Genomic DNA, 144179 nt, shown 5'->3' on the forward strand with positions numbered 1-144179 from the left:
CCCTTATGCTCTTTGTAGAGCTAGTGGCACATCCGTATTTAATTTAATTCTGTATAAATATTCAACAGGGCCTTTATCTTATCACCTTGATAGCTCATTTGGCCTAATAGCAATTAGCCTTAGAGCCAGAAAAACAATCAATTTTTTACACTTAATACAACAACATGTGACGCTTATCAGCAGCCAGCCTTGCAGAAAGTGCTCTGCTGATTTAAGAGTAACTAATCCTAACTCTGCACGTCTTAAGGAGCTGGCCAATGACAGCCAGGATCTCTGCTTTTTTTGTTCACTTTCAGTCACAGTATTCATTGATTTATTTACTCATTATTGTGTTCAAGCATTATTCAACTAAGCATTCAAGCAGTGATGATGCACTTGAATTCTGCAGATAGGAAGTGAAGTGATTAAATAAATTTAAGGTGGCTAAATGGTTAAGTGTGAAGAGTATAGAGTCTGAATATATTCTGTGTATGGCATTGATTATCGTTTAATACTCAGAACAACTTTGTGACACGAGACAAATAAACAAAATCTATCTAACATGCCCTCAGAACAGTGCCTGCAGCTTTCTGGAGATTTGTGTTTCCAGCTCACCAAACACCTCTGAGAGTGCATAGAGAACTTCTCACTTTCATCTTCCCCAACAGGACACATTTCTGCACCACTGTGAACATTACATTTGCCATTTGCCATTTCAGGGCAGGCACTTTCACTACAGGCAGCTGCATAGTTTACTTAGGAAGTGTTGAAGAGAATCCTCCCATTCTGCCTCTTCTTTGGAGGATACACCATCCACTGTTCTAGCCCTTCAAAATGCCACAGCTAACAGGGATGGAAGGGGAGAGAGCCACAACCTCCTGCTGCACTGACTGTGCATGGGATGGGGCACAGGGAAGCAGCCTTGGAGCTCTGTGCACTACCTTGAAATCTCTGGCTCTGCTCCTGCTTGCCATTGCCAATGTTACATCACTGCACTAGGCCAGCCAGACCAGTTTTCAAGCTGCCATTGAACTAGAGGACAACTGAGTTCATCTTTCCCACCTGTGCTATTTATATGCAGGATGTTCAGGAAGTGTATGTTGCACACTGGTCTATTTCTGACCAAAACATATGCTTTCAAGGCAGCCTACAACCAGACACAGCTTAGAAATACTGTGATAGGGGGGAAAAAATTTCTTACATAAGCTCCAGCATCACCTCCTGTAATACCAATTGAATTTGTCCTGAAAGCTAGTGACAGTGAGCTCAGAGGTACCAAAAGTGAGTTCAACAATCCAAGGAATGTGTCTGAGCAGCCTATTTCCATGATGACCCATTCTGGGGGAAGATGCTCTAACTGTTTAACTTCATCTCACTGGAATGTGTTTTGCAAATGTTTTAATAAGTTATGACCCTACTTGTCTATGCAATGCAGTTCCTCAAATACCTCAGCTGCTCCTTTCAGCTGTTTAAGCTGCAAATTCCATAATGCCTGTGATGTTTAGGAAAAAGGGAAGTTTATATCTTGCTAAATAGGGCTGTTGCTATCCCAGTGACAAATTCTCTGGATGGACTAATATCTGAGAAAACCTTTTTCCCTTTTCTTTTTTAAAGGTGTACTTTTTATCTTTCATGGCTTCTAAGAACCTTTCACACCGTACTGGATGTTTTCCACCTCCCACAGCATGAGTCTCACAGGAGATGCAGCCTGTTTGGAGATCTCAGCACATCTGGAATCTACAGCAGCAGCAACAAAGATGCTCACAGAGGAGGAGCACACTACCTCCCACTCAACTGCTCCTTCCCAGAACCAGCACTGTGTTCCTCAAAGACTCAAATCCCAAGGTGTAGGAACCTTTGCCATTCATTTGCTGTCAAGAAGCCCATCATCTCTATTTAAATGATTCCTGAATGTTACCTATACTATCACAATCATTAGGCAATCATTTTACTTAACAAAACCAATCAGAGAAACATCAAAAGGCTAAATATAGCTTCAAATATAGTTAAGGGGAAGGAAACCCAAACAATAAACCCAGCTTATCATGTTCATCATGTTTCAAGAAGGCCAGCATGAGGAGACTGAAAAATTATTTTGCCACCACATCTAATGGGACTTGGGGGGGGAATCATCTCTTGGGAGGTTTGTCGGTCATGTGAGCACTGACAGAGTCACTTTTTGTCAGTATTCAACTTGCTCTCAACACATCAGTTATTGCTTTTGAATTTAACAGAGACTAATTGTAAACATGTCCTAATTTCTAAAATTTCTAAGTAAGTACTTCTGTATGATGGCTACACATTGAACACAATGAGAGCACATCCAGCTATTTTCTCCCCTGGCAACAGAGCACTGAGCCAATGAAGATCTGCCCTAGAGATTGTTTGAAATCCACCCTCAGGACTGGCAGTCTGCTCTGGGACTTCTAGTGACAGAGCTGGAGACTGTACAAGCACTGAAGGAGCGTGGGCAAAGACACACAGAGCAGACACAGGAACTGCACCACTTGTCCCTCCTGAGAGATGGAGCATCTCTGCCCTTGGAGGTGCATCTGACTAGAGTAATAATCAGGCTGGTAGATTTTTGTGAATGGACCTTAGATTTCCAGACAGAAAAAAAACCCCAAACAAACACAAACCAGCAACATCTTACATACTTCTAGAGATCAAACTGTGCAAGCCAGTCAAAAAACAGGAATACAACACAAAGACCTTCTGGAAGAGAAGATGCTCTCCTGCTCTACATAGGCCAGCAGGCACAGGCTCACTCAACCATTTTCTGAGCACAACACACCCTCCAGGCCCTCTCTGAAGTATCCTGGGCCAGCAACCAGCAAAACTAGAACATGAGCTGGAAAACAAGCCACATGCATTGGATTTAGAAGTCAGGCCCTTTTTTTTTTTTTCCTTATTTTTAGAAGGTAAGATTAACCACTGTTACAAATACTTATGAATTAGTGGGAGCCTTGACATCAAGACCGAGTGTCCTTGTGGAAGACAGACTCATGTTTTAAGCTATTTTTATTTTGGCAAGTTGAGTTCAGTTCTGTCCTGACCTGAATAGAGAAAAAAATATAATGGCCTGTAGAGTGCCAAACTAAAGCCAAATTAAGTGATCTAATCAGTTTTCTGACTTACATGCTATAAAATAAATAAAAAAACATAATTAATTATGAAATAACTCATTAGAGCAGCAGCAAAAGAAGCTATCCCATTCTTTTCTGGCAGATGGAAGAATTCCTCATGCTAGCTGAAGACAGTTACTCTAAAACCTTTCTTTAATACCATAGAAATAGATCCATCTAAAGAAAAACTATTATTAATGTTTTTCATTATTTACTTTTTAACACAAGGTCTTCTATTGAATTTCTAAAAATTGATTCGTATTTATCCATAATTGAGACACTTCGTCACCCCAAAGATTAATCTAAGAACATAAATTCTAGCTAGTGTTCACTGCTCAATGGCTGTTTTTGTCTCTGAAGGCACTTCATGTAATTATCTTGTAGTGGAAGACTGCTCTAAAGGGTCAGCTTCCAAAATAGTTATCTAGATGTTTAAGATCATTATAATGAATGCACACTTGTTTAGTCTCAGAACATAATGCCAAGATTTTTACATGACTGTTTTATTTTTCCCAAGATAAATTATCATCAGCTTTTTTCCCCTCTTCTTTTTTTTTTTTTTCTCCTTCAATACCTTTCTTCAAGTATCAGATGTGCAGGATGATTTCTAAGAACATATTTGGAGCAAATTTAAAATTCTTTTTCAGAAATGAGATTAGATTTTTTTTTAATTTTGAAAACACAAACATTAAATTAGGTAAAACAGATAGACAGCTTTAGTAGAATTCTGAAAGGCAGCCTTTCTTAACAAGAGTATTTTATTTTGGTGCATCTATTTCGTTGTAGAAGGTTGTTGATTTCCTCATTATTTTAAAGATGTTGGAGAAAGGCTGCTGCACCATTTTTCTGACCAAGCTTCATGATCTTGCAACATCTTCCATGGTGTGTTTAATATCCAGGAGTGCTTGAATTCTTGCAGAACACTCCACGGCAGTTAACAGACAACCTTGTCCATGGCATTACAGATGTTAGAGCAGTCAAATGTTCATCTCAGCAAGACAGTAATAGAAACCATTCTTACTAAAGATAAGGCTTCTCATGAATTATGAAAAAAAGAATTCAAAGTCAATTTAATCAGTTGTCTCTTGGCTCGTATTTCCTGTCACAGACAACTTTTTCCTAATTTGGAAAACAGTATTTCAAAGCAACAGCAGTTTTTTATTAGTCTCCTAATGGGAAAATTCATGGGAATTTTCATGGGAATTTCCCACTATGGTGGTTGCAATATTCAGACCTATAAAGCAACAAAAAAACCTTGTTTTTCTCACAGATGTCCATCCAGTTGTGACTGCTTTCCCAAAGAATAATCTCTATCCCTTTCCTCCACTAATAAAGAAAGAGTTGTGTAAACTTACAAATTCCTACTATAGGCAAAAAAGAGACCAAAAAAAGAAAAAAAAGAAAAAAGATAAATCCATGTCTCCTAAAAATTGACAAAAAACATTCCAAACTTAGGATTGTTAGGATCATTCTTCTAAATTCAGTTTATAGGTGATGTTTTGCTGTTGCCAGGATTTGTGGGTCTTTCTTTAAATAGTACTGCTCTGCCATCAGGAGACATTACATTAATTTCATTTGGCATCACTGGGCCTCAAAGCAAGAGAGATGCTTTCCTTCAGCAGGACAGAAAGATCTGGCATTTTTAATTCACTTTCTTGTGTGTCTTGAAGTAATTTAATTCTCTATTTGCCCTTCTCAGAAGATAATCTTGTAAGGAAATGAAGGTAACTTTTTTGTAAACATTGTTATCAGAAAGCACCACCTTTCTCTCTGCATCTCTCATGCTGCTGCCACAGTGTCAGCTCCTGGCATCCTAAAAAACAAAGGATTGATTGATCCATTTTTTTAATTTTTAAACACTGCATGCTTTGACACTTCAGTGTGAGATGAATGGCAGATGCTTTTCTAACATTTTTACTCGGGATTTCTCTTTTAAGAAATCAGAAAATGGCAAAAAAATAAAAACAACTCGAGGGTACAGATCCTAGATCTTTGTATGCTATGGAAATTTTCTTCCCTCCCATTGCTTTGGGATGAGGAATCCTAAAGGAATCATGTATCTAAGCCTGAACTTCTCTGCAAAGTCCTACACTTCATGCTCAAACTGTGACTCATTGCAAACATTAGACTACCCTTCATCTGAAGTCCTTGTGAGGTTTTTCTGTAGTAGGTACTCACTGCACCAAAGGCTAAACAAGGGTAATGGTGCAAGAACTCAAAGGTCAATTGTAAGGCAAGGGTCTATTTTTTCCCCACAAACCAGTCAGCATAACATTGGTCTTTCCTTCTTTCCTAAGCCACCAGCCTGGGGTTTTCTTGCTTGTCTTGATCTTTATTTTTAACATGTGCAGCAGAACCTTGAGCATTTCTTCAGGATTTCTAGCCAAAGCTGAATTTGGAACGGGCTCCTCAAACTCTGAAATGGTCAGAGACTTCCACATATTATTTTAATGTGTTTTTCCGTAACACGTGAGGAAATGTCACTCTGCTCTGGAAATACCACCCCATGCAGGATCAGATGTCTTTATGAACTACTCCATGTATTTGCATCTTAGGAACAGGGAGGATTATGGGAACCTTCTTCCATGCCAGAAAACCAGAGACACTGGGAAAATGAGGACCTGTTGGAATACTCAGTGAAGCACCTGGGAGCCGTCAGAAAAAATTTCCTTCCTCCTTCAAAGTGAAAGCTATTTCTGTCACAGAAATATCTAATCTGTGAAATTCCAGGACCATTCTAGAATGTGTATCACATTGCTAATGTTTACCTCAAACCTGAACAGCATAATTTCCATTTTGGTATTCCTTAGAAATACTGCAGCTTTTCCAAATAGCTAATGCCACAAATAATCTATTTTCACTTTTACTCTGAAGAAAACAATTTTTTTCTTGCCTCTTCATAGCTTCAAAACCTTCCTGAAATGCAAGCAGGCCTTTTCTCTTTTAATTTGCCATCAAAGAGTCACTCAAAGTGTGTAGTCTTCAGATCAGAAGCAAACCATCAGCAAGATGACCTTAGCTGCCTGCCAGGGCACTGATTGTTTTTCTTCTTTCACAGTTCAGCATTTCAGGGTAGCAAAGGATACAATTCTTCAAGGTAAAAGAAAAAAAATCAATATATATTCTCTCACAGAATCAAATAATAGTGATTAGAAATCACGAGATAAGGAAAAAAAAATGAAGGCTAAGAAGGTAGAAAAAAATCTCAAACGGGAGAATAGGAAAAATATGCCAAGCTGTTGCAGACTTTTAAGGCCTGATTTATATGAAACAGGGACCTGGACAAACAACTCAATTGAGACCCTTATTTCCACCTACCAAAAAGTGATACAGAGGAGTGACTGAAATTATGAGTAACAGCTCTTAAGGAGTGAAACTACAGTATAGTAAATCAGTGTTACTTATCCTAAAGAAAGTATCCTCTATATTAAAATATTGTTACTTATTCTTAGGAAAGTATTTTCTTGTGGCTAGTCAGCACATTATTTTATCCATTATCTGTAGTTCTCCCCTTGGGATTTGCTCCAAAATTCATATTTCTCAAAAAGCTGTGGGTTTTGTTTCTTACAAAGCACAAAGACTGTGTAAACTCATTCTTGCCTTACAATTCATTTCATGTAACTTTTTAAGTAGAATATATTTTCACTTATGAGTCAAAATTAGAACTTGGTGGAAAGAGAGGAAACAGAGGCTAAACTAATTCCTTGCAGGAAATTACTCTTTTTTCATGTCCATCTCCAACACATGCAACTTTTAAAAGCAGGCCTAGAGGAAGTTGGTCTAATGAAAGGACTAATATCAAGTCAGACAGAAACAGACAAAGGGAATTATCAGCGTTACATTAAGCACATTCAAAACATCACAGAGTCACACAGCTTTTCATCAGTATCACAGAGTAACAGCAATGCTGTTTCTATGCTACACAACCTATATAGAAATATATGTTGAAGTCACAGCTCAGGCACATTGCCTTAGTGAAAGGATGAAGCACAGAAGGAAGAAAGCACGCAATTCCATTGAAGGGATTTTCACATTTATTCTCTACTTTTACTGATCACCAAAAACAACCAGAAATTGTCTCAAACCCACAAAACTCCTTAACTATCCACCATACATAATTGGATGCAGTTCAATAAAAGAGAATTTTATTTTTTAATATGGTTTTAAAATAAGAAAGCACCTAATTCTATAAACTTAAACATTACTTATGTCAAAGAATTGCATGAGAATAATAGTGTGCTTTTATTTTTTTGCTTTTCATTTTAGTAACCCACAGATTTTGTGTTATATAAAGAATTCTGGATTCTTGGGACACATTTAAAATAGTAACTTAGCACAATTCATATTATGCATTCAAAAATTTAATAATAGACCATCCCTGAGTTGGAATTTCCTTTTATTTTTCCACATCTAGAAAGCCTTTCAAATGAAAATAACTACTAAATCAACCTCTTCCACTTTCATGTGGAAGCATAGTCACATGCTTGTTTAAAAAGGAGTAACTAAGCATGCTACTATTGCTCTGTCATTTATCTAATAACTCTGCTCATAGACTTAAAAAAATATTCTCTCGGAAAGAACTCAACAGAGGTTATGCAACAGTGACAGACATCATCCTGTTGAAATTATCCATCTATTTCAGGAAGGTAAAAACGTGGAGACTGTACCTTCTGGAGGTGTGTTAAGGATGGAAATGCCACAACCACAAGTCACTGGAACTGAATATTTGTGATTGGGAAACGTCAGAGCTTGTAGAGCAGCCAACTGCATTTTTGAGGGGACCCATAAGTCTCTACCTCTTGCAACATCACACTCTATAAAAGGGAGTGAGCTTTAAACAGTGTCCTGGGATTCCTTTCTTTCAGAACAACATGTGCAGAATTACTTTACCAGCGATCCTGCAGAGGACATGCTTCAGGGTTAAACTTCAAGAACAGTTTCAGAAATTACTTTTAGTTCCCCTGGTCAAGACTCTAAAACTTGTGCTAAAATGGCTTTTCTATGTTAGTACCAGTTTCTGGGGTTAATGTTAAGAGGAATCACAGGATGCCTCTGGCACAGCTGTTTCAACGCCCTCCTCTTCCTGATGTCATTTTCCTCAGCCCTACACCCAGGGTCAGAACAGCCACAGAAGCTTGGATCAATGCAAGAAGAGACCTGCAGCAAATCAGCATCCTACAGAACCTGCCTGTGACCCTGTGCTGTATGACCACAGGCCACTGCCAGCATCAGAGCTCTGATCCCACTGGGGTCCAGTGCTCCTGAGCACACATCCAACATCCACTCCCTCCCTTGTGCCACATTTCCTGAACGTGTGCCATACAGCAAAACAACATCCAGCCCATTGCAAAGAAACTCAAGTTTCTGCAGAAATCCCACAAGGGAAAAAGAGATTAAAATCCCACCAACCCAGGGAAACAATTCAACAAGTTAAACATAACAAATTTGGAGCAACTAAAATCATGAAGGGGAGGTGAGGAGTATTTATGGAAGATGATCTAAATTCTGTGCAAGGAGAAGGCAAAATGTCACCAGTGAAGATGGTTATCATAAACTCTTAAGGATATTCTTCTCTCAATGGTCAACATGCAAAGTTTGGCAAATGAGAAATGCAGCCATCAGCACAACAGCAGCAGATTTGTCATTTTTCTCACCTAAATCAAGTGTCCAAGAAATCTACTGGGTAATGACTAAACAACTCCCTCGTTACATTTCCTTCTTATTTATATTAATTTATGCTTAGAAGTACAAGACATACTTTACATATTTATTTTCCTCACAATAAAAAAATAATTCCTAGTATAATTTTAGTTCTCTATATCAATATTGAGGATGCTTGAACAAAAAATTCTGTATTTAGGAAAAAATCAAATTATGCACTGAACACCTGAATAGGTTTATGACTTCATCTTCTATAGCTGTCATAGGAAGCAAGAAGGGAATAGACATTGCCATCTCTAAAATGTTGGTTTTTGTCTCAAAATTTGATTGCCAGTGAAATTACAGAATTATCTAAGCTAGGCTGAGAGTCTGTGGCATCCTAAGATGTTCCTGCAGAATAAACTGTTGTAGCCTGCTGTTTAAAACAAAAGATAAGCTAACAGATGTATTGATTTCAGTTGCTTGAGAAACACAAAACCAATAAATAAGTCACTGTGAGATGGATAAAGGAACACAACATAACAAAATAAGGAAAAAAGTATGAAAATACACTTATGGTAAAAAAGTTGAAAAAGTTTAAAATACACTTATTTTTTTAATAGTTACAGAAAATAAAATCATTTTAATATCTACCCTTCTCATTGTTTCTTAATGTATCCATTAGAACACTTGATTATATGAATGTTTTGTAGTCAGGAGACTGGTGCTACCAATGCATACTAAACAGCTATTCCTCTTCACAGAAAGCATTGCAGTTTTGATGCTTAACTCTTGGAGTTAAAGAGAAAAAAAAAAAACAAAGAAACCCAACCAAACCCCAAACACCAAGCCTCCTTGGAGAAAGCTATTTGATCATTGGCCCAGCAGTTAGAAGTGAGGTGTCTTCCCTCAAGAGCCACATGGCCCCTTTCATGCCAGACCACACTGTGGCATCTCTACTCACAGCAGCTTCCATTTCCATCCATGGAACTTTTCAAGATCCTAAGAGTGCAGATTTCCCAAAAAAGATCTTTGTACTACACACTAACCAATCAGCTCCAGCACATCAAAGTTTCTGCCCAACTTGTTTTTTTGTCACCAATGAGTAGGTTAAATTACCTGTGTGCAATGGAAAATGTGATTCATCTATTCAATGAGACAAACATTTGCTTCATTTAACCATACAGGGATATAGGGAATGGACTTGAGTTGCCAATGTTAAGTTCCTGATTCTGAGCTCACTGAAGAACTGGGAAGAGGACATGTGACACTAAAAAGGTTTAGGAAGAAAGATTAAAATACACAGTCCAAAGGCACCATGTAAGAATCACGGCTCATCCTGTTTCCTGTGCAGTACTGGGTCATAACTTAAACAAAATTTCTCAAGATGATTTCTAGGTGACTATATGAACAAAAAGTCTGAAAGTTCAAGATGACACTTGTAGCTTGGCAAAGAAATAATTTGGCAGATGGAGAAATGCCAAGATTGATTTTTTTCTTCCTTTTTTTGAATAAATTAAGGAAGTCTAATATAAAGCTGAAAAATGCAGAAGATCTCTAGACAGAAATTGAAACCTATAGAAGTCCACTAAAAATAAATTAACATTTTCAAGTAAAAAATTGTAAAAAATTGATTTTTTGCTGTATTAGGTCTCAGTCAAAGAAAAGCAATAAGTATGTGATTTAACACACACGCCACACTACAACAGTGCATCTTGCATTAATATGGAGAACTGGTTTACAGAGTAAGAACTGACCCACACAGATACCAACAGTTTCCAGAGGTGCCTGAGAATCACAAGTATCAGAGCATGGAACAAGGCTGTAAGTTTTACTTGAAGCGTCACATGCCTTTGAGCACACTGCTTTACCTACTTTCTTACATAATGGAGAGAACAAAAAGGTGAGAGCACAGGATTTGAAGATATAAAACTGCTGTGGTATGAAAGAGCAGCCCAAGTATCTGAAATTGGTCACCCTGGTTGTCAGGTACCAAAAATAAGTAAATTATCTGGAGAAACTCAGGTCTTACGTAAGAGATACATAGCAAGCATTCTGCTCAGAAATTGCCACCATAAAAAGGACAAGAATGTAATCATATGTTCAAGTCAAGGTTTTTATGCATAACTGGGAACAGATGTGGAAGCACAAGCACAGGAAAAGAGCACCTAATTAGCTAATTGAAAAGCGCATCCTCAGGCATATAAAATCCAAGTTTGACAAGCAGTCATAAGCTGACATTTCTCAATTTTTCAGTGCTTTAAAACTGCCAAAATAGAAGCATATGCCATCACAGTATATAAACACATTCTGTAATCATACACAGAATTGGGGAACATTCTGGATTGGCAGGGCTTTTCTAAAGAATATCTAGTCCAACTCCCACTAATCTGAATGGACATCTTCAACTAGATCAAGTTGCTTAGAGCCCCATCCAGTCTGACACTGAATGTTTCCAGGGATTAGGCACACACCACCTCCCTGGGCAACCTATCCCAGTGTTCCACCACCCTCATAGTAAAGAATTGTTTTTATCTGGTTTGAATCTACCCTCTTTTCATTTAAAACCATTACCAATCACCCTATCCTATACCTATGTTCAAAAGCTCTAGTGGAACTCTGGTGTTCCAGAGTAGCAACAACACTGAATATATGCTTACATTCTACTGGTAATATGGAAATATTTCTTCAAACTCTACAATGCCCTGTTAGAAAGTCAACAGAAGCATATTTAACTGCATGTATCATAGCTGGGGCAAATTATTTTAGCTTCCAAAAATATACTTATAAGTAAGAGCTACAAACATAAGGAATAGAAATATTATTAGTATTACATGGTCTAAAATTAAAATAAAAATATTTTACTTCTTAGCTGTTTTGTTGATTTTAAAAAATACAGCCTCTGAAAAATTACTTCAGCCTAATTTAAGAAATCTTAGTATATACCAAAAAAGGCTATTTCTATTTTACAGCCTTTTAAAAGCAGACAGTTGGTTTTAGTCAGCTGATTTGAACTGAAAATAAATACCTGTTTTTTTTCTGTATAGTTACATAAAATAAATGTCTCTTCTGAAGCTTAAAAAGCTATCAATTGTCTACAAAACTATCACTTGTTATTTGCAGTATTCTGCACTGTATTCAATATAAGTACAACCTTATTCTACCATTTCAATCATTATTAAATCATTGCTAAAAATACACCCCACCATTCACAAGAGACATGGCAGACAATTAATGCTGACCAGCACCCCACAAGAAGCACAACTTAGCAGTCTCCACGCAAGCACTTTGATTATATTAGACATTAAGAGCTGACATTTCAACTGCTTAAATTAACTGGCTCAGAGATGGACTGGTACTTAAAACTGACTGCTACCCTTAAGGATCCAGCATCTTCAGGCCATTTTTTTGGTCCCTCCTTGATAACTGACATATAAACATTTTTATGTCCTTGATAATGACTATAAAATGTGTAAACTCATAACTATAAAATTCCAACACAGAATATTTTGGTTGTATGTAACTCATAGCTCTGTACCTAATCTTCATTAAAAAATAAAAATGAGGCATTACTTATCAATCTTTTCTGCACCTTTAATGCAACCAACACAGGAGCTTGTGTTGTGTGCACAAGCATGCAGCCCTGTGTTCAGAACAGATAGATCTCATGTAGAGATCTGGGGCAGAAACAGGACTTACTGTTCTGAGCATGGTTCTTCATTAACACCCTTTTGCAAACAGTACCAATTTTTGACTAGGAGGTAAGAAAATAGCTCTTCTCAGTGCAGAAAAAAAAATCTGCTACTTACTAAATAATTTTGCCTAAAAAGTCAAACCCACAGTGAATTTAAGTCCAAAGAAGCAAAAGTCAAGAAAAGGAAAGCAAGGATGCCAGCGATGATTAATTTCAGAAAATTGAGCCAGAAATAAGGGAGAATTTAAAAATTATTCAAATTACAACAGCAGTTTCAATCCAGGCTTCAAAACAAAGGGCTAAATTGAATGTTGAAAACATTAAATTGCCAAATCAGTTGCAAACTGAAGACCCTTACTAAAAACATTACAGGATTTCAGTCCCAGCAGAGAGTTGGGCAATACAACCTCAGGAGGTTCTTTACAACCTCAACTGTTCTCTAAATCTGATGCTGCTTGAGAGCACCAATATTGAACTCAATTCTTAGTCAGTATTTGGAGTCTGGGGACTAGACTTTCCCATGCTCCTCAGTATTTTATGTGGATGTTGTTAATATGAGTGATTGTTAAAAGAGCTAGTGCTATAGGAAGTAACTGTTTACCCTTTCCCATTTATCATCACTGCTTCAGGACTGCAGAATGGCTGTAAAGTGAGATAAAGAAATCAGTGACCTTAAAATGCAGCACTGAGATAGATCACTGAAGTTTAAAAGGCTTGAGAAGGAAAAGGAGCTCTTATATGGAGAATGCTCTATTTCTGAATTATTAATTTGACACTAAGCAGTAATTGCCTGCACTTATTGATTTAAAAATTATTAATTAATAATAATTTATTATAATATTAACTATAATAAGCTATAATTAAAATAATAATTAAATTACAATTTATTAATTAAAAAATATAGGAACTATACAGCACTCCAAAGTACTAATCAATTTTAGCCGTACCTGCTCACAGCCAATCTGCCTTCTAGCTAAACTCCACAAAATAAGGCTGCAATGTAGGTCACAAAGAAAACTAGTGCTGCAAAAAGGCACAGAATAATTTTGCAGAGGGCAGATTTCCCAGTTCTACTATATAACATAAGTAACTTAGGGAAAAGTGTATACTTCAGTAAAAATGGTCCTACTCAGATCATCTTAAGATTCAAATGCAACACAGCTGAATTCTAAACAGCACAAGCTCCTGACAAGAGACTGACTGCAGAGCAGTGCAAAAACTAATATGCTTCTCAGAGTATTCAAATGGATACAGCTTTCCAAGAACACTGGAAAAAATCCCTTTTAAATTATCACATCCCTTCTGTGTTAAGTCTGCAGGACAGCATTTGCTTTCAATCAACTTTTTCTACCATTCATTTTGCCTTCTGCAGTTCAGAAAAATAAATTTCCTCTCTCTAAAGCCAGACTTTGGAATAAACATGTATTAGCAGTAGCACAAGAGGCTTTTATTTTTAGTATCTGTTATGTTTCCAACATGCTGCTCCAGAAAAGAATTAGAGAAATTTGAGATCATCAAATTTATCCTCCCACTTCTCTCCCATCTCTTCTGACCATGCTCCTCTTCCAAATCATATAGCCATATACAAATTTTTATTATGGTGCAAGACGAAGCACATAGGTGGTACATAACGAACATACTTTCAAGAACTAGTAGGGCTGTGACATACAAAAATATGTAAACTACATTTTTCTCAATGACTGTTCAGAATCATTACTGAATACATTGGGAGTTTGTTTGACAGAATTTCCATTTTGAATATACATAAAGATTATAAAATGAAACACATGACAAATATTCCTAAAACCCAAAGGCACTGCTGTTTATTTATATTTTTAAAATATTATGTCATGTAACAATAACAGATACATCCTGGCATTCTATAAAGCGGCAGATATCAGCAGGGAAGAAGTTTTTCTTCCCTCATAGTTTGCATTACAGCAATTTATTTTAATCAATTTATTTAGGTGCTTCCCAAGTTCACTTTCATATATTGCTCATGTGTTTCTGAGTTATATAAACCTCAGTCATGACTTTTTATCTTAAACTAGAAATCAAGCCAACTTTCATAGTATCATAAATCATTGCTGCTACTGTCCATATATAAGCTTAAAAGTATGTATTTTTAATCTAAGCAACAGTAAAACAAGACTAGAAAGTTTAGATGTTTTTATAGACAAAAATAAGGAATTTCTGAGGTTTTCTGGTGAGGAAGCTAATTTTCAGCACGAGTTCTGTACTCACCTCACTTCAGCACTCAGGGCACCATCTCAGAGCCTACAACAAATGAACTTCACGGTATGTCATCAACACAAAGCAGAAAGATACACAAACCTTAGTGATTAATGATTCACAGTGTAAGAAAAATCTGTATTTTTGTATGCCCTAAAAGGAGTGCCCCTTGTAGGTGCTCTGTTATGCAGGGCCATCATCAAACCAGCAATTTTATCCAACTTGGAAGGACTTGATTGACAACACATCCTTTCCTCCACTGAGAAATTTCTAGGCAACATTTTATTTACCTTTGAAGTAGATTATTCAATAACAAGAGTGGGGTCTTACGTTATAGCACTGGATTGCCCCTTGCCACACAGATTCACTGCTGCTACTCAAGGAATGACTGCCCTCCCAGAAATGGAAGGAGATTCACTGCTTCTTAGCAAAGCCTGATGGCTTCCAACTAATCCCTGCAAGACTTATAATATTCACAGCAGTAGTATCTGAGGCTGGGAAAGTTTTGTCAATGGGTAAAAGACATCAAGGCTTCTAAACATTTGGCATAATTAAAGAAATGAGTTACACTATGTGTGCAACTTCTTAAATCACTTGTGACTAAGTTGACTTAAGGAACAAGACTGCACTTAATTGCAGACAGACCTGAATTCCAATTTAGCTGAAGGTGAAAAATTCAATGGTTAAAAAAAAAATTGCATCATGGGTTGTTTCTCTGCATTAAACCTGTCCTATAGATCTATGTTTTTTACATATTTGACACTGGGTAGTACTCAACTATGGTAATACTATTCTTGACGAACAAGGCACATTAGAAAACTAATTTTAAAAAGTCAGTACATCAACTAGTAAATTTAACAACCAGGTAAGAAGGCAACTTGACGAAATGACATTCTGTTTTCCACAGATCAATTGTCTTAGATTTATTTAATCAAAGATATGATACAGTTACAAGCCCATGCATTTAATAAAATCTGAACTTAAATTTTTTATGGAATAAAATTTTAAATAAAGCATATACAGATGTTCCTGGGTATTCAACTGGACTGGTTAGTATAGAGAAATATTATTTGAAACGTATGAGCAGAAGCATTGAGATTTTCATGTGATCATTTCTTTACCTCTTCCTCTTCCACTCCACACCTGAAGATAAATCACAGCTGAATAACTCCATGGACTGAATCCTAGGCATGAGCTCATAGCCGAACTCATATATTCCCTTCCCATTGGTTACATATTTATAGTATAACCTTTTATACTGTTATTAAAAATAAGACTACATTTAAAAAATGTAGGCAGTATAACTACTAAAAATGTCATTTATGCATTTAATATGCTGGCAAAATTAAAATTTCTGTCTACTTAAATTCATTTTTATGATTAAAAGGTAATTCTTGTAATTCCCAAATGCTTTTGAAAATTACTACCTCTCAGAAAATTTGGGTATTTCTATGTAATGAAACTGCCAGAGAAACCACAGAGAAGATGCAACAGATTAACATGAAATAAATACTAGAGATAGTATTTAAAAGGCACACAAATACTTCAAACACATACAGTTTCAAATCTTTATTGTTTTAAAATTCTACATGTCTTTTACAATTACAATAATTTGTTACTTAAATGACTCTTGTATGGTTAATGTACAATGAGTTTTTTCCTGAAACTCAACCATGAAATACAATTTCATCAATATGATTTTTCTAAATAGATTAATACAAGACTTCTGTTTTGTTGGGAAGAACAAGTGCTTCACCTTGAATAAGCAGCACAGGTGTCTTCCCTTCAGAATCTGTGTGATCAATCCATCGAAAGTGCTTTTGAAGATTGCAGATCTAACTGTGACTGATTTTCAAAATCAGTGCATCAAATTACAAGGGTTTTTTAACATTAAAGAGTATTTTCATGTAATGAAACAAGCTGCAGTAGTTATTTTTATTCATCTACTGAGGCAAACTCATGTTGAAGAAAAATTATATGATTATCTGCATGCAATGAACACCCTCTTTAAATAGTTGATGAATTTTACACATATAAAGAATCTGTTAAAGAGTGCAAGTACTTTGATAATGATTTCACAAAAGGACATATGCTGGTAATAATGGTAACTAACATTTAACATCTAAATACAAGCTAAAGTATATTTAACAGGCAATTAACATGGCAAACAAACCATGTTTCATGTGGTTGCCCTTAGAGAAAATGAACTCATTTGGTCCACACTCTTAAAGTTATCTGGGTAAAAAAATCGAAGCAGTTAGGGCCAGAGTTTTTGATGAATTTCTAAAATGTCACCTGTTAAAAAGTAAAAGCAGTACATCAATGACGTATCTTGTCACATGACCTCAGTATAAAAAGATGGCCTGGTACTTGGAGCGATGAACGAGCACTGAAGGACAAGTCAAAAAAGAATGGAGACAGAATGAACTAAAACTTTGTTGTGTTATACTTTCTTGTTCCATGGTACTGCTTTCACTCTGTAGAATTTTGTACCCAAAGGAACTTTGAATCTGTTTTGTGCCTACAAAAAAAGAATAAAAAAATTAAAATGTGGAATTATTCTACTGGTTTTTGTACTTGTAAGCTCAAACTGATTCCCACTACTCAGTATTCAGGAGACCCTTAGGAGTCTGGCAAGGCTCTGGACAGTGTGGATGCCAATATCCAACCCACTGCTCACTCAACTCTTCTGGTTCCCCTACTCTTGCTATTCACTGACTCAAAAGAAAAGCAGGAATAGCAGAACTTAGGACAATTTTCATCCAACTTCTTATGCAGAGAGAATCTGTCATAACTGTTAAAAATACTAAAATATACGTTTTTCTCTATTAATCACAGATGATTTCTCATTACTATTTTCTTACCTTTTTTGCCTGGCAATACTCCTTTTCCATCACTTTTCCTAGCACCCACGGTCTCCTAGATGCACCCGATGCTAAAGAGAAAATGTATGCAATATTTTGGATAAGCAACTACAGGTACCAGGATATTACATTATCTTTTCATTAAAAGCAGATTTTTTTAACAGTTTAAATAAATAAACATTAAGTAAGATCAGATTTAAATGCAACATTTTGGTGGCCCTTAGAAGAATAACTTGCAGTACCTAGGTCAACACCAATTTTAACCTATCACAAATACAACCTATCACAAGTGTTCTGATATTTCACTTTCTCACTTCCCTGATGCAGAAATAGAATCAAGACAGTTTCCTGAAGCAATGAGACAGAGACAAATGTGTCCCTCAGGCAGTTGTTAGGTCTTGATATTTATTTTATCTGCAGTTTTCTTAGATTTGTGATTAACTCTATTCAGCAACTGGTAAGGACCAGAGCAAGCCAAGTCAATTTGAAAACAGGTCAGTGAATTAAGTACTCACAGTAACATACAAACTGACATGGCTTTTATCTCATGTATGTCAAGACCCAGTAAGAAAAGTCTACCATATTTCACACAGCTATATATGCATTACTAATGCCATGGGTCAGAATGTCTGGAAGTAAGACAGGCATTTTCCCCTCAGGTTTCACAGATGACAGCAGACTCACAATCCAGTTAGGGCTTAGTGGTCTTCTGGAGAATACACAGTTATTCAAGATCTATCATCTTTCATCATAACTGCAATCTACAGAGAGTCTGCTCAGGGAAATTATTTCACAGTTTGTGACATGCAATAACACAGAAACTTTCACTGGTAAGTTGGGATTAATACAAACTTTCTTTTGATGCATATTCTAAGATGTTTTTACAAAGCTGGGAGCACAGGTGGGTTTGCAAAAAAACACGACTGTTTAAAGACATTCCATTAATTCACTGGAGCCCATGGTTTAGTGCAAAGCATTGTTATTTTTCCTCATTTAAAAAAATTTCAATTTTGCTAAGTTTAGATAGCTGCCAAAAAAAAGTGAACAAAAACCCTTCAAAATTATGGGACAAAAAAAGTAAATGTGTCATCAACTTGAACATAAAGAAATACTCGAAGTCTTCTCTGAAAATATTATAATAAATACCACTTTAATTTGGTAATATGAGCAAAAATATTGATTGCAAACTCCCATATACTGTTGCCTACATGTTTTTATTTATTATTTATGCTGAGTAGGTAAAGCAGCCTGATGGGAATGTTAACATACTCTGTGTGTACCAAATAGGCATATTCTCCCTGTTTTTTTTTTTTCCCCACAGCTTACTTTGAAGATGCAGATATTTTTTCCCAATTTTCCAAGATATTAACATCTATATAAATTTTTAATTAAAAATGTTCTGCTTTGAAAAATATTTTGCACCAGAACAAGTAGCAAAAGCTACAAAGATAGCGGACAACTATTACATGCTTCTTGTATTTATCACATACATATAAAAATCACTTAGTGTTAGAAAGTTAAGACTGTTAGTTGTAAGAGGAGATAATAATTAGAAAAAAATCTGACACTTACCACACTCACCTGGTTTGAGATCCAGTGCAGCAAGGGACTCTGAGTGCAAGAAATACAAGGTTGGACTAACAGTAAACAACACGTAGTTGTCATGCCTTTCATCCAAGATAATGAGTACCAAATCGCCAACCTGAAAACTAGGGAAAAAAAGAAAATCACAGAAACTTAACTAAACAAACAGCACAGAAGCCTAAAGCTACATTTATTCCCCATGTATTGCATGAGACCGACTAGGCTGAAGAGCAGCAGACAGTTCCACGTGCTATGCCAACTCATATACATTTCCTATTTTCTGAGGACAACAAAAGCAGGCTACCTTTAAAAAGTGTTTTTGAAACGTTCTACACCCATCAGCTCAGATTCTTTTTCTCAAAATAACTTTCATTTTTTCTTTAAAACACAATCAGAAATACCTAACTAAATGCCAGTGTTTCAATTTTGTACTATTTTTTTTCCACTGGTACTTAAGGTAATCATCACTGTAGTGGTGTTTACAAACATTTTTTTGTTGTTTTAAACTGAAAAAAATATGAACACAGAAAAATACAGCAAGAACATTTATGCAGCTTCCAATCTTAAAATTCTAAGCACACAAGACAAGTAAGGAATTAAGTGTTTACCTTTGATAAAATGATGAAAAACCAAAGAAACACTGTGGCAACTGTACATAAAACATTTTAAAATTCCGCTTTTCTGACACTAGGGAACACAAAAACCAAGTTCTCATGCAAAGTTTCAACTACAGAATTCAGAGAGCAACTTCTGTCTCCAAACTTCTTGTTCCACAGTGTAAAGTGTTGTGAGTAAATTATTTACCCATTAATGAAATGAAATCTAAATTAGCTACAAATTAAGCATTAGATCACAAGGGAGCTCTAGGAATAAATATTACTACTCCTCTGAGGATAAGGGAGGAAGTGCAAAGAAAGTGAAAAACCTCTCCATAGAAGGAGACTACAGATATAAAGACAATCAAATGAGTAAATCTAGAGAAATTTAGGTCATAATCTTTAAAGTTCATTTTTGGATTAAATGAACAATACTCCAAACTTTTCTGCCTAGACTTACTATGAAGACAAGCTATATTGACTTAAAAACATCTCTACTGGACAGATGAATTCTTCTGTCATACCATTTTCCTCCTCAAAATCTACCAAGACACTTGGGACAATTTTCAGATGCTACAGGGAAAAAAATTATTCTTCACATCCTGATCTTGTTACATCAAAAATGAAAACTGGTGTAATTCACAAAACATTAATAGAAAAATCTGTGCAGATTCTCTCTTTCTCCAAAGATTATTTTCATATTATTCAAGAAATATATAAGCCTAATATTAATTGAAAGTTGTCTGAAGCTTTCACATTTTACAAGAATACTTCTTTTTCCAGCAACAATTCTAAATGCAGCTGCTAACAGATTGATGCTATAGCATCATTATGTTTTAGCAAACAAAAAAGTAATCTAAAAAAAGCCTCAGAGAATGCTAGAAATCCTACGGAGTATGGAATTCAAGAAAGTCACTGACAGAGAATTCAAAAAGGCCATTTCATTGTTTATAAAAAGGTTTTATAAAATTTGATTTATGCTCAACTGGGACTGTTCAATAGCTGATGGCTAAATTACAGTGATCTGTGCATCCTTTCACCACAAAGCAAGAACAGTAGAAGTATAACATTAACTATACACTTATGTTATTGCAAGCATATCCATCTATGTATATGAAAATTAACATGTACTTACTCTCTAATTGCTATTTTTTCAGAATGTCTTGAGGATACTGATGACATGCTTTGAGACATCTATAAAAAGAGAAAAGCTATTAAGTAAAAAGAGAATAGCTATTAAGCTATTAAGTACATACTTCCTATTAAGCAAGCTATGATGAAATGTACATTGCAGGTAAGAGCACGGCAAGATGATTTTTCATTGATTTCAAACACTGCCTTGCAGATTTTATACTCACTCAGAAAACCCACCATACTTTTGTGATCCTGTTCTGTAGTGGGTTTGGTTACTTGTGGTTCGGTTTTGGTTTTTATTATTGTACTTTTTTTTAATGGCTACCTTTGATTATAAATGTTCCAGCATAACTAACTTCTTCCTCATTATTTAAAACTGGGAAGAACTTTTCATATCAGTGCCAGTGAAGATTTACTCTGGGCATACACAAGACTTATCATAAATGTGTTCGTTCTAACAGAGAAGTCACTGGCACCAGAAAAGGCTGATGGCAGAACACCATAGATTAAACATGTTTATTACAATTAAACTCTAGATGTTGAGCTTAAGATAGTCTCTCAGTTTTTCTACAGTCATAAAATCTCAAGTTTACTGTAATCAACAGGGCAGCACTCCCTGGAACAAAACTGGAGTCAGATTTACTAAGACCAAACCAAGGTTCAATTCTGTAAGGTTATCTCCTACATGTATATTTTCTTTTAATTCTGTTTAAATTAATAAAATACTGGCACATGGAACAACTTCAATAGGACAACCTAGACCTAAAAATAAACATAAGTGCACACAAAGTTTCTATGAGAACTGTGACAAGAAATGACAATGGGTAATTAATGCTACTTCTATCTCCAAGGGAACACCTATCCCCTGGGCAGGCAAGTAGCTGGGGAAGCTGCTCAGACATAAATGTATCAGTTCCATTACCCTCTGGTAACCTCCTTACAACAGATAATTCATAATTATTCCACAGAAACTCTGACTAGAGGTAGGTCCTGCAGTTTTTCCACCCATTCCTACGGCCTGGATCATTCATAAATGTTATTCAAATCTAGATTGCTCCCACTTGAAGTTCAGCATGTGATTTTTCAGCTGTAACTCAGATATTGTTCCCTATAGCGAATTTCCTTCCTATTGTCAATCTTGCCCCCTGCCTTCCCCAGAGGCACTACCAGCCTGTTTTCGTATGAGCCTGAAGCCTATCCACAGCTCATTTTCTTCATTTCTTCAAAGAATAGGTCCAAATTGAATGCAGTGCATCACAGAATGCTCTCAAATTCTGATGACACTTTCAACAGTTTTATTTACAGGATCCAACTTAAGAATTTTGTTTTTAATTTATTTTTTTTATTTTAAAAAAAGTTTTAGAGGCTACCTTTCTTTCTTGAAAAAGTCACAGCTAGCATGAAATTTGTCATATTTGTTTAGATTGTTCACAGAAGAGTTTGAGAGTTCTCCTCAGATATACAGACCAGATATTTTCTTGTTGTTTTTTCAAACTGGAATAAGCGTTAAATGAAAATAGCTTGATTTCTGTAGTTTTCCTTAACTTCTAACTTCAAGAAAAACAGAACAAACTAGAATGTTGAGAATAATTACATTAAAACCTAGTAAATAATATTTTATTAATACAATTGTAATAGCCTTTATATAGAAAAAATTGTTCCCTTTCTCAATAACTCATTTACTATAACAAAAATCCTGTAATAACATTCCATGTATTAAAAGGAGCTCCTTTTTGTTCCTTGTAGAAGTAACCTACAAGTTCTTCTGCAAAAGCCAATGACCTATGAAGATTTTCTTTTTCACACATAATGCCTTCTGAGCTCCTTATCTGAAGTACCTCAATAGAAATAAACATGGATATTGAAGTGTTGATGCATATCTCAATTTTAGAAGTGCATTTAAAAGGAGGGGGAGAGGGAAAGAAGGATGAAGAGATAAATGATAAAAACTCACTATGTAAAAACTCACTTTATAAGTAAGGAATTAAAAAGCCATGAAGTTCCATTTAAAAATCAAATTTGAATTGCCTTAGAGACCAAAGAACCACCAATTTCTCCTACATGCCTTTCTATTAATCATAACAAGAATAATCCTCTAGCTGTCTCATACACAGTGTTTCTTCCATTTTATTTTACTCTAATATGACAAGATATCTACAGAGAGGTTTACAAAACTGTCTGGGTGTATTTAGAGTTTTTATTGTAAAAATTACACTTAAATAAATTCTGTGTATTTCACTGACATTCTGAATTAAAAATTATCCTTGAAAAATTATACTTTTAGATGTCTTGCAATCTTTCCCTACACCTGGTATGAAGTCTAACTTCCCACTATAGAGGTATCAGTTCCTACCAAACTTTTAGGTATCACCAGTCACTTAAAGAAAGTGTGATCTCCATGGCCAGTCCAACCAAAGAATGTGCCTGTTTCCTATACACACAGGAATTTTTTTAAGACTTAAAATTGAGACCTGCTAGCATGGACAAAGAGGGAATAAATAAAAGAAGAAGAATTTATACTACAGGAATCAAGGGCACTCTGTCACTAAATTATTTTTCCTTCCATAGGCATTTACTGTAGCATTTTATATGGTGCCTGCCTGCATTTCCAGCTACTAGGCAGAATTACAGTTTCACACCTTACTAAGGTGGCAGGTGCAGTTTTCCCAAAACAATCTGTAAGTTATTGTTAACACTCCCAATTATGCTTAAAGTGTAGGCATATTTATATTCATGTAAACTGGCCTTGAATCTACTGCTGCTGAAAGCTGAGTCATGGTGCCCTGGAAATTACCACCCCACTACCCCAACTCTGGATGGTCTGTGCTCTTTGGGAAGAAGTCACTTCTCAGTCCTGTGAATCTTTTTCCATGAGAAGACTAAGCTCATGTAATCTCTCAAAGGTTATCAGGTTCCCTATCCACCACTTGCCTTAACACTTTAAATATTTTTAAATTAATAAAAAAAGTTAGATATTAACAAACTTAACATTTTTAAGCTTTTCTTACTTTTTCATGAGGCTTAAAAAATGGATTGCACAAATACTTACCAATCTTTGATTCAATCTCTTATTTTCCTCTTCTTTCAACTGCAAAGTCTAAAAGAAAAACTTAATCTGATTAACTGGATATTATACTTCATGTAGTACAAACTTTTTTTTTAAAGTTCTAATATGACTAGAGACCAACTACTTGTACAATACTACATCCTTCAGTTCTAAAACAATTATCAAAGCATCTTTTGAACAAAGACATGCAAAAAACCCCTTGAAGTCTAGGAATTATCCTAGTGCTACAAACCTTCATGCTATGATTGTACCTGCATAGTCATACTTCTCTTTCAGTTAGAAAAACATGTAAATGATAGAACAGCAAACGAAATGTAATATATTATGATGTTATAGGTTCTACCCATGACAAATCCTTTGCAATCAAATGACAGAAAAAAGCATGTACATGCTCATAGTCAGAAACACCCAGGCAGTTGCTTCATACAGTGTCACAATCCATTAACAGAAAGCATTCCTGTTCTTTATTTGGTTCCAGTTTTCAGTCCAAGTGATCCTAAAAAGTTGGAAGCTAATGACACCTTTTCTTTAAAAAAAAAAAAAAGTCAACTTCAAAGACAACTGAGATGAAGTTAGATATGACTGGCCAGTTAAAAATTACTAGAATCTGAAATACTCCAGCATAACTACTAGAGGATAATCTCACATTTTACCAAGAAGACAGCCTATGAGGAAAAATTCCCCATTTTTATGAGAAAGTGGCAAATCAATCTTAAATCCTGTCCAGCTGTTTTGTATTTCTTAAATAGGAAAAGGAGTTCTAACTTTTTTTCTCTATAAATTCTCTGTATCAATGATCTGTCATTCCTAAAAAGAGTGACAGATCAGTCACTTGTACCAAAGCCCACATAAACATAACAAGGATAGGCCAAGAGCAATGTTTTAATAGTTATCTTGAATTATTTCAGTGAATTACAGCGATCCAAAAGTACAATGAAAAAAGATTCCCTGAAATCATATTGATAATCTCTGCAGACAATATGATGCATCAGAGCATATAATGGACCACAGCACAACTTCACATGTACATACTTTTAAATACTTAGTCAGAAGTACTTAACCTCACAAACAAACAATCTACTCACTCTTTCTAGCAACATTATCCTCTGCTTTTCTTCAGACATATGAACATTTTCACTAAAAGAGAAAGAAAATGGACAGGTTAAAAACTAACCTTTTTTTAATAATCAAAAATTGTCTTTTCCACACTGACCTGTTATCTTCACTCAGTGGAGAGCGTTATATATTTGCTAGCACAGAAGAAACATCATAGAAAGACACTTAGGAATCAGCATCGATATTTCTGGATGGGGTTTTGGATTTTTTTCTTCCTTCTCTTTAAACCAAAGAGGTTCTTTGTCACAACAAGCCAGTGAATTTTCAGCCACTGATTAGTTTATCAACCTACATCAGGGCAATTCTTCGTATTTTGCATTGTTTTCAAGAGACCAGGATGAAAGATACAGCCCCACATGCTCTGACAGTTAATCCCTGATATTGCAGTTCAGCTCTATCATGTCCCACCTTCCTGGTCTGTAGCTAAAAAGCTACTGGGGAGTATTCCGAAGTGCCCTGGTACTCTCTGGTAGAGACACTAATGTGAACTTGCTACTTGTTGCCTTTCATCTGTGGGATAAACTGAGTACTGGAGCATGATAAAATAAATGCTAACAGCCCAAGTAATTGCTTAAGAACATAAACAGTAATTCCTAAAACAGTTATAATGTACTTTAAAAGCAGTTTAAATAGGGAAGAAACAACGATTTTGTAGTCCAAACCGATTTGGTTGAGAAAACAGACAAGTTTTGGGATGAAACATGCTATAAATCCAATCAAAATTATCAGAGAACTAACAGATTAGAAATAAACAAACCATACTAATCATTACTTCATTTCAGTTAAAAGGCTGTTTAGCTCTCATGCAATAGGAAGCAGTCAACAAAACCCTGTGAAAGTTTCTGTCTAATCATACATTGGGTCATAATTTTTTTGTTCACAAGCTCACCCTAAATTTTTTTCTGTACATCTGTTTTGAAAGTGCAGGGCTATAATGATTACTATAAGAAAGAGCTCTTTTTTAAAATATGGGGTACTTCCTGGTTTTATTATCAGAGCAAGTCTAGCTTGGCAAGGACAAGTTTTCATCTTTACTTCTACAAAGCTGTTAAGTGCTCTGGGTATGTGATTCTGGGTTAGGCAGCATTGGTTGTGATGCACACTGACTAAAGTCAATGTAAGTACATCTAACTATTTTGCTCTTGTCCTCTGATAAAAACCTTGCTCCTCTTGTGTGGCTGCCAGTCAGGTTTCTTAGTTCTGTGAAAGGTATGGAGGAGAAGCCTGGGGTTCTTTACAATGCTAGTGGCACGAAAGTGAGACACTGTTCAAAAGATATGTCAGTAAAATACAGCCTCCCAGTTCATTCACCATTACAATTTTCCTTCTGTTTGACTTAAGTTTTGAATACTTAGGTATATTCTTTTACATCATGATTGTGGGGCCAAGTTCCACCTTGAAGCTGCATACTTGAAAGTCATCAAACCCACACATGCCTAATGATTGTGACACCACAACTGTATGTACATGTATGTTTAAAAGAATATTTTCAGGAAGAGCACCAAAGGCAGGAGAGTTAAACACGCTCATCTGTACTTCACACTGCCCAAGAGCACACATTTCCAGAATAAGAGCATGCTTTATTTCTGCTCTTATGCTCCATACTTACTGCACAGCCATCATACTGGTTTCCATCGTGGAATCCATTCTCCCCTCAGCCCCAAAGTCAGCAACCAATCTCTCTGTGTCTGTGGGCACATCAGCTGCACAGGCTCCACAAGCTTCTGATGCTGCTGCCAAGTAGGTTGATGGAGAAAAATTACTGCTTCTCAGTTTATTAACTTCTTCTTCAAGTTTCTTCTTCTCCTCAAGTAAGCGAGCTCTATCTTCAGAAAGTGTTTCAATCAAATCTATGACATAAACAAACAGAATTTCTTTTAATTACAGCAACACCAAGGATCAAAGCCAATCTGCAAATGGAATGGAACAGTTCTATTAGAAAGGATGAAACTTCCTCAGAACTTTGCTTACCCTTATCTTTTTCTTGCTGTTGTGTAAGCACTTTTAATTTGTCACTAAGATCATTAATTATGTTTTCTTTTTTCATTTTCTCTCTTGCCAGAACAGTGTTAAAGTTGGTCTGAAAACAGAGAGGAAGTATTACTGAAATAAGGAACATACTATAAGAATGTAATGCAAGATAGTACAAAAAGACAGCATGCATTTCAGTTTTCTACAATAAAAGAAGAAATCAAAACTTTTTTACTTATTGCTTTGGTGAAGAAATATCAGTACATTTTATTTTTATGTTTTTCTTTAAAATTTTTTAGTAATTAATTTTATTTTTAACCCTCTCATTCCCTCAAGCCTGATACATTCAAGCAGTACAGCAACAAATAATTTTTTAAAACCATAAGTTGTTGATTTTTCTTTAATACTTTTTATTCCAGTTAATGTAAATTACTTGAGCATTCTATATTTAAAACAGTTACTTGAAGGGTTCAAATTATTAAGATAAAGCTGAACTGCATCCAGATATGTTACATAAAATGAAAAAGAAAAAATACTCTTATGAATACACTATAAACTGAAATAAAAATACATTTCAAGTCATGCATTAATTCTTCAGTGAACAATTAATTATTGCAAAAGATACACAGGAATCCTGGTTAATAGCTTGAATAGGTGAACATAAGAAGTGGCCAGCATAGCCTTCAGTACCAGTCTAACAAATCTTTCCAGTTCTTCAGTACTTCTACTGATCATTGTGCCCTTTAACTCTTAGGGTGCTGCTGAAGAGACAGACAAAACCTACTAAAAACTATCTACTAAAAGGATATTTCAAATTACTTTTAATTCTTCTGTGACTTTGAAGATTCTCTTGATATATGCCTATCAACTCTTAAAATGCAAACTATTTGGTGGGCTACACAACTTACATAGGGCACAGCAGCCTTTTTTAGATGTCTGCATAACATAACTCTGTTATATACATATATATAACATCTATACATATATATAACTTTGTTATATGTCTACATAACAAAAGCATAAGTGACACCTCTGAGGAAACTTCCCAGAGGAAAAAAAAAAAAACAAAACCAAAAAAGACAAAGGCAAGACTAAATAGACAAAGTATTCAGTAATCAGCAGAGGCAGTGAAGTAAACTGTCAGCACTGACTGATACACCCTTTTTCTGGGTTTGGAGTGTTTGTTTGCTTTGGTTGGGGTCTCTTTTGGGGTTGTTCATTGTTTGTTGTTTTTTTTAAAAAGATCCAGCTTTCCCTGGAATTTGCTGCCAATGCCTCAGAACCTTCCCTTCCACGCTCTGTTCAAGAAATGAAGAATACTCTTAGATAATGAGGAAAATGGAATACTAAGGAATATTGGAAAAATAAATCAAATTATTACCAATCTAGGAAAAAATTTCCTATTAGATCTACTATGTAAGGCTAACTTCAGCATTAATGCTTGTAGTCCAATTGCAGTAAGACCCCTTTCTTTACAGTCATCTGCAATTTTGTGTTCCCTACTCCCTGTATCAAGTGATTAATTGCATTCATTCACCAAGCTGGCTGATCACCACCCTTGTCTCTATGTCCTTATGTGATCCTACCACAGCTACAGTAGGGAGAAGTGCTTAAAACAGAAAATCCTTTCTCAGTGTTTAAATGCAACAAAGCTGCAGATAATAGCTGTTACTAACAGATTTAATTTAAGAACTTGAGACTCCTCTACAGAAACTAAGAACCCCAAGATGTTTTGAAAGGAAAAAATGTGTGGATTCAGATGTAAAATAATAATCCAGTGCAATGTCATTTTTATCAAGATAAGGACTACACAGTGGCTTTAAGTTTATTACGTAAAATGCAACATACATTGCTTGAACCTCAAAATACAATATGTTTATGCTTTGAACCTCAAAACACCACCTGTCCATGGTAATATACTTTAAAAGCTAGTGAAATACTAATTGATTCCAGATCAATTAGTATTTCAAATAATTAATTTTGTGTTGTCCACAAATTTTTTAATACCTGGTCTCTTTCTGCAGTTAAAGAAATGAATGAATATAGATTCCAAGCACTTCAGCAAAAGAAGTCACAAAAATTGAATCTGGATTGCCAGTTGGTTTTGGTAATTGGTTTTGCCTTCTGGTTTTGTTTTTTTTTCTAGTGGAGTTTTTTTGTTTGTTTCTTTGTTGTATTTTTTCCTTAATGCTTAAATGTTTGATTACATTAACACATCATATCCTGGCTTCAGATAATCACACAAGTTTAGAATGTGCAAGTGTTACAGAGCAAAAGAGAAAACCATACTCTAACTTCAAAGCAGCAAAAGAACACAATTGTCCTGGGAGCAAAAATAATTTTTTAAAAATTCAGCTTTACCTGCTGCTCTGCAGTGAGTGATGTTCTGATGTTCTGCATTTCTTCATTTTTTCTTTTCTCTTGTTCTTCAAGTTGCTCTAAGAATTTCATTTTTTCTTCCTGAAGCTTCTCCTGAAGTTCAGCAACTAAGTTTGATTCAGCAGATGATTCAGCAGGAGGACTTAAAAGAAAATGTTTAGGCTTTAAATGTGCAGCACATACCAAGCCCCACAATACATGAAATAAACATACACACAAAAAGTCAGACGTTCATTTTGAGACATTATTTCTGAAATATTTAATAAATACTATATTATAAATAAACCATCACTAACTTCAGTTCTACTTTTTAATCATGAGCATCTCACCAATTCTTACTCGAGTTTTCTCTGTTTTTAGCATAGCATGCTGGCTCTAATTTTGAAGTTTTGTGGTGGGGGAGGACTTTTGTTTATATTTTTAGTAATGTAACAAAGTCAGGAAAGTGGTAAAAAGAAACTATCAACTTCACAAAAATACTTAGTATGTCAAAATGCAAAGCCTTCAGAAATATCACATAAGGAAAATAATTCAGCGGAAATCTGATGCTAAGGAATCCAGATCTGAAACTCAAAACTCCGGATTGCAGAATCTGGAGGACAGCAGTGATGATCATAAAAGAAGGAAACCATCAACAGTCACAAAGGCAGGATAATGACCTTAAATGGCTTTTGACACAATGTTACATAAGCCAAGTATTTCTCACCACTGAAGCAAAACTAACTACACTCTTCTGTGCTTTGGCCTGAGTTATCAAGAATGCCTCTGAAGAACTTTAGAATAGAGAAACCCTGTTGTTGGGCAACAATTGTGAAAAATTGTATTATTTTAAGTTTCTATTATTCATCTGCACCAGAATCATATTAAAACCATATTGATATTACAACAAATAAAATTTAAACCCAAAGCTCTTAGCTGAACTAAACCAAAGCAGAAATCATCTGCCTCTCAGATGGATTGCCTGCACTACTGCTTGCAAATGACAGCCAAGTAAAAGATATTGCTGCTCTGCAAAGGATGCTAGCACATTACCAGTTCTCATACCTCATCACTCTACCAGGCAGTAGGTTTAAATACTTACTCTGAAAAGGTCTTGTCAACTACAGCAACAGTGACAATGGCTAACTTTATTATTTTCAAGATACCAAAAGCACATATCTTGAGATATGTGGGGTTTCTTTGCAAGCAAACACTTGCATTGCTCTAAGATGAATGTACTTAACAACACTGTTACTTGTTTTACCACATGGGGATATAGTGAATATACCAACTATTATGCAGCAGCTAAGCCCTCAAAAAGCCCATAAGAAGCTCTAAATAAAAGAGCTCTAAAAACCAACTGAAGTTCTCAAGAGTAGCTAAACAGCCTCTGACATTCTAGAAGTCAGAAGTAAAATAAGCAGAGAAAACAAAGTCATGAAACACTCAGGCAAATATTTTTTTGTGCCACCAAGTAAAGATTTTCATGCTTGATTAAATTTCAATTTATTTCTGAGGGAAGCCTAGCTAGGAGAGAGAGGACATGCACTCTGTGAAGCTCCACTACATATGGTGGTGTGACAGAAGCGGCTGGGCAATACTAAGACTGCAACATACCAAAGCAGTAATTCCATCTTTAAAGCAGTTGGGATTCCTATTCTACTTTTAACATTCTTTAGAGTATTATAGATATTTTAACTAACCAGAAACCTGCTTCAAAATGCTTAACAACAAGTCATTAAAGATATTGTGGTTTTCTCTACTGTTTTACACTACTACATAGTGCAGAAAGAGGAAATGAAACCACAAATGCCTTGCAGGTTTACTATCTTTCTTAATCAAAATGACTTGATTTTCAGACACACCAAACTATGTTAATTTTTATACTGTGGTAATGCATGGATAGCAAACATTCCTTTGTTGCCTCTTAATATTTTTGTTAATTTCCATGGAAAACCCTAAATTCCTGACACCAGTACAGTACCCAGGTAAAATTTAACAATATGTCTTCATCTGTACCTTCTGAATGGCTTACGTAACATTACTCTTGCAGGAAACAAACGTATAGTCACATGCCAAATAAAAGTTGTTTTCTACCATTACAACTGCTAAACAATGAGTGAGAATAACAAATCAACCTGAGTTATTGACATAGCTTGGGGTTTTAAGAATTCAAAAATCAAACAAGTAAATAGTGACTTTGAAATCTTAGGACAGATTTACTCAACATATAACCACTCTGGAGATAAAAACATAGTATATATCTTGATTCCTAGAGAAAAAAAAAAATAACAGCAGAACAAAGGCATAAAAAGAAGCCTGAGGAGGCAAAATATATTTCAATGTCACACTAAAACTTAAATTACTTTACAGAACTTTCTAACAAACTAACAGCACTTCTTTTGATTGAAACAGATAATATTTCTTTGAAATACATTATCTGTTTTATCCAGTTTGGATAAGAATACACACAGCTGTAATCACAAGTTGAAAGTTAAGTGTAGGTGGATTTTTAAAAAAGTCTGATGACACAGCTACATCTTTTTCCTGTTGAGTCAAGTTCTTCAAATTTCTACAATGCATAAATACACAGAAAATGAAAAGAATGCAGAATTTATCTTTTTTTGTTCTCATCACACCATATTTCATTAAGAGAATATTTTCTTCAATTAAGACGGGCTGTTCTTAGATTTCATTATCCCAAACTTAATTCAAAGAAGCAATATTATCTTGATGCATTTCTTTATACACTGACAAGCAAACACAGGCACTAACACAACATCACATAATCATGCACTTGCTTGCACATGAAAATCCTGAGGTAGCAGACAATTCCAGTGAAGCAGATATTCTCATTTCCCTTGGACTATGACTATGCTGTTGGACTCTGCATGACCTCCCCTCTCCTATCTTTTTTTCTTTTAACAGTACCTTGATACTAAAAATTTAAAAGCTAACTTAAGTCTGTACTAATTTTTTGCAATATTCTTGCTTTTATGTCAATTCTGTCCATTTTATTGGTCTTTTCCCATTTCACATACTTGGTATAGCCTAATACCTGGGAAAAAATTTCTCTATTAAGATATTTTACAAACAAGATTGATCTGCTGCATTGATTCACACCACACAAACATAAATGATAAAATGCTAGCATTTAAAAAAAATACTGTTGCTAAGCCTTAGCCTTAGTCACATGGAAAAATTCTACTATTTCCATTCTATAACATAATGTAGGCTGCTGGCAGGCATTACAAACTCATAAGTATGTAAGATACAATAGAAAGAGTAATTCTACGCATTCTTGGCTAGAGAAAAACATATTTTTAAAATGGAAAAATCTCTCCAGAAATTAACAAAGAAAAATGGTGATGTTAGGATGTTTTTTAAGAATATGTTGCACCTTTGTGTTTCATTATGAAACTCAAACTGAAGACACTGAAATAGGTAAGTGGGGCAGCAAAGGTCATTGGAAGTGCATGTGGCCATGGGACAGCTCTCAGTCAATCCTGTATAAACTCCCACACAAGTTTTCATGCCCCATTATCACCAAGCTGGTGTACAGTTAGCCAATGAGGAAAGTTATCAGGCTACCCAAAAGCCAGCCGCTGCATGCTCCCACAGTGCTAGCAGAGCAAGGATGGGAAAAGAGAGGGGCTGAGACCATCAAAATTGCAATTTGCTACTGTGAAAACACTCCTTCAACATGACTGAAATATAAAACCTTCGTTGCTGTCTTGAAATAATCCTGTGTAACATATTTTACAGTCCTTGAAATGAACTACAGAAATGAGAACACCACTACCTACAAATATTTTGAAATGTGAATATAGAAACCAATACAGATAAACACTATTACAAATACAACAATCTTAGTTACTGCACAGCATGTAATAAATATACCATATTGATTAAAATACTAGGAAAACACAGTAACTTAATTCTTACAGTACCTCTGATTCACTTGCATCTCAAGTTGCAGTATTTTTTCCAAAAGTCCTTTTTCAGCAGCTTCCCTCTGTAATTCCAACTCTTTACAAGCAGTTTGTACTGCATCCTCTTTTTCACAATTGAGCTTCTGAATGAGCAACTGCCTGTCTTGTTCTTGGTTAGATATTAACAGTTCTTTCTCTTCCTTTAGCTTATGGATAATAGCTTCATATTTTTCCTGCTGCTCACAGAGAGACAATTTTTCTGTTTTTTCCTTCTCTAGGGCAGTCATTTCCAACTCTAACTTACTTTGCAGTTCTGTTATTTGCTCTGAAAGTCTTTTTTCTGCCTCAGCAGTTTTTTGATGAAGAAGCGTTACTTTATTTAACTCAGTTCTAAGCAAATTTGATTCTTCTTCATACCTATTTACTAGCTCAGAAATACACTGATCTTTCTCAATTGTCATCAGAGTCCTTAGTTCTGATAAGCCCACTTGATGTTCATCACTGCTGATTTGTATTTTATTGTTTAATTTATCTATCTCCTTTCTTAAGCTTTCAGTTTCCTTGTCAACCTGAGATCTTAAGGTCTCTTGTTGCTGATTTCTGCTTTCTTCCAAAAGAAGCTTCATTTCATCAGTTTCTGCCTCTTTCAGGGCAAGTTCAACTTCTAGTTTGCACCGCAAATCAGACAGATCTGAAACCTTCAGTTGTAACTCTTCTACTTGTTGTTGTTTCTCTTTCATAACTACCTCATGAGATTCCTGCATTTGTTCAAGTCTATGCTCGTTCTCTTTTTTTAACTTATCCAAACAGTCCTTGTGCTCAGCTAGGACCTTCTCAAATTCCTGTAAATGCCTGGCTTGTAGGTTGCTTTCCAGTTCTTTTAAATGGCTTTGCTCTAAACTCTCAAGTTCTGCCCTCAGGAGTTGTAGTTTCTCGTTGTTTTCAACATGAAGTTTTTTCAAGTCTTCAAGTACAATTTCACGTGACTGCCTCAGCTCCTTGATTTCAGAATTTTGTGTCTCCATTTGGCATTCCAATTCAAGTAATTTCTGGTCTTTTTCATTCTGAAGGCAAACCACAGCTTCTTTCTCATTCTTTACTATTGCAAATTCATCATTCTTATTCTGAAGAACTTCCTCAAGACCTAACAGGTCACCTTTTAACTTTTTGATTTTCTTTTTACTTTCTTCACCATCCTCCAGTAATTTGTTAATTTTAGATTCATACTCACTTCTCAAAGACTGTAATTCATTTTGATGTTTATCATTTAGTGTTTTCTCAAGTGAAAGCTTTACCTTTTCAATCGTATTTACTATTTCTAAGGAAGTACATTTTAAAGAATTAGAAAAGTCACACTGTTCTCTTTGTACAAGTGTTTTGAAATGGCAAAGATCTTCTTTTATACCTCTTAAATGTACCTTTGAGTCTTGTGCAATAACTCTACACTTCTCCACACAAACACTGAGAGAAGCATTTTCTACTGAAACATCCTTTACACAAGAACTTGTATCTTGCATACGCCTACTGTCTATTGCATTGATAACTGAAGAATAAAGAGATTCCACCATCATTTCTGGGCTTTGTGGGTCACTTACGACATTAGGAGACACTAGATTTTCTTCTATTACAAATTCATTTACTGCTGACATAAAGTCAGATTCTGGGCTCTCTGCCAATGAATCCAAGTCTAATGATCCTTGCTTAAGAGCTTGCTCCAAGTTTGGATGGGCAATAGTTTCAAAATCGAACGTGTGAGCATCAATGCTGTCTGGAGACAATTCTTCCAATGGAGCTGGGGGACACACAGGAGGACACAGGGGACCCTGAAGACTGAGTGATGGAGGAGTTCTTGAAGAGGTAGCAATTGCGGTTCCTGTAGCACTTTCCGTCCTTGGCGTGGTAGCAGATTGTGGCGATGCTTGACTATTAGAGGCCTACAAGTTATAAAACAAGAAATAAATATCAAATGATAACCAGAACTGTTAATATTAAAAATTAATTCAAAATCACAAGGCAAAACAAGAACTTAAAAAAAATCAGCCTTATTATTTGTAACGATTCAAAATATGTACTACTAAAACTTAAGCAAAAATTGCAGAAAAATCAAGGAGATCTTCCATTAAGTTTCAGAAAAGCATCATTTGTAAACACATAAATACTAAATGTTCACCTACCCCAAAGTCCTATGTAGAGCATGGTCAACTGTATCTTACCAGTCAGAAATAGGCACTGGTTCTTTACAGCCTACGTATTTCAGTTTTCCTAATAATTTCATTAGTAAAATATTTTTATTCTATTATTGCCAATATTGTAATTAAAAACTCCTTTATGCTATTAACTATTATACACAACATGGAATATGGAAGCCCTAAAGCCAACGATACATCTATAGATTCTTAAGAAAAAAATATAAAACTTCAGCTTCAGCAAGTGCAGAACACTTTCCAGTGTAAGCCAAAAAGCAATGTACAGCCTCAGTATCCACCAAGGACACATTCCTGAAAAAGTCTGTAATAGGATGGATAGAGAAGCCATTTTTCCTAGGAAAATTATAGTGAAACACACACAGTTAAAATACATATGGCAAGTAGTGTGACACACAATTGAGGGGTATGCACAGGATCATCAGGATCACAAACTGGAAGAGATGCAAAGCTTTCTGAACATATCAGTGCTCTGGAAGATCCCAGATGCATTCTCTGTAACACCATAGCTCAACTATTACCTCCTTGCTCTTCCATCCTTCATCACTAAGAACTTGCTTGATTTTATTCATTTAAGAAATGTAACAACCTTGAAAAGAAATAGTTCCTGAAGAAAAACTCATGGGAATTTTTCTAGCAGAAAATTCCCATAAAATGTTCAGTCTCAAAGTGCTGGAAATCTGGGGGTGCTCTTCAACACTCCAACACTGCCTCCAGCTGATAATTGTGATCTTGCTCATGCCTCTTTCCCAAACCATCTACACTGCCTCAATGCAATTAGAATGCACGTCTGGTGTTATTTACTATGTTAGCTATTACTGAAAAACCTCTGCCATCCACTGAATTCAGCTACTTGACTGGCAACAGTTAGTGGAGCTCAGCAATACATGTTCAGCAACAGCAAAAATCCCAGAAAGTGACAGACATTGATCTGCTGTTGTATAAATAGCCATTTTTTGCTGTTTCTATCTTGTACAAATGATTGTTACTCAAAAAGGGACCTTACCCTCCTCTGCACCAAGGAAATATTCCTTAAAGGAGATATAGCATGTTTAACAATTCTCAGCTGTGATTTAAGAAGAATCTATTTGCAGTTTCAATGCTCATCTATTTAGCAGAGTTGAATTTGCACCTCAGCTCTCTTAGCTTTGCATCTTTATGAATCTAAATCATACAATGATTTTTAAATACATTGTAAAAAATCCTTGTGATCACTGCATACAGAATACTGTATTTACAAAAAGTGAACAGGACATGAGACAAAAAAAAAATGAAAAGGAAATGCTCCTTTTTGAATTATTCTGTTAGCCCATGTTTAGGCATTTCCCTTGGACTTCATTTCAGCTTGTTGTTTATCTAAGAAAACTTACAATAATATATGTTGAAGGGTACTGTGTATGCTCATTAATCTAGGTTCAAAGCATACTTTAGGTGACAAATATCTACCATTAATATACCAGAAACAGTAACAAAAACTATCATCACAGGTATCAACCACACACTAAAAAAAGCAATTCAAAGACTTTGAATATGGGAAAGTCTTACAGAAACCCACATGCAAAGGAATGATAGTATCTGCTTTTGGCAACCCTGCAGAATCATCCTAGAAGATAAAGAGTAAGGACTTAGCATAAAGAAGAAAAAAAATAGTCACTCTGTGGAGCAATGATGAACTCTGTTTCCTCATGACCTGGGTCTGTAGCACACTACATGCCTCAGCAGTGGCTTTGGTGAGTTGGGAGTCGAGTAAGAGCACCAGATTACTGCTTAGAGAAGAGTTAAACCTCACATTTGGAGTATCTGAAACTCTATGAAGACTTTATTTACTGAGGAGCCTGAGCCTGCCATCTACTCTGTTTACAATCTACAGGCAGCAATGTATGCACATGTCATAGACTAATTTTTGTAATGACAAAGGAAGAGGAGTCAAGAGCAAACAACAAAAAAATAGAGATAGAAAACCAGAATTAATTTCCAAGTTCTCAGGCATTGCAAGACTACGTGCCTTGCTCTAATTATGTTACTACAAAAAAAAAATAACCAGGGATGCTCCAATTCTCAGGAAGATTACAAGCAGTGTTTAAATTCCAAACTCAACTAGAAGAAATGGTACATTTATGATCTGATTTGAAAAGCCAGCTTCCCTTATAACAAAAACTTTTAATACCAAAGGACTGCATATGTTAATTACCTACTAATCACCGAGAAGACACCTTAATCACCTTACCCATGGGCACCTTAGCTTTTCCTGGACACCTTTAACCCAACTGCTGACCTGCTTAAACTTTGTATTATGGAAATAAGAGGGCACAGCAACATCTTTGAGGCTATTAAATTACAAAGAACAAGCAGAAGGTCTTAAAAATGAAAACAGATTTCAAAGTATTAACAAATTAAACAAATATCCACAAAAATGTCATTTAACTACTCCGATGTAATACTAAAGTAAAAAATTATCATTGATGTTCTATGAACTTGAAAACTGAAATAATAAGAGCTATGGAGACACTTGAAAAGAAATACTCTCAACACCCCCAGTAAGTAATTCAATCTCCTCTGACTTGCTCTTTATTCCCTTGTCTGCAGCCACAACATTTCCCTCCTGCCTAAAGCAACTATCAAAGAACAGTTGCTGTGGCTGATGCAGTAGGATGAACTTCCACTTGATCCAGACAGAATTAAACTGCTGTACTACCAACAAGCCAGGGAAAGTATCCCAGTCAAATCTGAAGAACAAAGCTTCTGCTGCCACTAGTATGGAAAGGGAAATGCCAGTGTCTCTTTTGTAGAGTATGAGAATAATAATATGGGCAGCATTCAACACCTGCACAGCCAACTCTGCACCAAGCTGGGACAGTTCACCACCAGAAAAAGTGGATGCTTGAAGATGTAGGTATCTTCATGACAATTATCAAATGTTTATTTAGTCTTCTAATTATTTAGTGTGAATTCTCAGCAATATTGAAGATATAAAAAGGAGCATTTTAAAAATTACTTCAGTAATTCTACACAGGCAAAAGTAGTATAATTTAAAAAAACACTTCTATATTAGCTGCAGAGCAAACCAACACAGAGAAAGACCTTGTGTCTTTCATCAAGTAGCAAAAAAGAACATTTGAAAAGTAAAAAAAATCTCTGACAAATCTGTTTGCTTCAATTCCAAAAAGAGTTCAAATGAATCACTGAAATGACACACAGAGATGGGCATTTTCAAGCTGACATCATGAATGGTCCAGCTCTGATTGTGCAATGCAATTTGTTCCAAGGAAAGAGACAATTATCCAAATCTGTCTAAGCACCTGAAATTTCTGTGTGACTGAAGAATCCAAATTAGTCAAACAAAAGCAAAATAAGAGAGTGTATTTTCCTGATTTGGCAAACACTTTTTTCAGTACAGCCAGATACTTAGAATTTTTTTTCAGATAAGTAAGTCTGAAGAAAGAAGGGGAAATTATAAACTTCACAAATTCAGGTATATTTCCTGCTTATCTTTCTAATGTATTTGTGTATATTTTGAATTAAAACCTAAATTTCACATTCTTCTGACACTGCAAGTCTTTGTGAAAAAATTAATTTATTAGAACAACTGTTACTATCCTAATTTCTTATGAGATAAATTTCAGGATTTGGGACTCCATATTGGGAGTGAATGCCTATATTCTAGAGCAAGGTCTGTTGTAAGGGCATGTTCAGAAAACACCAAAATTTCACAGAATTTCACTTCCAGCAATTTCAATGTCTGTCACAGTGTTCAGGCCCTAATAGCCTTATTCTTAATGGCTGTTCATTTGAAAAACAATCTTCATAAAAAGAGAAAATAGCTGGGAAATAATATTTAAGTAATACACCTTTTCAATACTACAGACCAAAAAGCAGCCCAGATTTCATATTTTACATAAATAAAAGACTTTCAATAAATATCCTGTTCAAATCCCAGAGAACTTCATGTCACTTGGTTTAAGCAGGAAATTGTTATTCAAAATTAAACATGACCATAGCTTTATCTGTTATATAAGATGCTTCCCAGTCAGCCAAGTGCATACAAGAATTTACAATGCAGACAATAACACAGACCCTGGAAAAACTTACTGATTTTCTACAGCAAAAGAAACCCAGTTTGAAGCAGTTAACTTCACAAAAAAAATCTTAAGCATTGCTAAATTCACCCAGTGTTTCCCTGAGAAAGGCCACAGTCAGAAGCTAAAAGGAACCTATTGGGTGTACTATGGAATTTAGAGGCTGCATGCACAGAAGCAGAAGTGATTGGCAGAAACACAGTTTCTAGGGGAAGGAATCCGCTTGACAGGCAGAGCGAAACTAGGAAGGGATCTTTTTTCCCATCTGTTCCTTCTGCACTCAAAGAGAAAGACTGCACAACAGCCAACCAAAGTCCTAAAATCTCCTTAACTGCTTGTGCCAAAAGGAGTTAGAAGAAGAAACAACGCAGAAATCCAGAGAAGTAACAAATTCACTGAATACAAACTAAAGCAATGCATTCTGCAGACAGAAGATTTGAAAGTGACAGAAAACAAAAATGTAAACAGAGCAACTCTACCCCTACAACTTCTGTGGAATACAAACATCTATAAAATATTCTCAGAATATTTACTACTTCATGATTAGAAAGAAAACTTATGCAGTTAATCTTCACATCAAGAAAAAAGATGCATTGTAAAGTGTTTGATAAAACAATGTTACGAAAATATTCTACTGTATTAAATTTAATATTCTCTTTTTTATTGATAAAGAAAAGCAAAAATACCTTTTGCTCATTCAGCAGGTCTGTAATAGTTTGTGACATTTCATCCAAACTCTGTGCTGCCTTGACCAGGTTATGTAGAGCACGTACATGCTGGTGAAGAGGTTCAAAGTCACAAAGTATGGGAACCCTTAAAAACAGTACAGGATTACTTTTTTCCACACTGTTTACTAAATTATTATGTGTATATTTCAACAATACTAAGCTTGCCTCTCTATAAGGTCTGTATTTTCTTAATTTCATCTATTTTATATGAAAAAAAAAGTCTATGAAGACTCCCTGGTATTTTTGTTTAAAATTTAAAACTTAGGCACTTTTAAGGAGTCCATAACAATAAACACAGTAATGACCAAGTAATTCCAGTCTTTCCTCCCAAGGAAAGCATTTGCCAGTAGTACCTAGAGTTCCAATGACAGTAACAGATGTGATTAGATATCTAATTGAAGCACTTGTGTTTGCAAATGACTATATTTTGTCTCCAGTTGGATGCTCTCCAATCCAGCTCTTCCTCTGAACAAGCAATTAATTCTCTACTGTTTTATTTTCATGACAGGTAACCTAAAATTAAACAACTGATTAATGCATCCTGATCACATTTCAAGTGTGGCAAGATAAGCTGAAAATATGAAGCAACAGTTCATCTAGACTAACAATATAGTAAAAGCAGATTACACTTCAATGTATTCTGCATTCTCTATTCAATATATAGGGCAAGTGGCATTAAGTGTATTTTTGCAGAATTAAGATTTCAATCATTGCTCAAACACAATTTCAGAAGACAGAAGCACTGTAAGTAAATTAAAACATCATTTTAATTATGCTGCTGAGAGGTTCAGTGCTGATAGAAAAAGACTTTGTGCTGGGTCTCAGTTTTGCTTATTGCTTACTCTTTACATGTAAAATGAAAACACCAAATAAAGTACTGCTCTCAAGTTTCTTCTGAAGATCAGCATCGACCCAAGGTGTGTGACAGCTTTTACCCACATAAGTTTAAAGCTCAACACTATCCTCTATATTTTTCACCAAATGCAACCATGAGCCCAGAAACCAGGAGGAATGACATAATCCCACCTCTATTGCCATCAAGTGGAAAGCTATGTCACTACAATTCAAACCAAATGACACGTCTTAAGTCAGTGATTGCTTTTCTGACAATAGCAGGGCAAAATTCTTCCTGAACTCAGTATAAACTTCCAGGAAGATTGTAAAATTCTTGCAGATTAAAAAAATCAGGTAAACATTAGGAATAAGATCCTATATTTGCACTTTTTTCCCCACAAAATTGATGAGGAGCAACCCAAGGAGCAGAACACGATAAATTAAAAGGGTACATCAGCTATAAAATTACTTATGGCAAATCCACTATGATGGTGACTAAGCTCACTACATTCGCTAACTCCACCAACGCTACCCTACAGATAGCCAGGAATTCTAAATCAAAAAGAATGCCAGTCCAAAAGACAGGTGAACAAAGGCAGTGAATCCAGCTCCTGCCTTATGCACCAATAACAGGTATTAGGTTGACACTGTTGGTGGACCTGACAAATGGCAGTGAAGCATCCTCCTCTTGCATTTACCCTTGTAAATGCAATCCCAGTTTTGTGGGACTGTGGCCTTGGGGCTAAAAAAATCCAAAACAAACAAACAAATAAAAAACTAAAAAAGAGGAATCACAGCAAATCTCAAATCTCTAACTGCAGATCTCTTTTAGGAAGAGGATGATGATCTGAATGTGGTCATACTGATAGCTCTCCTCCTAGGCAGGACCTTACACACAACTTGCTGTTACCCATTTCTGGCCCGTTATCTTGGTTGGCATTTCTCCACCTTGACTGCTCTGAGTTTGGAAGCTCACACTAGCAGTCATCTTTTTCACTAAGATATCTCCAAGTTCTAGATAAGGAACTAATCCCATAAACTGCTTTTGAGACAAACCAGTACCTTTCCTGTCTACATATGCATGTCTGCCTCACTGTTGGGAAGTAAAAAACATAGAAATAGAGCTTCTACTCAAAATGATGGATTTCCATTGACAGCAGAGGCACTTAAGAAAATACACTTTTTAGCAAATTCAGTCTAATAAAATTGGAGAAAAAGTAGTAATTGAATATAGGAGATCTCTATGATCTCATGCTGAGCTAAAGACATTTATTTTATTTCCTACAGAATACCACACAAAGAAAAAAGTATCAAATCTCATTCTGATCTGACAAAACATAGTTATGAGTTTATTTCAGTTTAAAACTGATAGCAATTTTTTTGGTCTTTAGCTTTAGGCAGATCAAAGGAACACCTAAAATCCTTTACATCTCAATACAGAATAGATATGTTCAAACCATCAGAACTTGAATACATATGTATCTGCATTAAGTCAGTGAAGATCATTGCTTAAGAATGGTAATAAGATCAGAAAATCCTTGCTTGTTTTTTATGGAAAATGACCTAAGGGGGTGGAAAACTGATGAGGATAGGACCCCCAGGAAACCTATTTCTGTAACACACAAAGTGTAAAGAGGTGCCTTACCTGAGTAATGGCTGTACTTCTGAAGGACAGAAAGACTGCAAAAACTGCAAGTCACTCAACGAGATATCTGGAAGCTCACTGTCAAATCTGCGAGGTTTTCGTGTCTGTAAAGAAGATATTAATTTACACACTGCTGTAAAGTATCAGATGACTAAAGAAGGATCAAGAAGAGCTTAATAAATAACACGGAAAAGTCAGCAGTAAACTGATCTCTTCCTCTTAAAAATCTTAAAAAGATTTTAATTTTTAAGAAATCATGTCTGGTCCTTTGCCCCTAAAAAACACTCCTTACACTTGTAATGATTAATTATGCATAGTACTTGGGCTGCAGTAGAATAGAGTATTCCAGCTGGAAGGGATCTACAATGAGCATCTAGTCCAAATTCCTCCCTATTACCAAGCTTCATAAACACTATAGATGTGTTTAGAAGTTAAGGGATATGAAATGGCACTGAAGCTTTATTTATTGTGCTGCTACACATACAAATATTAATTCAGTTTGGTATTTGAGATACTGAAGTGAGTAAAATTCTTATTTCCCAAGTATCCTTTAAATTACAAAAAAGGCTGAAAAGGAGAAGCTGAAAAGGTTAAAAAGGCAAAGTGAGATGGCAACATTAGAATCAAGGAGTTAGCTTACTTCAATTAACCAAGCTGTATGAAATCAAAGCTAACAGGCAATACTTAATTACAGTGCCCTCATGTTATCAGCTAATGAGGAGGCAAAAATGCTTTTCCACTCATCCACTGATTACATGGAAAACTTTTACTTGCTTTTACCATCCAATTAATTTTATTGCTCTATTATTCACAAGACAATTAGATAATCAAATTATTCCTCCTGGCTTCTTTTTTCTGATCATTACGATTAATTTTTTTTCAATATCACAGACTAAAAAAGGACTGCACTACTAAAAAGGAGAGCTGACATTTCCTCTCCCACTGCACTGCAAGTTACAAGCCAATGTTAATATAGGTCACTTGAAATGGCAGAGAACACTAGCTCCCAGTTTCTTCATGTGTCACAGCAATGCAAAGGGCATATAGCTTCAATGAAAAGCCCAGGTTTTTAATTTATAAAACCATTTAGAAATGAAATAAACCCAAAAATATGAATACATACACAAAAGGATGGAGGCCAGGAGTCAAGTCCTCTAAACAAACGATTCCTTAGAAAAGACTTCCCTGAAGAAAAAACCCAAACAAATAACTCATTTAAAGGAAGAAGTGCAACATCTCAAGAGAAATCAACTGAAGTTATTGCAGTTTAGTAGCTCACCTACATTTGGAAGCATTACTACTTATATTGATGTCCACATAAAACCGCAAACAACCACAGAACATCACACAAAACCCACCATTCAAGCAGAACTCCCTTCACAGAAGTCTCTTTTTGCTTAATGTACACATAGGCAAAAGCCTTAACTTATTTTTGAAATTTTCACTGTAATCTTCCTCATTTCCTTTCCAAAAAAAATTTATAAACTTTCATTAGATTTTCTTATTTTAGCTGTTTATTCAGAACACAAGTGGCAGACTTTGCAGAAAAAGTAATCAAAACTCTTTGTGTAGAATCTTTATTTTTAATTATGTTCCTAAAACTTATGGTGAAGGTCATTAGACATGGGCCTTAGTTTTTGGATTTTCCTGGAGTAGTACAGAGAAAGTCATAGCAGTACCCAAATATTCAGTAATGGTTTTAGAAGTGTTATTTAAAAGAACAATAAGGCTCATAAAAGCTCACAAGGCATGTTTAAGCACAAACTGCATTTAAGTGTGATAATGAGAAACCATATCTTTTATAATAATTTTACAACTTTCACATTATTTTCGATTAATCTCTATGAACTAGTTAATTGATTTGATCAATGGAAAAATATTTTCTTTTAATAATATGACCAGCATGCACTTCCTATTTAAATAAAAGAAAATGTTCAAGTCTTGAAATAAGAATATGATGAAAATTATTTTAACTACAAAGACAAGAGACATACTTTAACACAATTCAACTTCACCGAAGAGAAAGTACTTACTAAAGAGTTTACCAAAAGATTCCCTTTTTGCCTTTTCAGCTTCATATAGATGTTTCCCATCTTTTATTAAAGCACCTGCCCACTGTGAAAGGGGAAAATACATAGTTACTTGTTAATTTATATGCTGATATAAAGGTTTGGTCTCAAAGTTTTATTCACTTACCTCCCTGTAGTGTTTTATGAACATTTTTCTCCTCACAACTTCAACAACAGCTAAACAGTACATCTGAGGAACAGTGCTGAGAGCCTCCACAACTTTGACCCTTTCTAGGAGCTCTGTTACAAGACGAAGCAGTGCTTGTAGTTTCTCTCCATCTTGGTCAGCATGAAGCATTACAAAACAACACCACCTACAAAAGTAGATTACACTTTAGAAGATCACATCTTGCCAATTTTTTTTTTTTCATTTAAATTAGATGAGCAACATGTCTGGATGAAATAAACAATGTCATCATTTCACATGGGACAACAACAGGCTAACAACAGTACCAAGCTGTACAGAATTCAGTAGTCACCTTGCAGTGTCCTATTAATTTCTCACACAGAATATCCAGACACCTAAAACATATATCTACCACCATTTGAGTTAAGTCATTGTTTTTGAATGTCTTGGTAAGACATTCAAGTTATTAGCATAAATAACTTTAGGAGTAGTACTAATGCAACTTTCTCCAGTAGAATTAAAAACCGCTGATACATCCTGGGCAAAAAAAAAAAGAGACTACTTCTTGTTTATAGATCTTAAAAATACTTACTGAAAAGCTTTAGCAAAAGGTATTAAAGATTAGAATGCTATCAAAGAAATAAGAACATAACACTCTTTGGGAAGTCCACACAATGTACTCACGCACTACAAGCAACAGCCACTGTAACAAATTCTCACATTTTGTAACCCCATCTTCAATTCCTTTAATCATATAATAAATACAAAAATTTCAAGCACAGACATCAATATAACTAAACCACAGGATAACTATTGGAAAGGTGATCAACTGGTGTGCTTGAGGAGAAATATTACAGCAACTTTGCCACCAGAAAAGACTTAAGGTGGAAGTATATGCCACAAGTAACAAAAAACATAGAATTGCTTTTACTGACAGAACTGAAGCAAAAGTGAAACAACAAATACAAACAAGTCAACATCAAGCAATCAGGAATATATACTAACAGAAAACAATTAGGAATACATACTAACAGAGACACTACAAGATTTGCACTCTTGACCTTTTCATAGTAATGATTTCTTTCAGACACACATTCCTTAAACTGACTTGCTGCAAGTGGAAGTACTATAAAGTTGAGAAGTTTTAACTTACTTCAGTCTGACTTGCAGATTATTTGCAAGCTCCTGTTTGGCAGTGGTACATTTCTGTTTAATATCTAACAGTTTTCTGTGATTAGTTAACATAATCATCAGCTGATTTGCATGACTCAAACACAAATCAGGCAGCACAGAAGGATCTTTCAAGTTCTCAGCTCTCTTCTGATTAGCCAAAAATCCCTAGAGGAAGAGAGACATTGTTACACAAGCTTTGTGACAATCAAGATTTGTGAAAGTGATACATCTTTGAGAACAAAGAATCCAAGAATTTTAACAAACTTACTGTAACCATTGAGAAGTATAACAGAATGATACATAAAGCAAGTGTCAGAGCTGCTTTCTTTCAGTTCTATAATCCAGTCCAATCAATTTTGTTCCGTATTCCCCTACCAAACAGCTACCAACACAACCCTAACAGAACTTCACATAACTAACCAACACCAGTGAAAGACCACAAAACTTAATCAGCAGAAACATAGCTACTAGGATGGAGGGGATCAACCATCATTCTAACTTCTGCTAACAACCTTCCTCCCACTTCTGGCATTTGAAAGATTAAACATCAACTTGGAGCATGTTCAATACTACCGTGGGCTAAAGAATTTCTATTTCTTGCATAAAGAAATTCCCACATGAAACTAATTCTTCTCAAGAGCCAAAATCAAGCACAACACATCTTATCTGCATGCAAACTGTACACTTACATCATAAGTAAAGGAATAGACAATTTATAAAAGCAAATGTCAAGGAAGAAGGTTTGAAAGCTGAAGTCTCTGCCAAGTCTTGAAAAGGTACAAATTCTAAATTTACAGTAGCATTTAAACAAGGTGACAAAGTCTCTTTCCAGCTGACTGTAACGCTTCTTACTCCAAAGTGGGATTCAAACTTGAGGCAGGCTCTTCATCCAAGTGAAGAAGCAAAAAATAGCTAAAAGCACCACTCACAATAAAGGGCAACCAAGCATAGGGATGGGAAGACTAGCTTAGCCATCATGCTAAATTTACTTGAGTTTAGTACTGGCCTACAATATAAATTCCACAAGACTGAGATTCAGCATTTGCTTCTAAACTTACTCATTGAATTTACTGGGAGAGAGGCTCCACTTTTAAACAATGCTGCCAGAAGCACTGGTTGTATCCACCTTCATATACCAGACCAAAGAGGCAACAGGGAGCATGGTCCTACACAATTTTCAGCTCAGCACTGCCCTCCTCAAAAGAGGCCTCTAAGCTCCCTCAAAATAGAGAGGCAAGATTGTTCATTTATCCCTACCAATAATATATCAGTGTGTAAGCAGGAGTAAGAAACTCATGCCTTTTTTCAGAGTCAACTACAAGGTCATGGTGAAAATCTGAACATCATCATGTATTGCCAAATAGACTTTTATTTACTTTCAGTAGCAAACAAGACATTAAAGAACAATCCTAATTATCAAGACAACAAGCTTTTTACAGGAACTCAATTTAATAAAATAACTTTCATATGATACTGAAGTGTTCATTAAAAATAGGAGCTACATATTTTATATTTAGTATTTAACTAAATTTCTTATCACTTAAAATGACACTGTCCAGTGAAGGCATACTACTTTTTCTTACTATAACACTGATGATCAACAATCAACCTATTCCCTGATCCTGTATGATTGAGTGATAAATTACCAAGGATTCAATACCTCCTTTCAAAAATAAAACTGATCTACTTAACACTTAACACCTATCTCTAACTGAAGTTCTGATTTTCTAGCTGTAGCTTTAGACCACACAAAAACATGACAAGATGTAAAAATTGCTAATATTTAAATGTCATTATAATGAAATAGCACCATATTTACCCTGTGTGATATGTTGAAAACTACCCTGCAGAAAGACATGCAACTGGTTCATTGTAACTTTAACATCATACACATATGAAAAGCCCAACATCTTTCCATGCTGCACACACAACTGTATATTACCTGAGCAAGTTCCTTTTGTTCATTCACCAGTCTGCTGCAGCTTGCTATCATCTGGTCCAATGCATAGAGTCTATCCTCAAGACCTTTAATAGCCTTCATGTTCTGATTATCTAGTTTGGTGATAGTTTGGTGACATTCTGCCAGAAAGGGTTGGATGATCCTTGGATCAAGCTAAAAAAAGAAATTTATTAGTATTTGACACACTGAAAGGTGATTTAAGTTAGCCAAATGAGGTTTTTTTAACCTCAAATATTTTCCTTTTTAATTTTTTTAATCAAATGTATGACTACATCTATCATCTGTTTCAGAATTCTGAGTAAATGAGTATGTGGATTCTGTATCACAGCATGAATTTTTCTGAAGTATTCCAACCAGACCATCAGAGCAATGTGGATCCTTATAAAGAGAAGGAACACTGGGACAAGGTGAGGTGCAGATGGAAGAGGCACTTTGTAGCTAATGGACAGTCTGACCTGTGACAGACTCTACACAGCTACAATGAAAACCCATCATGACTGTGGCTCAATGGAAAATGAAAGAGAGGGTAGTCAGAAAAAGCTGCAAGAACTGCAAATCTTTTCCCACTAAATGAGTGTTTTAATTGACTACTTAAAGCAGATAATTTCTAAGCAACTGGAAAAGACCTAATGGAAAAAGAGCATATTTGTCATACTTTTAGCTAGAGGTTTTTTTCCGAACAGAAACATGTTTTTGAAGTTGTTTCATAATATCTGAGAAAAAAAAAGAAGTATTGGAAACATTAAGAGTCTACCAATATCTACATATTTTAAGGGTGACTCTTTACACTTCACTGTAAGAGTAGTGAATTAAAATAACAGTTCTAGAAACAACATAGGCAATTGCTGCTTCCTATGAAGGTCAGAGTTTAGTGTAAACCTGAAATACATTAGTTAAGAATATAGTTAAAACCATTAGGTGATAGCAGAAGATGAACAAATTTGCCCAAATTTATCCAAAATGGTTATGGTATGCTATCTCTTACATGAGAATCTAGTGAAAAGGATGCCATTTGTGAGGTCACACTGGCTGTTACAGCACTGGTTTCTTTCATCAACATGCAGGCTTTATGCCACTTACAGAGCATACAAATGAACCCCACCCTCAAAAAAAAGCAATTATTTGACTCAGTAGCATAAGTAAAAGTGTATTTCCCCCTCAATCAACTATTTAACTAAAGTTTTCACACACAACACTTCATCCTGGAAACAACCTTCTGGAGGGGCTAGAGAGAGCAATCTGGAGAGGAAAAACATTAAAAATTAAGGAGCGACTATAAGGAATAGGTCTTCCATTCACTTCAAACAAACAAAGAAACAAACAAAAAACCAAAACAGCCAACCAAGAACTTCATGGCAAAGTACCAAAACCTAGTAATAGCCCAGAACTCCTTAGAATAAACACCAAGTGCTGTTATTAATGTGACAAAATACATGCAAACTCTCTGCAATCAAAGGTTAATTTTTCATATGCAATGTCTTCTGAATCTTAGTCTTTTCTCAAGTCACTTGTCCATCGTCAAGAAACAGTAACAGAAGTATTTAACCAGATTGATTTTACAGGATCATCTTCACTGCCATCCTATCCAAGATTACTCCCTAAGACATCCTGAATTAGTCCACTGCAGAATCCAGAGAAGTTTCTTAAAAAACAAAATACTAAAGAACAATATAGTGGGTTTTTTTTTTCTTTTTATGTTCTTAAACTTATGCTGTGTTATCTCTTTTTACAAAGAGTGGCTATTCCTCTCATTCTTTTCTTACCTATTTCTTCCATCCACTCTTTTTATCCCATCTTTACCCTAACTGCACCTGAAGCATCCATCTCTACTTTCACTGGCAGATAATACTGCTCTTTTCATCACTTTAAAGTAACTTCCATTTCTAGCCTCTTACTTAAGAGGCTATAACAGCACTTAACAAAAACATCTGGTTAGCTCCTACTTACCCAGTGCTTTTACTGCAGCCAAGAAGTAGAAGTGCCATTTCGTAGAAACATTTATAGGCTAGAAGCATCAGAAACTTAGCAGCACTCTGTGCAACACACCAATTATGTCAAGACTACCTCTTACTCTTGTGCTTTAAGCTTTCAGGAAAATCTTACCTGAATTCGGTTTTTGAAATAAGAATTGCAATTACAAACCATTTGTATGGCTCATATTTCTAAGAAGGAAAGGGCACGGGGAGAATGCAGGCAAAACAGCAAAACAATTTTAAAAAGCTAGTGCCATTTTATTCTATTATTCTATTTTTTTTTATATTAAAGTGTCACCACAAATGAATATTAAAAGAAAAATTATGTTGCAAGATATTCATTTAGGATTTTTTTTTTCATTTTCAGCTGCAAGCCACTTCTGTTTTCAACTAATTCTAAACCAATGGTAAGCAAAGATTCAATGTTTTGTCTGCTTTTGCTGCTATCCAAACAAAGTAAATCAATGTTTTCCTATGGAGAATCGGGAACGCATTACTTCAAAGCTCTGGGAGATTTTCATGAACCAAAATGAATTGGGACTGATCAATCACAACTGCTCTGGTGATGGCCAGAATACTCAGACTGAAACACCTTCCCTACCTGCCAATTCTGCTTATGCCACAAATACAAAAAGAAACTGCATTTTTTGCAGGTTCAATCACAACTTTTTCCCATAAAAATTGACTGCAGTTAAAAAACAATTACAATAGTCAAAATAAAGGATTTCTGCCTAATCTTCAATAAGACAAGGACAGAAAAACCAAGTACAAGACAGAGCCTCTAAAACATGTGATATGTGTCAGATAAGACTACAAGCTGATCAAAAAAGGTAGAGTATGTACTTAACCACAGTGTTCTTAGCGTTTCTGTTTCTTTTGGAATGCTATAATTTATTTGGAAGCAATTGTTTAATATCCATCTCATCAATACTGATTTTTAAAACTTTTAGAACACATCTGTGTACCGTTAATATTATGTAGAAATGGAATTTATTGTCTCACAACCCATCTAGCGGGTTCTGTTACTCTTGCTTTATAATAGTAGAAAGCACCTTACAGCCTTACTGAAAAACAGCATGGAGAACTGTCTCAGGCTTCAGCCAATAGGAAGTCTTTAGCACACAAAATTAATTATTGTTTTTGTTGAAGAAAAAAACCAAATTTATAATGCCCAATCTTTTCCTTAGCCTTTTCTGCACTACTAAAATCTTAGCCCTTAAAATTAAGCCAAATTCTCCAATTAATTTTAAGACAGAATCAAAATATCAATGCACAGAACTGACCATACCATGATGTTCCTTACAACAAATGAGTTTTAGAAATCACTGATTCAGTCTTCCAGTCCTACCTTACAGAGGAAATAAAGTGTCAAAGACAACAGAAAATGTTTTCTTTGTTTCAGCTATGTTGTGTTGTAATAGTATATTATACCTATGCAAACAAGGCTAGACAATGTAAGAAATATCAGCTACAGTGAAAGCAAAGAGAGAAGAAAAATTATAGGCAAAAAAAATTTAAAAGGTTATAATGCTCACTGATTAAAATATTAATTTTGAAAGTAAAGCAAGCACTGTTGTATAATTCCAGCAGCAGAAATACAAACTGGCTGACTGGGCCCTTCTGAGCAACTCTGTATCAGGTAATAAAGAAGTTCAAGATATAAATTATAAATTTATCACAATTAACCACATATTTTTTTATATTTTAATAAAGACTTGACTATTTTGAACTAAACATTAATTTGGTCCAGGAAAATCTTTTTATTATAAATGTAGCTTCTATAAAAAAGACAAAGAAATAATAGTAGTGTCACTTTGCTTGTACGCTACAAGAAGCTTTTGGCTTTCAAAAAGAAATGGCTATTTGAAAAAGCAAGACAACAAGCATTCATAAAATTATACATCTTCCTAAAGATCAAATTCTTAACATTCAAACTCATAAAACACCTTCCCCACACTTATCCCCCCCAGTCTCTGCTTTGGCTTTCATTCAGAAAGTTATCCGAGAAACAAGCCACAAAAGAGATGAGTCAGTCACTTCAAAAGCACCTGCATGTGGGAAAAAAAAGTTGCAGCCTTCAATGCAATGCAATTTGATTTTTAAAAAAATCATTAACTTACCCTGCTCATGGAATCAAAACATTTTCTGACCAGGGATTCAACATCATTAGGTCTATCTTGAACATTTATCCAGTCTAACAAAGACACATTGAAGGAAGGCTGATCATCATCTTTCAATTCTACTGACATTTCATTGTCCTGGACAGTAGCATTTTGACCAGATTCTTTATCATCTTTTACATTTTCAGGATCTGTGCCTTCCAAAGCTGAATGTTCAACTGACTTGCAAAATGATGCTAACATTGATTTACTGTTCACTTTAGATATATCAGGATAAAGCACCAATTCAGGAGATTTCCCATCCTCAGTTTCTTCACTTTCTGCTCCTCCATGTTCAGGTGAAGACTCCAGCCTTCCTAAACACTCTCTGTAACTATGTCTTGTTAGGCACTCCAGCAGTGGTATCTTGGCCATGATAGAAACAGCAGAACCCAAGCTTTTTTAAAAAAGTGAAAAGAAAAAACCATCAGTATCTAGAAACCAACATGATATGAAATCTTAGTTAAAAATCACCCACAATATGAATTGTTATTCATTTTAGAATTGAAGCAGATTTCATAATTATTTTGCTACTACCCTTTAAAACTGCTGTGCTGACTGATCAACATCATGGAAGGACAGTTAAAGAAGTCAAAGTTTTGCTTATACGGAATGAAAAAAAGTGATAAACAGAGACACCCACTTCTTTGTTTAAATGCACAACTGGGACTTATGTGTCCCATATGCATGGATATCAACACTTCTTATCAGAGCTTTGAGTGTCCTCTGTCTGACTACTTCTGCAGAGTTTGAATAGTTTCTATTTGGTAAAAGCTATGAAGCTGAACTTTTGTTTTTAAGACAAAACATATTTAAAAACATTTTTTTAAGGATCCAATATCCATTTATATTCTGTTAAGCAAAGCACTCATAGAAATACCACAATACTACAGTGGATACAAATATATAAAAGATTTTCTTTGAAGTAACACCTGGAGTTTGCAGGACACAAGTACAGACACACACACAAACAACAGATATGTATCTACATACATGACCCCCATCCCTTTCAAAAGTGTACAAATCCACTCAAAGTTTATGCTATGACTTCATACTTTCAACACAGATTGTAAGTCTAAATATCAGTTCAAGCTGTTAAAAACCAATTAATTCAAAAGTGTAAATAGTTATTTAAAGATGCTGATGTCTAAATTTGTTATCCAGCTTTTTGTTGTGGACATTTGGAATGACTCCAGCTCTTAAGCAGCTGTTCATTAATGAGCTTATCTTCCACATAATTCAATACAGGTTTCTTTGTGCTGACAAATACAGGGGAAAATGTCAGTTAAAAAAAGTCACTAGCATAGAACAAAAAGAATGTTCTCCATGACACATAATCAAAGAAAGACATTTTTGATTAATCAGAATAAGCACCAGACATAAAACACTTGAACAAACTAAGTTTAAAATTGAGTAAATTTGGAAACTGAGAATGAATTTAACAGCAAACCTACTGTGTAAGTTTCAATTTGATATCATCTATGGACTGCAAATAGCTTGAATACACATTTTCAAACTTGCAAAGCAGCTTTTGGTAAGAGTTTGTACAATCCTCCAAATTAGCCATTATAGCAGCCCAGCCTTGATGCTGTAGATGTTCATCATGTACAAGACCTTCACAAAAGGAGCAAAGCTTCTTGGCAACCTCATACATTTCCTGAAAAAACAATCAACAAAATACTAATCAGGCTGTTGTTGTAGCTTTATTTAAGATATTAACATAAAAGCATGAAATTCAGACAGCTAGGAAGTTGTACACCTTAAAACTTCATAAAAATAACACTTTTTAAAGAATTAAGAATAAAGGAAGTTAATTAGATGACAAAAAAGTATGTACTATTTACTGAGAACTCTTCAAAACAGAAAGATGAAAACTGTAGCTCCAAAACCACCTTACAAAATGAATCAAATGCTGATAATATGAAATATTCAGGGTACACACACATGAATAATAACCCTCATACTAATAATATGGTACAAAAAACTGGCAATCAAGGTCCAATGAGGCGCATTTTTGATGAGCCAAGCAGAAGCTCCGAACAAGACAATAAAAAGCATAATCAGCCAGCAAAAAGCACAGGTGGATCAGGTGCAAGAACAGATGCATGAGGAAACAGAAGGGCAAATAATTTAAGTCTTTCATTGATTAATAAACCAAATGCAACATGATAAGAAGCAGTACAGTGTTCACAAAGCTCTAAAACATATCCTGAAACTTGGCATCTGCAAACCAATGTGGAAGTAAAGTTTTCTGTTAAAGCACTGGGTGACAGAGAGGCATTTTGCTGCCATAATAGAGTGAGAATTTACTGCCCCACTTGGCAAAATTAAAACAGAGGTCTACATATGGCAATTACCAGATCTTAATAAAAGTGTACTAACAGCAATGCCCGTTATAATCAATTCCGAAGTTTCAACTAGTAGGAAGAGAAACTACTTTAAATTTGGCAATTTAAGAAAAAGGCTATTCCCCTCAAAGAGCCTATCAAGACATCAAAAAGTAATAAAAAGGTATAGAATAAATCCTTCAGCTCAGAACATTACCAGTTGCAGACTCTTTGGAAAATACTTTCCTGCACACACCTGTACTTTAGGTTTTAGTATCTATCTAACCTACAAGAAAAAGGTCTTTTCACTTTTTGCAGGTTGAGCATGCTGTTAAATCAGGACTGAACACAACTCCCCTGTGCCATCATACATGTGAGAAAACCATGCATGGAAAAACAAGTTATACAAAACACAGTGAGAAAGCAGTGTTAAAAACCTAACACATCCGTGTATTTCAGAATGCATTTGCTGCTGAACACATGGTTAGCAGCACATATGCACACTCAAAAAAATTTAGGGACCAACACCACTTACATTCTGAAATAAACCACAAAACTGCATGGCATTTTAAACAAACATTCTACAATCATACTGAAAGTTATGATCATCCTCCCTGTTTCAGAAGTCCAAGCCTTGTTTCAAGCAACATTACAAAATTCTACTGTCCTTCAAATCACTGATACCTGAGCTATCAGCAGATGAATGATGAATATTCAAAAAAGCCATATATACAACTCCAAGAAAATCCTAGGTTGTCAATACAAATTCCTATCACTTTGTAGTAAAGGTGGCATTTCTCTTCTTGTTTTCTGAATTTTGGCAGCTTCCTGTGCATGTGAGAATGATGATTTCCAGTTTGAAAAGAATGGTTATTTTAATTGCTCCAGGAACTCTTGCTTCCTAAGTCAAAAATCAACCAATAACACAACTGGGATGGTATCCAGACAATGCTGAAATCTGCAAGTCATTTTCTCCAACTATCCCATGTTTGGTTGTAAAATTTAAATGTACATAAGCTGACTAATGTAATATTGACTTGAACATTTGAACATTTTTTTACTGTCTTAAATTGACTTTGTATACAAAGTACAAAGGCAAATTGCAAAGCATATAAAAAAAAGCTGAATTACTGCTTCCTCAGTTATCATGTTAAGAACCAAAAGAACAGGCTGTTTTACCCTAAGATATACAAAAAAATTATACCAATAATATGAAGCTGAAAAGGTAACTGAATGCCTCTGCTGAATTCTAATGTACATCCTGAATATGTACACAAACATTTTACTTTCAACTCACAAAAATTATTCTCTCTCAAAGTCAACCTTCTGCCAAATGAGGAGCCATACCTCTCCAAACCACTATGAGCCACAGTTCCAGAAGTGAGAGAATATACAAAAACACACATTAGTTTTAAACAGTTTAAATCAATATAAGCCACCTACAAAATCAAAGCTAATCATGAAGTCTTTTTATGCAGTTCCTCCAAATGAGTAGCAAGCAAAGTAAAGACTGGGCTCAGCTGCTCCTTTAAATGCCCTGTGTAGTCGTTTTTGCCAGTTCTATTTTCCTTTGGACAAGCTCACTTAGCACAGCACAGCTCATGTGTTTAACACGTTAAAGTATGCACCAGGCTTCATATGACCCCACTTTCCCCCTTGGGACATATTCTTAACTAGTGGGTAATGTTTGATTTTTCAGCTAGATCAATTTATTGTGTTCACAATAGAAGTCAAAAGTTACAAGTCAGAGCTGCTCTATGAAGCTTTATTATATGTCATTTTTGATAGTCGTTTCAGAACCTAAGTGTTGCAAATTTAATATTTTCATTTTAACAAGCTTGTTTCCCCAGCAAAACACTTTCAAACACAAAACGGAAGTTACAAGTAGAAAAAAAATCCTCACAATTGAAACCACTTGGTACACAACTGAAAACCAGCACTGACACTTTGTATCTAAAAGTCTACCCGGTGGCAATTTAAAAGTTAACCCAAACAGGAGCTCCTATCCCAGCAGTCCGGTTCCTAGAAAAGCAAGGGTGAACAGTATTTCCCAGAGTAGCAAATTAATACTTGTTAATTTTTCAGAAACCTTGTAACAGGAGGACTTCTACTAAGTGTCAGAATCTCTCAAAGAAACAGATACAAGCCCAAAGGAACTATAATATAAAAATACTCCAAGGCCATCTAAGCATGCAACCAGGTATTCGTTGTCAGATGAGCTGCAGCTTCTTAATGTATACACAGGAGAAGTGGAAATCCTCTTATGAAAGCCATCATTAATATTGCTCATAAATCATCTCAATCATAAGCATTGAGACATACTAAGTCTCTCACAGGCAAAAGATTTTTTTTTGGCTAACTCTGAGATCAAAATTCATTGGAAAAGTTTATTTCAAGTAAAATGTATTCAAAGTTATCCATATGCTAATAGACTGCAAATCAGACTGTACAAATGAACAGACATGTTTCAGGGCACACATGCAAGGTATTACAACAGCACCCCATATTATCATCCCCTCAAAGTTGTTTTTACATGTGCCAAAGAAATTCTGTCTAGGTGGTAGGAGGCAAACAGGAGAATTATGTCAGCATGGCATGCAATTAGAGTCCACAGAAACACAGCAGTGCCTTCAGTGCTTTTGATGTTGGTTTCTCAAGCTATATCATGAAATAAGCTCATTACATTAAATAGTAAAGAATATTACTCTGAATTCAGGAGGGTCCAAACAGATGGCTCTAATGAAGGTCAAACCACATGGAGTAACTATTTGTGCACATGCCAGAACTGTTTCAGACTTTGACTATACTAAGCAGATACTAGTGCATACAAGAACACTATGTTAAACGAATATTTCATTTGTTTTGTTTTAGTCATCCTGCTTTCAAAATGTGAAAGCACACAGCAAGAAAACACAGCAGAGAAGTTGTTTTGCATCATTTGGAGTATCTATGCAATTTAGCTATTTTCTTTGAAGCTATGAAATTAAAAGCTACACAAATGTACCTTTCTTATCTTGCCATCACTTCTGAAATAAACCTTCAGGTGATGTGGCTTGTTCTTCCTACATGCTGTCTACTTCCATAGACAACATTTTTGTGAGACATCTCAAGCTACTTTAAAAGGCACTAGACCAATTTATTTTATATAACTGTATAGCTCTATACAAGAAAGAATTAAGCAGCTCTCTGCTAAATGAAGTCTAAAAACTGAATTATATCAAGCACAGAAATAAAGGCCTGCAATCCAACATATGTTTTAATGCTTCTCAGTAAGGTTGCCAGCTCCAGCACAGAAAAGGAAGCCTGCCTAACAACAGGCTTGCTTTTGTCATTGACTATTCACAGACACACTCAAGTCTTACTGGCAGACACCCAATGCTTCACAGAGCACAAAAGTTAACTTCAGTTGCCTTGTAGGGCTACAATCATCCTACAGAGGTACAGCAGCATGTCTAGAACAGCAATTGCCTCACTGCACCACTGGAATGAGAACCTAAAAGAGAACTACTAGCAGAACATGAATACCAAGACCCAGACTAATCCCTACGTGCTGTTATTTGAAGAGGAAATAATGACATCTTCATTACCAAATTATTCAAGAAATCCACAGGGCCACCAGAATGCATTTAATCTTCGGCTAGGTGTTGTAACAGAGAGTGAAGCTGAACTATTTCCTTTGAGAATCACAAATTAAATGTAGGTGATTCTTCTGATGAAGAATCTTCTTATAATGAATTCTTTTTCCTAGGTTTCAACCAAAAATCAGTAGAATCAACAAAGTATGTTTTATTTAAAGCAGAAATTAACTGGTGAAGTGTTTAGTATTTCAAGACTGTCTCTGCATCCTGCTGTCATAATTCTGCTCATCTGAATGAGCAAAATCGGACAACAGTCTGTTTTGTCTAAAGTGGTATTTGGACTTACCTCTAAAGAACAAAAGTTCTCAGGAAATGCAGGGTTCTTTCCATTTTCTAAAACCCTGTAGTAGAAGGAAATAAGTCAAAGTCCTCTATTGCCATGTGTCTGAATCCTGTAAAAGGGACTCCTTACAGGTTTCAATCAACCTCAGACCAATAGAAATGATCCTTGAAAGTAAAATTCCACAGACTTACTGCAAGAGCAGATAAATGCTTTCACAACAAGGAATTGTTACCTTGTTTACCAAAATTAGTAACCATTATCTCTAATACACACACAGCTGTAACATGAAACTACTAAATTAAAGTACACTTCAACATTTAAGTTGTAAAAAAACCCTGTAATTGGAGCAGTTAACTTCACTGTGAGGGAGACTGATATTTCATGGTAACTTCTTTCCATAGACAGCTGTTTATTCCATTCTCCTTTAATATTGGTTATTTTTGATGACTGTGTCCTTTGGACATTTGTCCACACAGTTCATAACTTATTTCCTACTCAGAAAGTACTTATTTCACCAGCATAGCACAGTAGAAGTCATTTTCTAAGTGACAGATTAATTCCTTTCTTCACTAATGCTTTCACTAGTTCTCTCTGATATTATAAGCAGATTTGGAGAAGTCAAGTGACAGAACTTCCCATCAAAAAACAGAGAAATTATATAAACCACCACATCAGGGAGTCAAACCATGGTATAAGGTAAGTGTTGGCTTCCACTAGCTTGATTCCAAGTCACTCAACTTTTTTCAATTTTTTAAAAGCTTGATCTAAAATTTTGGTTACAAAGGTAAAAAAAAATTCTATAGTAGCATTTAGAAAGATCTGCCTTGGAGTAAATCTTTCATTATACCTTGGGATAAACTAAAGCCCATTTTACCACACCCTGCTCAATTACTTTAAAAGATTGAGACTGATCTGAGTTACAGAGAAATCTGGGCTTCTTAGGAGGAGCCAGAAGTGTCCCTGACTATTAGACAAATATTTTAGCCAAAATTAACTTGGCCACACAACTATTTCAAACACTACACACCATGAAGAACATTAATATTTTAAAATAATTCTTTCCAGAGAGTCTCAAAGCAACTTTCTAGAAGAAAAGAGCACTTCTCTAAATAGTAGATCCACAATTTTCAGGAAGCATGACTATACTTCTTGGCTTAAATATCTGAAGTGTTTGAAACTAAACTGAGAATGATCTATGACTATGTACTATGACTACAGTCGCGGTTTTACACAACCAAATGAAATGACCACACAGTTTCTCATCCTCATTTCCACTTCTCAAAGAAGAACTGGCAGGAATTGACAGTTTGATTATGACAGCAGCAGCATCCCATGAAGTGTGAAAGATACCCACTCCCAAAAAGTTCAATATCCCTCCCAGAAAAATGAACTTCAGTTGGATCACTTGGAAAAAAAAATCCTTTCCTAAAGGCTATGCCACCAGAAATTATTTTAAGTAGTGGTGTTAAAAAACCGTGAGATTGACACAACACAACCTATTGCACAATTTTCTGTGTAGAGAACAGCTTGTTTTCTCAGCTGGTGTGCATGTAACTTTTTGCAAACACTGTGTGCACCTCACTGTCCACATACTGCAGCTCACTGCAAGAACTGCTCAACTGCAAGAAAGGTGGGAGACCAGGCTAGCTGCAAAAAAGGCAACCTGGAGCCCTTCGGGCAGAGACATCTCAAATGTAAGTTTTTAGCCCAGGAGAAACCAGAATGCCAAGACATAAAATGAAAACAGGCTTAGAGAGTTGACTTTACTGAGATTTTTAAAAAACCATATGAACAAAGACATCATGTTGCAAATGAAAAAATCTGTGACTAGAATTTCAGTTTAAATAGTAAAGGAATTAGTTAAGGGAACAGATGTAGCTTCTTTAAAGCTACCTAATCGTTATGCTTTGAATTCTACATAACGAGATCATAGGTGGTGAACAAGAACTTAAGAAAATCCATAATAAATGTTAAAATCATGAAAACAAAGAAACAGAAAATGGATGTCTGACACACACAGTACCATGGAAAACCAAATGCAAGATACATTCTGCACAGGAATAATTTTTGTTTAGGAGTTATGAAACAAAAAAAAAGATTGTAACTTTTTTGATGCAGCTTTTTTTACTTTTTATGTAACTCAAAGAAATTAGTGTTAATTGTTGGGGGGGGGGGGGTAGAATGGCTGGTTTTACATATACTTATATCCTACAAATATATATATGCAACAGGCCATAAGAATGCCAAGACTTCCACTATGAACTAAAATATGACTTCCATACCTGAGTAATAACAACAGATTACAGAAAAAAAAGGCAGAAAGCAAAAAAATAACTTAATTCAATAACAGACAGAAAAATAACAGACAGAAAAAATGATGGAGAGGCCACAATGCATGGATTCATAAAAATACTTGTTAAAGGAGACCCTAGAACTACTTTTACTGAGAGGAAAAAAAATTAGAGGCCATATATCACTCTATGTTTTCAACTTCCTATCAAGTCTGATTTTAAAGATCATATCCTATAGTCTCTGGGCAGAGCAGATACCAGATTAAATAGAAACAAATATTCTTCCTTTCTTTTAATATTTATACATCACTGCTTCTTGTTGTTGACAAAAACAGGTAAGACTTTTTCATAAGCAATAATTTAGAATGTAACCTTTATTTCCCTACTACATTATCATATAATAGCACATGTATTAGTAGTAAATATTATTTAGTCAAATTTAATTAATTAAAATGCTCTAATTACAACAGGCAAAAACCTCTCCATCATCAAGTACTGCCATTCTGTTTTTCTGGTAAAGCAGGTTACCATTTCTCTAAAATTAATAAAAAGACAAAGCTTGGATTATTTTGTAGGAACTCTCCCATACAGTACTCTCAGTGTGACTTTGGGTGCATCAATCACACAACCACAGAGGTTCAGAGCCTTTTTAGCTCTCCCCAGATCTTAATCAATTTTGAGAAGGATTAATATCCCATGTTCCTTCTTCCTCCCAGGCAAGAGGCTTATGGTGAACCTTGGAGAAGATTAATGATCTAACCACATTCCCAGTCCTCCCTCAGTTTCTTCTGAATTACTGTTCAATATTCTTCAAGCAGGCATCATGAAAAACTACTTTAGTACAACACTGCAATACTTCTTTACACAGGTTTCACACCTTGGTACATCTAAAAATCACAACAGACTATTTACTAATCTTCTATTACACATGATGGATTTATCAGTCCCCTGATATTCCAGAGAAGTACTCAATTCATTTTCACAGCCTAACACAGAGCCTGTGGCTTTAGAACATTTAAAATCTTGGATAAAATAAAACGTCAATGTAAAGGTGAGTCAGATTTAAGAATATTACTACCTATTTAATCTTTACATAAATTTCCAAGTTTTTCATAAGAAAACAAATACCATCACTATAACCATTTTATAAGGAGGGAAGAACTCTCAAAAGTGGGGAACAAATAATAACCTTCCTGAAAATAAATCTGCAAGCTAAAAATAACACCTGAATTCTACCTGGACCCTTGTTTAAAGACAATTCCTGCCCCCGCTTCCTCCAGTCCTGCAATACTACTAATAGGTGACACTGAGTATGGAAAGATTAATTTCCTCCTTGCAAATCAACACATGATCACTCTTGTATAGTTTCCAGTCTGTAGCTAAATATTAATAGTATTATAGACCTGCACCCAGAATGTAGAAACAACTATAAATATGTTTAGATCTTTAGAAAGATCTTCTAAGTAACATATTTAAAAGGCATAAACACTGAAATGAACTTGCATGCACTGTGTATTAATACAGTCTTCAGACTCAAAGGGGGAATATTAGGCAGCATCAACAATTCTTTTCAAGTCTAAATAGGAGTATTTTTTATAAAACCTTGGAATATAAAAAAAGCTTACTCCAGAGGGACTAAATATGTTCCATTGTTGTATAGTAATTTTACCAAACTGAAAGCCAAATTAAGAATCTAAGAGCAAAAAACAGGGTACAGAACAGAGAAACCAGATAAAACAACAGTGAGAAACATGAAACTGAGTATCATCACCCTTCACTTCCATTATCCTCAACAAAACACAAAGACTGTAGCAATTACTACAGCCCCACCTTCACATCAAATCAATGTGAAGTATTTAGAAGCTATCAGTCTTCCTTACTTTTATAACCTCCTCTTAATACTTCACAAAGAATGGTTTTAAAGCACTTTCAGTTTCAGCTGGTAAAACCAGAGCACAACTGAAAACCTCCTACTCCTTAGCTGAACTCACATTGGTATCTACTCTTGCCTATGACAGTCATATGACTCACAGACACCTAATAACTCAAGGTCCTACTTACAAAGTCAGCTCTAACTGTCAACAGGTGGGGGAGAGAGAAAGAGAGTCTATGGGACTCAATCCTTGCCTTAAATCAGACAGTATGTCAAGGTCACATTATTTCACTTTATTCAGGAGAACCCTCCCCCTCGTGACAGGCCAGGATGCCAAAATCCCTGTTCTCTATACAACAGTTAACAAGCTTCTCTAAATTCTGCTTTGTAGTATTAAATCCCAGCCACTTCAAGTGCTACATGTTCTTCTTAGCTGCATTAGAGTTGTCACTAAAACTAAGAAACTTTTTACCAAGACAAAAAAGATATCACTATTCATTTTGTGTGAGGCACTCCACATAACCATTCTCCTGCTGCCACTAACTGGAATATCTTTAGAGATATGAAAAATGCTTAATAAATTTAAATGTAAAATTTGTAAAGAAAAGGAGATCAGTTTTTAATACAGAAACAATCTGTAAAAATAAAACATAACTACTGAAGGCATTGTGTCAGTGTCTTGAACATGCAGCTGGTTTTTACTGCATGCACATGAGTATTTAACTGAACATGTTGCAGTGAGCCACTTTTCCCTATCAAAACAACACAGAAATAATCCAATTGCACTTCTGACCAACTTGCAAGTAAATATATGCAGTATGCAAGTAAGAGGCAGTACTCAATAATAAGCAACCTGAACTGTGGGAAAAAGCTTTGTTTTATTAATTCCTCACCAGTTTAGACATAAAATATGAGCATAAAACAGAAGAGTGGCAACATGCTTTTAAAAATAATAGTGTTAATTTTCTACTTGAGTTAACATCGCCTCCAAAGTTACTTTTCTCATTTCAGGCTGAGGCAGACTAAAAGTTGTTGGAAAATAAGGCAGTGCATTAAGGCATGGTCCAAGCAATCTGATAATTTTTGTTTTGTAAATACTTTTGCAAACGTACACATTCAAAAGGTGCCTCACACTACAGTTCTGAAAGAAGCTCTGAACATGCTGAAGAAGCAAGCACATCTCTCAAAACTTACCTTGAAACTCTGAGACAAAGGCTCTGAAGAGCACATCACCGCTAATACAGCATTTTTACTGCCTTTTGAAGAAACTATTTCATGTTTTACATCAAGCTTTCCCTCTGACATATTTTCCTTTGGTGTGCAAATCCAGTAACAATCTACTTACCACAGCAAGCTGTGTTCGTGATGCTACTGTATGAAACACTGCAGGCATCATAAGAGATTCTTCTACTTTCAATTCCATCTCATTCTCTGCTGAAAATGTGGTTTTGGGGATAGCTGGTGGACGTTCACACAAGATCATTTCTTTGTTGAATAAAAAAATTGGGTTGGTGTCCTACACTCAAAAAGGAAACAAAACCAAACACTGAGTAAAGGTAACTTGCTGTTTAATTATCAATTATTTCCTCATGTGAGTAATGTGTCTTGAGAACAAGTTAAAATCTACACTTAGAAGCTGAATACATAAACACCTGTTTCTCAAATGAAAGAAATCCAGCAAACTATGGAAGAAAAATTAAGGCATGGTCCTTATTTATTCTTTTTCTTCCCCTATAAATGAAAGTTTAGGCTAAGAATGCAGCATGAACTTACTGTTCCAGCACTGTAACTACACACTCTTCTGTCTGGTGCCATACACTCTCCTCCACTGACAACCAGTACTTGGTGCTGAATGGCAATCTTATACTTTGTTTGAATTGCATATTTCAGATCAGCCACACTAAAAAAAAAATGGGAAGAGAAGTTGATGCTATCAGATTACTCATGTCTAATTTTACGTATTTCTGTAAGAGACACAGGTGACTTATCTGTGTCTAAGCAGAACATTTTTAAAAGAAGTATTTTTATTCTGCACAATTACATATTTCTAAATTTTATAAGTGCTATGATGTGTTGCATTCTGGATATCCAATCAATACGCTATCAGCTAAAAGAAAACAGCCTCTGCATTGCTGATATATCACCAGCAATATTTTTTCCCAGATCTGCTGGCATGCTGAAATTCTGGATTAAGTCACACCAAGCATTTAGGATAGCAACTGTAAAAGTCATATTGTGTTCCTTGAATTTATACTGTACAACCAAACAGCTGACTTGCTAAGGCCCTAGAAGTCAAGACTATCAACACTTCATTATTCACAGCACAATTACAATTAATAAACTGACTGATTTACTGTACATAAAGCACTTAACAATAACAGGAAATTCAACAATCAATATGTATATAACAAATTAACATAAATATCACAGATTTTAACAGAGAAACAGTGTAGCAATAGACCATTTCTGGTCTTCCTTCACCAGCCTTACACATTTAAATCTAGCTGACAACATCTTAACATTACTGCATATTTTAGACAGTTCTAGACTGTCATTAAGACACTTGTAAACAGCAAAGTAAACAAGATTTCACTAATCTGATACAGTCACTGACCCCAGCTAACATAACACACTGTGGTAGCATCTGTGCAAAGGTATAAAAAAGCTTCAGAATACGAAGTGAATAATATAAGCATCAACAGTTTTTATGTAACTAGTAGGAAGAATAACAGTGTTACTGTTACTTGAAAAAGATCATAAAGATCTGTTATTTAAAACAACCATGATTCAGCATGACTTCACAAATGCATTACAAACCTCTCATGAGTGCAAGTTTGTACTTGCTAGCTGTGTTACAGCAGCCATTCACCTAGCACTTCCCCGGGCTTTAGGAAGATAACTTGGCCAGTCCATGTACAAGGAGACAGGCGAAGAACCCAATAAAGTCAGTCTTACTAGAAAATGCAATTTTATATATGCAGATATACAGAATAAGCAGTTATACTGTTCAACTGAAGAGTCTGATTTTGCATGGTCCAGTTGTTGGAAAGCTTTCTCAAAGAACAATTCAACTGAGCAAAAAGTGGGCCCATAGCAAACTATTAAGAGTCTGGCATGGCAGCTTAGATGCTGCACCTCACTTATCATGATTTAAAAATGTAATGTCTAACTGTATCAGACAGCTTACAGGGGGGTGGGCACACCTGTAAATGACCTAGCAGAAACAGAATGGCTGAAACACTATTTCATGCTCAGTAATAGCCTGACTGTCAGCTGGCTTTAGAGAAGAGCACACAGAAACAGTCTGGACAGTCTTTTTTCAGTCATGAAAATTACAAACAGGAATCCAAGAGAAAGGAAACAATGAATTATTAAAAAAAAAAAATCCATGGTAGAAAACTTTCTTACCCTATTACTTGCAACACATCCATAACCAACAAACTATGAAGACAGCAAGTGAGCTTGCTACCCCCAAGGTCTTGCACATGAGAACAATGAAAAAGGATACAATACAAACCTCTCTAAAAAAGTATCTATACATTTACAAGATGCTTTTAGCATGCAGTGAAAAAAAAAATAGAAACAGTAAATTTGTTGGGACTTAACCATGATCCTCTAATACTGATCATGCTCCAGGCAGATGGGCATTCAGAAGTTCACGGTTTACATATAAAACCATGTAAAATAGTCTGGAGCCTTACAACTTGGCACAAAACCAACTTTTACCCATCTAGCCATGAGACAAAAACCATCCTGCCAATTCTTTAGCACCTAGAAACATTCCAGAGCACACATTTTCTTCAGGATGAATGTACTGACAAGAGAAAGGACAACCTCCAGAACTCCCTCTATGATGTCAGACAGTAAAAAAGAAGCCTTTACTAGAGAAATTCCACATAAAAATATTATTCAAAAAAAAAGGGAACAAATCATCAGAAGTCATTCAGACAGTTTTTTCAAAAATCACCAAACACACCACACTCAGTGAGGAGCAGGTCAGCCTCTGCCACTATCCCAGAAAGTAACTTCTCTACTCTTTCACACACAATCACCTGGCAAGGCAATGAAAATGCTAATCATAAAAAAAAAAAAAAAAATTAAGGAAAAAACACACCAAAATTCACTCAAATACCAGAAAATCTAGAAGAAAACTACAATGACATATTAAAAAAAACCCTAATCTTCATCTTTCAAATACTTACTATATAAAAGTATACACACTTCTTAATTTAAAACAAGCAATACACAATTAATTTACTCTCTTACTTTTGTACAGCAAGTTCAGTATCAAATGTAAGGGTAGTTCCAGTGTTGACCAAAAATACATATAGCTTCATGATGATTTCTTTAGGTCTCTGAAGTTTTTAACTTCCACTGCTAAAATCATTTAGAAACTGAAACAAAAATGTCAAGTGTTAGTTTCACAGGAGTTATGAAAAAGACAGACATATGTTTTCAAAAACACTCTTTCAGATATATAGTGTGTGAATACATCAGTGCTCACATGCCACAGCTCCTTATTCATTACCAAAGACAGAGGCAGAAACACAGGCAAGGTAACATATACACATACATATGCATACACAGACAGTTAGGAGAATACATGAGAATATACACTGAGAAGAATAAAAGAAAATAAATTAGAAAAATACAAGAAAATATGACTTCCAAATGCAGAAGCCATCATCCCAGATCATCACCTGGCTTTTCTCAATTATGAAATACCTTTTAAAACCCCAGATAGCAATTTCCAGACATCTTTTTTTAGATTTTACAAACAGCAACACAATCTAGTAACTCCTCAACTTACAGCTACTAAGTCTATCTGCTAACTGCTATCCCTATCCATACTTTTTCCCTCAGAAATTGAAGCATTGGCAAAAAAAAGGAAAGAAAAAGAAAAAAGGCAAAATCCCTTTTTGTATTTCTCTACAATAAGTAACAGCTTTAAAAATCTTTTCTTCTATTATCAGCATTAGCTAAAACTGTAGCTTCTTTCTTTGTTACTGATAGCAAACATGAAGTATTCAAGCAAGAAGGTCAAGACATATTTTCAGTCCTGTGCCCTACAAGAACTTGGATGAGTAACTCTATGCATGTGTTTTTCCAGTGTATGTGACAGATGAAAAACTTTAACCTGCCTCATAAAGCACTGAACTTTAATTTGAGATTCTATTACTAAAGTACTTCACTCTCCTGAGCCTTTTTCTCTTCTCCTTAGGAGCTAGGAAGCTTATGAGTAATTTCCACCACACTACCAAAGCTGCTGCTGCAGAAATACAAGCACTGCAGCCACTAATGACCTGAGATTTTTATGTGGAAGGCATTACAGAAAGTTAAGCTGTAAATTTTAGCCACTAAGCAATATTTTTATATAATTCTAAAAATTACTTTTTGGATTAAATCACTACACAGGTAATATAAGTCATCCCTTTTTCCTTAAAATATTAATAGGACACACAGCTAACCATGCAGCTAATCATATTACTTGAAAATTACTCTAAATGTGCATTTATCTCTTTGTCTAGACAAAGAAAAATTGACAAACCACAGAGAAAAATAACAAACATGCCATTAATATGAGCAGGGGGGAGAGATTTTATCAGATTATTTATTCCAGAAAATCATAAGAGTTTGCTTACAAGAGACCAGCTACCCTCATGCTTTTCAAGCCTTAACTATAGACATAGTTAAAATATGTATTTTTACAAAAAGGTTTCAGAAACAGAAGCACATCAAATAAAAAAGGACCAGTTAAATAATTTGATCTCAAGAGAGTTTTGTTGTCCTTATACCTGAACTCTACTGTACTCAGTGGCACCAACTTCATTTTGAATCAGAAAAAGGACATACTCTATAAACTATGCTATTAGACAGGTAAAAACTGCTGAACACCAAGAACAAAGTAAAAGTTTTTTATTCTATTAATAAATTCTTTGGACTATGTTTCAGAATTATCAGTCTCATGCACACTTTTCCCAAAGGGTATTCATGACTGTGATCCAGGTAGAATTAGAAACAAGGATTAAATAATACAATGTTCCAAGCACAGACCACATGACAAAAAAAAAAAAAAAAAAAAAAAAGCTCTTTCCCATCTAAGCATAGTAAAAGGCAAAGGCTTGTATAGTATCTACTTTTCACATGAACATTGCTACCCAAGCTAAAGCAATATTCAAGAGAGAATGTGTCCAAGACACACACAAAGCAGAATTTTAATCAAGCATTTACCCATCCATACCACAACACTAAACCTAACTAAAACACAGAAAGAAGAAACATTATTAAGACCAACACTATTTATGACAGCATCTGCCATACATCAGGAGTCTCTTACTTTTTAACTTCTGACAAAGAAAGAATTACCTTCAGGCATTATACAGAGCTACCGTCTTCAAATTCAAGCACACACTCACTTTCCTTGATTTTTGGCAACAGAGTAGCATGGCTGTTCAAAGCCGGAGAAGAAGATCTGTAAAGAAAAGATTCAGAATGCAATTATTACTAAAATGTCAGGATTTTATGATCCTAATTGCATTTAATATAGAAATCAGTGTATGTTAATGCCAGAAGAATAATTATGCGGTAGTTGTTTGGGGTTTTGTTAATTAACAATACTCTCCAGTCACAAGTCTGCCCAGATCTGCTATATGTCTGAATACTTCTGCTCATCATTTTTGTTTAAAATAATTGTTAATCAAAATTTTGAGTGTTTACAAAGAGAGAAATTTAGTTCACTATAAAGAACTGTTTGCTTTTTCATTAACCGAAATTATTTTCAGCACTCATGCAGAATGCCGGTATACTGATGCTGACAGCACTAGAGTAAGTCTTAACAATGCAATTTATCTAAGAAAATCCAGCACTATAAGGTATACATGCTACTGCTGTTGAATGAACAGTCTTACCCAGCAGCTGCCCCCCCCAGATTCCTTCAGGAATCAGTATCACCTTCCTTACCTGACACATTACCTATTTTGCTAAGCCACTCACCTACTTTCAAAGCATGTGTTAGATTTATTGATTCTATTTTTTTAAATACACTAAAGATGTTACCACTCCCAAACTGTCACTACATCTTGGTCAGGGGCTTCCTCTCCCAGAACTGCTTCTTAAACTACAAAATGAGCCAGATCAGCAAAGGTGACCTTTTCTAAGCTACCCTAGTTCATTTTAACTGTGTTCAGTTAAGTAGCAGTACCAAAGGAGAAGGAGCCTTGGCAAAGAACATGTGGGTGACCTGTTGGGCTCAGGGCAGTGAAGCAAGTGCACAAATTCCAGACTGCAAACAAACATTATTTCTATCATGTTAATGCCCTAGCAAGCTTTCTGAGAAGATGATCAGGCACTATAAAGGGTGATAATCCATTACTAAAAATAGGCTTGCTGAAGCCTGAAAACCATTAGAACATGTAAACGATTTTACACAACCTGTGCTACTACAGATAAATCAAAAACACTCCACCCTACATTCTAAAACCTTAATAAATGAAAAAAATATTTTATTGTCATGGAATAGAAGAATTATCTTCCTCCCTTTTGTCCACTCCCTCAAACCCATGCAAAATGCACACATGACATTTTATCAGAAGCAAAGGTAAAATAAAAGGGAAATAACCAGTGTGCTTAAGTGCTACCATTAAAAAAAAACTGTAATTGAACTGTCCTCCTCCTGTTTAGCTATCAGCAGTCAGTAGCTGTACTTGAGCAAAATGAACTTCTGAATACTTGCCTTAGGTTAAAGTAATGCACATAAACACAAAACTGCTGAAATACTTCTGCCACAAACCAGGAATACAACCCAATAATCTCTTGCCTTGTAATTGCTTTGCAACCACTACGACAGAAAAAACAGGTGCTGTTTCTTCACCCAACATCTCATCAAATCATGCTGGGGGAAAAGAACTACACTAACACAGGTAGGACAAATTTGTATTAAACTTCTCTTTAAGAAAAAAAAAAGAAGATAGAATTCACAAAATTCCACTAAATTTACCTACTCTCAAGGCTGTTATAAATTTCAGTGAACACTTCAGGGATGAGGGGAATGATGTAAAGCAAAGTTCCAGAGAATACATGCCTTAAGCAGCTACCTTTCCTGCAGATTCACTGATGTCCAAACACATGCTGCAGCATGTCCTTCCTCCCTTCAGCAGGAACTATGTTAACTGCCTCTCTCCAGCTGCCTGTCTTCACAGCTTTGGAACAAAACTAATTTTGAGAGCTCTCCCTAGTCTTGCATCTCTGGACAACATCTCCCTGTGTTCAAAGTTACAGGGGGCATGCATGAAAACCTATCACAGTTGCCTAAGTTTCTTTTTCTTTCAAAGGCCAGGTTATTGCTGATTGTTACAGGCAAGGTCACCTACATATCACAAATTAGCCTTTAAGTTTGTTCCCAATATTCCAGAATCATCCAGCAGCAACACAAGTTCTTAACATAATCATGGAGTGAAAGTCACACCATCAAGTTACAACAGAATATATCCACACACATTTTGTTCTTCTTCTGTTTATATTACCACAACAGGCCATTAGGAGAGTATCAGGCTTTATTTATTCATTTTTAGCTTTAAACTCTTAGGTAGTGTTAAAAGTTTCACGGCTTTTATAATGTTACATAGCTGAAATTATTTTTATTTGTTTTAATAGAGGTTCAACAACTACACAATTTGACAGCTAATGAAGACAGAGATGCTACCTGTGTAATCAAACAAAACCACAAACAATAATCAACTCACATTATTTGTTTAAACTGTGTGACTTGCAGCATTAAATTCATGCTATCATATAAACTAGATCCTTCACACTATAGTATAGAAGTCTGACCAACTGTCATGAATTATCAGTAATATCAAAAAAAAAATAGCTGAACATTTGAAATTTTCTTTAACAGCTGCCAGATCAGACAGAATATGGTAGGCATTAATAAAAGAAAATCAATGAGATGACAAGAATGGAAGAACAGCACAAAGTATAAAAAGTTTCCACAATTAACTGAAAATATGTACAGTGTCACATTAGGTAATAAAACAGCAAAAGCAGCCATGAATACATTGTGCTGGCTCCTATGTATTTCACTGCTCTACACTCTATATTGCAATGCAATTACTGCAATCTTTTCTTGTATAATATAAACTCTTCAACAACTAACTGCTTTTGAAGTCAGTGTTGATCAATACTTTCAACACGTGCTGTTTAAAAGCATTCAGATGTATTTTGGTTCAGAACTTGCTCATTGTTACATCTCTAAAAGGAAATTAATGTCTGCTTACAGACTCTTATTGTAATTACAGCAGAGGCATCACAGGTTTCACACCACCCTACATATAATCCTCTGGCTACATTAACCATCCATTTCTGCCCTTAAATGCAGAATCCCTACTTCTAATTACCTAATGTTGACTGTTCCATTGTTTCATGGTACAATTCTTTCCAACTTCACAAACTCAAACACTGAATCATGGCATTCAGAGTGGGACAAAGACAGAAATCAACACTTACGCTGTTTGGGTTTAATGGGACATTAATCAACTTCACTTTGGTCATTAAATTCCCTGTATTATCTTAATTGTTCACGCTCATGCTTCTGACATCTCACTTTCCATACTTCCTTTATAATCTGGATTACAAATTAAACTTGAGCAAACAGAGATACTGATAAATTTTTCTTTAACACCATAAAATTTAAACTGAACTATGCCAAAGGAATGGTTTTCCTTTAAACCCAGTGCTGTGAAATTCCATCCACAACAGCAACACACAAGCAGTACAGGGTATCTTGCTTTTTGTTGCCAGGGAAGAGAAGGGAAATGTGGCTCCACATCTGTATGCTAAGTGTTGTACTCATCAGTGCTTCATCTGCCAGGTCAGACAGAACTAAGAGGCCCAAATTCTTTTCCCCTTGTGGGTATCTCCAGGTCAAAATGGGCTCAAGTCTGAAAGCAGACAGAACTAGCTGAATTACCTGATCAAGGCAAGACTGTTCACTCAGTGCCTGCATTTCCACACTGCTACTAGACATTGACATATTTCTGTGTGATCACCATCTGTGTGCGCCTGACAAAGAAGTTTCACTTCCCTTACTGCAGAAGCGCTGAGGCTACACCACAGGTAACAGTGTCTCCTACATGAGTCATAAATGTTACCCCCAGTTACCAGGGTCAGGAGTCTCACAGGACACCACCACAGAATTCCTGACTGTTGAAAGGGCAATTCATCTGAGGCAAAGGCTGACAAGTCCGTGACATGTTTAAAAAGACTAAAGTGCTATTCAACATTCAGTAAATATCTTATCTGGGTAACATCTCACCTCAAGGCAAATATACCTTTATTACCTCTCAAGATTGAGTCAACTTTGGAGCACATTACCATGTTATTAAATTGTGCTTCATTTCCATACCACAATTCTTAAGGTTTGCCTCTCAGATGCTACAGTTTCTGTGATTTCACCTTTCAGAGCAGGATTTCCTGCTTCACCTCGACTTAATACACTCTATAATAGACAAAGATACAAGACCAGTGCAGAATATTCCTTACAATTCATTTTGTTTTCTTCTATAAACCTGCATTCAACCTCCACTTTCCTTGTTTTTTCCAAGGGCCCTTCTCAAAAAATGCTCTCTTGCTTCAACTTGCAGACCCCAGAAGCACAGTATTTTACAGCACATAAATCAAATGAAAATGAAAATAGAAACTGAAGCTAAATTTAATCCAACTAACACCTTTCTTAATGTCAGTTGTAAGATCCTCTCTAAAAGTAGGCTTTAAGGACCTTTCTTCAATACTGCAAACAACCTAATGCATCTAACCAGAAATACCTTAATTTTGCAGAACATTACTACTACCACAAAGAAGAAATAGAAAGAATAGAAAGTATGACCTCATTGTGAGGGCATACATTCTTTAGTAATGCTTTATGCAACAGAAATGGCTATGTTTCTAAAATACAGTGCAAATGCATATAATTTTCTGGATAGCCAACTGTTGAAAGGAAATATGCTTTAAAAGGCACTAAAAGAACTTAAAAGAAAAATTAAAAAATAAAAAAACACCCCTAAGCCATGTGATTAATAAGTAGTAGGGCTCCTCCTGACCCAGGTACAGAGAATAATTTAATTCTCCTACTCCTTCAAAATAAATTTAATGAGAAGACCACATTTAATCATAAGATACATATTACTGAAGGTGGAGATCCTATCTTGTATCAAAGCCTATAAACCTCATGTTCAAGCCACACTGCAGTCTCAAAGAAAGGCTGTCAGTCCCTGACATCTGTAAGGTTGCAGCCATCTGGAGCTCTATTTATATGTTGAGATGTGCATCAGGCACAGAGGCGGTTACTTAATTACAGCATCTCCAACAGTCACTGTGTTCTTAACAGCTCTCACTCTGCTGCTGGGCAGCACAGGGAGCCTTTTCCACTCAACCCAAGAGCCAGGCTGCAATCCTGCAGAGCAGCCAAGACATTCCTAAACCCCTACTTCCCAATGCACTAAAGAGGAATTTCAGAAGTCAGTAATTCAGTATTTCATAGTCTAAGAGGCTTCTTCCTTCCTTCCCCTCCTTTAAGATGAATCATTTTATATATAACTACCCTAATACTTCAGTTACATACGGGCCATCATATTCAGAGTTGCTCCTACAACTCTGAATTACATGGAAGCTCCTCATTCAGCCAAGTAGGTGCTGCAATGCCTTCAGAAGTCCTCAGCAATATCAAGGGTGAAAGAGCAGATCAAAAGCAAATCTGGGCAGGTAAGAAAACACTGTGCATTAAAGAGTGCTTTGAAATCAGTGTGGGCCAAAACAATGCAGCTTCTCACAAGTTCAGACAAAACTTACACTGAATTTTAGGAATGCGATAGTTTCAAACATGTTCATAAGACAACAAGCACATGATCAGGCACTGGGTCATGACTACATATGGATGAGATGGTAAAGCTTCAAATCTGATGGTTAGCATCTATTCACACTGCTGTTTTCACTGATTTGAGGAGCTGCCAAAACACAGTCCATATAAAAGACCAGACAAAAGCTCTCCTCTTCCAATAGTAAATACAATTTTACCCCATTTTTCAAAACCTTGCATCTCTTACATGATAAAAAGTGAAACTTATGTGCCTCAGTCAACAGGTACAAGCCAGAAAACAAACCTAGGATTTCTGACAATCTTATTGCTAGGAAACAGCCCACAGCCTACAGAAGTATCCCTTCTCTTTCTTTATTTTTAATTGATGGAAACAAGTCTTTCCACAGCTGTCTGCGCGTTACTTTTGACAAAGTTAACTGAAGGTTTTGTCAGATTTTCCTTTTTTAAATGTATAACTTTTTCAGAGCATTTGTGGAGTGCAAGCCTCCCATGAATTACAGAGATTAATACATTCTCTTTGCAAAGATTGGTACTCTCAGGTACATGGAGCTTCAGGTGGTTTTATTCAAGTTACTGACGGACTCCATAGTGGTGCAAAGGTTCTTCCTGTAGGTACATACTCTTTAAAATAATTAGCATGTAAAATCTTCCAGTGTTTGCAAACAATACTGCAAGAAACAAACAACAAAAAATTCATTCTTTCTTATACCCAACTCAGACAAGTCACCAACACTGCTTCCACTAACACTCTCTCTGATCAACCAAGAACACCAACTCTGGAACACAAACAAAAGGTGCACCAGACTTCTTCCCCTTCTTCAGCCAGTTGTTCTTCTGCTCCTTTCCCTGCATCAACTTTCAGTGGTGCAACTACCTGTGTATCTGTGCAATAAACTGGATGACTTTGCTGTACTAAGTTAGAAACACCATTCTCCAGGATACTGATAGCTCAAATTGGTTCCATGATCTGGTTCATCACATAGACTCCACAAACTACACTCAACCAAGGCTGGAGAAAAGCCAATGAATACAGCAGTTACTCAACATCAGAACCATCACTCAAGAAGACAAGTAAAAATTTTCAGAAGGCATCATTCATATTTCTAACTGCCCTTGCCATCCTCAGTACTAATAGACCACTTCTTAGAAACCTAGTAAAAAAGCCCAAACCAGTACCCTCTTAAAAAGCAGGCTAAGATAACTTAAAAATTTGCAATTACTATAAATGCAACCAAAGACAGAGTTTCTCAAAATTTAGTCCAAGAGGCCATTTCCCCTGTTCTTCCCTCTTCAGATACAACATCCTGATGCTACAACTTTTTTTTTTATTTCTTGTTTTCTTTTATATGGAAAAGAGAAAAATCTTGGCCAGAACTCTTTAAAATATGAAAATACAGAACATAGGACTGATTAAATGGCATTTACTTCACAGGAATGAAAACACTACAGATGGAAAAGACAGTCAAAGTCTGACAATAATGAAATGTAAGGCAAGTAAAGATTCTTGTGATTTAGTCTGACTGCCTACATAAAAGTCACAGGTTCTTCCTTAATTGCTATTCATAAGCAATCAGATTTTAAAAGAACTATTAAAGTTTTCTAGCAATAAGGAAATCCTCTACCATCTTGGTAAACTGTTTAATTGCTTTACAACTTGTTTCAAACTTCTCTTATCCTACATTAATTATAAAATCATTATATGAACTTTCAAGATCTAAAGATAGAATTTATCAAATTTCTCTTTTTTAAGTTACTTATAACTCATATGTCACCTACCAACTTCCTCATACATATTCATCCACGTTCTTTTATTTTTAGTGGTATCTGAAAGTAAATGACCATCAGCAAGATGCAGAGCTGATATAAACCCCAGTCTCCCTAGGTATACATATTCAGAAATGTCTAGATTCTTCTCAGATCGATTTATTAACTCTTTTTGGATATCACACATTTACAAATCACCTTCATATCTCTACTGGCAACAGTGTGAAAGAAGATAACAGCAATGTGCTGAGAAATGAGAAAAACTGCAGGATAGTTTGCAGAATATTAAATTGCCTCTAATCTCAAGAAGGTGTTTTCTAATCTTCATCTGCCCTTCTTTACCTTCCTGGAATATAAATCATTGGTAGCTTATAACAGAGAACAACATGCACCAATAAATTCTCTTATGTAGTTTTACCAATATAAGAACTATACAATCACCAAAGAATCTCCAGAGAAAACCACAACTTACAATGACTGAGACATTACAACTATATTCCTGCCTTATTGAACCCTGGTTGTGCTGTTTAGAGCCATACATGCATGCGAAAATGTTGTCACAATACATTTGCTTTTTGAAATGTATAGGTATTTTACCACCAAGCCTTTCATTTAAAAAGGAAAGTTTACACACTACCCCTCCCCCCCTTCATTCAGAAAGAACTGAGAATTTTGAGTCATTTTTTCAAACCATTCACTGGGTGAGAATCAAGTTTCTTTCAATCAGCAGACTACACAAGTACTTGTGAAGAATATTTTTAAATAGAGAAGTCATCTTGAATTTACTAGTAGAACACTTACAACACAGCATAAGCAGAGTGTATTAGAAGACAGCTTCTAGTCCTGTTACACAATATATTCTTATGTAAGAATCTTCCCTTCATCTGAATTTAATAAAAATACACACTCTGGAGGATGGAAGAATAACTGTATAAACAAAAGCATCATTTTGTCAGTATGACCTGTTTATCCTAAGCCAACTACAATAAATAAGGGTCAAATTTTCACACTTTGGATGTACCAGCACAGCTACTTGGCCTCAACAAACTCGAAATAAAGTTCAAGATAAACCACTGACATTGAAAGTCCCTGCAATATCAGGAAAAAAAAAACACTATTCAAATGATAAAGAGCAAAAAGTACTGCAGCTACAACTACAACACAAAAGGAGCATAACATGTTCAATCATAGAACTAAATCAAAATAGAAAATGGGAACTTTAAAACAGCTACCTCAAACATTCAAAAATCAGACCTCAGCAAAGTGCAATTTTTACAGAATTTATATTTTTGCTTTGCTAAGGGTGGTATAATTTTTTTGAATCTATGATGTAAGTAAAACTCTCCCTATAATTAGTTCTCCAATCTGTCTTCTACCTCTAAAATGCATAGAGTTTTCAATCTGTTCAAAATGAAAACAGCATACTGGCCTGTCAAATACTTCTTCAAAAAAATAATGAAGATTGATGTATCATACAGATACTAATTCCACCTAATCCCTCCAAATAAAAGCAACAAGCAATCAAAACACTGATCACACTATTTCACTATTGCCATCAGAGCTTTCCTACTCTCCTGAAAAAGCAAAAATTCTGTTTCAAAAGAAAGTCTTAAGAGGTAAGAAAACATGAGTTATTTCATAAAAAGAAAATACATCCACGCTCTGAAGTCAGTTAAAAAATCCTTAGAACATGACTTGGGCAAAGCTGCTCTCAAATATTCACTCAGCACTCTTGTCATTGATCCTATAGCATTACACAGCAAGACAGACGCAGGACACTTGGAACCCAGCTAGCCAACAAAGCAGTTTCACATTTTACTTTCCATCAACAAGTAATTTACACAGGTCAGAAAGAAATTCATACAGCACTCAAGCCTTTTTTTTTACTTATTTGTACTAACTCATAGCAAACAGTCCACCACATTCTACCACAGTTTATTTTCTAGATGCACAAACTACCAGAGCTTTATATATAGCACACCGTAAGCATTTCACCTGGATGCGATAAAGACAGCAGGCCCAGCTGCAAAATCTCTTTCCAAAAGAAACTGTCAACATCTTGGATGGACATAAAAAGCTACACTAAGCTGTTGCTTGAGCTCAGAACCCTCCTGAACCATGGACAGCAAACCTGAAGAACTAAAGGAAAATATACACTTGGAGATGGACACAAGAGTAGCAAGAACTGCCCTGACAGCCCTGGTGTTTCTCCTGACCAGCCCTGCCTCAATCTATGAGCATAAATATGATAACAATAAATTTGTTTAGATACGTCTATTGACAACTTCCAATAACCAGTATTGAAAAATTATTCATGTATTACTAACAAGATGAATCCTATTAGAAAATACAAAGCATATCTACTTCCAACCCTGCTCACAAATAGAAAAAATTTTAGAGCTGGTATGTGGCCATGATGTCTTCCAACTTGTCTTTCAACTGAACTACATTAAAAGTACTAAAAGTTAAATTAAAACGAAATAAAGAGTGGATCTGCATGATGAATTAACTCATAAATAAACAAGTGACCATCTCAGTAACCACAGAATGTTAATTAGGTCACAAAAATAATTGCTAGCAATTTCTTTATTACCATTAATTGTGCTATAGGCTTTTACAACACGCAATTCATGTGAAGATCTTTCAACTTGTACCCCAAAAACATTAGTCTGGCAAAGCAGCTAGAAAACCGGCACTCTGTAATTCTTGCAATTGGATTAGTAATTTACATATTAATGATTTTTTTGTGTGTGTGTTTGGTATCACTGCATTCAATCACATCCTGCAGTATAATACAATATTATTATGTAAGCTGGCATCTTGTAATCAAGTGTTTGCTACTCAGTAATACTGATTAGCAACTTTGCACCAGAATGCTACCTATCAATAGGCTCCTTAAAAGTAGTAAGGTATTAATTGTTTTTTCCCCTCCTCATCTTCAGAAACCGTTCATATAATGTCACTGAGATGTGGACCACAAATCAGGAGCACAACTTTCTTGAGCAATATTGCAAATGCAGAAGGAGACACATGACTGCTTGGGCACTGTCCAAATGACTGAAGTAGCTCGTGTAACAACTGGGTACACACACTATAGCTTTTCATTTGAACTTGTTTCCCCTTTACCTCAACATGCTAATGAACCCATCCTGTGCAATTTAAGTCTCAAGACTCTCACACCACTCTGTCACAGAAAGTAACTGCTAGTTTAAAAGCAAATAAAGACTTAAGGACACACTGATAACATAAAGAAAAATTCTTTCCAGTGATTCCACTGTAACTGCCACTCTTATCAAAAACAAATCAACTTGTGCTACTCCCTTATCCCCAACATACACTCAGTCCCCTATTTAAACAAAATAACTGAATTTCAGTTTAGAAATTGTTTTCTGCCTTAGTTTCTGCAAGGCCATGTAACAGCTGTGTTCAGACAACATGCAGGGACACACCATTTTTTAAACAGACACCACAAAAGACCTCAAAATAACCCTTGCCCTCTCCTCCAGTCAGAGCACAAGTCTGCTGCAAACACTTCTAATTATAAATATAGTAACCTGACATGGGGAGAGAGACAGCCCCTTGGACACGATCTCAGAAACTACTAACCCAAATCTGTGCTGAGCCTAGAGCAACACAATTTGTGGCTAAGATAGATTGCTATTTTACAATCTACAAAAGACACAGCTACTTGTACAGAGTGGACAACAATAATGGACTTCCAAAGCACAATTAGGTCTATCTTACAATAATCCACTATCCCAATAGATCCTGCTTGCATTTCCTGCTCTAAAACTGGCATACTACATGTTCTTCAGCAAGTAATTTTCTTTACTACTTTCAGCATAATAATATAAAGCCATTTTAAGTTCCAGGCAGCATTTAGAGTAAGTACAAATACATCCTCTGCATACTTTAATCTAAACTTAATGATGCTAGAATATCTAAATCCTTTCTTGTTAATATTTGCTTCTTGGCACAAAAGTTTGTCTTAGACCACAAGATAAGAGTAAAGTAATTTCTTTATGTGCTTCATCTTTTAAAAATTTCCCAAGGTACTACATACTAAATATTCTTAAAATTCACAGTTGAAATATATCATAATAGTGCATGTTTTCATTATCACTATTATTATGTAGTACTTCCATGATGTATGGAGATGAACTTTTTAGAAGGGTATGTATGGAAGACAAGGAGCAATAGCTTTAAACTGAAAGAGTATAATTTTAGATTGGACATAAGGAAGAAATTCCTTACTGTGAAGATGGTGAGACACTAGAACAGGTTGTCCAGAGAAGCTGTGCATGTCCCATGCCTGGAAGTCTTCAGGGACAGGTTGGATGGGGTTTTGAGCAACCAGGTCTAGTGGAGGGTGTCCCTGTCCATGGCAGACAGGTTGGAACTAGATGATCTTTAAGGTGCCTTCCAACCCAGGCCATTCTATAATTCTGATTCTATTTATAGTGTTATTCCTCACAATACTTCTCGGCTGTATGAAATTCAACTGCTTGAAACATGTTTTTCCATCCTTGCCATTTCTCCAGCATTGCTGAGGTACCTTTTACCATACAGTAAAACACCTCCAGAAGTGTAAGTCCTCCCATAAACCCAACAGCACAAACTACTTCTGACACACATATATGTGAATACAAGGAAAAAGAACCAAACCTCAACCTACTCATTCTTCCCCACAAAGAATTAAAGGTGAAAGCTTAAAATATGAACCACAAGAAATGGCTCATGGCCAGGACATACCCTGTAATTCCTTCAGACAAAAACATACGACAAAAGAGAAAAAAAAGCTATGGTCATATGAGGTCTAAACTAACATTTCTGTGTTTCTCGGGAGCAGACATGACTTTTTGTTTCATGTCTAGGTGATGTTAAGTAAGAAACACCAACATTACAAAGGTCAGCTCATTTAATTCTCACAGCATTTATATTAGTCTATCTACCTCTGGATCACTGGCAGCCAGTACTTTTGGGGGTCAGTGAGAAAGAAAAGCGAGCACTGATCCAAAGAACATCCTGCGAGCCTACTACAGAGCCGTAAGAAAAAACCGAAGGGACAATTCATTACAGGACACATGCTTCCTCGGGAGCAGGACCAAGTAAACAACCGAGGGAGAGGCAGAACAACGTTTGTAAACACTCAACGCTTCTGCACGGAGCTCGCCCGACCGCCGCCGACGGCGAGCACGGCGGCGCTGCCAGGCTGAGTCATTCCTTGTAGTAACTTCACCGCGAATCGCTCGCCCTGGCAGCGGAGCCCTGGGCAGGCAGGAGCACCCCGGCCCGCGCGGCGCTGCTCCCCCTGACGCCGGGCAGCCACCGCCCCCCCACCCACCCACCCAACAGCAGCAGCTGGGCTCACTCCGCCGCCCCGGGACCGGCTCCGGCCGCGGGATCCCGGTCCTCCCCGACCCCCGCTCCGCCGCCTCCCAGCTCTTTGTCGCCCGCCCCACGGGTGCAGCCCAGCGCCGGGACCGCCGCCCCTCGCCAGGCCGCCCTCCCGGTACAGGAGTCCCCGCCTTCCCCGCGGCTGGGAGGGGCTGAACGGGGCGGCGGGGGGAGCCCACACGTCCCCGGCAGCGCTCGGCACTCACCCCCGGGTCCCGCGCGGGCAGCGCCGCTCATCCTGCGCCGGTGGCGGCGTGTCCCCCCCCGCGCCGCGCGGCCGGGCCCGGCGGCTCCGCGGGGGCGCGCAGCGCCTCGGCGGGGCCTGCGGCCGAGCGGGGAGAGGCGGCGAGCGGGGAGAGGCGGCTCGGCGGGGCGGGCTGGGGGCCGCGGGGAGCGGGAGAGCCCTGCCTGGGGCGGCCGCCGCCGCCGCCGGTGTTTGTTGTTGTCGTCAGCCGCTTCCGGCGCGAGGGCTGCCGGGAGGGGGCGGCGCGCGGGAGGGACCGCGCGGCGGAAGCGGCGGCGGCGCGCGGGCCCGGGCGGGCGCAACCGGGAGGGGTTGGGGGTGGAGGGGCCCTGGAGGGCTCCGGTTCCAGCCCCTCTGCCCACGGCAGTCCGGGGTGAAAGGGCCACGGAGGGCTCCGGTTCCAGCCCCTCTGCCCACGACAGTCCGGGGTGAAAGGGCCACGGAGGGCTCCGGTTCCAGCCCCTCTGCCCACGGCAGTCCGGGGTGAAAGGGCCACGGAGGGCTCCGGTTCCAGCCCCTCTGCCCACGACAGTCCGGGGTGAAAGGGCCACGGAGGGCTCCGGTTCCAGCCCCTCTGCCCACGGCAGTCCGGGGTGAAAGGGCCACGGAGGGCTACGGTTCCAGCCCCTCTGCCCACGGCAGTCTGGGGGTGAAAGGGCCCTGGAGGACTCCGGTTCCAGCCCCTCTGCCCACGGCAGTCTGGGGGTGGAGGGGCCCTGGAGGGCTCCGGTTCCAGCCCCTCTGCCCACGGCAGGAACACCGTCCGCTATACCAGGTTGCACAGAACTCAATCCACCCCGACCCTCAATACTTCCAGGGATGTGTTCAAGATCTTTTCACCTTACCTCTGGGCAGCCAGTTCCATTTCTTCCTCAGCGTCGCACTAAAGAATTTCCTCCTAGTGACTGATGTAAACCTACTCTTTTTCAATTTAAACACATTCACCCTGTCCTTGCATGCCCTTGTAAAGAGTCCCGACCCGTGTTTCCTCCCTCCTTCCTTTCCTTAAGATCCTGGGAGGCCACAATCAGGTCACCATGAAGCCTTCTCTTTTCCAGGCTGAACAATCCCAGTTCTTTCAGCTTTTCTTCACAGGAGCAGTGCTCCGTCCCTCTGATGAATTTGACGGCCTCCTCTGGACTCCCAACCAGGTCTATGTCCTTCCCTTGGTGGGACCCCGGAGCTGGAGGCAGCACTGCAGGTGGGGTCTCACCAGAGCAGTGGGGCAGAATCCCCTCCCTTGCCCTGCTGGCTGCGCTGCTTTTGATCCAACCCAGGACATGATTGGCATTTGGAAGTCAGGCCCATGGCCTTATCCGAGTGGGGGGCTTATTCAATTTCATTTTAATCTGGGATGATAAACAGTCAAAAGTTTAGGAAATCTACAGAGAGGTTTAAATATATGTCCTGTGTGTTTTGAGTTTTATTGTAAAGAGATGTACTGAAGAAACTCACACACTTCACTGACATTTGGAATTATAAAAAGAAATCTTAAAAAGAGATGGTTTTAGATGACACTTTCATAATGTTGTGGCCAGGGTATATTCAGATATAGAATATACTCTGCGCATAAGAGGAGAATTGCAAAAAAAGAATTGCATGTCATGGTCCCAAGCACAGGAAGGACATCAACATACTGGAAAGAGTCCAGAGGAGGCCATCAGGTTGAGTAGAGGGATGGAGGATCTCTCCTATGAGGAAAAGCTGTGGGAATTTCCTTTGTTCATCCTGGAAAATAAAAGGCTTTGGGATGACCTGATTGTGGCCTTCCATACCTTAAGGTACTGCTCACAAGCTGGACCAAGCTTATGGTTTTCACAGTAAACTTGTAGTGACCACCTCTGCTATGTTGGAGAGCTTCCTGCCTGTTTGACACATTAAAGACTATGTTGAATAGTCACAGCCTGTCCAGGCAGGAATTTCTTGGCCTTTTAGAACAAGCCCCCAGTTGCCACCTTGTGGCACCCCATAAACAAGTACTCCCCAACTCTGCAGCTTGTTGGGAGATGCATACAAATTCTGAAAGACACCTGTGGCACTTCAGACTACAACAATAAATTGGGCAGGAAAGGCAGCAGTACTCAAATAGATGTAGTGTAATGGGAAGTATAACACAGACCAAGTGGCATGCACGCTATTGTCAGAAGTCAAGAAAAAAAACCCAAAATTTTGAGGTTTGGTAAGCCTGAAGCACAAATAAGTATCATTAAAATTCTCTCGCAGAGAAACTACTGCAGGTGACCTCCTGAAGTTTGAGAAGCTGAGACATTGGCAAGAGAACCAGCAGCACCTCTTCAAACACTGAAGCAGCAGTGCCAACAGGGTTTGTAGTTTTCTGGCAAAGCACCTCTGCCAGTCAGGCTCTCAACAATTGCATAAAGTGAGGCTTCAGGCACTTAAGCATGGTTCTGGTTTTTACAGCACGTGTTGGACAACTGTTGATTGATTTGAGAGGCAGCTCAGGCAGGACTGAAGCAGGAACTTCAGTTCTGGGGAGTAAGCAAAGTGCTGCTAGCAGAGCAGGTTGTTCTGGCTTGTTCTTGTAACATTTCATTATGTTGCTTCCTCTCAAAGTGTTCCAGAGCCACTTCGTGCCAAACAACTAATTACAGGGTTTTTTCATGAGCCTGTCTGAACAAAACCTAAAATGTAGCATTATATTCTATCCTAAAAAAAAAAAGCAGCATTTTATGAAGTTTTTGCTCTAGGATATACAAAAAGAAAGCATTGAATCAGGGTTACTGAGAATTCTTCACTTTTTCAAGGTGCTGTACAAAATGTAGGTTATTATTCTTTCAAGATACTGTTTAGGATCCCCCTATACTTTTTTTCACATTCTATAAAATAAGCAAGAAGGTTGAAGGGGTTTTTCACTGTGCACTTTTAATTTTGGGTGCTAAATTTGGCATACCAAAGAACGTGTCTCTTAAACTACATATTTATGCAGCTGCAGTCAGAGAGCAAAAAGAGCAGGCTGCTCTTTAAGGGAAAGCAAACTGGGAGCCAAGGCTGACAGCAAGGGGCACTGTCATGGACAAGGGGCACAATCCCACAGAATCAGTGAGTTCTGGTGCCTGTTTTTCTGTACAATTGTTATCTGCATGCTGGTAAGGGACCGATACTGTCAGTATTTATTTAGTTCCAAATGTACTTCAAAACCCACATCTTCCTATTTGCTTTAGCTCTGCTTGCCAGAAATTTGCCCTGTGTACTTCTGCTTCCCGTACTGCTGTGTCTTGGTTTAACCCCAGCCAGCCACCAAGTACCACAAAGCTGCTTGCTCACACAGTTCCCCTCTGTGGCGAGATGTGGAGGAGAAGCAGGAAATAATTGTAAAACACGTGAGTTGAGATATAAACAGTTTAATAATTCAAATAAATATAATAATAATTATAGAGACAACAAAAAGAGAGATGAATAAAACCTGAAAGAGACAAGCAATGCCTAAATCAGTTGCTCACCACCCACTGACAGATGCCCAGCCCTGCCTTGATCTGTGATCAGCCCCTCCCAGCCTCAACTCCCCCCAGTTTATATTCAGGTCAGCTGTCCCAGCCATTCTCCCTACTGGCTTCTTGTGCACCTGCTCACTGCCAGAGCATGGGAAATTGGAAAGTCCTTGACTTGGGATAAGCCCTGCTTAGCAACAACTAAACCATCAGTGTGTTATCAACATTATTCTCACACTAAATTAAAAAACCACAGCACTGTACCAGATACTAAGAAGAAAATTAACTCTGCCCCAGTCAAAACCAAACACATTGCTATCTTCATCAATGTCCCTTGATTTTTGTTTTGTTGGGGGTTTTTTTTTTGTTTGTTTTTTCTTTTTCCCCCTTTTCAAATACTGAAAACAGCTATATTCATTCCTCTGCTAGGTCAGGCTGATGCTTTAAACCCAAGTTCCTTCCTTCTCTGTTGACGCTTTGTGGCATCTTGCAAAGTGATTTTCAACAAGTATTTGTTTTCAATTTAAGTCTTCCTCCAACTAAACAACCACTTCAGAAAACAATATTTTTCAAGGACAAAGTACTGTTCTGACCTGGAATATGCAAAGTGAACAGCAGTATCCAACAACACCAGTGCTCCTGCGTGTTTTGACAGAGACTTCAAGAACTTCTGTTATCCTTTCACGTAGCCTGGCAGTCCATGGCAAACACCAAGTCCTATCTCATCTCTTGCTTCTTTTTGAGAGCACTGACTGGTCCATAAGCAATCACTAATTTGTTTTTGAATGGTCAGTGACTCAAGAACAGCTGATGCCATTTTGAAAGCATGCCACTCCCTCTGACCTCGTTATGGATCATTCCTAACCAGTGATTTTAACATCGTGTGGCTTCCCAATGTTTCAGTAGTTCTGACTCCACAAGTTTTGAATTCACAAGTGATTTTTCTTGTTTTCTGTGAGAGCTTCTTGCAGGAAGAGAATAGTTAGGTTCAATTTAACATCTAGGTCACGAGATCAGTCCTTGGTCCTGTGCAGAAATATGCAAAGGGCATTTAAATCTCAGATTTAAAAGTCAGAGTGGACATACCCTCAGAAGTGGTTATGGACAAAAGCTCTCAAGGGGAAACATGCAGCCTGAATAATCCTGTAAAAATCCCTTGTTGTGCATTTTCATTTAAGAGGCTCCATTTGTGTAAGGGACCTTCCAATACCACCACTTCTCCTCAGCACTCAGATGATAATGGGTACAACAAGGTCAAACAAGCATTACAGCACAGACTACGTAGAACAGTAATATTGTTAGTAATATTTATAGAAACTTATAGCTGTGTAAGCATGAGTGAATATTTAGTGTTACTGAGAATAGAATTCCCATTCTTTACTGTCTGTCAGCTTTGGTTTTTTATATTAAAGCACTGCAGTAATGTTCATATAATCTTAGAATGGTTTGGATTGGAAGGGACCTTAAAGAGCATCTACTTCCAACCCTCCTGTTGTGTGTAGGGACACCTTCAACCTGACCAGGTTGCTCAGAGCTCCATTCAACCTGACCTTGAATGTTTCCAGGCATGGGGTATCTACCACCTCTCAGGAAGGCTATTCCATAATTTTAAAACCTTTGTTGTAAAGAACTTCTTTCTTAAATCTTAGAGCTTTAATAAGGACTGGAGTTGGGGAGACATTAGCAAGAAAATTGGTATTAGTCATAGGCCTGTAGTCCATTTTTCCTGTTTTGAAGGGATTTGCTCCCTCTTTCCGAGTTAATGGGAACTTCACTGGACTGCCATGACTTCTCAAATATGATGGAAAGTAGCTCAGCCGCTCTCTGTGCTAGTTCCCTCAAGACTCATGGATGCAACTTATCAGGTCCCATGGACTTGTGTACCTTCAGGTTCCTTAGATGGTCTCAAACCTCTTCTGCTACAGCTGGCAGTTCATTCTTCCAGTCCCTGCCTTTACCTTCTGCAACTCAGGTGGTGTGGCTGAAGCACTTGCCAGTGAAGACTGAAGCAAAAAAAAATTCATTGAGTACCTCAACCTTCTCCATATCCTGGGTAACCAGCTCCCCCATTCCCTTCTGGAGAGGATGTACATTTTCCCTAGTCTTCCTTTTACTACTTATGTACCTAGAGAAGCTTTTACTGTTAAATTCTTTCAGGGCTTTACTTGTCCTAACCTTATCTCTGGTTGCTGGGACAATTTGCCAGCATTCTCAGGTTCCTCACTTCCACCCTCTGTCAGCTTCCCCTTTCTGCTTTTGTCCAGGAGCTCCTTGTTAATCCATGCAGGTCTCCTTGTTCACATATAAAATCATGTTTTTAAAATTTAAGTTTAATTCCTGCTAACAAAAAATTATGACATATGCAGATATTTCAGTTGAAGAAGGTATACCAGGAATTTGTTTGGCCTGTACTGCTAGAAACTTGATGTATTTTTTTCTTTTTACAGTCATGAAAAAAATATACTGTTCCCATTTACAAAATAGCATTCTAATGATCTTCTGCTCACAGATGACATACTCTGATCCTTTCATCATTCACATCACTCCCTCTCCTGGTTTGGTAACCATAAAGGCAGAATCTGTAAAGCAAGGGATAGAAGCTTCAGCTTCTCCCTTAGCCCTGCATGCCAGTGGACTCGTCTCTCCCTGTAACCTGTGGAACAGTATGGGAATCCAGATCCAAATGGCCGTGCTGGGCCAGGAGCAGGGATTTTAGGCATCTCCAGCTGAAACCACAGGCCACAAGCCAGCCAGCATCACAGCAGCTGGCCTGGAAATGTACCTCACCAGGCACTCCAGAGAGTTAAACTCAAATGCTTCTAGACTATGTCCACTCCTTCTATATTTAGCTCTTAATGTGCAGCCTATTTTTAGAGGCTAGAAAAGTATGGTTATATTTAATCTGAGTCACTAATTTAGACATTTGGGGTTTTTTTACATTTTTTTAATAATACTAATTGCCTTTTTAAAATGAGCATCTAAATTCCCCTCTCCTTCCCAGCCTTTTTAGTAATGCAAACTAGAAATTCATGATACCAAAACTCTTTGTTTAATATGTTTTATTAACATATTTTAAAAAACTAGAAAGAGCCTTAAACCAAATAAATAAAACCCACTGTGTACTTACATAAAGATGAATTGCTAACTGAAAATATAATCTGTTAACATATTGAATACTATTTGTCCTTTGTTCTGCTTACTTATACTATTCAATCCTTTTTCTTTCACTTTTATTTCTGAATGAAATAGAAACAAAACCATCTTCATTTTTTTTTGCAGCTCCCAGGGTCTCAATTTAAAGCATTAGTCACTGGCCTCAATTTACAGAGTAAACTGAAATGATGATCTAAGTCCACTGAAATGGTGATTCTTTGCATTTCCGGAAGAGACTATACCTTTCAAATATTCCTAAATACCTAGCTACATTATTTTAAAAGATACTGTAGGAGTAGACTGATTTAAACTAGGTTTTAAATCATTAAAAAAAAAAAAAAAAGAAAAAAAGAAATCTGACTATCCTAAGTGCACTTGCATTCATTACTCATTCTTGTTAGCTTTTTTATATTCATTGATGAGCTCAGGCGTGGGTGCTGGTGGAGTCCTCTTTCCGAGCTTTGCAGCTTTGGAATCTGCTCTTCGCTTGAGCTTTCCAACACAGCAGCTCAGATGGCTTCTGCTTTGATTGCATCATTTATGTTTCCTATGCATTTTAAAAGCATGTATAAATTGTTCAAATCTGTGTAGACAGGGAATTCTTTGGATAGATGGAGATTGTGGTAGGCTCTTTTGCAGTTAGAAATACCAAGGCTCTTAAATTAATGTCTTTATAAAATAGATTTCTAAAATTATCTCATTTAGTACATTTTTATGCCAGTGTATGAAGGACAACCAAATAGAAACTGACACATGCAAATCTCTAGTAATTACAAATTACTCTCTTTTACTGAAATAAGCAAGTTAGAGGTAATAGAGATCAATACTTGCCTAATTATTTGAGCACAGGAAAGAAAGAAAGAAAAATTGTGTCAAAACTGTAGAGCCAAGTCTGGCTGACTGGAGGGCCTGGTAATGTACATTTCCAGGCTGACTGCTGCAATATTGGCTGGCTTGTGGCTTGAGGTTTCAGCTAGAGATGCCCAAAATCCCTGCTCCTGGCACAATATTCCTGCTTCCTTGAAGACTGCTTTGGAGTTTTGATTTTCTTTTTTTTCTTAAGCACTCTAGGTACAAAATTAGATTTGTACATAAAGCTTGGCATTGTTTCTCATTTAACAAGGAAGAAATTAACTTCAGTGAGCAGTATGTGCTCTACTCAAATATGTAATTACAGCCAATTAAAATTTACTGGTTGGAGTCCATTTTCACAAAACCTTTCTGAGCAACACTCTTCTTAATCCTTTTATCTGTAGTAACTGAATTGCACCATTGCCAGCATAAAGGAAAAGTGGGTTGTAGACATCAGACTATAAAGTAAGCAGTTTTATCTATATGCCCTTTTTGAACATTTCCCTAATACTAATACTTGCAGTTTTCTGAAGTTTCCTTGATTTTCACATTTTAATTAATAATAACATTAGGAGACCACAGTGTAAAACCCCAAGTTAGATCAACTTCCTTAAATTCCAACTCTGTCCAGTCACTTTCTTAATTAGCAGCAGATAATTTTCATGTCATTAATACTTTCAGCCATGTTTTTTAAGCTCAATGTTTAGTTCTAGGACTCTAGGGAAAAAAAGAGCAACTGACCCCTGCCTTGACTGGCTATGGACCATGTTTCATAGCTTCGAGTTCACATTACTCCTATCAGTTTCTCTTTTCCTCTGTTTTCCTCTATATTTTGTTACATAATACTGATTAAATTTGTTACTGCTGTTGTTTAATTTCGAACTGTATTTTTATGTAGGTGATGAATCTGGAAAAGCTCTTAGCAGTAGTTCTCTCTAGATTGCAAAATTTGGGGTTTTTATCTGCTTATTAAATCCTTTTTAAGATACTCAATTTTTGTCTGTGTTTTAATTTGTATGTGTGCTCTCAATTAATTGTTCTCAGTACTTTGATCTCTGGAAACTTAGTCAAAAGTAATTGCTAAGTTTACACATGTCCCTAAATCTTAACAAAATATATCTGTTTTGAATGTAACATAAAACCTGTTGGTGGTCACTGAACAGTCACAAAGACTCAGTTAATCTGGATTTATCTAAAGAAGAAATTGTTGGTGTTTTTCTTTCCAGCTTAGTTATGAGGCTATTTTTTAAAGACAGTGCTGGAGAAACTGTCATAAAAATTTTTGTTTATTATTTCTCTCCATGCTAACTCAATTTATGAGTTTTCTTAGGATGCAGAAGAGGAAAAACCTTGGTCTGTCCCAAATATTTCTTATAATCTGAACCTACCTAAATTTGGGGTTGCATTATGCTCTCCAATGCCACATAGATATTCAAGAATTTTATGCAATTATCTATAATTCAGAAATTCTCCAGACTACCATCTCAAAAAGCCTTTTTTTTCCCCCACACGGCCTTAAGGTCCTTGGGTTTACTAAATTTTTTGTGATGTATATTCTAACATGAAGGGGGGTGTTTTGTGATTTTACTGCAGGCAGCTAGTCTAAGGATGAGCACACACTGCTAATGCTCTATATGGGATTTCAGACCATCAAAGCAGAGGGGAACTTGCTCCCCACAAGTGCAGGAAACATTGTGTGGCTCAGACAAGGCTGAGTGAGTGAAGGAGAAATCCACAAAGGGCCAGCCCAGCCTGAGCTCCGTGTTCTTGCAGCTATGGCACCACGGTGCTGCTATCAGTTTACAGCTAGCAGAGTCAAACCTGTGGCAGCAGGTTCTATGGTGTCTAACTACAGGATTACATTTCTGAAAGTCTGTGATAAAAATAATCTCAAATCGCAGATAAAGACTGGCTAGAGTATTGAACAGGTGTGCTCTGAAAAAAACAACATATCCACGTTGATGTAGAAATTAGCAGTAAAATGGAGGCATTTAGACAAAACCAAAGTGATAAAAAGAGCACATGAAAACTCTTACTGTAAGGAACAACTCAGCAGTGTGTTTAACATTGTTGTTAGAGAGAAAAAAATAAGAAAATATTAAGAAGGACAAAAATGAGGCACAGGTGAGAGTAAGAAAAATCCAAAAGTGGAATTAAATGCAGAAACATTACTCTCTTCAGAGCTTGGTGACAAGAGAAAGCCCTGAAAAACCTTGGAAGATCACTTTGTAATTTCAGTTCATCTGTGTTTGGGATGTATCCCCCAATCATCAGGTAACCCACACAAGGATTTCTCAGCAAATTTTGTATGATCTTTTTAACTATTCTGCTGTGGCAATTTGTCCCTAAAACAATTTTTCGTATTTCACTGAAGCTGTGGAGTTTTTTGTTCAACATGTAGTAGAGAAAAAAGAAAAGGTCCTGCTTCTTAAATAGGTGAAAAAAAAAATCTAAAAGCAAGGTCTGAGCTGTAAGAGTAAGGCCAATAATTCTGTGGTATTACCAAAGACAAGTGGTGCATTTCCTCTCAAGCCTCAGTGGGCAATTGGTTTAAGTCCCAGTACTGTCATTTGTCATTTTATAACAACATTTGTGTATCAAGGCTTTTTCTGTGTACTGTCACAGCTAATAAAACCAATACACAACAGCATGGACATATGCCTGTGGAGGGGACAGTAATGGTATGAAGGTCATCTAAGAAAGCAATACTGCTTTGTCTGTTCTCTGCAAATGGTTTAAAATATGTGTGTCCAGCAATAGTATTAAATATAATGCCTTCTTATTTACTCTTCCTCTTGAAATTTCATTCACTATCCCCTGCTCCCCTTGTCCTACTTGCCCTGGGCTTATAATTACCAGCCAGAGTGACATTTCACCTGATACATAATCCTTGCTCTTGAAACAGGTGCAAAGAATAGTACAGAAAATTACCCACTATATCATCAGATGCAAAAACTTTCAACTCAAACTGTAAACTACATTTTTTTTTTTAACTGGAGAAATAGTGAAGTATTTCTGCTGCTGTTAGCTTTAGGTAACAGACAAAACATTTTCTATTTTTTAAAGGAGCTTTTTGTGTGCTGCACTAGTAACTGAAAAATGCAGTCTAAAATTCCCTGGATGCTCCATGGATGCTGTGGTTTATTGCTAGCAGGAGTATTTTGCAGTACTGAAACCACAACACTAGAGGTCATTGCTGGTCTTTACATTTTTAATCTGTCTGAACGCAAGTGTTGGCAGCTCTCAGTTTGGTGACAGGAAGTACTTTTTAAAATTTTCTAAACATGCATGGTGTGGAGTATGTCTGGTATCAATATCCATTCTTGATGTATGATTTCATAAGTTTTCACACTTCCTTTTGGAGTTTTTGGGAAAAATTTTTAAAATAGTTCCTATATTTATTTTTTTTATTATTATTATTTTTAGGAGTAAGACAGCCATCCCAGAAGAGACAAGAAAATTTATACATTAAAAAGCATAATGGTCTTAGCAACCTGCATGCCAGTCTTGTGCAATTTATTTATTTCTCTCTAATTTGTTCTTAAGTATTTTTCTAAACTCTCATTTAGCAAGGATGCATTTAGTTTTTGATATTTTTCATAATAGGACAATATTAGGAATATCTACTGAATTCCAATTCAGAATATCATATGTAGAATCCCTTGTGAGGCCAGGAGAGTTTTCAGAAAGTTATTTTAACTTTATTCTATTTCTTTTATGGTCAAACAATTGCAAAGTTGTCTGATTTTTTTTTTCTTTTCTTACTATTTATAAAAGTTATATCCATGAATATTTCTAATGCACTAAAAAACAGCAAGCAGAAATTTAGAAGTCCAATGCAGTGTGACATCAAATGTTCAAGTATTAATACAGAGATACTTTTCTAGATACATGTACTTAATTTCACAAAGGATTGAAGTTGATTGAACTGCTTAATGGATTTCAAGTTATGTTCCAATTAAAAATTACCATGTTCATAATTCAAAAATAACCATAGCCAAAAAAAAATGCAAGGAAATGACACTTCAAATTTGAAGAAATTGTTTTCTTTACAGAAAATGAGTTTAAATACTTTCAGAACCTTGAACTAATGAAATTTTGTTAGTTACTAAGTAGAGAAATAGAAACAGTGTTTTCTTGCTCACTGAAAACTGATCTATGCCACTGATTATTTCTAGATATAGTAAATACAAGAAAAAATTAATTAAGAAAAGTAATATTAAGTAGACTCAAAATTTTATCTTCCTTACCCTTTTAAGTTCAATATCTACCTTAATCAAGAATGTTCAGTTTACTTTACTCTTCCACTAACTGCAAATATTATTATTTTAAAATGAAATTTTGTGAGAACTTTTTTTTTTAATCTTAAATTGTATGGGCACCAATTCAGATTCCTACAGCTGAACCTGCAATAATATTTCTGCCACTTTGCAAGGATGAGAAGATGAATATGAATCCATTATTGTACAACTTTAAATCAGTACAACTTTAATCTGTTCTTCAATTATCATTATTATTACTCAAAGAATAATTGGCAGGGTTTTGTTGTTTTGTGGGTTTTTGGGTTGAGATTTTTGTTGCAAAGGCAATTTCTTTAGATATTATTTTTAAAAATCAACCTTTTATTAATGTTTTTTATGTTAATAAATTGCCCTTATGTAATTTTGGGTTACTTAGCTTCACTATACTGCCTTTGGCACCAACCTTACACTTAAGAACAGATATTAATGCTCTGCATTAAGTTTGTCATTTTAAGTATCTGGTGCCATGGCTCCTTGAGGCCAATTTTACCAGGACTGAATAGATTAACATCATCTCAAGTTACACCTTTATTTTTTAAACCTATTTCCTTTTGGATGTGTGAATATAGTCCTGACTTTACTCAGAATAACTTGTGCAGTCTTTGAAAAATGTTGTGAAGTGAAAACTGAATTTGATCATGTGGCTGTGGCAAGAGCGTGTATGTAGAAGCAATAGTTACATATGATCTTTCATTTTGAAAATTTGTAAGTATTTCCTTGAAAAGGTGATCAGATACTTTCAGTGCAATATTGCTAATTAAAATTATAAACATGGGTGTTTGTGAAAGGTAAGGCTCAAACATATAAGCTATGAGCATGGCTCTGTTCTTCACTGTGCAAACAGAAACACTCCTCACTGAAATATCTCACAAATGCCCTAGGAGAGCTTGACTCAAACCTCCCATGTTTGCTTTTTTGCTATTTTATGTAAAAAAATGAACAATTCATGGGAACATATGAAATATATTCAATGCTTGTTTGGGCAATTAAATTTTTAGTTGTTGGTGTGGAGGAGCTTGGGGGTTTTATTTAGCAGTATATTCTAATGGTTTTCTTCACTAGGTACTTATTTCTTCTGTTTAAATTGACAGACAAATTTGACTGTACTTTCCTGTAGCCCTTAGAGCCCTGATACAACTGAGACTGAAATCCCTGCTCCACTATGTTCTGTAATGGTATTGGTCTTTAAAGCTCTGTATTTTCCTCTCCATTTCATATTTCCTTGCTGGCCATGCGTGTTCAGCAATATAGACCTTTCAAGATTGAGTAACTAGATGGACAGAAGTAAACCTTAGGAATTACTTTCTGTTTAAAAGTTTTTAAATTAAGTTGGGAAAATTAGTGTTTCTTCTGTGCATTCTTGCATTCTTCTTCTTCACCAAGCACTTGCAGAAAATATTTTTGTACACTAGATGACAGTGAAAGATAGTAATTGCAAACAAGATTTTGATAACTGATAACTGGAAACACATTCTGTAAGGTTTTCTACTATGATCACTGATCGTATTTATGGTGTTAGATATTTTGCATATAAAAAGGAATATTATGGATGTTGTCAATTTTGCTTAAATATGTTTTTGTTTCAGTATTTTGAATTTTATTTCTTTTCTTAGAAAGTTGTGGCATGTTTGATTCAAAGATAAATGGGATTACTGGTCCTGTGACACAGCTAAGAGCTGAATTAGTACAACAGAATGACAGGACCCATATTGCACTTTCATTTCATATTAGACTTGAAAGAAGAGGTTGATAATAGAAGGAAAAAATAAAAGTAATTGCATGGACAATAAAGAAACATTCTTTTTATTTCTAATTAACATATCTTGATAAGGCCAAAGATTTTTTTTGTTTTAGCCCGTGGCTATTTCTGAAAATCACAGCTTCTGGGTGAAGTGAGCTTGTGCTTTGGCTCACAGTCATTTTAAAACTCAGTGTCCACCTCTGAAATTAATCCAGTATCCGAAATCTTAGATGTTGAGTGTCTACATCAACTCTTGTTAAGGTACCATTCCATCATTTCCAATTTCCTTTTTCCTGCATCCAACTCACAGCCAGAGTTAAGAGAATGAGATAAACGTAAAGTATACTCAGGTCTGCTTCTGAATTCTTTATTTGGTCAAAAAAAATGTTCCATTGTGTATGAAAGAAAAAAAAATTTGCATCACTGGCATTCTCATCATTAAGGACTTGGAAAACTAGATTAAAACAGGTACTTTATCTATGAATTCAAATGCAACACAACTCTGCAGTCTGAAAAAGCATTCATTCAATTTTTTCTTGCCTTGAGCTATTCCTGCTATTAATACTAAATCCAATGTAATAATAGATTAATAAAAGCACACTTTTTAATAAGCATCTTTGGAAGGAGCAAAATAAAAACAGTCAGAATAGTTAAACATGTGGCAAAGCCAAGAAACTGTTAACAGTTTTCTGTTTCAGAGGAAAACAAGAAAAAATAATAGGGCAGACATAAAAGAAATATGCTATTTGCAATAAAAATGGAAAAGTTATATTAATCTGTAAGAATGGGACACTGCATTTTAGATGGATGAGAAAGACTACCAGAACTTAATTTTAAAAATCCTGATGCCTTTTGGAAAATGGAAACAGTATATTTTGGAAAGTTAATTTGAAAATACTAGTTAACAATCTTTTTTTCAAACATATAGCTGTCACTTAAAAAGGAAGCCTTCTCCAGAGGTTGTATCAGAACCCCTTCTCCAGGTCTCAGAAAACTTTGGAGTATTTTGATATGAGAGTCAGATGGAGAGGCAGATCTAGACTGTAGAGGGGAAACTAGAAAATATTATTTCCAGTCTTATTAAAAAGTGACAAATTTACACACAAGATGTCTTTCAAGAATATTGAGATTTTTATGAAATATGGTCTAGAGCAAATGACAAACAGAATTACCTTAGATTTCTTCCGTGAGTCTAAATCAACATGTGAGTGAAAGTATGTCTTTTTTTTTTTTAATATGCCACATGATTTAATTGGTTTCAGGATAGTGGAGTAGTATATTGAGTACAACAGAGCAGTATGGGTTGTCATAATAGTACAAAGAGCTTCTCATTTCCAGCAAGCAGTTCTTACTGTAGCACAACAAATAATGCAAAAGTGATGGGTGAATTGTTTCATTACTGTCACACTCATGTAAGGTTAATGGTAAATGCTGATAAAAATTATGATTTCAAAAGGCAGCTAAAAAACTGAAGAGAGGACTGGCTATTTTCAGTCAAGGAAACTTTAAGGCAGAATGAAATATGCTAAACCAGTGTTGCCCCATATTTTTCTCTCTGAAAAGTGAGTGAAACTAAACACAGAGATATCTTTCCAAGCCACATACTATTTTGCAAGTCAGTGAGGAGTCCTTACAGAAGTCCTCTTAAGGAATGTTAAAAAGTCTTTCTGTATTCAGAGGTAACCTGAAAATGGTGAAATGATGTTGCTCCAGGGCTACAGACAGACACAGTCACTGTCTGGATAGCGAATAATATGTGCCAGGGATTTTTGCCTGGGAATAATTTTTTTTTTAACCTTTTGCTCAAGTTTTATTTCACAGACTTAAAAATGATAAAACTGTTAAACAGAGTCAGGAAGTATTCCTGGGAAATGGAAATACAGTCCAGCTGGTTTGTGTCATTATTTGGAAAAGATTCAAATTTAAGGCATTCCTGACATAATGCTGTTGTAGGTGTAGAAGCAAGTTAGACACAAAAAGAAATGGTTCATAGATAATGCATAAAATAATGCTGAACTCAAAAAATTTTATGCAACCTTTTAAAAGCATGAAGTATATTTTGACAGAAAAGGAAACTTATTATGCGTGGACAAACAACTTTTAATTTCTATACATTTGGGGTTAATAATTAAGCACAGTCTCATGTGGCATTTTTATGACACATATTCTCAGAGAGACGTTCTGAATCTGATTTATAAAACTGCTGCAGCTACTACTGTTGAATAAATGACTGGGAAGAGTATTACTCATTCCTTATTTCAAGTGCTGGAAATAATTGTGGGTGTTTCTCTCCAGACTGTTCCCCATACACCATTTCCATGAAGAGGTGTGCATTCCCTACTGCAATTAGTGGGGATTAACCACTCGTTTCAATAAGGTCAAGATTACATTATTATGAAGACCTAAATTCATAAATATCAGTGTAATGCAGTACAGTAGTGCCTTTTCCATAGTTGTAAAAAGATAGAAGATACACAAAACCTTTCATCTCTGAGGCAGACTAATTGTAAGCCTAGAACTTGGAGCGTCAATGAGATGATAGAGATGTTCAGGGAAGTTTCACTAAAAGAACTTTCACTTCTGCAATTGATACATTTATCTGACAAATCATCACTGCCAAACTGTGTCACTAGACAATGAGCTGCAAAGAGTAGACAGATTGTGATAGCTCTAATGTTGGGTTAGCTGAAGGCAGTGTTTAATCCATTTTCAGCAGTTCTAGGGAGGCATTTATTGCTTTCGCTGACCTTATCAGAGTGATTAAATGTAGCCATTTATTACTGTCCTGGGAAAGAGCTGATATCCTCTCTGTTTAACTTGACCTTAGAATCACAGAATATTTTAGTCCAGAAGGGATTTCTTGCCTTGTCCAGTCACCTTTTACATATCTGCAAGGATGGAGAAATCACATCTTTGGTTAACATATTCCAGTGCTTAACCACTCTCATTTTTATTTTTGTTTTTCCTTGTACCTGTCAGAATTTCCCCTGCTACTACCTGAGGGTACTGCCTGTCATTCTATGCACTGTAGAGAAGCTGGAATCGGAGTCTTCTATAGCCTGCATTTATGTAGCTGAAGACTAGTTACATTTTAGTCTTCTCCAGCCTGAAACAAGCCATCCTCTTTAGTGTCTCCTCATGTTACACTACAGCACCACAGCCATGTTAGAATCTTTCTGCTGGACTTTTTCTGGTGCCTCAGACTGTCTTTTGTGCTGGGGAGGAGGAGGATGCTTGCAAATAGTGACTAGAAAGGAATAATCACTTCCCTCGACTTCTTGATGCATTCTTGCTAATGCAGCCACACCACCACTACAGGGGGACAATACAACCTCACCTAAATTCTTGTCTTCCATCCTCCCAGGCCATTTTTTGCAGGGCTAATCCTCAGTCAGCCAGAGCCAAACCTCTACTCCTGACTTATTTGGGACTGCACATCCTTTATAACATAGAGGTAATAAAGCACACTAGTTAATTAAGAAATAAGATAATAAAAAAATTTATGTTTGTTTGAGTAAGTCAGCTCTAATTGAGATTCTGAAATACTACCTCATTCTTGTACTGAGACTTTATCAAATAATTTCCTGGGTGATAAAAGAGCAGAGAATTTTGCAAGAGCAAATCAGATTTTTCTCCAGATTATAGATATAAAAATTCTCTAATTTTAATTTCAGTGTCTTAACAGATCATAAAGATCAATGACAGTAGGAAGTTTTGTTACAGAACAATTATATTTTGTTAACTAGATTTCATAAATACAGCTTATTTTTCCTGAGAATAGAAATTGAATTATTTAAATGAAAACTTCGAGTTTTAGTTCAGCAAATGTATTAAGGCAGATTTCAGGGGCTGTAGATTGTCTAGTAAAACATTTATTGGAACAAAGCCATGTGTTTGTGGTTTAGCTTGTAAAACCTCAATTTGTATCAAGCCAGCTGCTCAGCAACAAGGCTGTGCATCAGATGGGTTGGTATAGCAACAAGTGTTTGGGAACCTGAATAATCTTCCTTCAAACAGCAGCACCTTGGAACTGTGTCAGTGAGAAAAAGCTGATTTTCTGCAGGAGATGAGTCTGTGGTAATGAAAAACCAAGTAATGCAATGTGCATTTATGAAGGAAAGACACTTCCACTGATTAGATCCATAGTTTTGACTTAGCAAAATATGTGAAAGTTGAAAAATTTGCTTGAGTTACTGAAACAGCTAAAATTTTGACAAGGAACAGCAACAGTTTTGGTGCTAGAGCAAATTCACTAGAAATTCTTCCTAGTGGTATCAGGCTAATGAATTCACTCAAGCCCATAGCTAATTCTTTCCAAATTGATGCCTGCATGCAAGTACCTAAAGCTAACCTGCAGGTTCAAAAGCAGCCATGTCATGAGAAATGAAAAAGTTGTACTGTAACTGTGATAACTTGTTTTCTTCATTTTTCCATCCCTGAGTACAAAATCTATTTAAAAGTATGTTTTTCCTCCCCTCCAGAAATTCACTCTGCTGCTAGTAAAGGTGAATGAAGTTCAACTCAGTGAAAAATAACTTCTTAGTATGGAAAGTCATGCTCAAGTTGATTTAGAGATGTCAAAATAAGGGATATGTGAGAAATAGTTGTCTAAAAAAATTTTGTCTTCCCATGTATATAATGTGAATCAGATGGGATACAGACAAAAAAGTTGAAGGGAGAAAATTAATTTTTAAATAAACTTTCTTTGATTATTCTAACTAAAAGATAAAATATTTGCACAGCTTCTTCTTCCAAATTTCTTAAGGGGTTTATTAGAAGATTTACTTACAGATATTTATTTAAATATCTCTAGTTATTAAAGATAAATGACTGAAAACTAATTATACTCAATGAAATTCCAGGCTCAAAGAAATGCTCTGAAAAAGTACTTTCAAATCCGTTCTTTAAAAACAAACACTTAAATTGAAGTTAATTTTTGAGCAATAAGGGCAATATACTGTAGCAACATAGACTTTGCACAAAGGAGCACAAATAGGAATGACAAATGTGGAAGAAGCAACACTGCTCTGTACAGCTGTGGCTGAAATATAAACTGAGCATGCACCACTTTCACAAGTCATCACTAAATACAGATTTATGGTCACATACATTTTGTATGAGCAAAGTAGACCTCTTTCCCTCTAAACTAATTAGTAAATCAAAACCAACTCAAAATCTGTGGTCCTACTCCTGCATGCATTTGATCTAAAAGAGTTTAAAACCTGACCATTTACCTAAGTTTAAATTTTACAACAAAAAGTCAGTTGTATGACTTTTTGAGTTACAAAAGACTGCTGCAAAGCAAACTTTGTTTTATCCATTTACAAGTAGAACTAATTTTTACAGTGGAAGTATTTAAGGATTCCTTTAGGTAATAGCATTTACATTATTTAATAAGAAATATGTCTTCGTAAGAGAAAAATATGCTATATGATTTTAGAGAGTTATTCACATGCTTTCTCAGTGTCTGATGAATATGTTCAGTGAATGTTTCATTACTGGCTTGAGAAGACCTTAGTGCTGCATGTTAATGAGAGCAGAAAGAAACCATCTTAGATTGTTTGTCTGTCTTGTACATGGTGCCAGGAGATTGCTGCTATTTTGAGATAAATTGTCTTCAAGACAATTCAATAATCACATCACACAGCAGGAAAAATGAAACATGCAGAAAAGTTGAGATTAAGAAAAGAATAACTTTAAGCAAGAGAGAAGAATGCAGTTAGGAGTTAGCTAGTTCTGAAAAGATGGCACAATATCTACTCAGTATTAATCTTTGCACAAAAATATGCTCAGGGGAGAAGACAGCATGAACCAATATTAATATCCATTTCACCATATATGTGTATTTAGGAAAGTCATAGTTCCAGTTGTTCAATAACAGATGCATCCATAAAGTCTGGAAAGAAATTGAGTGAGGGAACAGGAACCTAAGAATTTCTTGGTAATTTTTCTGAGCGTTTTATGTACATTTGAGTTCCAAATATTTGAAATGGAAATGCAGAATCAGGAGAGGATCCCATTAAATGGCTGTTTCTGCTAGGATGAGCTGTGACAAAGCAATGTGCAGGATGAACCTTAACATTTTTAAATTTCAGAGTTAGTATTTCATTAAAATTAGTTCACAGTTCACAGGTCTCAAAAGATAATTTTTTAAGGGGAAAGACTCACAAGCACTTACACCCAGCTCATCATGATGAAGGAAAATTAGGAATTTATATTTATTTTTCTTTGAACAGTCATATCAGCAATTGCCCCCGTTCATTGCTTCATTTGCATCACTTTGTTTGTGGAGCTTTTTGATAGGCAAGGAGCAGGGACAAGTTAAAAATAGCCTGCTTTCACTACTGGTTTAATTTTCAGCCATGAATTTCCCCTTCCAGTTGATCACAATATATTAACAAGACAGTGGGACAGAAGCAGGGTTCAGGATTGGAAGCAGCCCATTCTTTTATTGTAAGAAATTACTTAATATTACTTGACTCTACTTGTAGTTACTTGGAGTTTGGCACAATTTGGCATCTGGAATGGACAAGACATGGAAATTGCTGTTTGAATTCAGCTTCAATCCTTCTGCTTGGGAACCTGGTTAAAATGTTTTCAGGTTGCAAATTTTCCCCACTAGTATTTTTCATCCTTTGAGATCTGTCTGTGCAACTTGATCACATTATTTACCCTCTCATAACATGATCAGGGAGAATTATGGAGGAAACAATTACTGGGTTTAAAAGGAACTGAAAAACAGAAATTCCATCCTGCAGAAAATTCCAAAATTAATTACTTTTACCTTCATTCCACATCAAATCCTCCTCTAGCTCACCCAGAGGGAAGAGGTCATGGTACACTGAGAAGCTGTGTTAAACACTTGGCAAGATAAGTTGATCTCTTGAAGACTGAAAGTGTGAATGAACAATAATTTTCATGAAATACAATAGCAAGTGACCTAGATATATTGATTAATATTGATAAAATACAAAATTCAGACTACATTTTGGGTCAGTACAATGCAACACTTGTGTCCTTTCTTAAGAGAAATGACTCTGAAATACTTCTCCCATTATTTTTTCCCCTATGAAATACTATTGCTATTATTAATGAAGAGGAGAGAGTATTAAGTAAAGAAATTACCCAAGATCTTAAAGAAGAGAAATGGAATTGTCTCTCTTCTTTTTAGATGATCAGCATAGAGCAATAAATTAGGGGGTTTTTGATGCCTTTCCAAATGCCTAAATAAAATGTTCACAAACAGGCTCTTCCATGTGCTTTAGCTATCTAAAGCATCCCTAAGGTGTTTTTGAGTTTGAACTATTTTTCTTATAAATCTTTCAGAATTCTTCAGGAAGAACTGAAACCCTCCAAAGGAGAGCTTGAATTTTTACCTATCCTGATTTTATGTCTATAAACCACATGCAAGGCTTAGTTACTTCACATGGTGCAGCTGAACAGGATGTGCTTTACCAGATCCAAGTAAGTGATGGATAATGTCTTAATTGGGAAAAGTTCTTCTGCATATCCAAGCAGCACCTCTCTTGTTTCATGTTGTACCTGTGCTCTCTCATACTCCCCCTGTGCCATTATGAAGAGCCAGTCTCTATCTTCCTGGGATGGTATCTTGGGTATTATGTGTGAAAGTAAAGAACTTTTTTTTTCTGTGTGGTTAGTGTGAAGATATACTCTTTAAACACGTTTCATGCAATCACATTTCCTGTGATTTTGATGCAATCTTTGAAGACTAGGAATACATAGCAAATAGTAATTCTATTATTTCCAGAAGACCAAAATAGACTTTCCTGCTATTAGATATACAGTGATGAGTTATTTGTTAATAACTTAAGACTTCAGACTAAGCTCGCTTAAGTGAATTTTATTTTCAGGAAGAGATGCTATTGTATCTTTTCTACTTCATCTTTGATGGGAAGTGATCCAGGAAAATACAAGAGGTCTAACAAGAATGCTTCTACTGAACAAGTGAACATTAAGATTAGATGTTTTATTGAGGTACCATTCCTAAAAATTACCAAAAAAATAAACATCAAATGTTTCACAATTTACAGTTGAGAATTAAACTACACCTCCATGCTGGAGAAAGTACAGCAAGGCAAGAATCCCAGAATCTCACAATCATCAAGGTTGAAAGAGACCTTCAAGATCATCTAATCCAGCTGTCAACCCAGAATCACCATAATCACCCCAAGACCATACCCCCAAGTGCCACACACAGATGCCTGCAGAGATGTTGACTCCACCACTGCCCTGGGCAATTTATTCCAATTCCTGATGACTCTTTCAATGATTTTTTTTTTTTTTAATATGTAATCTGAACCTCCCCTGGGACAATTTGATGCCATTTCCTGTCGTCCCTTCACTTGAGACAAGGCAGAGTAGAATCACCCCCACCTCACTGCAATCTCCTTTCTGGTGATTGTAGAGAGAAATGGGGTCACTCCTGAGCCTCTGCTTCTCCAGACTAAAGAAACCCAGTTCCCTGAGCTGTTGCTCAGAAGAGTTGTTTTCTAAACCCTAAAGAAACTGTTGTGATTTCAACCTTAGCCTTACCAGTGGTCAATCCATAAGTTTCCAAAGATTAATAATAATAGACATGTTTTTCCAAATACTCCAGCTGTGATTTCATTCTGCAGATTGAAAATTACAAGAAAGGTAATGTTGACATTAACCCAAGCTTCTTGGAGCTCTGATCATGCGATACAATTCAGCCAGTTTGTCTGTGTTCATGAGATGAGTTGAGCACATATCAGTGTGTGGAAGTGTTTAACCAGGCACACCCTCTGTGTGAACCAAGCTGTAATGCCCCTGAGATTGGCAAGAGACTCTCCACTGCAGCACTGAATAAAATGTTCCTGTTAATTCAACTTAGCTAGAATAGTATAAACTGTAAAATTTTATAAACCCCATTAACTTCAGTGGTGAGTGTCTTTGTGCTGGAACAAGGAAATTAGATGAGCCACATACCACATTGTTTAATTGAGTGTGGATAGACAGATAAATATATGCACTAAACCAAGTTAGAATTGTTGTAAGTTTTGCTTCCCTGTAATTTTTTGTCTGTCACTGAAAATTGTGGGGATCAAAATGCTGATGATTTTCATTTTTTGAGCAAGCAGCAAATTAACAATTTTATTAACAGCTGTAAACAGGTGGGTTAATCCTTTAGTTTTCCCTCTGATTTATATTTATATATAATTTCTAAAAAATTATTTACATTGTCCTGAATATTTTCATGACAAAATTATGACCACTTGCTGTTAGTCCAATACCCAAATGTTGACATTGTGCTGCTGGGTCTGGAAGCTGAAAACTCATTTCTAATATGGTCAGTAATAAGTGAAAAGATGGTTAATTTTTAATGTAGAAAGATAAGACACAAATAAAGGTAATTTTTTTTAAATTTACCATGGAAGTGAATATATACAAGACTGAAGAGGAGAAAAAGTAAAATTTTATAAATGTGACTAAAAAAAGGGAAATTATTTTAAAATATTTTAGCATGTTCCAGAGAAGGAAAGCCCTTTTAATTAAAACTAGGTACTTGTTGAGTTTGAAAGAAAACTGTGAGAAAACAAAAGTCCAATATACAGCACACAGGAAATAGAGGCAAGAAATTCAAACTTATAACAATGAAATACAAATAAAGTTGATGGTTACAAAGAGGAATACATGAAAATTATGCCCAGGAAGGTTAAGAATATGGCATTTTTAAAATATTTTAAAAACACTAAAGTCCAACTCTACTGAACAACAGCTTCAATAGAGTTGGCACCATCACAACTACATTTGCCAAAAGCAGGATCTTTATGTAGGGTGGTTGGAATAGATCTTTGTCCTGGTTCCAGCCAAGACAGGGTTAATTTTCAAATAAAGCTGTTGTGGTTTAGGAATGGTACTCCCCAATTTAGTGCTTCTACTGAGACTCTCCAAACCATGTGCCACTCACTTCCCCCTCCCTCTCTCCCTGAAATGGGCTGGAGAGGGCAATTGGAGGCACAAAGCTCAGGGGTTGAGATAAGAACAATTTACTGGAACCAACAATGAGACAAGAAAACAGAACAGTGACAGCAATACTAATGACACAGGGTACAAGAAACAGGGAAATTATTCTCACAGAAACCCCCATAATACCCAACCGCCCCCTCCACCACAATACAAGACCCAGAAGGTAGCCCTTCCCTCATCCTGGAAAATAACATGAAATGGTACAGAGTAAACTTTGTGTCCCAGACATGTCCTCTCCTGGCTGCTCCAAAAATTAATTCTGTCATGGCTGAAATCAGGACACTCTTAAATGTATTTCAGTCATAGTGTCCTCCTCCCTAGTCCCATCATTAAGACATGTTTGATGCCTTGCAAGTTTCTCCAAAAGGAAAAAGATAATAAAATGTTATCAAAGGATTTGTTGTAGGGGGGCTTTTTATTATCATTAAAATGTAAAATCCTTGTTCAGCAAGGACTGAGTAGGCTCAGTTTCATTTCAAGCATTTGTAAAATGCTTCTCAGGAGAACTGACCTTCCAGTCAGAGCTTCAGATGGTCTGAAATCGTCCTGGAGGGGAACACCACATACCACAGCAAATGTGCACTCTTGGCTTCCTCTCAGTACCTTCTGACACCCAAAAAGGGACAAGATTCTCAGTCTAGAGGTGGAGATTGTCCAGATGTGTCCAGCTACCTCAGTGAAGGACTGTGACAAAAGCCTGCCAGGTCCAAGCCTTTTTCCCTGTGCTTCTCCCAAAGGGAGCACATTAGAGGTAACAAATCTAGACTTCAAGGTCAGGTTGGACAGGCTGTGAGCAGCCTGATTGATGTCCTCACTCATTGCAGGGGGGTTGGACTAGATTACATCTAAAGGTCCTTTCCAACCCAGACCATTCTATGGTTCTATGATTCTGTAAATCTTCCAAAAGGCTTCGTGTTTTATTAATTGCTGTGGTGTGGCTACTTTCTGTAGCTGCTAACCCTTTCTATATATTCTTTTGCAAGACTTTGCTGCTTCTTGCAAACATGCTGCTGTTGAAACAGAAACAAATCAAAACCAAGAGAAACCCATTTGTGTTTACCTCCAGCCTCCTTACTAAAAGCTTCTTCTTGCATATGTAGTTGTTTCCTCAGGCAGATCTTCTCCGCGGTCACAGCTCTTTCAGGCTCAGCTGCTTGTTCCACAAGAAGCTGAACTGTATTTTCACACAGAGAGAGACCATGGCAGAGGCAGCCTGTGGCAGTGGCTGCTTTCCCTGCAGCTCTGCCCACATCTTCGCTGTACCAAATACATCATATCTGGGCTGGCTGGAGCAGACAATCAGTCAAATTTCTCTTTAGAAGATGCTGCTTCCTGTGAGGCAGACAGCAAAAATGTCTGAAACTGCACATACCTGGTCAGCTCTTCACTAGTGCATAAAATTTCTTTGATGAAGGAGTTAACGATTTTGTTTTCCCTCTGAAGAATAAAATGAGGACCAAGGAAGACTTTCATAGGCACAAATCTGAATTTAAAGGCAACACAAGTGCTAGGTTTCACAGAGTTTTGTACAACTTATCTTTTCAAGAGTATTGTTAAGAGGAATTAATAAAATTAAGTACTCATTTGAATTTCTTAAATGCATCAGTGATACTATAAGCCACAAGTTTAAATAAAAGGTTAATAATAAAAGAATTTGCATTTGAATAGTTTCTTACAGTTCAGTGGAGGAAATGTATTGACTTGTGGATTTTGCATAATTTTTTATGAACTTCCTTCTGAATTTTTTTAAATTTTCAGGCATGAATTGCTAATTATGGCTAAATAATTAATTTATTAGAGATCTGATTATTTTTTCCCTTACAAAAGTAGGAGCAATTTACTAGGTGCAGGAAATTTAGGCTTATTTAGGGACTAAAAGGGTGGAAAAAAAAGAAGATATAAAACCAGCCCATCTGTTTCCATCCATCTGGTCAAGTACTATTATATCTGTGAAAAAGTGTAGTGCTATCACCATGAGCGTGAGGAGAGAATCAGCCTCAAAAAACAAGGAATGGCAAGTCAGCATTTCTGATCTACACAAAAAATAATAAAGGAAACTGAATGTAAATGCATTTGTATTTTCATTAATTAAAATCAAATGAGGATATAATTTCAAAATTAAATTGTGCTTCAATGTAACTGAATTTTTTGTAAAATTACTTTTCTGTAGGCATGGAAATGCAATAGAAGAGTACTGTGACAATCACCTTTGTGTGACTGTTGCCTTCTTTAATGATCCTTGTCCATTAGCAATTTCCAAGACAATGCCACTGCTTTTTATTGTTTGAGTTAGGCATGGATCCAGTGCACCTAAGCACATGCAGTGTTTCAGGACTGAATCTTGCAAAGGCTTTGTAAACTAAATCCCTCTAGAGGGAGCAAATTAGGGATGCACATCAAGTTAGTTGTCAAAGGCAGTATAGATACGCAAACTGTGCCTGTATGTGGGGTAGTTGTAAAACCACATACATAGAGTTTTCAAAAACACCCAAAGAAAGCTAAATAAGCATGAAATGCCAAGGTGAGAGTCCTTAGCCAGCGCATGAAACCAGAAGCACCAAATCTACATTTCACAGCAGAAACAGTAATTTTCACAGAGTAAGCAAATGTCTTGTATGCTGTCATTAACTGTCACAAATGGTAGTGAAGGCAAAAGCTTAATAAAATTCAAAATAAACTAAGAGATACTGAAAAAATATCAGAGTTACAATGGTAAGAAATGGAGTGAAAAATGCCAAAGATGTCTGAGGGGTCCATCCTTCTGTGCATGGGAGTGTCCTACCATCTGCCACAAGGAATGGTCCCACTGGGTCTGAATAAATATTACTGAAGTAGTGTTACTCTATCCTACTGTTCCTGTGAAAATGTTGAAAATGCCCCAGCATTCACTTCTCACAGACCAGTTTTAATTCTGAGCCTTAAAAAAGATATTTATTACTCATCTGCTTCACTCAGATGCCACCTTTAGGCAGCTTGGCGGGTAATTTGCAGAAAGCACTTAGGAACAACACTTTGTGTGTTCCCTGCCAATGAGAATGTCACAGCCACCACTTAAATACACATTTATAGACCTTAATTTTAAAATTAAGGGTCATTATATGAGGAGTCTCATAACTAACCCTTCTTTAGCACCTACTGAAGTCAAAGAAAATGTCAGTAGTTCTGACTTATCTTCAGGTAACTCTGATGCATTGGATGTTGTTTAAGCTTAACAATCCTGCTGTGCTTAGCACTGCCTACCACATTTTTGAAGGTTTGTTACCATATGACACACACTATTGGAAATATATTAAATGCATAAATGCAACTTTTTAAATCTGATTTAAACCTACGTATCTCAAATCACCTATTAAGTTTTTATTTACAGTGTCCTGAAAGCAAAAAAAACAAGTCTCGATCCTGAGCAACAAAATCTAAGGAAAACAGAAGGAAACAGATATTGCGGGAATTTAGTTATTTAGTTTGAACATTTTTTTCCCCAGAAAGATCCATAAAAAACAGATATAAGATTTGTCAGGTTTGTCAGAACCCAAGAAATTCCTCTGACTGCCCTGGAGGACTCGAGTCCCTGGCAGGGGGCTCAGAGACCTTGGCACAGAGTCAAAAACACCTGTGCCTTTGATTTTAGCCCCTAGAAACAATTACCAACTTTGTGCAAGGAGTTACAAGCCACAAGAGTTTGAGTAGAATGTTATTGAATTTATCACCAAGTGAAAATGTAGAATTTTGGGGCTTTTAGAATAGGAGTTCTAGAAGCAACATAGAAGAATCTGAGCATGTTGTCTTCCTCCTCCTTCTTGTCCTCCATCTTCTGCTGCAATGGTGGAGGACAAGAAGGATTAGTTTAGAGTAGAGACAAACTGTCTAACATAAGTGATAGGTATTGGAAAATTATTGTAAATAATGTACATGTAATTTTTAGTATAAAAAGATAACACTGCCCCAAAGCAGTCTGCGTGCATGAACCAACATGCTAGACAGAGCTCAGCAGGTCAGAGAAAGAATGTTATGGATAAAAGCAAATAAACCATCTTGAGAATGAGAGCCAAAGAATTCTGCCTTCTCAGAGCTGATAAAAAGAGACTTTCTAACACCTCAGGGTTATCTCAACACCAGAGACCTTGCCAAGGTTTTGTATTATTTTCCTTTTTTAGCTGTGATGTCTCTGAAAACCATGTGGCACAGCATCCCATCTCTACTTTTCTGTGTTAGTCTGTTAGTCACTGGTGGATCAGCCTCAAAACAGTTTTAAAAGCATTTCTACAAACACCAGAGACCTAATAATCTTCAAAAACTTTTAAAAGTATTTTATGTTACACCTCTTTTGGTGATCATCAATTCCAAAAAAGAAATATTTTTCATTTTACTTTTAGAAGTTTTGTTTTTCTCAATCCAGTTGAATCACTTGGGGGGAAAAAAATCAAACAATTTCATTGAATTCTGTAGGATTTAAAGCTTTCTAATTACATTTTGTCAGTGATTTGGCTGTTTCTATAAAAGGCTCTTTTTTCTTTTTTATTTTTCTTTCTTTAAAATATCAGTCCCCACATGAAGCTAAGCCCTTGGCCAGCTGTCCTACTTTTCATCATGGTAGGCAGTGCGTCTTGGAAAGTGCTCTTACTCCAAGTTCACTCCACAGATGCAAGTCAAAAGGTTTGCTTTACAGATTGTTTTTTTCTGTCAGTATCACTGCCACTCCTCAGAATCCTTCTCTGTTTCTGCTCCAACTGATTTCTTGTTCTTCCACTTGAACAACTCTTGGACATCTTCTTATTCCATTAAAATATATTGTTTTGTGTCATAACGATCTGCAGTGCAATTTGCAGCTGAGGAGGTAATATAGTGAAACACCAAATTAAATACCTGAGAAAAAATTAGTACAATAAAATTTATGGTTTTACATAGATTTTCACCTGTAAAGAAAAAGGAAATTAGCTAAGCAAGCAAAGAACAGTTACAGATTACTGCAGTAATGAAGTACTCTGGTTTTCTTAATACCCATTTGATTTAAACACCTCATTGTATACAGCCTAGATATTTACACTTTCACATTTTAGTAAATATTATGTATCAATACTGGATTAAAGGTTTCACCAAAAATTTGATAAATGCTAATAGATGCTTCAGGCTCTCTTCTATTTGGAAAAGTGTTCAGATGAGGTAATTTTCCTTCTGGCAACTTTGTTGTAAATACTCAGGAAAGATTTATGGTGTATGCAGCTTTCAGGCTTCAGATTAGTACAGGTTTTGTAATGAATTAAAAAGACTTTTAATAGCTCCATTTTGGCACAGTACAAATTTAATCCACAAAATCTATGCCCTTGCACTGAAAAACCCAACTGGGATATGACTCAAAGTCCATGGATATTTTGGTGTATAACAGCAAGTTTTACTAACCTCTGTTTATTTAATGGACATTCTATATATCACAGCAATTACCTTGCTTAAAGTCCATGGATCAATTCAATATATCTGTAATCAATACAAAATTACACACACAGAGACAAGCAGGAAAATTTTAAAAGTTTATTCCAAGAATTTCTGAAGCAGAATTAAGTAAATGACAAATATGGAAATTGTCTTTAAATATGATCTAGTCTTATCCATTTGACCAGAGTTTGAAGAATCTTCTTGTGGCATGAAACAAGTTACTCTGAGCACTACCTGAATTTACCAGCAATAGGCTAAAAAGATTAAGCAAAGTCATTGATATGAATTGAAAGTGCAGACAGTGTTTTAGAGACTGTGGTTCTAACTTCCCCAATAGGTTAGAAATTATGGTTGATTTCTTTCTCGTTTTCAGAAATTTAATGCTTCCTGGTGAGGTATTTGATGCTTTGTTTACAGAATTTTTCCCTTCTCAAGAAATCCTGCTGTTTTGTTCTAGTATTTTCATTAAAAACCAATAGCACATAAGGCATAATACAATTAATTTAATTTTCACTAATGATAGCCTTTCATATTAACCAGTACCCATCCCTTTTATTTTATGCAGTCCTGCTGTGCTCTGAAATATGTTATGTATGTGTGTAAGAAATAGACCAATAAAACAGGAAATTTAGTTTCCATGAATATCTGGTATAATCAGGATTTCCAATAAAACTTATGCTATATTACAGTGGCACTTCTTTGATGAATGTATGAGAAATTGAAAAAAATCAAATTTCTAAAAATACTTTTTATGGAAGTCTATAATTTAAACAATAACAGCAGTGAAAGAAGATGTTTTCTCTGGTTCAGAATTCAGTATTTGAGTGTCTAAATAGCAGGCTTTTGGCTGCTTTTGAATAAAGTTTATTCTTGATTTTACTCTTCTTCTTGTGGAAGAAAACCAAGAGTTGGAATATCACTTTTTCATTAAACCAGAATTCTGCTTTTCTGAAAAGGCTATTTGTAAGTGGGTTTGGAAGTTGTTATCCAGGTTGAAAAATCTTTCCAAAATTCAATTTCAAATTATCAATTTAAAAGGACAGAAAATTCTTTCAAATATACATAAACCAAACCAAAATTTATCCAAAATCAATGATTTTCTTTCCCTTCCTCCCTCCCCCCAAATTGTGTTGAAACTTCTTTTCAGCCTGAATCAAAATGTTTCATAAAATCGTGGTAATGAATGGTTTGGGTTGGAAGGGACTTGAAGGATCATCCCGTTCCACCTCCCCTGCTATGGGCAGTGATGCCACTAGACCGGGTTGCTTAAAACCCCATCCAAAGTGGCCTTGACCACTTCCAGGGCTGGGGCAGCCACAGCTTCCCTGAGCATCTCCTGTCAGTGTTTCACCACCCTCACAGTAAAGAATTTCTTCCTAACATCTAATTAAATCTCTCCTCTATAGTAGGAGTCCTAGTAAAATATCTGTATTGTATTTGAATATCTGTATATAGGCCTTGCCCTGATAAACCCCAGTTGTTCTTGATGGGCTGCAGCTGTGATGTCCTTGATTGGGTGGCAGCTGTGGCTCGTGAAGATAACTGAGATAAAAGGGGCTGGGCTTGGCCAGTCAGGGAGAGCCTGGCAGGAGTTCTGATTAAGAAGGAGCAGCAAGCAGAAGAAGTCAGAGCTGTGAAGAACTGCCCCCAAGAAATATTGCCAAGAATATTTCTAGTGCGAGACTAGAAATATGATTGCAACAGTATGGGACTTTAGAAATATGAAATATAACAACGCTCCTCTTTGCAGTTAAAACCATTCCATCCTTGTGCCATTTCCATACTTTCTATTTGACTGTTGCTCTACAGTTTCCATTCTTTTCATCCTATAACAGTGGCAAAGTAGAAAAGGTTATATATATTCCATTTCTATTACCTAGCCTTCTACTTTGAGTAAAGAGGAATATTTTATGTATTTCCTGCCACACACACTGAGATTTTATCTTACCTCACCTCTGGCCTGTTGCCTGATAGGACAGTGCATAACAAAAGGCACCACTCACTGTTACCGAGTTACCACAGCCGCCCTGGGGTTTGAACAAATGTAACCCTGATCCTTCACTCACTTTGACCTTGGTGTGATTGTCCCGGATCACTTTGGTCTGCAGGGGTCTGCAGGCCATCACATCCTCTTCCCTAACAAAGTCTCCTAACCCTGTCTAGATAACAGCAGGAAAGGAGTCAAATTTCTGAATCTTTCTGTTTCAGACCTGATACACTAACAGGGAGACTCCATTCCTTTCTTCAGTACTTCAGTCCCTTTACTTCTAAGAGAGACAGATTCAACTTTTACTAGTTGATTCTTGTTCTTATTCTGCACACATATATGTGATTCAAGATGCCCTTCAGCAACTCAGAAATGACAATAATTCTCTGTCTCACCCCTGAGGAAATAGCCTTGTAGCGAGACAAGAAGTGGAAACATATGCTTCTACCTTGCTTCCCTGATCATGGCTCAGCAGCTTCAATTCATTCACCTTCACCAGTGGCCAATCCAACTGAGCAGGTATTTAAAAGGTGCAGTGAGATGTGGGTTCACAAATCACTCAGGCAACCTGCAGTTCACTGGGGCGGCAGGGAGGTCAGCTGGGTGCTCAGCCACACATCCCCCAGGGCCCTTAGAAAATGTTAGAAGATTGTCTCTGGGCAAATCAATCAGCTGGAGTGGCAAGTTGCACTGGAGCAATTAACAGCTCATTCTAATTGCTTGTGAATTCAGTTTATCTGCTATTGTCAATGTCCTTATAAAGGGCAAAAAAGAACAACTTTACAGATTATTATATTGGCATCTACCTAACTGTGTTTCAGCAACCAGCTCAAATTAAAAATGCACTAAAAGTGAAAGGGAGTGACTTAACTTTCTCCCTGAATCCAAAATAACCCCAGAAACCTCCATCCAGCTGCTCTCTCATCCTGGGGAATCAACGATTCCATAAAACCCAGCAGGAAGTGGGGGAGGGAGTTTGCCTCCTAATTTCACCAAATACCGCTCTGCTATATGTGCAGAATTACCCACCAATAACATTGCTTAATAAGTAATTAGTATATTTAAACAAATTCAAGAGCCACAAGGGAATCTCTTCTCTCCCAGAAGGGTTCTGTCTAGAATAGCCTGCCTCAAGCTGTAGCATATTTGTTGGAACACTAATCCAAAAAATTTCCACTTACCTCCTCTACTTGATTACTGGTACACCTCCTGGATTCCCAGCACTCACATAAACAAAGTGGTTACATGATATGTTTTTTCTCTAAAAACACATCACTACTCTTTCTCCAGCTCTGAAGCTTTGAAGAAGGAAATTGAACATTCTTTATAACCTCTGGATTGAGGGATCCACCTATAGCATCCTACCCTGGCTGGCCTGGTTTGAACTGAGGGCTGGACTGTTGTTTCCAGAACTGCTTTCCAACCTCAGCCATCTGGGTCTTGCAAAATAGAGAAGACCAAGATTCATGCTTCTGGTTTGAAGATTATCTCCCTGTTTTGCAGTAGGAAGATATTGTTTTAACTTCTACATCAAGACCCACCTACCATGCCATGGTATCAGAAATCATAAGGAGGCTTGTTCATAAATATACCTCCAGATCACCAAACATTTAGGGTCAACGTAAAGTGAATCAAAATTTTTCTTTTTTGTAGCAATCTCACCTGTCTTGTCTCCATAGGGTTAGCATGAAAATAGGTACCTTTAATTTAACCATTTGTGTTTGGCTCTCTAAGTGACTTCCTGCTACTAGGTCTGCAATCAAGGTATTACATGAATTTTATTTCAGACACATCCACTTTCTCAAGATGCTGACTGATTAGTTTAAAATTAATTTGCAACACCATGCAGATGATAAATTTATTGTGGGCTACACTAGGCTATATATTCATGACTCATTTCCCACCAAAGTGGGTCTCAGTGTGAATGGAAGATTTCCTCCTGTGTATCCCTTTACAAGGACACAGTAAGCATTAACTTGTGCTTTTGGGTTGCCTCTCCTGTGCAGGGCAGAAAGACAAAGGGGGAACAAGGAGAGTTTTCTAACCCTTTTTCTGAAGATGACAACCAAAAATAAAGGCAGTATTTCAGCATATTCATTAAAACGTCTTTTTTTTTTTTAACACAAGGGCTAGCATAATGATACTGGTGAAATACAATTCAATTATTTCCTTACTATGTCCACGAGCCTTGGCATTTTGGTACATATATTTTTCTTCTTTATTGCCATTTTCTTTCTATTTCCTCCTTTATTCCTTGCTGTTGCATTTCCAATGTCATGTCTTCTCTTTGTGTACATGTGTACACATAGTGGGAAGTAAAAAAACTATCCAAAGGATTTTGAACTTTTCCATTTTCCTTGACAGATATCACAAGTAAAAAGGAAATCTTGAGGTCAGCAATTCAGTTTCCCACAACCCTCATGTTTTCTTATGCTGTCGAAACAAAAGAGAAATGTTGTTCTCTGTTGGTCAATTCCCTCATACAATAAAGATTTCTTCAGAGTTAGTGACCTTCCTCCTCCACCTTCTGGTCACCTCAAGAAAGCTTCTGTAGTTCAACAAAGAAAGAATTGCTGACATATTTTATTAATTTAATTATATTCTTACTATTTATTCATAATCTATTTTAGTCTGCTAAACCTATTTTTTTTCCTAGAATTGGTCTCAAAGAAAAAAATACCTTTAGAAACAAAAAAGGCAGTCCTCTAAAAGTTGTTGAGGTGTGGCAAATTCTTACAATATACAGCATATTTTCTTAAGACAAAACAAAGTTTACAGCTTTTAACTAAATTAATTACGTCTTTAAGATATGTACCTCTAAATGTGGACTGACATTAAACGTATTCTAATTTTATTGTTTAACCTGGTTTAAAGTTTGAGAAATGTTCATCCCTCTGTCCAATTTCATTCTGTAATGGATTTTTTTTAACCAGTATCATGGGAAGGGAATATTGTCTCAAATGATCAATATGGGCAGTATTTCCACGTACTCCTACACCTGCCCTTTAATGAGGTATAATTTATCTCCTATTTATTTAGACTCTCAATATTTATGGATAGACTTCTTTCTTATTGAGTCAGTTATATTCATGATGGTGCAGTTTCTTCTTTCTAGGATGTACCTCCTTGATGCATTTATTGATTTCTCCTAGATGATTTGATTAGTAAATCACTTATTTCCTTCATCCTTTCTTAATTTTCTGTCTCCCCCTGATAAGTGTTTAATTATAGTTAATATTTCCATTTCCTTGCAATCCATTAAATTGTGGTCTTCATTTCCTCTTTCTTATTCCGCGTTCATTTGCTCCCCTAATTTAAATTTTTGACCCCTCTAAGCTGTGATATCTATTTCAGTCTTTGAACTTCCCACCTCTCCCTGCAGAAACAAACTTCACCTTCTGAATACCTGTTGTGCCTGCTAACTTTTTTCACCGTTATTCTTCCCCTTATTTTGAATGTGTGTTACGTGTTCAGCATAGAAACCTTTTGCTAGAACATAAAAGTTAGTGCCAGGATCTACTAATGTAAACCAGGATGCTTTCAGTACCTCTTCTAAGTGTCTCCAGTCTAGAGGAGCAGGAAGATATCTACAAACGTACTGTAAACACTTGGATTTCTGGTGGCTTCTCCCATCAGCAGGGAGTCACTGTAGGGTCTTTTCACATGGAAGTATTCCCACCACAGAGAAGCTGTATTACAAATACAGGATATTTTAACTCCTCTAAACAAGAACCTGCCCCTGTTCTCCTTTCGGATCCCTAGAAGTTTTATTAAGTATTTATCTACATGCTTTAGTGTTTGCAAAGCACATAGAATAAGTAAATATTACTAATTCATTTCCACGTGTAGAATTAGACAATAAAGTTACAAAGGTTTAATGAATAGGTTCAGAGAAATAAAACAAGCTGCAGGCTTTCATCAGTATCAGTGTCAGATCTCTCCTTTCTTGTCATCTAGCAGTTATCTCCCTTGTCATTTAACCACAAGCTCAGCTGTGTGTCTGCTCTTACATAAACCTTAGGACTGACACACTAGAAGGGTTCTGCAATCTGACAACACAGGTAAATTCTAAACCTAAATCTCTCCTTGGATTTTGTTTCAGACATGTCCCTTTTCATAGCATAAGGATTTCTGAGAGCAGAAATCAGTCAAGACTTTGAATTCAGCTTTTTCCTCAGGAAAACTTCTTCACATACTCATAAGTTAGGAAAACATTATTGTCTAAGTGAATATAAGCAGTTCATGAGTTTTCTGAGAGCAAAATGTTCTTTCCTTCCTGGCAGAAAGAGATTGAGATCTCAAGACAAAGGCAGGAGATTATCCACCAACCAATTTATAAATTGGAAGTCTGTTAGATGCATATAGACACATATATATATATGAGATTGTGTGTACTTTTTAATTGAGCTATAGACAATAGTAATGAAGCATATTTTTTGATTACTGAATTCCGGACCCTGGTTTTAAGCCTACTATGGCAGACACCTCACATTTTCTCACAAACCAGTTTGTAAGAAGTTTCACTTTATTTTCTATGGCCAGAGAGGTAACACTTATTATCCTCTCATTGGACAATGGGGTGCTGCAGAAGGAGGATTTCTCTAACCATATTCCTTGCTAGTTAAATCACATAATATTTGAGATGGAAATGATCTGCAAGGATCATCACGTCCTATTCTTAAACGATGGACCCATAAAGGGATGAAGCCCATGATCCTGGGGTTATTTCTGTGCTCTAACCAACTGAGTTAATCTCATGGTGTATTTATTCATACCTGCCGGTTTCTGTCTATTTCCAGGGCTCAAAACATCTGTTGTCTACTTGGAAATCTGCCTTCTTTCTGGTACCAAATACAAGTGATTCTTAAGCAGTGAGGAAGGAAAATATTTCTCAGTTTTCTCTAAGAGAATCAGCCACTGTAAATATTGGTGATGCCATGAAATCCTGCCAACTAGAGATGAGAGAAAAGATTTATATGTAAAGTAACTGGTTGCTATATCCCATGACTACAGGAGAATTTTCTGCTACTCCAGCTGTCATACCAAATGGGAATTTCATTTATTACCTGTCTTATTTATTTTGTTACTTTCTAATTGTAATAAGAAAACTAAAAGTAGTTACAAGCAATTAACATTGACTTTATTCTAAAAGTTTGTTCATACTTGCCAGTTTAATCTGCATATAAACTGATGGCCTGGCAAAATTGGCCTTTGCAAAAAAACATATGCTAGAGTTAATCACTGTGAAATCATCAGAACTTTACAAATCATTGGAAAGGCATCCAAGCAAGCTGTTCAGCACCATTAAATCTTAGCAGTTATATGCTAGGTACCATGTTCCAATATTTTATATCACCTAAAGATAAAAATCATCTGTCACTGATATTGGAAAAAAGTTACTCTGTATTGATCTGTGTTTGAATTACTGCTAAGTCCTTTTATTTGTTATGAATAATAAATCAGCTTCTATGGAATTGTTTCTGCATATTTATTCACCAATAAGTGTGAATCTATATATATATAGTGCTTGCTATGAAATTATTGCTTACTGAATTTCTCAGGGTATTTCTGTGGTGATTAATTTTTCTCTTGATAACTATGGTAAAGATAAAGTATGTATGTAAGGCCTCTTGCACACAAACATGTCTATGTAGATGTAAAAACTTAAGACAAGCTGTTGCCAGGTCTATACTAATAACAGTGTCATGTGAAACCTTCTTCTAAGATGCATTTTCTTAGGGTAGTGGCAGAGTTCTTATCCCAACCTCTTGTTCTTTTTATCACCATCTAAGAAAGGGATGTTGGATGCTTCCAACTGAAGTATTAATCATAAAAGCAGAAGGTACAGGTATTACCAGTCTATTTTTTAAGGTGGGGTGAAGTGTATTTTGTAGCTTCTTAAGGACTGAACATCACATGGTTGAACAATTCAGACTCCAGGGCTACAAATTCAGCTTTTTCAGAATCCTTCTCAAGCTTCAATGCATCACCTCACAGAGATGATATGAAATCCATGCACAATTTACATTTTATCACTTTTCACAAATCAGGTTATTAATTACCGTTTGAAAGCACAGCTACAGAGTTACTTCTCTTTTTAAGTAGAGTTCTCTGCTGGAAAGTGGAATTGGACTTTAATAAAGGGGGAAAAAATGATGCAGGTCAGTTTTGGCCATTTTAGTAAACAGCATCCAATAGCCAAGAAGTTACTTTGGCTAGTAACCAGGTAATTTGCTTTCTTAGTGGTGGGTCTAGAGGCAATGGACACAAACTGAAACTGAGGAGGTTCCTTCTGAGCAACAAAAAATACTTTTTGACTGTGAGGATGACCAAGGAGTTTTGATCAGGAAGGTTTTGTAGAGCCTATCCCTGGAGAGAATCAAGAGCTGACTGGACCCAATCCTAGTTCTAGGTCACCCTGCTTGAGTCAAAGGTGCTTTCTAGAGGTCCCTTCCAACCTCAACCATTCAGTGATTGTGGGAACCATTAAAGAATTAAATACAATTTTGTCTAGCCTGTGGTCATTCTCCCATTTCTCAATTCTGCACAAAACATTTCTCCTCAAAGTCCTGAAAATCTCTTTTTTTTTTTTTTTTGTTTTCTAAAGGCAAATGGGAAATTTGTACCTGTCACACAACCAGAATTATATTTTGAAAGTTACATGTTTCCCTACACCTGCAACTCAGAATACAAAACCTTTAAGCAGAAAGGAAGCTCCTGATCAAACCTACAGACTGGCTAACAAGATTTTTAGAGAAAATAATTATTCACATATTCTGAAAAGTCACTATTCAGCTCACTATGTCAGAAAATTTTCCTAGAATACATTTCAGTTCTTTGTCCAGTTCTGTGTAATAACTGAAAATTGCTTCCATTAGTCAGTGAACTTTTATGCAGTTTGATGGACCTTAACATTAAGTGTTTTTTCTAGCATTCAGCCCAGATTTCCCTTTGCTCCATTACTTTCCATCAGTTTTAATTATAAGCATTTATGGCCACCAACTGTTTTTCTTCCTTCCTGGTGCATGTAGTCATTTAATAACTGTATAATGACTTGGGGTCATTTGCATAATGCTCAGTAAGTTTTTGCTCCGTCAGAAATCCCACTGACTTCAACAGGCTGTAATTATTGAACCAAATCTTCCATCATGACATTCACTCTTAATACCAAAATGTTCAGGAACTGCATTTAAATCATGGGTATTAATTCAGAGTGGCTCATTTTGGGATCAAGTCTGCAGGAGTTTTATCTTGTAGTTGAATGAAGGTGAACCAAGCAGGGAAGATGAGGAGAATAAGGTGGACACCATGCAGAGGAGAGAGCTGAAGAGACACATTTATCAGCTTCTAAGTAAACAGCACGAGGTTTGGAAGTCCCTGATGAACTGCTGCTCCTTACAGCAGCTTTCCACCTTGGAGTTCCTGTAGCAGATTTAAGTTTTGTGTCAACTACTGCTACTGATACTCTATTAGCCTGGTCTGGAAATGATGGTTGCTGTCCAACAGTTAGGCTTTATGACTTGAACACTCTCAATAGCTGGGGAAAAAATGTTTTAAGCAATGTAATCAGTGTAATTTAATTGACATACCAAACGCTTAAATCTTAATAATTGAAGATTCAACATCAGTTTAATCAGGCCTCAGACCTGCTTTGTGCATGTCTATAATTCTATTCTGAATTTAATGGATAATTTTTATATCAGGTGCTACTTAAAACCCATGATGAAATCTTTGTACTTTTGAGTTTATATGCCTTACTGAAGTGAAAAACTGCAGTATGAAGTGTTATAAAAGACAACAATAACCATTTTATTTGTTGAAATAGTCACATTAGGAATGATAAAAGAAATCCTTCAAACATCACAGAATGTTAAATCATTTAAAAAGAAAAAAAAAGACAAAGATAATTTTTTAAAGGCACCCTTTATACCGATAGAATTATGAAAAAACTGTACTAGGATTTGTCATATACAAAGAGGAAGCAGAAATTTACCAACACATTTAAAAAACATCGCTGAAAGGTAACTCAATAAATTATTTTTTGTCTGTTTCCTCAAAGGGAAGAGAAAAGCCTCACAGGGCATTAAATCTCATCTACCTAGAAAGTAGTGAGCCTATAGGCTGAAATCACCTACAAGATGATATGAACTATTTTACGCCAGAAAAATGGCACTTCCATCTAAAAAGACAGTACTGAGAAACTTATAAAATCAAAACTTTATCATTAGTAACTTTATTGAGTGCTGAAATTTTTTTCTGAGCTGTAGCCAAAATCAAATTGGATTTCCAGACAAACTGTCTCTAGCAAGTTAGCATCTAAGGAGCAGCCATGCTACCAAGGCAGTAGAGCAAAATGGAGGTAATTATCAAGCAGGGGTCCCAGTAATGCTTACTCATTATTCAAGGAAGTGAAAAATTAGATGAGTATGACCTGAAATATGTACACATGACACAGTTTTACACTTGAAATACATTCCTCTGATAAAGAAATCCCATCCATCTTGTAGATTTTAGGGAGGGAAGCTTAGGAATTGTTTACTTGCTTTTAAAAACCAAAGAAGCTGGAGGCCTTACAACTTGCTAGGAGAATTCTGTTCTAGATGAAGTTTTACAGAAATACTGCAAATAAAAGAAAAATATTTCTCTAAGTTTCCTTCAAAACCCAGTCTTGAAGTTCAGTTCTCACATTAACAGCAGTTGTAATATATGTCACCTCACCACTTCTTTAAAAAAAAAAAGAAAGCCAAGTGATCAATATTTGGAACCAAGTGTCTCCAAAAGCTTGATCTGTCTTTCAAAGTTTGCAATCAATATGGAATCACTCCAGTGTACCACGGCTGCGATAGGCATTTGACAACTTCACAACAGTCTTAGAAGAAAAAATTAGACATGCAACTGAGAGTCCAATGGTCATAAAAAATGAGATTGAAGTAAAAAAATAGATCTAGTTTTAGCCTATAAACTAGAAGTTTATTGTCACATAGTCAGAGACGGCCTGGCACAGACATTCCAGTCAAAACTTCAAATCCCATGTATTTTTATCCTATTACATTCTTACTTTCACATCTCATTTTATTTTCAGTAAATAATGTCCTATTCTTTAATCAAGCTTCTTAATTCCTCTGGAAATCAATGCCTAGCAAAATGATTTGCATTTTTAAACAGACACATGGAAAAATGTTAAATCTTCCTTCTGGCACTTTATTCAACAAATAATTCAACAAATATTAAAGGATATCACAGCTTTCTTCATGCCTTCTCTACTCTTTTCAGTAAAAGCAAGCTGTGCTAGACTGAAAAATTAAAGATAGTGTCTTTATAAGTGATCTACTGTAGCAAAATATAAAAATATATAAAATATATTCTACTGTATAAAAATACAATTAGAATAAAATATTTGAACACATTCCTTCATCCAAGAATGACAAACTGCAAAGTCTCTCCATCTGTCCTGTAGACATCTGTATTTCCAAACACTTGTATCTGAAAATTATTTCATTCAAGATGAAGCTGACTACTCTACACATTGCTTAAATTCAAACCTTTAAACTTGATTCTGTGCTTCAAAATATAAAATAAATGTTGTCCTTAAGATATTAAATGTTGTATTCAGATATTCAGAGGGAGGCTCATCTATGAGCAGATGAGTCTTCCCACTAGAATTTCTGAACATTTGTTTTCCATCAAGCAGGTCTCTTAGCCACCTCTCAGTTTTCAGATTACAGCGTTATGCCACTTTTCACAAGTTATTTATTTTATTCTGTCAATATTTACCTGTGACACCATTCAAGCTTTTCAGTATTTACTCAAGATCTTAACTTTTGTGGGAACAGAGACAGAATGTTTACTAGCTCAAAATCCTTGACATAGTTTACTAATCAAAATAAACATGCTAAAAAAAAAGAAAGAGTAACATTTACCTTTGGAGTCAAAGTGAATGCAAGACTTCTCTCATTTAAGCTTATTTCAAAGGGTTATGTGGATTTTCAGAGTTCCCAAAAGGTGGAGTGACTTAATAGTAATAACAAGAGCTCACTGGAAAACTGTAGCTATGATATTTTCTGAAAAATCTTTTCTTTAGGATTTTTTCTCCTGAGAAGCTGAGAGGCCTCAGGAACAAAAGGTAAACAATGGTTATTTGCTGCTGTGCAATGCAACAGGTGCATCTGTGATTGGTCTCATGTGGTTGTTTCTAATTAATGGTAAATCACAGTCAGCTGGCTCGGACTCTGTCTGAGACACAAGCCTTTGTTATTAATTCTTTTTCTATTCTTAGCTAGCTTTCTGATAAAATCTTTTCTTCTATTATTTTAGTATAGTATTAATATAATATATATAATAAAATAATAAATCAAGCCTTCTGAAACATAGAGTCAGATCCTTGTCTCTTCCCTCATCCTAAGACCCCTGCGAACACGGTCACAGAAAGCCATGTCCTTCTTTCCAATGGAAAATTTTTGTTTTGTTTTCTGGAGGAGAATACATATTTTAAATCAAAGATGGATTTCCTAAAGAAACAGAAAGAGAATAAAATGTGGCAGAAATGTAAAATTTGTAGGAAACCAACAAAAGTATGGATTGGTAATGGCTGGTAACTAAAGTTGAATTATTTGGTAGGATGAAGGAGAACACTGGAATAAAAATATTTGCCTGTAGAAACTTGCCTACCAGAATTCCTGAAGAGTGGGCATTGGGAAATGGATCTGATTATTTTCATCTGTATTTTTTTTTTGGGTACAAGGCATGCATCATGTTATTTTGATGTCAGTGACATTTGCTGATAAACCTATTCTAGGAGCACTGACAATACAGATGGAAATATTCTGTAGGAAAAATTAAGGGCACTCAATACTTAATTACATTTTTGTCACTGCCATAAATGACCACAAGTTTGAGGTAGCTGAGAATGCCTGGATATGGCAAGCAATTTCCAACCACAAGTCAGTATTATGATCAACCTGTGAAAAAGATGTTATTCCCAGTTGCTTCCAAAGAGTCGGAGACTCATGAAATTCAACATATCATGTGCATTCAAATTGCTGTATACAATGAGATCACATCAATTCAAATTATTGAATTAATTGAAATTTTAAAATACAATGACACCTATTAAAAGCCACAAAATCTCTCATAATTTTTGTGTCCAAATGATGAGAAATAAAAATGGCCAAATGTAGAGTGAGGAGCTAATATATTGAAAATACTATTTCTAATACATACTCCCAGAAAAACTTTGGAAACACTTCTGAGGAAAAACTTCCAGTCACAGTTCAGGCCACCACTGAGCAGGATTAAGCTGGAAAAGAAAATAGAATCACAAACAAAGCAAAGCTGGATTTTTCTGCGGGAATTTTTTATTTATTGGCGGGGTGGTAGGGTGGCAGTCACAAAATTCAATGGCTTCTTTTACTCTGAGTCTCTTTTTTAACCAGTTCTTCTTCTCATGCTCTTAGGAGAAGCTCTCAAAACCTCACTTCATAAAGATTAGACAGTATTTTTTGTATTCCAGATTTTTCTTTCCATTTCTCCATCTTCCAAACTGTTCCTTCGAATGTGTTTGATTAGCCTTCAAAAGTACCATTATCCCTACTTCTGCTGGAAATAATCCTTCTCCCTGGATATGGTCCTACTCTGAGGCTCAGACCCATGACTGAGTGCCTGAACAGCTGCCTTACACAACAGGAAAATGAAAAGTTCACATTTTATTCTGCACGGTGTACCTCCTCCTATGCGGGGGAAGAAAAAAAGAGAGGGGCAAAATCAATAATGAATAGTTTTGCAGTTTGTTCAGATGCAGACAATTGCTCTCCCAGGACCAGGAACAGAACTCAGAAACCATTTTTTAATCAACATAACAAAGCTTGGCCTCATTATTCTGCCTCTATGAATTCAATGCTATTGGTATACTGGCATTGTTGCTGTGGCACCTGCAGCTTAAGAGGCTGAATTATAAGACTAGCTATTTAAAAACAGGACAGGTCTGTACTTTTTTCCTCAATACATTCCTACATTTTTCATTTTAAAAATTTGTTTATGCTAATTATCCCTGGGCCAAAGCATTGAAGCAAATTATTTTTTCCATTCTACAATGGTTCCCCAAATAATAGGTGAGAGCTGCAGTCCTGCTTGTTTTTACCATGGAGCCCTCTCTGATTTATGGAATTTCAATCTGTGAGGAAACTGGATAAAAGTCAAAGTTATTACCCTCTATCAAAAAAAGATTATTCAAAGGCAATTATGCTATTTTTGCTGCCAATGATCTCAATTCAAGGCTTTCATCAATGCTTATTATAGTGTAGATACAAAATTCTTCCTGTGGGGTCTCCAGTGGCCTTTTTGGAAGCTAAAGAACCTTGTAAAGACTCTAGGGATGTACTTTGCTTCAAAGGTGCAGTCAAAACTAAAGAAAAGTAATTAGCAACTTCTTACTATCTGTTAGGCCTTTACATATTCCAACTTGAGCCACAATGGATGGCCAAGTCTATTTGCCATTATCATTTTTTCTGAGTGTGCCTGCAGTTCTCACAATCTCCAGATTAATGCATTGTATTTATCAAGTATTATATGTATTATTTTAAAAAAAGACAAAAAAAACCACAAAACCAACCAAAAAAACCTTGTGAGAACTTGTGAGAACCCTATATTTTCTAGCATGCTTTGTACATATATAGAGTATACTATATATATATATAGTGCATATATATATATATGCTTTATGCATATTTTCCATTTCCAGATATGTTCCTGATTCTGTGTTCACACTATAATTTTTCTGTAAACAAAGTGCTGCAGTATACTGAAGATTCTCAAATGCTACTAAAAGTGTGAGTTATATGCTTGAATAGTGTTGTGGGAGTAAGAATCAGTATTTAAGGCCTGGTTTTTAAATTCTGGGTTTGGTTTTGTGCTGCCACACATGTAAGTGAATTTTCGGTGTGATTAAATCAACCCAGAGGAAAGCAGAAAGTGAACCAGACTTCATGAATTTCAGAGCAGGCAGACATAATCATCTAATATCCCACAGAACTCTGACCCAGTTATTAGGTACAGGAATTAACTTGGTACTTGTGGACCCCCAGAATTTTCCATACATTGCACTCATTAAAAAGTTTGACCTTATATTGTGTTTTTTTGAAGAGAGTAACAGGACAATTTATCATGTTTACTCATCTATGTGGGAACTATGAAAATTGGAATGCACCAAAATCTTAAATGTTTCTAAATGTACCATAGAAATAAAAAGACACCTAAAAGGACCATGCCATTTTCTACAAAGCTTCTCAATAATTTATTCTTCTAAACTTCCTGCAGAACTGTGAGAGTTTGAATGCAGAAGTCGATCACCTCTTTAAAGGAAAATGAGGATTTCATTAGAACTCCCCATTCTTAACAGGGATAACAAAATCAAACTCCAATTTGTATCAAGTTGCTCAGGGCCATGTCCAACCAAATATGAGCATCCCAATGGATGAAGGTTATACAATCTGTCTGGTTACCTGCTCCAGTGATTTACCTCTCTCATTGCCAAAATATTTTTCTTGCACGCATCGGAAATTTTCATTGCTGAAAATGGTGACTGAAGAGACTGAAATTCCTGATGTCCCAGCTCCAAAAATCCTTCATGGCACTCTGCTCTACTGCCGCTAAACCTGTCATAACAGCTGAGAAAGGCTTTAACAAAAATTGGGAGAAAAGAGCCAAATAGCTGGTTAGAGGGCACAGATGATAAATGCATGTTTCCTCCTCTGCTCCCGGGTGGGATCATGCAAACACAATTGGGTAGCTACCAACAAGAGAAATGTGAGTTGGAATAGGCTTGTCAACTGTTCACTGTTTGACTCCAGGGAGATTATGTTATCTATTTACCATGGCATTTTGTCAGCTCCAGCAGATTGTGGAGCCCAGAAGCAGACAAAAAGGTCCCGAGATGCCCTTCTATCCTCCCGAAGTTTTAACATGGTGAAATAATTCTTCGACACATACCAAAAGATTTTTTTTGCTGTGACACTGATTTCACAGACTAGTGTACAACCAGTGATGCAGCATAGGTCAGTGAGAATTAGTCCTTGGCTCCTGATGTCCAGCCATAGAAATCAAGTCCCTAGGAATTTGGGATATATGCCAAGCAAACATGAAAATTAACACATTCAAAATTTCTGATTTTAAGGGAATGGACAATAACACTATATTGTATCTACAGCCTATATCAAAAGATCTTTTTGATATAGCAATATACAGTTTCAAAGTATTTATTGTGTTATGTATCACCATATTAGATACAAAGATAGACACAATACTGTAAGAAATGAAAGTTATATTACCATGGGTTGTACAGACGTATTGTATTTTAATTTTTTACTGAATTGGAAAATAAAATTAAATAGAAATAATGATAAAGTTATTCCAACATTTCTTCCATTCGATACCTTGTGATTCTTATTCTTTGATTTGAATATTGACATATAATGAACAGAAGTTATTTCTCAATGTGTTTATCCAATGTCACTACACCCACAACAATGCTCCCAAAGTAGTTGAGGCTCATGAAAATTATATATCTACTTCTATTTCTTGTTTCAGAATAAGAAACACTCTAGAGCTTTCAAAATACTGAGAAAAATATGCTACATTATTCACAAACACTTCTTTCAAGTCACCAGCTCAATTTATGCCAATTTATATCATACTGCCATTTCAAAACTGTGCAAGTCTCTCCCCATTGACACTCCAGTCCCAGAAGGGTGAAAGGCTTCAAGTGAAAATATTTAAAGCTGAGCTGAGATTATATTTTGTAGGGGCACAGGGTTTAGAAAACAATATCAAACTCTGGCAACAAATCTATTTGCCTTTGAAAACGTGACTGAATCTTTTGAATTACTGAAGAAAACAGCATGATACATCACTGCCTGTAGGCAGTAACTATATAGACCCATAGAGATGGTGGGGCTCTGCTGAGCAGCCTTACAGTGGGGCTGTGATGGATGAGGGCTCTGGTGAAATAAAACCAAATGATGGTTTGGTGCCTCAGCTCTGAGTGCTGAGATGAGCACTTCACAATAACTTCCAGGTTAGCTGAGGGGAGTGTAATAGATCTCAGCACAGCACCTAGTGATGTTTCCACCAGAACCTTTAAATTTATCCCATGAACTACTTTGGTTTCTAATTAGAGAATTTATGTTTTCCTCAAACAACATAGTCCAACCTGTTCCTGCAAGTTGTATTGAAAAATCTGTTTATAGGAATTGTTCAACAGCAAGGGCAGAATGTCTGTGAAAGCCCCAGCTACAGTGAGGTGTTCTGTTGCACAGGAAGCCCCTTTAAATTAAATTTTTGATACGATTAGCAAGTGTAAATACAAATTATAGCTGAACAATAAATAGAATGACAGATAAATGTACTAATATAACAATAAGTATCTGAGTAAATTATACTGCAGGTATTTTATCCTGAAAAGCTCAGGTGATCCCTTGGGAAAAGTAGTGTTGACATTCAGAGGAACTCCTGCTTTGGTGATGGATACTGGCTGAGAATTGGATGGATACTGGCTGAGTTCATTGACATCCAGGAAGCTGTCAATGAACTATCCCAGCTTAAAAACAGCAGCACTGGTTTATTGCCTGGTTCCATGAGGGTACATAAGTCTGGCTGCAAGTCCTACCAAGGCAGCCAGACTTACTGACTCTGCCTGGAGACCCCATGAGTTAAGATAATGCTTTAGAAAATCCACACTGACCTGACAAGCTCTTCTACTCCCATATGAGTACCTGGGTACTGCTTTCACCTAGCTACAGATATGATGCTGCCAGGGAAAAACCACTCAGGTAACCAATCTGATGAAGCTGAAGGAAAAATTCAGCATCTTCCTGCTCAGGCAAACACCTGCCACTGGTCACCTCACAGGGCTCAGAACAATTCCTCATTCTAAAGCTCGGGCACTTAGCATGATAAACTAATACTCTTTTCCAGTTTTTAATTTCTAATTCTACAACAAAACAATACTTTGTTTCAGCAATAGGAAGGCTAGATCTGACAAGCTGTTGTTCTAAAAATTACTCACTCTTTTATTATTTTGCTTCTGAGGCCTGAGGACAAAAATATGCCATTCATGCACTAAGACATCCCAATGCTCTTTCCTGAAGTACCAAACCAGATAAAAGACTTATTTTCTTTGTCAACATACTTTGGGTAAAAAGTTTTTTAGTGATTTTATTATCACTCTTTTTTAAATTTCCCTCTGATGCCATGAAGAGGGAGAGGAAGGATGAGTACACAGTTTAAAGTGTTGGCCAAGCAGTCTAGAGTGGGCCCCAGCATCACTTGAATGCCTAGACATTGCATCAGTGTGCAGGTAAGGGTGTGGAAGAAAAACTTCCTCCAGCAGCCCCACTCAGGATGCTGCTGTTGGATTCAGGACATTTTGCATGTCTGGAAAAGAGCAAACCAAACTGAAATGATGACACCTTGTATAAAGTGCTCTTGGCTTAACTTGTATCACAGCACAATAGCCTGAAAGGAAAAAGCAGCCTTTATTTTTAACCATAGAGCAGATTGCTTTTTACTTACCAGGTTTCCATTTTAAATATTTACTATCCACAGTTTATTCCTGGGCAATTGTTCTTTGTGGCTTACGGGTGAGAGAGGTTTGGTTTCCCATGTGGGTCCACGGTGGTGTTGGCAACCTAGAGCCTGTGGAACCCCCATGGGCGCTATAAAGAACATTCAATCAGAGCTTTGCTTTCCTTGCTTTTCACATGCTCTGAGTGAAGTCCAACTATAAGTAATGCCAGGAAACACAACTGTGACAAATTATATTTTGGAAAATAATTTGTAGTGATGCTGGAGAATATCACTTTGAGAGAAAATTCAAAAATCTGAAGAACTGTTGTTACTCAGCTGCCTATCTGGGCATCTCCAGCATCAGAACTTCTCCATGAAAAGCTGTTTGAGAGCTATTGTAAGAACATGAGAACATCTGCAAAATACTGTGCTGTAGAACATATGAAAAGATTCAGAGGACCATTCATTTGCTGCACAGATAGAATGAGCTAGGAAGCAAATTACTTTTAATCAAAACCACACTAAAATATCCTATAACAAAAGGCCTGAAAAAAATGTAATTTAGTGCAGACAGATAGATTTTACACTAAAAGGCTGGTGTCTGGACTTTTACCAATCTTTTCCTTTTCATCTTTATTTTAGAGATAGAAAAGCATTCATTCAATTTGAGAAGCAATTTAAAAGGGCTTTATTTACCAATAGCTTTTGCTAGAAACATATGTCTCTGGTTGGTAACAAATTTTTCAAGTTCCAATAGCCTCATTTATCTAAGAGGAGATATTGGATTCAGAGTTGCAAGCCAGACAGTACAGACTTAATAGCCTTTGCTTGTCAGCAATCTACCTTTTTATTTAGGAGGCAGACTAATTTGGAGTGGTCAGCCTGCAAGACTAATAGGACTCAAAAACACAGTGCTATGCCTAGGCTTCATCAAAGGGAGCAGTATTTGTTCCTCACACTTTCATTTTTAGTTTGCCAAAAATTTCTTTAAATTCTGGATGAATAAATCAAATAAAAGGACATTTTAATTGCTATTAAAATCTGCTCTATTTCATTTGCAACATCTTCTGTAGCTTTGGAAGAATAAAATAGCAAAAAAGTATAAACATATCTTTATTTTCTCTACATCCACTGATATAAAATTGACAATTTCTCATTAAGTGGTATCAATACTGATATACTATTATTATTATTATTATTATTATTATTATTATTATTATTATTATTAATAATAATAATAATAATAATAATAATAATAGTTGTAGAACCTATTCTAAATTCCCCTTTTTGGAATTCTTCGAAGTTTCAGCATGAAATACTTTCTTCTATTCAAATTCTAATCTCTATCTTATTTTCTATTTAATCTCTATGTTATTTCTAGTTGGATAATAAAGAATGAGAAAATGTAAAAGATAAAAGTTTTGCTTTCCTTGAAAATACATAAACTTCAGAACTACCATCATCTTTTTTAGATCTTCACGCTACTGACCCATAGTTAAGCATCAATCTGTGATGAATGAATAGAACACTAATAGGGTTATATAATCCTGAAGCATATCTCATTTCTGCTGCTTTGCTGAAGATACGTTCATCTGCATATCTGAATATTTAAGGAACGAAGCAGGAGTGGCTGGATTTGGGTATGGCCGGAGATCCTTTCAGCCTGGTAACCTGTGTCAGCCATGAGGTCTAGCTGTAGTTCCTAGCTAGAAATTAGAGGACCAACCTCTTTAGCAGGAGAGGCAGACAAGTGAACAACTCCCACAAGTCCGCTCAGCACATCCTGTTGAGTTTACCCTCTCCTCACCATTCAGGACCGAGTCCCTTCTCAACCTACCTCAATCTAACCATCGAGCTCAGCAGGCTTCAGTGTTTGTGCCAAGTGGCAAGTTCTTTCAGCCCCGCCACAATTCATTTCAGCAAAAAGGGTTTTTTCTATTTCCCCCTTTATTTCACTAATCAAGTCTAAAGAGTTCTCTGTACATTTCTGTACGACAGAAAGCCATCAAGGTTTCAGCTGCTGCACATCTTCTCTGTCTTTTAATATTGTGTGTGAGAGTTAAGATGACAAATAAAAGTTATAGTAAGAAAATGAGGTCTTGTGGTTCTCACACTAGAAAAAAAAGATGTTTAAAGTCATTTTTTCAGTAATATGATTCCAGTTGAGCAACAACATTAATGTGGACTTGAAAGAAAGATTCAACTCTGTCATCTTCAGAATTTGCAGCCACTCTGCAGCTAACAGGAGGAAACTACAGATATTCATTCCTTAATCCTGTGCAGATTGTGAGATTCAGTCTTGGCAGATCTCTTAATTTTTAATTTCTTAATTTAAAACAAACCAAAAAAAAACCCAAATAAAGATGTTGTATAATGTCTTGCAATATCTTTTTTTCATTTAGAATGAAAATATATTATTGATGGCATGATTCTACTGAAGATGTAGGCTTGACAGAGATGAGTTTCTCTAATTTAGCAAGTAATTTATACCCCTGCTCCGACATTTTACAGTTTATATTCTCTTATGAAAAAATTAGCCATTAGGCCAAATAGTGAGTCACTATTTTATTTTCTTTGAAGTGAAAACTGAGAACAAAAGATGGTAAATTGCTGATCACCATGGATACCTGCTCCTTTCATAATACGGGTACTTTTATGATACTTACTTTGAAGAAAAAGTGTAAATTATCTGATAAGATACTGTTCTTTGGAAGAAAAAACCCCAAAATTTGTATATCTCCCTCAGCCTCAAAAAAACAAGAGTAAATTATTTTTCACAACATGGTGAGTGGCAAAACTCTCAAATGCATGGAGTGGGTGGGTAGAAATTCAAGGTTTTTCAATCATTTGACTTTTTTTGAGATTTAAAATTTTCATTAGCCAAAATTATCATTGCTATTAGTTTGCAGGTGTTTACTAAAAATACACATTCTTGCAGTGTGATTTGCAAAATCTCAGCATAACCCAGGTGACTTCCTGGTAAAAGCCTGTGGCATTAACAGGGGATCTGGTTACACTCCAGTGATACCTCTCTGTTCCAGATGACACCGTGGCTCTGTATTTGAAACTGCTGTACCTAAAGTGAGAAAGCAATTCTGAAACATTGCTGCCAACACAACCTTTGACTCTGTTCAATTAATGTTTCTCTTTTTCTGGTATCTGAACAGCTTGACTTATGAAGTCTTGGTGCTCATGGGAACAGGAATCTTTGGTCTCTGTTAATGCCATCTGCAATTTTTTTTTTCTGTTTTTGTTGGTTTTTCTTTTGTTTTTTTTTGGGGGGGCGGAGGGTTGTTCAGTGTTGGAGTGGTTTTTCTGTTTGGTTTTGGTTTTGGTTTTGGTTTGGGGTTTTTTTGTTGTTTGTTTTGGGGGTTTTGTTTGTTTATGGTTTATGGGTCTTATCCTAAGGATATGGACTACCAAAATGTCATTCCCTGAGTTCAAGAAGTTATCTTTCAGCAAGAATTTGACCTCTAGTAAATATGTTAATATGACATTTGACTGCTTTTTTAGTAGCCACTCCACACACTCACAAGCTGATCCTTCTGTAAACATTATTCTATACTTACCAAAAGTTAACTTTAAAATTTGTGAATCCATTTTTTCCAGCCCTGTACTCATTGCTGGCTGTATCCAATTACCATGCTAAGTGTTGCTTCTTTTGGGTAAAGTCAATATAGATGTTCTAGAAACAGAAACTCTTCCTATGAAGAGCTCTGGATTTTCCTAGATTATAATATTTTATATTTTAAAAGGTGATTTTATGTTAAAATAGTTAGACATGAGAGATAGCAAATTTTTTAGCAGGAAAAAAAGAATTCCAAAAGAAGAAAAGTAAACCTGGCCATATACTATCCAACAGTAAGTAGTTGAGGACTGCTTTGTTTCTTGCTAAAGAATAATGTTGGGTTTAGCACCTGACAGTTCCCTTTTCTAGTGTAAATTGTTCAACTGTAAAAGTAGAATCTGTTATTAATGAGCAAACAGCACTGTATTGGGGCATAATTCATGCCATGATTCCCTCCTTATTTTATTCATAAAAGAGAAAAGTAAATGTATGAAAGATAAGAGGAAGTACAACACACTATAAATTGAATTTTTAAATGTTGGTCTCATGTTGCCTTGGGCCAAGGACAAGTTTTGCAATGTGCTTTTACACACATTGACTTTGCTAATTCCAGGTCTTTTGCTGTTTCCAATCCTGGAAATACGAATCCCAGCACACATGGCATGGATAACTGTGACATTCAAACAGATTTACACAGGCCACCTTATCTGCTTTACCAGCTGTATGCATCACAGTGCAGTCCAAGCCAGGCAAACTTCATTTCCATCACATCTGGTGTAGAAAAGGCACTGTACTTGTGCAGCATCTGTGCAAGGTGAATGAGACATAAATGGAGCAAAGTCTGAATCCACCCGAAAAAATGGCACTCTGATACTCTATATCTAGGGCTAACCCTCTCCAAGACCCAGTGAAACCCTTGAAGTCTCTCCATCATTGTTTATTTCCCTCTGCAGAAAACGGGCATTAAGGAGCATAAATAAAAACATAAATAAATCAGAGTGTAGGACAATAAAAAACTCACAGAAAATCAAATTGCAGAATATTAAAAAGGGCTTGGTAATGTGGTAAACAAATGTCACTATCAATCACTTGACATGAGGGACATTGCATCTGACTGTTCTCATCCTGGATTAATAGTGTACTGGGAGGCAGCTGTGGAAACACTCCATCAGTCCACATGCAGGGTGATAAGGATGGACAATGACAGAGTGCTCACAGTCACTGCACATGGTATTTTTAAAATCATTTCTCCTTTGAAGATGTTAGGTGTTTTTGTTTTTTTTTGTTTGATTTGGTTAAGAAATCAATTATGAAAATCAATACCTTCAGAACTAATAAGAAATTTCTAATTAGTCAGAAGAAAGGCTGGCTTCAGAGGAGATGCAGTTTTACTAATGAAGCTGAAGGGGTCTGAAGCCTCCCTTCAGAATTTTACTGAAAGAGTGGTATGGTGCATGTTAGTTTCCTGATGCAGAAATATTTGCACAACTGCACAGGGTTCCCGTATTTCCTGAAATGTCATGTATTTCCTAGTCCAAATTAAATGTGCTCACCACCTAGTGCAGTTATTTTATCATTATTATTATTATTATTATTATTAATATTATTTTCATTAACCTTAGAAACTGGAATTGTTTAAGGGAAACAAGAACGGCATCCAGGAGCTTTTCAGCACTGCAGTCTATTCCCCTGTCCCCAAGCATCAAATGATACTGATGAGTATCATCAGTGGGGGTTCACAGCATGTATCTTATTCCTAATTGCCTCACTTTTTTCCCCCCTCTAAGCAGTTATAATTTATGACTTGCAGAATGCAGAAACTGCGAAGCAAACAAAACTGACTTGGGATAAGCAGTTTGTAATCATTTTGTCTGCAGAAGAAAAATTAACTCTTATCTGGAATTAATGAGATATCTGAAACTGAGAGCCAATGCATAGACCCACAGTTTAATATTTCTACCTGTAGAACCCTCCAAGCCAGGGAAATCACAGCTTTAACATTTCTATCTCAAAAGACATTATATTATAAACAAAGAATGGTATATTTATGTGGATTTATTTCTTAGTCACTGTCTTGCTGCATTTCATAGCATTATTTGATCGAAACTGTAAGACAACAGAATGTCAAGGTTTAACCACCCGTCAATAATCCCACAAGAATTGAAAGATACATCATTTTACCCCTTGCCTGAGGATTGTATAAGTCTATTCTAGTATTTATTCCTAAAGATTGGCAAGATAAGGATGGGTTCTTGAGAAAGGTAAGAATAGATTTAGGGTAAGCTTTTTAAACAGCTTTGAACTATAGCAGTCTATTAGGACTAAGTTTCAAAAGGCATATTATTAATCATTTTATGTGGAGGCATACTGGCCAGTGCTCAATAATATTTTTTTCAGCTGTTCATGGCTTTATTCTTACCAGATATGTTTTTATTATTGTTGTTGTTGTCCTTGTTATCATTATTGATAATTTATTATCAAGAAGTCCTCTGGAACAGTCTATGTTGGCCCTTAAGTCACTACCAGCCTATGTTGGAAGCCCTGGTTTGGTTGCTAGATTAAACAAATAATGAATTTTCCCAGTTGCTGAAGCTCAGAGAAAATACTTTGATCTGCTCATCTGTGCCTAACTGAAGTCACAGACAGTAGTAATTTTTTTTTGTTAGGCTGAGTTAAAGCATAATTTTTTTTCTCCCTACCTTCACACACTCCAAAGGAGCTAAAATTTAAGATGCAATGGACACACAGGCAACAAAAATGATTATTCACTGGTATTCTCAGTCTGCAGCTGGCAAATGTGAGCATGTGAAATGTGTAGTGGCTGATAATGGTACTAATGGAACAGATGTCTTTTCATATTGAAATTTTTAAAAAATGCTGTAGTTTTTCATCTGCTTCTGTGTGATACATTTGATGTCCCAGTGGACATGTTAAGTAGCAATACTTTTTGAAGATTCCTTGAGAACTGGCATCCTGACCATGGAAAAAAGACATAATCTTGGAATGAAGAAAACTCTTGGCATTTACCACCCTAGCCTAATTTCTGCCTTCTAAGACCTAATTTATTCTGAAAACAAATCTCCAGCTTCAGCTAAATGGAACACATCCCCAATTTTCCCTCCATGCCTTAACCCACATTCCCTTTTGGGCAAGGTACTGTTTCCATGGCTCCAAAGCTACTCAGTAGCAAAAGCCTTCTTTATGAATTTTCACATCAAATTCCATCAGAACTGAAAGCTGAGCATGCCTGTGAAACTCTGGCTGATTGGAAATGGGGATGAAAAGTGGCAGAAATAAAGTAGTGATTTTTTAAATATTTATGAAGATATACTGTATCCTTTCACTTGTGCTGAGACAAATCTCAGAAGTCTGCAAAACTCAGAAGATTGTAAGTATATCTTACTGGTCAAAATTAGCTGCCAGAGAAAATGAACAGTTTCTTATGGCAATGTTGAAGGCATGGAGTAGGGAATAGCCCCCTTAGGATCACTTGGAGGGGGCTGAAGCCAAGGCTTAGAAATTATGTGAAAACTTGAGACTCGATAACATAGAATACATGAAAACACATGGAGAGGGGAAAAAAAAGGAAGTGCTACATGAGATTCAGGAAGGAAGATAACCAGATTTCCAGAGTGGTTATCTGTCAGAGTAAAGGGAACATTTCCAAGATTCACAGAGAAACTCAGCTTACTCTTCCTTCTGACTTTTGATCTAAGTTTCATACAGCAGGTTAAGAAGGTGAGACCAAGAACAGCCAGGGACATGTTGGAAAGAAGGACCTGGAACAAATGCTCCTTCCTGCTCAGTCATATTCCTCCCCGGCCTGTATCCCCACCTCCCACACTGAGACACTCTGGCTCCTCTTCTGCCTCCAACTTGCTTCGTTTGCAACAAGAAAAAAATTTAAAAAAAAAGGTGAGAACAGATGCTTTTGCCATGAGAAATTTTCCAGACCACCTCTTCCACAATCCCAACTGCTTCCCACGCTGTGACCAGCCTGGGTCTTCAGAGTTCAAGCTGCTCCCATTAGCTACTCCTTATACAATTTTCAAGCTGTTTTTAAGCTGTTCACACAAGCATTCTCAAGTAACCTCAAAAAAACTTCTGCTATTACAGTTGACTAAAAAAATGCACCATTGATACCTCTAGAGTAATATAATTATTATGCTGTTCACGATAGAAAAAGGAAAGAAAAGTTGTTACCTACTTTAAAATGCTTAAATATGACATGGACATATTTCAGGCATACAAGAATCCCACTTCCTGTGGCTGAAATAAATGACGGGTCACTATTTGCAAGGAAATTTTCTGCTGGCCAAGAGACAGAGCTGGCAGATTTCTCATTACTCACAGACATTGACTCCAGGCCTATGGCTCCCCACACACGTTGGATAAACAGCACCTAGAACAGTAATCTCACCGTAATTAATTATTCCTTTTAGAAGGTGAAATAATTCCACCAATAACTCTTTTTTTTTCAATCTGAACTTTCCCTGATGTGTTGTCCACTTGGGCCAGCCAATTTTCCAAAGCAATTCCCTGGCACTTCTCAGGAGAGGCCAAGGACCATTCTTAGTGGGCAGCACCCCTCAAGCCAGTGACTTGGAGACAGGATTTAGAACTAAGGACTGGATCCTAAGACAGGATTTAACACTTTTGTAGTGTTCTTCCCTACTGGCCTCAGTGTCTGAAAAGCAATAAATAACTGCACATAACAGTTGATTGTCCCTGTGCAGACAAAAATTTGCACACTGCATATCTCAAATTAGTTTTGCTTGCATGACAATTACCGCATTTTTGCAATTTAAGGTTTTATATTTTAGCACTTAGGGGAAAATTGAGTATTCAATACCTCAGTATTCAATATGAGGCAAAAATGGCTGGATGCTAAGTTTTACTGCAAGTCAGAATAGTTAATGATGTACCCATTTATCACAGTCTTGGCCACAAGCCTGACCTTTTTGCCTCTTTGTACTGACTGGCAACATTTTGGGTCATAGGGAAAGATTTAAATCTATTCTTTGCTTGCTAGCCTGATATATTCTTTACAGGAGAATTGCTGTCTGCCTGCTGCTATCCAGATTGAGTTGAGGATGTCACGAATTTCTTTTTTTTTTTACTAAGAGAGAAAGAAAGAAACAAACTATTTTGGGAAACTCCATCTGTGTTAGTGCTACCATGATTAGAGATGGAAGTGCTTGAACTGTCTCACTCCTCATCCTATAAAAAGAGTTATGAGCAGAAAGGTTGAACATCCTCCTCTTTCTGTATCAAGAGATTGACTGGGGCAGTGAGGCAGGTCCTCCTCTTCAAGCTGTCTGTGAGAAATGCTAATGGCCCAGATCTACTCCTCTGGCTCTCTATATTATTTTAGCTTTTGCAGCCAACTGCAAGCATCTCCACTCCACCTTGAAAATTATTGAGTTTTATTTAAACATTAAAACAAATGACACAAGAAACACAACTTACAATTAATCACAGAATTATAGCATGGTTTATATTGGAAGGGACCTTAAAGATTATACAGTTCCAACACCCTTTTCATGGGCAGGGATGCCTTCCATGTTGCTCGAATGACAGGACAGGTAATGTCCCAGGACAGAGGGGATAGAAAGATTCCTAGGCTAGGGCAGTCCAGCTGGAAATTTAGGTATATCAGTCCATCAGCAGGTGTATTGCTCTGTGTTTACACATGGTGGGAACAACAGCAAGGTGGAATAATGCATCCCATATAAACCACAGTTTGCCTAAAATCATTGTTATGCACACGAGGCTGTGTTGGCCAACCCCCAGCAGCTGAGAATGCCAATGTTCCTGTGAATATACAGCAAAATGAAGAAGAACACTCTGTGTCTAGGCTTGGCTTAGATCTAGAGCTGTTCAAAGTGGTGAAAACTATTGTAGGCCTTGCTGCAAAGTGGTCTCAGGCCACAAGTACAAATCACTTACCATAGCAATCAAACTTATGGCTTCCTGCTGAAGCCACAGATAGAAAACAGAAGCAATGGCAGTCAAGAACCAATGAAAAATTTTCTGTCAAGGGCACTCATCACAAAATAGGTAATAGTATTCCAAAACTTCAGTGTCTTGGAAACGTAGGTAATCAACAGCTCATGCACAAGCAAAGCATGGAACAACAAGTACTGCGCTTGCTATTTGTGTGGCACAAATAACAAGTAACAAAGTAACACGAAGAGTTTAGAAGAAATTATTTTAGTTTTCTGAGAGAAGTGCCAGTAAGTCCTTGTATTTCAGCTCACATACATAAAACATTCATTAGCCAGCATCTAACAGTAAGCTAGCGAGTAAATGGGGACTATATCTGTATATATATCCCCCTATATATGTATTAAAGCAACATGGTTTCTTCCTTGTTTATTTTCCCATTTTACATTTGTGAAAGATGTAGGTGCTGCTTCTTCATTTATTTCACTCTTTAAATGATTTCTTAGTAGGTGTCTTTTACAAAGTCTACTTTTGTCTTCCCCAACCCACAGAAATCAAGACTGTATGTGATAACTTATTTTCATAGACCTCTTTTCTTCTTTTTTTTTCTCAGTTCTTTCTGCCTATGATTTGGGGTTTTGAGGAAGGTTTTTTGGTGGGTTTTTCTGGGGGCATTTTTGGTGGGTTTTTTAAAATTTTATTTTACTTTGGGGAGTGGTCCACAAAAGAAATCTCTGGATTGTTTTTAAGCAGTTCTGAGGTTGGTTTTCTAGACAAAGGACTACAGGAGCTTTTTGTCTTCTGTCCCTACACTGTATTGCCAAGGCATTGCCTTAGAAGTACACAAATTTCTTCTTCATGCTTTGTGACGATTTGAATAGCATGGGTTTTCTGACAATGTTCCTCATTCTGGAGAAGCTTTTTGTAGCCTGAGTGTGGTGATAAACACATCATGGTGAAGGGAGATGAAAGCTGAGCAGCAGCCCCAAACCAGAGTTGGCTTTGCCCCAGCACAGATGACTGCCTCTGGAAAGGGAACAAAACAAGTCACAAAGTGCCAGGTGTTGGTGGTTCACAGACCAAAAAAGCTTGGAAGCATTTTTTTTGAACACTTAACTAAAGGGAGAATAGTGGGGTGGAAAAGGCATGAAGGAAAATCTGGCTCTGAGACTGATAAGTTTGGCCTGATAAATATTCTAAAGAAAAGAAAAAAACAGCATGTAGTTTCATCATTATGTCAAATAATCAGTATTTGCTGCTCTGCCCAGCTTCCTGATTTTTATTTCAACAAGGTTTTCTGCAGCAGGAAATTTTATTTGCCTTCACCCCCCAAGATCTGGCATGCTATCAATTATTGGACTGCACTTCAGCAATTGCTGAAGAATCTAACAATTTTATCACCTTTTTGGTGTAGTGTTACCAGATGGCTTCCACATTTCAGTCACAAAATTTTTCTTAGGAGAATTGCAAAGTTTAAGTGGCAGCTACACACTAATTCAGTCCTATAATCTGAGAGTTTAATAGTGAGCTAAGAACACCAGCAGCAGATGAGAAACCATTTAAGGGTGTGAGCCTGCATACAATGTCAAATCTGACAGAGGGAAAAACCAAAATCACTTGACTCTTTCCATCAGGTAGGAGGAGGAGTGATGCACCAGGATAGACTAAGGGTATAAGAAGAAACCTCACCATGCCCTACAATGTTCTTTAAATGTCAGAGATCTTGCCCAGGAAGCCTTCACTGTGTGTTGAAAACAGTTAAGAGTTAAGACTTGCTATGATGTCTCACCGTGGCAAAGCTAAAAATTTAAACCAATTTTTGAAGCTTGCCAGGAAGACCTTAACTATCTTATGGTTTTGTTGTGTTTTATTAAAGATCTGCCTTAGAGAAAAAGAATTCCATAAGTTAGAGATCTTAATATGGAAGATAAAAAGCAGACATTTCTATTTCAGCATTTGTAGGCTGAAGAGCACTCAAGTCTTTCAGAAGTTTTGATCAAGTTTGGACAGCTGCATTTTGTATTGCAGTTACTTCTGTTCTGTTGCTAATTTTTTTGTCTTGAGAATGGATTCCTTTTCCTTAAAAATTTAAATGTCCTTCCAATTCTCATGTTAGAATAGCAAGGTAAATGAGGAATTTATGGAACTAATTCCCAACACAGCAAGCACAGAGTCTAATACAGGCCCAAAATATTTGTAAGTACCTACTGAAGTTAAGGGACTTAATTTCTAAGTTCACCAGACTGATGAGGCTGGACAGTCTCTCTCACAAATGGAAAACAAAAAGACCAAGAAATGTGATGAATCCATTGAAGTTCAGTGAATTTTCTATTACCAAAAACCCCAAACCCCAAAGACAACAAAAACATGCACATAGGCCTTGCTGTTGGATTTTTTTATTTATTATTATTCAGCTACTGCTTTTGCTTCTCTTCAATTACCCTTATTATACTTCACTCATAATGTACTAATTAACTTCTCTCTCTCATACACACACACATATATATATGTATATATGTATATATGTATATATATATATATATATATATATATATATATAAACTGGGGTTTAGAACAAGCTGTCTTTTATTTTAAAAAAGCTCCTGGTACTAATCATGTTTTTAAAAGGCTTAGAATTGATTTCCAAGGCCTGCATGGTCAGCTGTCCTTCCAGCATGCTGAGGTCTAACACTTATTCACACTGATGCAGTGCCAGAACTCAACTCCTCCCAGGGAATACAGGGCAGAGAGATAGTTTGCTCTGTGGGACACAAGCTCATTTTACTGGGGTGATTTTGAATTGAAACCAGTAAGATGTGATAGACACAGGTTGTTTTCTTGCTGAGTAATGCAGAGCAGAAGATGCTGTGCACATGTTGTTTTATCACAACTTCCCAGTGCTCCAGTCCTACCTCACAGGACTCTTTATTTCTCCAAATATTGAGTTTGCAGAAGCCTGCCAACCCTGGCTAAATCAAAACAATCTGAAGCTTTGCCACTGGCCTTGTTCACTGATGTGAAACCCTGCTTTGATACTTTGATACTATCACAAAGGACAGATAATAAATACTAAAAAGCCTCACAGAAGACACCACAAGAAACACACCAAAAAACCCAAAACACAAAAAAAAAAAAAAAAAAAAAAGAGAAAAAAAAGGACTGAATGGAAATAACTGCTCCTCTCAAACAGTTTTGCCATATCTCAAACAGATATGGCAAAAGGAAATAGTAAGAACTGTGTTTTTCAGCTCTGGAGAAAAGACATTGAAGTATTCACACATGGAAAAAATCACCACAGGGGATAGAAAATGTTGTTACATTTGGGACAGGAAAATAACCAAAGGGTTTTTGATTGTGACAAAAGGTCAGGGTCTGAAGAACAGATTTTGTTGAACAAACAGTCTGGAGAGCGTGTAGTTCTGCCATCACTGGATGTTTCCTGAAAGAATTCATGCAAGACTGCAAAGATTGACAGAATTTGTGAAGACTGGAATAGAGAAGCCTGATCTTGAGGTCACCTGGCAATTTTATTCCTTGCTACCTAATAAATAGATCTACTAATCCAACATCACAGAGGGAGACTCTCAACTGAATATTTTTTAACTCCTTCACATCTGCACATTGTGTTGGTAAATAATTCAGTGCCAAAGGTAGAAAATTAGTGCATTGCAGAAGCTGCAGCCTTGCTCCACTGCTGAGCTATTTTCTTTACTGATTGATGAGGCAGTCCTGCAAACAGAATTATGTAGTGCTTTTTCCCCACTTGAGATGATGGAAGTCCTTCAAAACTGACCCAGATCTCTACTCAAATGGATCTCTGTCAAATGGATTTAGCCCACAGGAAGAAAGGATATATTCTGAAATTCAGACATGGATCAATTCAATAAAGAAGGTCCAAGGCTTGTAGGCTCATTATGGTGAAATCTCAGCTCTTAGTGGCAATTCATGAAGCCATTTTCTCCTTTGTTGCTCATCTAGATCACTAGACAATGATACTGAAATACAACAAAGAACCAATTATGACTTAAACTGCTCAAAGAAAATTATATATGACTTCTTTTAACCTGGATAGCACGAACTGCTTAAAGTATCCAGAAGGAAACACAGTCAGAGATATTCTGTATGCAAGAGAATGATCACAAATCAGTATCTTCCCAAAGGCTGTGAACATGCCTAATGACCACCCAGTACAACTGTTTGTCAGCAGGCACAGCTCCACCAGAGGTATTGGGGTCACACTTCACTGGCCAAGAGCTGCATTTGCCCTACAGATTTTAATGGCTCCCACAGAATATGCTGTGGTTGTCAGTCTGAACTTGCCAATCCCGACAGCCTCACCTTGTAGAAGTTATTCCTAACACTTCTCATTTCTGTTTGCTTTCAGCTGAAAGGAAGATGGTCTGTGCACCTGCTGAGACATTGAGACACACTCTGTGGCTTGGAACTATCCACACAAAAAAGAGAATTTCTAAGTTTACAGAAGTCAGCTATAAATTTATAAAGGCCTTTGACTGCCTTTCTGGGAAACTGATGTTATAAAAGGGGAAAATAATTACTTCAACTGCTGTATATAAGACCTGATGTCTTTTGATGCCTTTAAACACTACACCAGTATCAGTAATGAACACCTGATAATGGAGGCAAGTTGTTTATAGATGTGCTGTACAGGCAGCTACAATTCCCTCAGTAATGACAGCAGTTCACATAAATACATCAGATATTTAATAGGCCCAAAATCCATTTCTTCAGCTACCAGGAGAGAGGAAAAATGCAGATTCCTCCTAGTCAGCTTTCTATTAGGATTGCAATTTTAACCCTGCAGAGTCAAAAGACCCCAAGACATTAACTCCACAGAATAAAGTTATTGCTGAAGTTAGGGGATCATTTTCTGGGAACAAGAAGGGGAACAAGAAGGGAACAAGATGGTTCCCTCTAGAACTAATGATAAACTGAAAGGAAGAGAGAGGGTACAAACACCATGGCAAAAGCATTGTGATAAAATTTTTGTACCCGTTTAGGTGATGTCACCACCAGAACTTGCATGTAAGCAACTAAGTGCCTACAAAGCACCAGTGTGGAAGAACTCCCCAAGGACCTCAGAAGTGGGGCACCTCTGTCATACTACTGCTACAGTATGAGGAATAAGCACATTGAGTTTCCAAAGCTACATTCACTTTAAGACAACTGTGCTTAAAACTTAAAACTAGGTCAAAAAACCTGGCTCAAATGCTAGTTTCTAATAAACTCCATAGCAAAGA

General features: G+C 36.5%; 1 protein-coding gene across 2 annotated transcripts; it reads right to left on the reverse strand.

Annotated features, from left to right (window-relative positions):
• Nucleotides 1–16224: 16224 nt before the first annotated feature.
• Nucleotides 16225–82067, reverse strand: RB1CC1 (RB1 inducible coiled-coil 1). Of its 2 annotated transcripts, none has more exons than XM_059486093.1 (24): nt 81892–82067; nt 69019–69124; nt 66919–67046; nt 64426–64552; nt 63998–64168; nt 53695–53897; nt 52202–52637; nt 48091–48261; nt 46129–46313; nt 44976–45162; nt 44813–44894; nt 43903–43964; nt 42780–42883; nt 40259–40385; nt 33311–35226; nt 29364–29523; nt 27003–27111; nt 26641–26881; nt 25001–25052; nt 23898–23945; nt 20850–20908; nt 19116–19243; nt 17535–17605; nt 16225–17191 (listed from the first exon to the last, which is right to left on the reverse strand). In XM_059486093.1, the coding sequence occupies exons 3-24, from the start codon at nt 66987–66989 to the stop codon at nt 17114–17116; spliced, it is 4788 nt and encodes a 1595-aa protein (XP_059342076.1). In that variant the 5' UTR covers nt 66990–67046; nt 69019–69124; nt 81892–82067; the 3' UTR covers nt 16225–17113. The 2 variants fall into 2 exon arrangements, with proteins under 2 accessions (XP_059342076.1, XP_059341994.1); XM_059486011.1 differs by having other exon boundaries at nt 19107–19243.
• Between the last annotated feature and the right edge of the window lie 62112 nt (nt 82068–144179).

The sequence above is a fragment of the Ammospiza nelsoni genome, chromosome 1, assembly GCF_027579445.1.
Source record: "Ammospiza nelsoni isolate bAmmNel1 chromosome 1, bAmmNel1.pri, whole genome shotgun sequence".
Classification (NCBI taxonomy): Eukaryota; Metazoa; Chordata; class Aves; order Passeriformes; family Passerellidae; genus Ammospiza; species Ammospiza nelsoni.

Coding starts and splice junctions, on each gene's coding strand:
- RB1CC1 (XM_059486011.1), bottom strand. CDS start 66,989: ATGAAGCTATATGTATTTTTGGTCAACACTGGAACTACCCTTACATTT. Junction 64,169..64,425: donor GTAGTTACAGTGCTGGAACA/GTAAGTTCATGC, acceptor TTTTGAGTGTAG/GACACCAACCCAATTTTTTT. Junction 44,895..44,975: donor TCATAAAACACTACAGGGAG/GTAAGTGAATAA, acceptor CCCCTTTCACAG/TGGGCAGGTGCTTTAATAAA.